General features: G+C 40.3%; 2 protein-coding genes across 2 annotated transcripts; one reads left to right on the forward strand and one right to left on the reverse strand.

Annotated features, from left to right (window-relative positions):
- Positions 1–26,905: 26,905 nt before the first annotated feature.
- PTER (phosphotriesterase related) lies at positions 26,906–102,657 on the forward strand. Its single transcript, XM_019973106.2, is given in 5 exon segments — positions 26,906–27,037; positions 66,040–66,510; positions 69,199–69,464; positions 94,021–94,161; positions 101,823–102,657. Coding segments are annotated over 4 exon segments (1,050 nt in total). The 5' UTR covers positions 26,906–27,037; positions 66,040–66,078; the 3' UTR covers positions 102,034–102,657.
- A 114-nt stretch (positions 102,658–102,771) lies between these two features.
- On the reverse strand, positions 102,772–111,822 carry C1QL3 (complement C1q like 3). Its single transcript, XM_019973107.2, has 2 exons — positions 111,235–111,822; positions 102,772–105,438 (listed from the first exon to the last, which is right to left on the reverse strand). Exons 1-2 carry the CDS (start codon positions 111,820–111,822, stop codon positions 105,259–105,261), a joined length of 768 nt encoding a protein of 255 aa, XP_019828666.2. The 3' UTR covers positions 102,772–105,258.
- Positions 111,823–133,631: the final 21,809 nt, after the last annotated feature.

The raw sequence follows: 133,631 nt of genomic DNA on the forward strand, positions 1-133,631 counted from the left end.
CAACTCTTTGCAACTCCATGGACTGCAGCATCAGGCTTCCCTGTCCTTTACCATCTCCTGGAGCTTGCTCAGACTCATGTCCATTGAGTCAGTGATAACATCCAACAATTTCATCCTCTGTTGTCCCCTTCTCCTGCTTCAACCTTTCACAGCCTCAGGGTCTTTTCTAATGACTTGGTTCTTTGCATCAGGTGGCCAAAGTATTGGAGCTTCAGCTTCAGCATCAGTCCTTCCAATTTATATTCAGGACTGATCTCCTTTAGGATTAACTGCTTGGATCTCCTTGCAGTCCAAGGGACTCTCAAGAGTCTTCTCCAACTCCAGAGTTCAAAAGCATCAATTCTTCAGTGCTCAGCTTTCTTTATAGCCCAACTCTCACATCCATACATGACTACTGGAAAAACCAGAGCTTTGACTAGACAGATCTTTTCAAAGGCCCTGAAAGAAATCTTTCCTCTTTAAAAATTACAAATGGGGAAACATATTTTCCATCTGAATAGAACAGAAATCCTATGACTTTTCCTATCATATGCTACCTCTGTTTCAAATGTTTAGAACAAAGATGAATTTCACTTTTACTGCACTGTCTCTTCAGCTGTTAAAAACAGTTTAGGGTACATATCCCGACTGGGAAGCTTTCCATAACAACAAGATATAAGAAAGGGCGTAGCTTTCTTTTGCATTTTCTAGGCTAAATGCATATGAGCTACTTGGATTCTGGCCTTTTAAATGCACCCCTGCAACATTCACAGATGAGACAACACCCCAATTTATTGTGTCTGCCTCTAAATCAACTGAGTCAATAATTTTTATTTTCAAACGATATTTTAATTATGACCAGTGTTAGACTGCAAGGAGATCTAACCAGTCAATCCTAAAGGAAATCAACCCTGAATATTCACTGGAAGGACTGATGCTGAAGCTGAAGCTCCAATACTTAGAGAAATGCAATGTGATTAAGGAAGGTAATCTCTCTCTGTCTCAGTTTCTGTCTCTCTCTCTCATACGTACACCTATATGACCACCAGGATTTGAACCATTCTGTAATTTGGTGAGTAAAGGAAGCAGTGAGGTAGAGTGTGTGTATGTCAGGGAAAATAGAGGCCACTGTTGATGAGCCAAGTTGATTTCCCATGCTGGGATAAAGGTCACAAGTTCTAAAATCTCAGACCTCACTCCTGTTGGGTTATTTTCCCTCCCTCATTAGACATTTTATATCCTATGAGCTGAGAAGCCTCACCAACTATAGGAAGGGGATAATGACTAATTAAACATTTTCTAAAGCCTGAAAGGGCTTCTCTGGTGGCTCAGTGGTAAAGAATCCACCTGTGAATGCAGGAGACGTGGGTTCGATCCATGGGTTGAAAAGATCCCCTGGAGAAGAAAATGGCAACCCGCTCCAGTACTTTGGCCTGGGAAATCCCATGGACAGAGGAGCCTGGAGGGCTGTAGTCCATAGGGTAGCAAAAGAGTCAGACACAATTTAGCTACTAAACAACAACAACAAAAGCCTGAAAAGTCACCTATCAACTAGCTGTAGACTCCTGGGTTCAACAGTGTGGCCAAGAAATCCAGATTCAATGCTCATACAACCTAGTGTTCTTTGGAAGAGTAATTCTCGAAAGGCAGGGCCTGGAAAACAATATTCTAAAAATGAGTAATTGTACTTATTATCAAGGAGATGGGAAAGAATAAGCCCTAATTTTCAGTATTTGTGAATCAAAGGAATGTGTGTTACTCCAAGGTAAGACGCTAATAATATCTCTAGAGAGTGATGCTTAAGAAATCTGGCACCAAATTTCTGTGTTTGCAGAAATGCATAACTTCCACAATCCACATTTATACAGTTCTGGTTTGGCCAAGGTGCCTATTACATATTTGTTGATGCTTTCTTACCTTGTGTTGTTGATGCTGTTTTGTTTTTTATGAAGGACTCCCAAAGTACAAGGTTCTGTTTCATGTTTCTCATGAAATATCTGTTTACTTAAACATGAAAGTCTGTTAAGAAATAGAGAAAGAACATGGAAACACCATACAATAGGGGAGAAAATTTTACTCTACACAGATATGCATGTTCTCAACTTAGTTTTAGCTGTTTTTATTAAACACTGAATGGATACAAAAATTTAATTACAATATGTGCATAAGGTAGAGTGATTTACAATAAAACTGATCACCATGTGCCCACCACTCAAAATAAGGAATATGGAGTGTTTGGGGCACTTTTAAGGGCCTCTATGTATCACTCCATGATGTCATACTGCTCTTAGAAGGAACCACCACCCTGAATTTTGAATTATCCTTACCGTGCTTTGACACACATGTTGATATTCTCACACAGTGGGTGATTTAGTTTCGAATGTTCTGAGTTGATATAAATGGAATCACTGTCTGAATTCTTCTGCAACTTGATTTTTTCACTTAATAATATCTTCTGAGATGCATCCAAATTGGTGTGTGCAGTGATATTTTATTCTTTTCACTGATGTATAGTACTGTTACATTACTAATATTTAAAAAACATACAAGATGGAAAATTGGCTGTTAAAAAAATACATCTTCAGTATCCAATATTTGAGAGAACTTCTAGCTTTATTTCCATCTGGCCATTAACTCAACTTTATACTTCCCCTGGAGAAAAAGGAAGAATACATTATTTATTAGTGCTCACAGAGAATTAGAAATTATTTTGCTCAATTATCTTACTTTTTGTATGAGGTACCTGAACTCTAAGTAGATGAAGGGACTCATGCAAGATTACAGAACACTTGGGGGTTTGGGTATCTAACCTCGACCTCCATTTCATATCTCCTCAAAAGAAAAAAGGACTTACCCTCTGCCATTTTCTTTTACCTTCTCTTTTCTTCAGGAATAATTCATCAAGATACTAAAAGCGAGACTGCATCTAAGTGACCACAAATCCTGATTTTCAGAAAAAAATACAATGATTTTTCTACACTTTGCTAATCCTTACCATATGGAAATTGGTAGAACACAAAGCCCACTTGATACTATAGGAGCCCAAATATCAAATATTCACTTTCACCACTTCCCTTGCAGCCAAGCCTTGGTACACAGGCATCTTTAATCTGTCGATACCTAAACTCTTAACTTTGAATTGGGAGAAAATGTCTTACATCTTTGATTGTTGGTGGCAACAACATCTAATTTTCAGAAGTGGTAAGGGCTGATTTTTGTTGTTGTTGAGAATTTGCTGTTTTGTCTGACTCTTTGCAACCCTATGGACTGTAGCCCGCCAGGCTCCACTGTCCATGGGATTTCCCAGGCAAGAATACTGGAGTCGGTTGCCATTTCCTTCTCCGGGGATCTTCCCCACCCAGGAATCGAACCCACATCTCCTACGCTGGCAGGCAGGTTCTTTACTACTGAGCCACCTGGGAAGCCCAATGGCAGATTAGCCCTACATACACACAAATAAAAGAGAAACATGAGTTAACATGGCAAAAATTTCCATGTTAGCTGTCAGCTGTCATGTACAACTATCTCAAGTTCCACATGAATTCATGAGTATCTTTAGGGCCACAAATGAGAACATTTGAAGTGCAGCAAGGAAAAGGACATTCAGCATTACTAAGAAATGTTATTTCCTGATGTAATGCTATATTTCCCCGATAGTATGTGAGAACTCTTGGACATGTTAATTTCGCTATTCTTACACCTAAGTTCTTTGGCTTCCCCAATTGTCCCTGGGCTCTGAAGCAATGTCTCTCGTGTTGGTAGGGATGCAACACACAAACTTCCACAGCCTTGGGAACAGGCAACTTTCGTTTCAAAGTAGAGAGCAAGAGATGTGAACAAGTACTTTCCCAGAGCCTAAAGAGTGTCAGATTCAGGAATGCATGTTTATGACTCCTACACTGCCAGCCCTGAGCACCAGATCCCATATATCAGGGATGCCTGGGCATTCTTTAACGTGTGTGTGTGTGTGGTAGGGGGTGGGGGGGAAGAAGTGGAGCCCTCTAAAGGGCAGGACCCGGGGCAGGGGTTGCTCTGTTGCTCTGGCTTGGATGTGAAGGCAGCCCTATTCACAACACTGTTGAGAGTATGGCAGCAGTTATATGAAAGGCCACTTGCCCGGGGCTTCCCTGGTGGCCCAGTGGTAAAGAACCCTCCTGCCAACGCAGGGGACAAGGGTTCAATTCCTGGTGCAAGAAGATCCCACATGCCATAGAGTCACTAAGCCTGTGCACCACAACTATTAAGCCTGTACTCTAGAGCCCGTGCTTCTCAACAAGAGAAGCCACTGCAGTGAGAAGCCCGTACACTAGAGAATAGCCATCATGCCCTGCAACTATGGCCTAAGAAGCAGCCGTGACTGTGATGCCCTTCCCAGACTGGCTCTGTGGTTCTGCTCACTGCTTAGTCCCCCTTTACCCTTTATTTATGGTCTTACACCCACCTTCCTTGTGGTTGGATATCCATTTCATAAACATGGAAACTTTTCTATGGGGTTGGCCAAAAGTTCATTCAGGTTTTTCGACACAGCTTATAGAAAACCCACACGAACTTTCTGGCCAACCCAATACTGAAATCCACCAGGGTTTTGCACAGGTTTGATAAAATCCCAATATTTTTCAGATGCTAGATGTACTTTTGAATTTCTAGATCACAAGGTCCAAGCAACAGGATTACTTGCTTGCAGGTTAGATTAGCTAGAAAGTTTCTGTTTCCTCCTGGTAAATAGGTGTGGAGAAAGAAGATTTCCCTGGAATTTTTCTTTGTTTCCACAGTCTTTCAAGGCTCTTCAGGGGATTTTGAAACATGGCCATTTGTCTAGTTAATTTCCCTGATCTGAAAGAGTACTAACTTCTCTTACCATCCCAGGTGGAACAAATAGTTACAACTCTAGTAGGTCCCCAGGCTAAGCCCAAGGTGTCTTGAAGACAGGTCCCTAGATTTTTGCATTTCAAAGAGAAATGGCCCTCAGAAGGCATTTGGAAAGATGCTCAACATTGCCAATTATTAGAAGAATCGAAAACAAAACTATAATGAGATACCACCTCATACCAGTTAGAATGGTCATCATTAAAAAGTCTACAAATAACAAATGCTGGAGAGGGTGTGGAGAAAAGGGAACTCTCCTATCCTATTGGTGGGAATGTAAGCTGGTGCAGCCACTATGGAGAACAGTATGAAGGTTCCTCAGAAAACTAAAAATAGAGCTACCATATAATTCAGCAATACCGCTCCTAGATACATATATATATATATACAGTTTCATATATCTGAATGAAACTGTAACTCAAAAAATATGCAGGCACCTCTACATTCGGGGCAGCACTATTCACAACAGCCAAGACATGGAAGCAACCTAAATGTCCGTCAACAGAAAATGAAAGTGAAAGTCACTCAGTCTTGTCCAGCTCTTTGTGAACCCATGCGGTAGCCTGCCAGGCTCCTCTGTCCATGGAATCCTCCAGGCAAGAATACTGGAGTGAGTAGTTGTTCCCTTCTTGAGCCGATCTTCTCAACCCAGGGATCAAACCCAGCTCTCCTGCACTGCAGGCAGTTCTTTACCATCTGAACAGATGAATGGATATATAGATGTGGTACATATATATCACAAAAAGAACTGCCATAAAAAGGAATAAAATTATGCCATTTTCAGCAATATGGATGCAACCGGAGATTACCATACTAAGTGAAATAAGTCAGAAAGAGAATGACAATGATATCACTTATATGTGGAATTTCAAATTTGACACAAATGAACCTATCTATGAAACAGAAACAGAATCATAGACAAAGAGAACAGACTTGTGGTCACCAAGGGAGAGGGGGCTGGGTGAGGGCTGGAGTGGGAGGCTGGGCTTAGCAGATGAAAGCTTTTATAATATAAAACAGATAAACAAGGTCCTACTGTACAACAGAGAACTATGTTCAATATTTTGTGATAGGCCATAATGAAAAAGAATACACAAAAAAGAATGTATATATACTGAGTTACTTTGTTGTATAGCAGTAATTAACACATCACTGTAAATCAACTATACTTCAGTTAAAGAAAAAAGAGGAAGGGCCTCCAGAACATAGAGAATTCTTAAGGTCACAAAAGCCAGGACACCTAGTCTCTCAGGTTTCTGGAGGAATTTAATAACATACAAAAGGATGGAGTAGGTGGAGGGGGGATGGAGGTGGAGTGGGACCAGGGATCTCTCATCACTCATCACATCCCCTCACAGATGAGACTGCAACAAGAAGGATGGATGAAGTTACTATTTACTATGAGGTGTTTAATATGAAATTTCTCTCTGATTCAGAACACCTAATATGTTTATGCAGAATAAATTAGATAAGGATGAATATTAACAACCGAACTACGAGATCCAGGCAGGGTCTGTCACATGCCTTTTCAGACCCCCTACATCAAAATCACAAGGAGTAGGGGTGGTGGTGAAGGATAAGAGGAGTAGGAGTCATGATATTTAATTAGGAGCATTTTGAACCTTATCTCAAATCAATCAGAATTTCTTGGTAGGGGACCCTGAAATATGCATTTCAACTAATACTCACCTGCTTTCCCAGCAATTCTTTTGACCCCCCTTCCCCTGCAAAATGCTAAAAGGACAAGACTTTTAAGAAAAAAGTTTCTATGAAGACAGTGGTTCTCAACCTGTGATCTAGGACACTTGGTGTTCTCTGGGTCTCTTTCTGCAAGTTCATGAAGTCAAAACTCTTCTGATAAACATATTTCAATGCTATCTGCCTTTTCCTCTCTTATTCTCTTACAAGATTACAGTGGAGTTTTCACATCACACAGCCACCTGCTGTGTGATGGCTTCACTGCTCTGACAGCTCACAGAAAATGTGTTAGGCATTCCTATGTCCTAAAAAATCCCCAGTTTTAATTTCTTAAGTATGAGACAAATAGCAACATTAATAAAGGCACGTTGGAGCCCTCAGTAAGGTTTAAGAATGTAAACGAATCCAAGACAAATAAACGTTTAAGAACCACACTTCTAAGCTGTGTTGGACCTAGAGGTTCATCCTAGCCCGAAGGCGTTTGCACTCAGATTAGCTGAACACAGTGAGTTTTTAATTCGTTAACATACTGGGAAACACTTTGCAAATTAGAACTGTTTAATGCCAGTGGGGAACAGGCAGACCTCATTTTATTTCACTGCATACATATTACATTTTTTATAAATTCATGGGTTGTGAGAACCTTGCAAGTCTATCCCTGTCATTTTCCCAACAGTATTACATTTTAATTAAGGTAAGTACATTTTTTTTGGACATAATGCTATTGTATACTTAATAGACCACAGTACAGTGTAAACATCATAACTCTTTTATATACTAGGAAACCAAGAAATTCCTGTGACTTACTTGATTGCAATATTGACTTTATTATGACATTTTGGAACCAAACCCAAAATATTTTCAAGATCTGCCTATACTCTGTCACCTCTTCACTTTCTATTGTCAAACAAAAGGATTAAAAACTTCTACACTCCTTTTCTGAAAGGTCACTATTTGCCTGGATCTGAGTGAATGTTCACTAAAAGTCACTGTGGTCAGTTTCAACGTGGTTGGTAATTTTTAACAATAAACCACTAATAACTTCGGTGTGTGTAACTCCAGGTTAAGCAGGAAACCTTTATATTTCAATCCTTATTATTGGCCATCTTTCCAAAATGTAGCAGCTTCTTTTCTTAGAAGGTAAACAAAATATCCTTTAGTTCTTTTTAATCCAAGTTCTGCCTGTGTTTCAGGACAAGTGTTTAGAACTCAGATCCCTCTTTTTTGGGGGGTTATAGCATGTGGCTTGTGGGATCTTAGTTCCCTGATCAGGGGTTGAAGCTATGCCCTGACAGTGAAAGCAAGGAGTCCTAACCATTGCACCACAGGGAAGTCCCAGAACTCCAATTCTTAAGCTGGAACATGACTGTAGAATACAAAGATGGGTTGGTGGTATACTGGCATGGAGCTGTAGTTTTATTCTGCTAAGTTTTTCTAAATAGAATAGCTTTCTCTCTTATAATTTCCCCCTAAAAACAATTTGAATTAGACTAATAGTAGTGGTCATGTATGGATGTGAGAGTTGGACTGTGAAGAAAGCTGAGCACCAGAGAATTGATGCTTTTGAACTGTGGTGTTGGAGAAGACTCTTGAGAGTCCCTTGGACTGCAAGGAGATTCAACCAGTCCATTCTAAAGGAGATAAGTCCTGGGTGTTCTTTGGAAGGACAGATGCTAAAGCTGAAACTCCAATACTTTGGCCACCTCATGCGAAGAGCTGACTCATTGGAAAAGACAGAGGATGAGATGGCTGGATAGCATCACTGACTTGATGGACGTGAGTCTGAGTGAACCCTGGGAGTTGGTGATGGACAGGGAGGCCTGGCGTGCTGCGATTCATGGGGTCGCAAAGAGTCGGACACGAATGAGTGACTGAACTGAACTTGACCCACCTTGTATATTTCCTATTTAAAATAATTTCACATTCCCTTCCCTAGTGGCTCAGATGGTAAAGCGTCTGCCTACAATGCAGGAGACCCGGGTTCAGTCCCTGAGTCAGGAAGATCTCCTGGAGAAGGAAATGGCAATCCACTCCAGTATTCTTGCTTGGAAAATCCCAGGGCCGGAGGAGCCTGGTAGGCTACAGTCCATGGGGTCGCAAAGAGTCGGACACGACTGAGACTTCACTTTCACTTTCTTTCTTTCTTCATATTCTTATAACCCATAAAACTTACTATATGCCTAGAATATATTCCCATCTGCATGCATGCTCAGTTGTGTCCGATTCCTTACAACCCCATGGACTGTAGCCCACAAGGCTCCTCTATCCATGGGATCTCCAGGCAAGAATACTGGAGTGGGTTGCCATTTCCTCCTTCAGAGGACCTTCCTGACCCAGGGATTGAGCCCTCGTCTCCTGCATTGGCAGATTTTTTGCCACTGAGTCACTTGGGAGGGTAAAGTGAGATTCAGTGGAGTTCATTAAAACTTTTAACTGGGTTCTATACATATTAAAATTTAATTTTAATTTATAAAAACTATGTTTTGAAAGTTAAGCTATTTCTCCAATCTATTTTTATTAGTAATATTTGAAATTTCTGAACAATATTTTTTTTTTAAATCATGCTAAATGCTGCTGCTGCTGCTAAGTCGCTTCAGTCGTGTCCGACTCCGTGTGACTCCATAGATGGCAGCCCACTAGGCTCCCCCATCCCTGGGATTCTCCAGGCAAGAACACTGGAGTGGGTTGCCATTTCCTTCTCCAATGCATGAAAGTGAAAAGTGAAAGTCAAGTTGCTCAGTCGTGTCTGACTCTTCACGATCCCATGGCCTGCAGCCTACCAGACTCCTCCGTCCATGGGATTTTCCAGTCGAGAGTACTGGAGTGGGGTGCCATTGCTAAAGGCTAAGGAAATACAAATAAATATACTTTTTCCATTGATTTAGGACAGCTACTAAGATTCTAACGTGTATCTCTTTCTCTAATTCTTGTTTGTTTTTCACTTGTTTTTGTTCTGGTTTGCTTTTGGAGGACAATATCTTTCCCCCCAGATTCTCAAGCAATGTTCAAAACAAGTACTGTTGGATGGTGAATGCCTTTCTTCAGTAAATTATTATAGGGTTATTCCATTTATAAGACAATGTATACTCACTTTTCAGTAGAAATGATACAGCCTATAGTAACTTAAAGCATTTGTGCTTCTGTTAATGTTTCTCTGTCAAACTTCTTTCCAACTTAACTTACGGAAGAATAAAATGACTGACACGACCTCAAGCAAGGTTCAGATTCACCAGATGACACCAATCCCTTAGGTAAAGAGTTCTAGTGCATTCCAGACAGAGGGGGAATAATAAAGGGGTCCTAGGTGACAAGTGGCTCTGTCCCTAATCTTCCAAAAAGCATGGAAGAGAGATGTGATTTCCTGCGCACAGCCTCCATCCTAACCCTAGATAATTGAAGAAACTGCTCCAACCAAAAGTAAGCCATTTCATACCCACACAGACTTGGACAGTTTAACTTTGAAATGCAACTCGATTCCTTGAGAAGCTATCACCCCACCACTTACACAGATTCTCCAACAGACCCAATGCATTGCAAGGAAAATATATTACATACCTCAGTTTTCCATTTACAGCAATGATTGCTGGTTCTACAGAGTTTGATTGGGTGGGAGTTTTATGCTCAAAGCAAGGATTCTTGCTATCACAGATTCCTTTAACCAAACGAACAGAAACGGTCAGTGTTCAGCAGGGCGAGACTAGATGAAGCCTGTCTTTCTGGCTACACACTTGATCCATTCCATGTCTTGGATGAGCTGCTGCAGAGGGTTTTGAAGATCTGTGATGATATAAGGACATGTGAATGATTCATTTGAATAGACTTAAACCAGAATTGGCCAGTTATTAAACTCAACTGGATAAGAAAACCAACTACTACCTATGGGTGGAGAAGACAGAAATTCACAGTGTGACTTTAGAAATATTGAAAGACTCTAATTCCAAAACATTCATACAAGGTGCTGCCGTGGTATCTGAAATTTACACCATCAAATGAATCACTACTTTGGTTTAAGGAAGTGTATCTCTAAGTGGGCTTCCCTGGTGGCTCAGACGGCAAAGAATCTACCTGCAATGCAGGAGACCCAGGTTTGATCCCTGAGTCTAAGTGTGTTTTCCATGGAGCATTAAGAGGTGTTATAGTGAGGGAAAAAATGCACATAGACTTATATGTTCATTAATGTTCATAAGTGTAGGAAAAAAACCTCAGGTTTAAATACATAGCTCTTTACTATAGAACTTACCCATGCTGGGAGAAACTACAAACTTCTGATCTCCAATGCTGCTAAGTCGCTTCAGTCGTGTCCAACTCTGTGCGACCCCATAGACAGCCTCCTACCAGGCTCCTCTGTCCCTGGGATTCTCCAGGCAGGAACACTGGAGTGGGTTGCCATTTCCTTCTCCAATGCATGAAAGTGAAAAGTGAAAAGGAAGTCACTCAGTCGTGTCCAACTTTTAGTGACCTCATGGACTGCAGCCTACCAGGCTCCTCCATCCATGGGATTTTCCAGGCAAGAATACTGGAGTGGGGTGCCATTGCCTTCTCCTGAATCTCCAATAATGGCACATAAATAATTAGTATTTTCCAACTCTACTGACCATGGGACACTTTTTTTTTTTTACAATATATCTTTATTAGATTGCTTTTTTCCCCCCTTAGACTAGAAAATGCATCTTCCCTAGCTGCCTGCTAATAGCATGCAAATGCCCTAACTAGATGGACAACGTATGAACCCACACTATTCATGAATATCTGAGCCTGGATTTTTTTCCCATTAAATTAATTAGCTGATCTGCTAATCCAGGCTCAAATATTCATGAATGTTATGAGTTCATAAGTTGTCCATCTAGTTAGGACATTTGTTAATAGATATATGTAAAATCTAAAAAAATGGGACAGATGAATCTATTTGCAGGGCAGGAATAGAGATGCAGACATAGAGAATGGACTTGACACAGAGAGGCAGGGAAGAAGAGGGTGGGATGAATTCAGATATTGGGACTGACGTATATATACTACCATGTATAAAACAGCTACTGGGAACCTGTTGTATAGCACAGGGAGATCAGCTCGGGTCTCTGTGATGACCTAGAGAGGTGGGGGGAAGGCTCAAGAGGAAGGGGATGTATGTATACATATAGCTGATTCACACTGTTGTACAGCAGAAACTAACACAACATTGTAAAGCAACTATATCCCAATAAAATTAAAAAAAAATAAGAAGTGAGGATAATGTAAAACTATTAATAATTGGATACAGAGAACAGTAACTTGCAGTAACAAGGAATTTACATTTTGAAGTGATTGAAAAAGCACAGGTAGCACCTAGAGGTGCTGGCGGCAGGGGAGGGGTCTTGCCGGGCAGGTAATCTCAGGTACAATAAGAATTATTCCAAATCCCAGAGTGAGCAACGAAAGCATAATGAGTCCAGAGAGCATAAGCAAGAATCACCAAACGGACTACAACAGAAGTGAACAGGGGAAACAGTGGGTGACATTAAAAGTGATTTTTGTTCAGGGAAATCTTTTGCCTAACTACCCTTGTTAGGAAACAAACATGTCACTATTTCTGATTTCTAGAGGCAGCCAGCTATGTGAGGTCCCCCTGCCTATAAGCCCTTTGAATGTAATTCTTCCTGCCGTCATCGATCAATAATTATAATTACAGTGAGCAGAGGAGTGGAGACCTTCAGGAATACAAAGTTAATGCCTATCAGTCAACATGCCGAGACTCTCCAAGGCTCTGGAGTTTAACATCACCTGCATCTGAACGCCCCACTTCTACGGAAAATGGGTTAACTTACTATTTTAAAATCATTCCTCAAAACCATATAATTTTAAATTCTGTATTTAGAATTTTCTCCTATCATGAGAGTTGAAGATTCACCTCATACCAGAAACATCTATCGTGGCTCCCAGTGAGATGTTAATTTCTACTGTAAAGTTCTGTTCAAGACTCTGAATTAACACATGAACACCATTCTAATTTTAAAATTAAATTTCTCAAATATTTGAAATGATGAAGACTTTGCTTGTGCCTAAAAACTCTTCTATGTCGCCCCTCCTTACAACTGAAAATAGTTCAAAAGTCAGTCGTGATGGAGGTTTTATTTGGGGAAATGAGTATATCATGTTAGCCCCACATTCAATGAAGACATGATATCTGTTGGGACTGTTACTTTGAACTGCAGACTTTTCCTACTGAAGGAAAACTGTGTCTTGCCATAGCAAGTATTTTTCTTCCACCCACCTAATGTCATGTTTTCCATCTTAATACATTCAATGAAATATTTTTATGTGAGGTTTCTACTGCCTGTCAAAAGGTACAATCTGCCTGTTACATGATGGGCTAAGATATTTGTGTCTTATCAACTGTTAATTAGTGTGACAGCCTGCAACTTTTTTTTTTAATTCATTGCAGTTCTGGGGTGTCTAGGCTTAGGTTAAAAGAGCAGGCTGACATAACTGCTCTCCCTTTACACTTACTCTGTGTTCTCTGGAAACCGACAGAAATATTTTTTATACTGATAAGTCAGGCTGTCCTGTTATCTGAAAGAGGAAAGAAGGCAAGCAAAAAAGTTAGGGAAATGAACACTTCCATGATTTCACTCAGGCCAGAAGGAAAGTAATAATCTCATCTCTGAGAGGTCTAAGTGAAATCTCATTCCCATATGATTTATTTTATTTTATTTACTTTAAAATATTAAATTTGCCTGATGTTCTTTAAACAGTATTTTGTTTTCTTTTTTAATTTATTTTTAATTGGAGGATAATTGCTTTACATTGTTGTGTTGGTTTCTGCCACACAACAACATGAGTCAGTCATAAGTGTACATATATCACCTTCCTCATGAGCCTCCCTCCCTCCCCACCCCCCACCCCACCCCTCTAGGGCATCACAGAGCACCAAGCTGAGCTCCCTGTGTTTTCTATTACTACAATAAATGATGTGATGAAGAGCAGCTCGCCTGGGTTTCCCTGATGGTCTAGTGGTTAAGCATCTGCCTGCCAATGCAGGAGATACGGGTTCGATCCCTAACCCAGGAAGATCCTACATGCCGCAGGGTAACTAAGCCCGAGCGCCACAACTACTGAGCCTATGCTCTAGAGTCCAGGAGCCACACTACTGAAGCCCACGCACCCTAGAGCCCTTGCTCCACAACAAAAGAAGCCACCCCAGTGAGAAACCAGCACACTGCAAAGCAGAGTAGCCCCTGCTAACACAACTAGAGACAGCCCAGGCAGCAACAAAGACCTAACACAGCCAAAAAAAAAAGAGAGAAAGAGAGAAGCTTGTCCTTTAAAGTAAGTCTCCGATTCCACCTTTTCCACTTTTTCCCTCTTTGCCTGTCTCTCTATCCCTCACTGATTAGAATAATCAAATAAGGCTGGTTTAGGATCATAAACCTCAGCAGAACCACAGGGCCGGTGCATCTGCTAGGTCACGTGTGATCAGTGAAGAGCCAGACTAGGTTCTCAAGCAATCTGCAGGCAAGAAACAACTGCAGAACACAGCAAAGGAGTTCTATGCAACCTGCTGACCAGGCAGAGGAACAGCACATTCTCAGTAGTGCTAGGCTACTTTTATGCAAAGCACGACTTCAACAACTATCTTAGGGCCAGTGCCTAGAAACCCCTGCATCTCCATTCTGAAAACTTTGCCAGTGTCATCACTGGAATATGATTTCCAGAGCACACGACTGAAATCACATAGAAATGTACAAATGTGTGCTACAAAATAAGATACAACCAACATTACCTTTTTAGGCTTCCCTGGTGGCTCAATAGTAAAGAACCCGCTTGCCAATGCAGGAGACACAGGTTTGATCCCTAGGTTGGGAAGATCCCCTGGAGAATGAAATGGCAGCCCACTCTAGTATTCTTGCCTGGCAAATCCTATGGACAGAGGAGCTTGGTGGGCTACAGTCCATGGGGTTGCAAAGAGTCAGACACAGTGCCTAAACAACAACAACATTACCTGTTAGAGCACTGATACCAAAATACTGCTCCAATCAAAATAATATGTGTGTATGTGTGTATGTGTGGTGACTTTATTTTAGAAAGTTCCTAGATACTGCCTTGTTTCCTTGTTTCCCAATCCTTTTTGTCCCTCTCATCACCTTTTTTTTGAACAAAATTCAACGCCAGGAGCACTGTCTTACATGTCTTCTCACCTCTATTCCCACTCCATTCCTGACAAAGTCACAGCCTTCTCATCTCATATCATCATTGAGCCCAAATCTCTGGTTACAAACTCCTTTCTGTTGGATGACATAGTTTAGGACATTTAATCCGGACAGTCCAGGCAGCATGGAGATGGAGCACCTGCCATCTGTGTTATTCCTCGGGTACCACAGAATTAACTGGAGTCCAGCGTGACCTGTGGTGGATCTGAAGTCCTTCCTGGTTGCCCCTCCAGCCTCTCCAGAGCTGTCCCTGTCCTAATATCGGCAGAACTGCTCTTATCAACTTCTCATCCTCTCTGTCCAACTTCCCTGCCCCACACTGCACCTACAAAAAGGGAGTCTGTGAGAACAACCATGTACACATTCGCCAGGAAAAGCTTGGGACCTCTGATTTAAAGAGCAGAAAAGTAAGCCAGTATGTCTTCACCCTCACCCAAAATCTGCCAAATACAAAACAGTCCTTCTTGCAAATACCTATTTTGTGACTCTGGTAAGCCTCTGTACACACTTGCTCTGAACATTAGAGAATTTTGAGTGTTAAGGAGAAGAGGGAAACAGAGGATGAGACAGCTGGATGGCATCTCTGACTCAATGGACGTGAGTTCAGGCTTCCCTGGTGGCTCAGACAGTAAAGAATCTGCCTGCAATGCAGGAGACCAAGGTTCGATCTCTGGGTCGGGAGATCCCCTGGTGAAGGAAATGGCAACCCACTCCAGTATTCTTGCCTGGGAAATCCCAAGGATAGAGGAGCCTGGCAGGCTACGGTCCATGGGGTTGCAAAGAGTCAGACATGACTTATTGACTGAACGACAACAACTGTGTTAAAACAGTCTTCTCAATATGTAACTATCTTGGACATTATTTCTTGGGGAATTCTAATCCCCCTAAGACTGAGACCAAGTCAAGCTCATTAATGGGTAACAGAATTTGACTTGCAGACGGTGTGTTTAATTCTGCTGTTGGAGAGGATTTTTAAAGTCATTTCTGCCTGATTTTTTATGTCTGTGAGAAGCTAGTACCATTATTAACTAATTTTAGAAACAAGCTAAATTTGGGCAAAACTGTTAAGAAATGTGGCATTTGTTGTCACTTCACAACTCTGATTTTTAACAGTAATACTTTTCCTACTCTTTGGAATCCTATATCCAGGAAATGGTGATGGTGGAGGTGCCAGAAATGCTGGGCATCTCTGAGAACAGCAAGGGAGTAATTAACCTTAAATTCTGGAAAGTGGTTGTCCCTGGTTGGGGGTGGTGGGTAATAATATCAAAGAAGAGATTGCAAGGGACATCTATGGTATCAGTAATGCTGGATGGTAGGTCACAGATGTATATTTTATTATTATACTTTTTACTTTCTGTAATTTTTATTAAATATGTGAAGGGAAAGTTGCTTAGTCTCTTTGTGAACCCTTACAGTCCATGGGATTCTCCAGCCAGAATACTGGAGCAGGTAGCCCTTTCTTCTTCAGGGGTCTTCCCATAGCAGGGATCAAACCCAGGTCTCTTGCATTGCAGGCAGATACTTTACCAGCTGAGCTACCAGGCAAGTCCTTATTATATTCTGTGTCAATTAAAAATGCTGTGTGCCTAATACTCAAATAAGACTAGTACGTTAAAGGTTCCACGCAACAATGTTGTTGTTCAGTCGCCCAGTTATGTCCACCTTTTTGGGATCCCATGGACTGCAGCATGCCAAGCCTCCGTGTCCCTCACCATCTCCCGGAGTTTGCCCAAGTTCATGGTCATCACATTGGTGATGCCATCCAGCCATCTCATCCTCTGACGTCCTCTTCTCCTTCTGCCCTCAATCTTTCCCAGTATCAGGGACTTTTCCAATGAGTCATCTGTTTGCATCAGATGACCAAAATATTGGAGCTTCAGCTTCAGCATCAGTCCTTCCAGTGAATATTCAGGGTTGATCTCCTGAATACTCTATGCAACTTTTGTTTAAAAATAGTTTTTTAATTTAAAATGACCACACCATCCTCATACCCTATTACCACCTACACATCAGAATAATGAAATGCTTGCCTGATGATTCAGCAGGTAAAGAACTCACCTGCAATACAGGAGACAAGACGAGATGTGGGTTCAATCCTTGGGTTAGGAGGATGCCCTGCTGCTGCTGCTGCTAAGTCGCTTCAGTCATGTCCGACTCTGTGCGACCCCATGGACGGCGGCCCACCAGGCTCCCCCGTCCCTGGGATTCTCCAGGCAAGTACACTGGAGTGGGTTGCCATTTCCTTCTCCAATGCATGAAAGGGAAAAGTGAAAGTGAAGTCACTCAGTCGTGTCCGACTCTTCACGACCCCATGGTCTGCAGCCTACCAGGCTCCTCCGTCCATGGGATTTTCCAGGCAAGAATACTGGAGTAGGGTGCCATTGCCTTCTCCAGGATGCCCTAGAGAAGGAAATGGCACCCCACTCCAGTATCCTTGCCTGAAAAATCCCTTGGAGAGAGGAGACTGGAGGACTCTAGTCCAAAGGGTCACAAAGAGTTGGACACGACTGAGCAATTAAGCCCAGCACAGCAAGAATAAGGATGCTAGCACCAAAAATAGAAGTTTTCTGATGACATCTGTTACTATTAACCCATATTCTAACATTAATCTCACACATATGCTGTGATTACAGAGTGCTTTCTGAATTGCTCTGCTTCTCTCAAGTTAAAACCTTCCTCTGGGACTTCAGATTCTTGGAGTTAAAGGCTCTTTTGAGTTTGCTGAGTTTTCTCAGCAGTGGGTGATTTAAAAAAAATCCCACTGAATGTCCCTTGCCTCCTTCCAAAAGAGAGGGGTAGATACTAGGCTTTAAAAATTTTTTTTAATTTATTTTTTGTTGAAGGATAATTGCTTTAGAGAATTTTGCTGTTTTCTGTCAAACCTCAACATGGATCAGCCATATGTATACATATATCCCCTCCCTTTTTTCTCTGGCTCTAAACATCTCTGATTCTGGGACAATCAAGGGAAGCATTAGCTTTTCATTTCCAGCTTCTCTGTTCTCGAAGAATCAGGTTCCTTTTCACATATGACTGAAGAAAAACAAGAGTGCTTGGAATTGGGAAGTACTTTGCTCCCTGACTTCTCACTTCGTTACCTTCTATGTGACTTATCTACGGAATACCCTATAGGTTGTCCCACCTCCCCAGTGCTCTCTCCTACACACACGTGTGCACACACACACACACACAGACACACACACACACACACACACATATGCAAACACACTGTATACAGGGCACCTAGGCTCACAGTCTCTCCAGCTCACATCTAATCCTGCTTCTACTGATCTGTGCCAAGTCTATACTCATTTCCTTGTCTGAATGATCACAACTAACATTTATTGATCCCTTTGCTAAGCCCTGTGCTAAGGATCTGACTTGGATGACCAGGTAGTTAATTCTTAGCCTTTGGATTTTGGAGCCAGCGAGTCCTAGATTTGAATCTCAGCATTGCCCTTCAATATTTATGAGACCTTGAGCAAAAAGACATCACATTTGTGAGCCTCAGTTTCCACATTTGTAAAATGGGGATTATGCAAATATAAAATCTTACAAATGGTTACCAAGGGCTACCAGAATAGAGACTGGCACACCAACTGTCAATAAAAGATGGCTATTTTTGTAACTATTATTAGCTTTATTCAGGGCCACTGTTTCTGTGTTCTTGCTCCTCAGCTTCTCACCCAAGGATCTGATGCTTGATTTTCCTGCCTTTAGCCTGAGTTCCAAATTTCCTCTCCTGACTCTGGTTCCTGAGCCTCTGTCTGATGCTCCTCACATGGTTGTTTCATAGAGGACTGTACCCTGAGGCCCCACCTACCCTCTTACCTGAAAACATACTATTAACTTCACTCTATTTACTGCTTTCCCCCCCACTGCTTTTTCCACTTTTATTGAGGTATAACTGAAATATAGCACGGAATACGTCTAAGATGTACAGCATAATGATTTGACTTACATATATCATGATGATCACAAGAAGTTTAGTGAACATCTATCATCTCATACAGATACAAAATTAAAGAAACAGGAAAACATATTTTTCCTTGTGAAGAGAACTCAAGATTTACTCTTTTAACAACATTCACATATAACGTGGAGAAGGAAATGGCAAGCCACTCCAGTATTCTTGCCTGGAGAATTCCATGGACAGAGGAGCCTGGCAGGCCACAGTCTATGGGGTCACAAAGAGGTGGACACAATTGAGCGACTATCATTCACTCATTCATATATAACATACAGCAATGTCCATTATGTTAATCATGTCATATATTCTACCCCTAGTACTTATCTATTTTATAACTGAAAGTTTGTACCTTTGACTGCCTTCATCTGATTCCTCCTCTCCCCAACCCCTGTCCTCTGGTAACTACAATTCTGACCTCTTTTTCTATGACTTTGTTTGTTCTTGAAGTATCATTGACCTACAACACTACTTCTCTATTCTTAAACCATAATTACCTCTCCTGTCTAGCAAACTTCCCAGTCTTGCTGTGAAGCCTCCAGAAAAGACAACTTCATATAGCGCAGCACTTAATTCACACAGCAACCTATGAAGACACAAGGTCTCTGCCATCCTCAACACAGAAATTCTATCTCTAGTCTCAAGACAGCTTCTTCAATTTCCATTTTTTCCCAGTGGGAGGGGTCACAAATCAAATCTGCTAAGTCACATGGCCAAGCTTAGTTGCAAAAGAGGCAGTTAACATCTTTAAAGATTTTAACTTTCATAAGTTACTTAAAAAGGTGTCCATGAACCCTGCTAAAATATTAGTGTGAAAGCAAAGGAGAAAGGATCTAAGGACAACCACCAGGCTGCCAGTAGGAGGTGATCATGTTTCCATTTCATATGAGGACAGCGTGGCTCAGGGATATGAAGAGGTCCCAGGAACTGAAGTCAGGTTTATCAGACTCCAGAGCTGCTTCTGAAGATACTAGTTGGTTCTACCTGGTTTTCTGTGTTCACAGAGAATAGAGCTGCCTCCAGCACACTCTGTCTAGAGATTCGTTTTAAAAGAAGGCCTGACATCCCCCCGCCCCTCTGATTTTATCTAGAAATGAAAGCAAACTCCTCTCTTCAGTTATTTTAGCTACAATATGACTTTTACATACCCGAGTATACCATTACTTCTCTTAACAATATTTACTAAGTCAGACACAATTTTGCCAACTACTCACAGGAAAGAGTTCTTTAGCGTAAGGTTGCACAGGCTGTGTTCCTTACATAGCACAAAATATTTAAAACCAGTACTTAAACAAGGTTTCAGAAAAGCAATTTAAACTAAATCCATAGTAAAACACACACACACACACACACATTTTCAAGCTCTTGAAATGAAAACAAAGAAATTATCCATATTACTTAAAAGGAAAAAATAGTCAAGTTATTTGAATTATACATTCAAGTCATCCTTTTAATGTTTGCTTCAAACCCACATTGTTTTGTTTTTCAACACTGAGAAAACTACCATTTGGCATTCTTAACAGACACACATGCTTGTACTTACAGTTAACAAATAACTTCCTTGCAGAGTTTTTTTTTTTTTTTTTTTTGGGGGGGGGCGGTTCTTTAACATCATTCTGTTTCTCATTCTGTGTCTTTCAACACTGTATTTAATATTAGAGACCAATAATTATGTTATCATGTACTAACAGATGCCTCTAACACTTAAATAATTTTCTCAAGAATTCAGAAGCCATCACAAAAGGCATTTAGTATTAGTTATTAACAACTGGCTAAAGAGGGTCATCTTCAATTTGCAAATGGAACCACCTCATTCTTCGACCAGGACAAATACTGTATTAATCAGGGTAGGCTCTCTGTGGTAACATATAATCCCATCTCAGTGGTTTAAGCTATTAAAAGTACATTTTCCACTCATTTTCTGGTAGTTAAGGTTGGTAGGAGGGCTTTCCTTCACATGGCCATTCAGACACAGCCTACTTCTCTCCTATGGCTCCATGACCCACGTTTGAGGAACTGTCTCCCTCCTGTCAAAGAGTGGAGAAGAAGTGGCGGATGCGTGGGGGGTGGGGAGGCTTTTTGATAGGTCAGTTCACAAAGGCACTTCTTCCACATCCTATTGGCTGGCACTCAGGGGCAGGACCATATCTAACTGCAAAGGAGCTTGGGAAATGCAGTGTCTTTATGTGCCCAGGAGGAGGAAGAGACGAACATAGGTTTAGTGAGCACCTAAGCTTCCCATGTGGCTAAGTGGTAAAGAATTCACTTGCCAATGCAAGAGACAAGAGACACGGGTTTGATGCTTAGGTCAGGTTGGGAAGATTCCATAGAGAAGGAAATGGCAACCCACTTAGTATTCTTGCCTGGGAAATCCATGGACAGAGGAGCCTGGCAGACTACAGTCCATGGAATCATGAAAGTGTTGGACATGACTTAGTAATTAAATAAAAACAACAACAAACCACAAATACCATTGAGTCTCTGTTGCAAATACCAAAAGAAATCGCTAGGCCAGAAAAAAACAGAAACAAACAAACAAAACCCAACCACTCAAACAAAAAAAAACCAGACAATTCACTTTAAAAGTTGTTTCAAGTTAATGATGATGTAATTAAAAATTATGACCTTTTACTTATACTAGCAAATCTAGTGTAAATAATAGGTGTTCGAAATTCAAGTTAACTTTCATAAGTTATTTACAGTTACCTAAAGTCAAATAGGAGAAGGCAATGGCACCCCACTCCAGTACTTTTGCCTAGAGAATCCCATGGACGGAGGAGCCTGGTAGGCTGAAGACCATGGGGTCGATAGAGTCGGACACGACTGAGCGACTTCACTTTCACTTTTCCCTTTCATGCGTTGGAGAAGGAAATGACACCCCACTCCAGTGTTCTTGCCTGGAGAATCCCAGGGATGGGAAGCCTGGTGGGCTGCCGTCTATGGGGTCGCACAGAGTTGGACACGACTAAAGCGACGCAGCAGCAGCAGCAAAGTCAAATAATTTTTATTGTGTTGAAATATTCAAAACATACAATTTATCATTTTAACTATTTTTAAGTGTCTAGTTCAGTGCATAAAGTATGCTCACTATCCACCTTTATAATTTTTTCATCTTCTCTAAGTTGAAAGCCAGCACTCATTAAACACTAACTCTCCATCCTCCTAACCCCAGTCTCTATTTTACTTCCTGTCTTTATGAATTAGACTATTCCCAGGCATCTTATGTAAGTGAAATTATACAATATTTGTCATTTTGTGTGTCTGGCTTATTTCACTTAGCATAATGCCTTCACGGTTCATCCAAGCTGTAGCATATCAGAATTTCATTCCTTTTTAATGCTAAATAATATTCCATTGTATATACAGACCATATTTTGTTTATCCATCCATCCATCAATGAACATGTGGGTTGTTTCCACCTTTTGGCTATTGTGAATAACACTGCTATCAACACAGGCTACAAATATCTGTTTGGTTCTTTGCTTTCACTTCTTGGATTTACACCCAGTAGTGGAGTTGTTGGATCATTTGTTAACACTAGTTTTTGAGGAAATGCTCTACATCTCCAAAGTAGTTGTAAATCACAATAGTTTTTGAAAACAAATCTGTGACTGGCTTCTACAAATGGCTTAATTACTCCTTTGTAAAAGTATAGTCCCTATTAAAAAGTTTTCTGATGTAAGTTGGTGTAGCCCCTATGGAAAACAGTGTGGAGGTTCATCAGAAAACTAAAAATAGAATTACCACATGATCCAGCCATCCCAATACCACTCTTGGGCATATCTGAGATAATGTCACACCATGCTAAGTTGCTTTAGTTGTGTCTGACTCTGTGTGATCCCCATGGACTGTAGCACACCAGGCTCCTCTGTCCAAGGGATTCTTCAGGCAAGAATACTGGAGAGGGTTGTCATTTCTCTAGGGGATCTTCCTGACCCAGGGATCAAATCTGCATCTCTTAAGTCTCCTGCATTGGCAGGTGGGTTCTTTATCAGTAGCACAACTTGGGAAGCTTCACTGAGATAATACTATGATTCAAATAGATACATGTACCCCTATATTCAGAGTAGCACTATTCACAATAGCCAAGACATGGAAACAACCCAAATGTTCATCCATAGATGAATGGATAAAGAAGATGTGGTACATATACACAATGGAATACTACTCAGCCATAAAAAAGAACAAAACAATGTCATTGGCAGCAATATGGATTCAACTAGAGATTATCATACTACATGAAGTCAGAAAGACAAAGACAAATACCATACACTACCACTTATATGTGGAATCTAAAATATGGCATAAATGAACCTAACTACAAAACAGAAACAGACTCACAGACATAGAGAACAGACTTGTGGTTGCCAAGGGAGAGGGAAGGACTGGGGCTTTGGGATTAGCAGATGTAAAGTATCATATATAGGATGGATAGACCCAAGGTCCTACTGTTTAGCACAGGGAACTATATTCAGTGTCCTGTGGTAAACCATAATGGAAAAGAATATTTTTTAAAAATGTAAAAATAATTCCCTGGATGGGGATGAGGGTGGGGTTATGTTACTCTAGTTCTTTAGGAACTAGAATAGTTCTACTTTCACTTTTTCTTTGCCTCTAAATAATAAAATACATTGAATAGTTAGTTGTATTCTCTGAGAGGTAAAAAGAATAGGAGTTTGATGGAAAAATTGTGTGGAAAGCTCTGTCCTATCTCTCTTGTGACACTGGCATCTAACAGATTTCCTAGAAATGATGGGACTAGTTTATCACACCATGACCAAAAATTAAACTGAGAAAAATTTCTGTAGCAGTGTAAGTTTTAACTTCTAATTACCAGTTAAAACCTGACAGCAACACTCTTCAAGAATTGGTATCATTAACTGTGCTTTTTCCCTGCCACTCATGATAATTATCTGGATTACTTTTTGTCTTCTCCAGATTTTTTTCCTATAGTCTATTTCTGCATAAATGTTTAATATAGTTAACTAGGGTGATGAAAACCTGAGTGTCTTCTGGAAGTTGAACCCAAACAGCAAGGGGTACTGGATGTTTGGGTTGGATTCTATTCTCTTTGCCAATTTAGTGTTTCTCAGTATAGGTACTGTCAAAATTCAAAGATACTACGAAAATAAAAAGCAGGTACTGTGGAAATGAGAGTGTATTTGAACTAAACCCTTAACAGAGAGATTGATTTGGGAAGCTTTGGTTCCTTAATAATATGATTTTTAACTCAACTATTTCATCACAGAGAGATGATAGTACAGTGATATTCTAGGTTTCAAAAAATATCTCCAAGTTAAGCTTTTCCAGGAAGAAAGGCTGGAAAAAAATGACACTGGGTACAAGGCTTGATGGCAGATTACGATTTGTCACGGCAGGACATCAGAAAAGACCTCTTTCATCCATTCTTGCCTACCAGTCATCAGGGCTGGTAGATCTGGGCTCCAGTTCTAGAGCACGTTTATTTTCATTAGTTTTAAATAGGACCACATTTGGTGTTTCACTAACAATAGTGCTTACATCACATGTGACATGAAATGGAATTAGAGTCTATAAACTCAAATGCTACACACTATGAAGGGTTTTCACTGCTGTACATTGAATTTGCATGATTTCGCTCCCCGTGTTCAAACACACGTGTTCACGATAGTTTGAGAAATTTCCTGAAATAAAACTCCTACCTATTAATTTGAAGTTTCTTTGAAGCTGCTTCTTTCAAAACAAAGAGAAATAAAATCTAGAGCAATTTCTCTTTAACACTATCTTTTTAAGGTGTTAAGTCCTAGAAGGAAGAGCCTGCATGTGAAATCCATCACAAATCTTCCACCATGGGTGGAATGTGGGCAGTGGAGAATTTAGTAACTTCCATAAAGGAAAACTGGAGTCATTTTTTTAAACATGAATCTTGTGTATAATTTCATGTCTGGCAGTGTGGACTAGTGAAATACATAACATTATAAATAATGGACTTTTAGGCCTCTCCTTAACAACCACAGTCAGGTACACATTTATAGGGCGTCATGGCGATGATACAATCAGAGTGGTCGGCAGTACTGAAATCACTCCAGAGGCTTCCACTGATCCATCTATTCATCATATAATCTTCATATTATATGAGCCCCAGTCATTCCTGGTAATAGTCACCTCTCCAAGACTCATACCCCTGGAGTTCTTAACCTCAGCATTTTTATTCTTTCTTCTGCCACCCCTGGGTGCTATTTTTACCCCCTTCTTGGTTCCTAGGATGTAAAAAGCCTGCTCTCCCAGTATTTTCTCTCTGCCTGGCCCTCACCAACCAACTTCTTATACTTTTTACCCTCTTGATAAAACAAAAACACCCCTTGCCAAAACCCTTATTTTTTTTCTCCTCTTTTTCTCATTATATATATTTTCAAAAAAATTTTTGGTTATTTATTTAGGATGCACCAGGTCTTACTTGAAGAAGGCAGGATCTTCATTGATCATGCAGGCAGCATGTGTCAGATCCAGTTCCCTGACCAGGGATTGAACTTGGGCCCCCTGCATTGGGAGCATGGAGTCTTAGCCACTGAACCACCAGAGAAGTTCTTTCTCACTTAAATATATTAATGTATTTCCTAATGGCAACCCACTCCAGTATTCTTGCCTGGAGAATCCCAGGGACGGGAGAGCCGGGTGGGCTGCCGTCTATGGGGTTGCACAGAGTCGGACATGACTGTAGCGACGTAGCAGCAGCAGCAGCAGCAGCATATTGAAGTTCTCGGTCCTCTACTAAGAGGGCAGGTGCTAAGACATCACCAAACTGGGTTCTAGCCCTGACCTTGCACAAGGCACTTTTCTGTCTGCTTTCTTATCTGTAATCGGAGGAGAAATTGATCCTATCATGTAGACTGTTCTAAAAGTTAAGATAACAGACGGTCCTTAGAGTAGCAGAAGTGGCCTCAGGAAACATCTATTACTATGAATATTATTATCATTATTAATGTTTGCCTTCATTTCAAATGACACCTGGAGGTTCTTCCCATCTGAGTACTCATCCTTTTTTTTTTTCTCAGAATTCAGGATAAACATAAAGCAGTGCAAAGAGCAGTTACCACAGAGTAATACTGAAACTCTATCCAGTGGTAACTGCTCTCCGCACTGTTTCCTAGACTGACTCACAAGTATTCAGGAAGCCTGTTTGTCACATCAAGTGCCTGGCCAGAGCTCATGTGAGTCATTCCCGTTCTTTGCCACTCCATGGACAGTAGCCTGCCAGGCAATAATACTGTTCTCCAGGCGAGAATACTGGAGTGGGTTCTCATTTCCTTTTCCAGGGAATCTTCCCCACCCAGGGATCGAAACTTGGTCTCCAGAACTGCAGGAAGATTCTTTTCCATCTGGGCCACGAGGGAAGCCTATCTGGTCACATCAAGTGCCTGGGCCAGTGCTCGCAGCATCACTCTCATTTTAAAGATGAGAAGCCTCAGGCCCAAGGACATGAAACAATGAAGGAATAAACTAATGTCAAACATCATGAATTTACTAAATGCCACCTAATTGTATGCTTTAAAGTAGTAAATGTTATGTATATTTTACCACAATTTAAAAAATCATTTGGGAGGGAAAAAGAAAAAAAGAAAGAAACTCAACGTTGTCCGTATTCAGGATGCTGATTCAAATTCTCTTCTTGCCATTAAACTGCCAGTGCACTCCCCCTGGCTTGCTGTCCTTGCAGGAAACTCAAAATAGCTTCTAGGGCCTCCACGTTCCAGACTTTGCCACGGAGAACTGGGATCTGGGGTAAATGCAACTGCTTCCTTTCTCCCTGAAGGCTCTAGTTCCTAATTCTTCAGACTCAGCCAAACTAGAAAGAGGAACCTCTCCTTCCAGAATATCTGGCAGATACAACAGACTCGCGCAGAGGAAGTGGGTTCTTAGCTCAGCAGTTGAGCTGATTCTCAGACTGTAAGGCTTCTGCCTGCTCAGGGGAAGGCCCAGCGTACAGAACTTGAGCTCAAATAGCCTGGAGGCGGGAGGGGCGGGGGCGGGGCCGAAGGCGGGAACCTTCGGGAGGAGGGGGCAGGAACCTGCTGGGCGTGGCCGAGTCAGGAGCGCGGCCCAACAGGAGCCCATTGCGAGTAGTCTAAGGTAGGGGGCGGGGCCGACGGACGCCCAGTGGGCGTGGCCGAGGGCAGGTGGGCGCGGTCAGGGCCGGAGGGCGGGGAGAAGACTAGACCGGAGGGTGAAGTGGGCGGGGATTGGGGACAAGTCAAAGACCCGGAAAGTTGGCCCTGCAGAGGGTCCTCAGGGAGAAGGCGGCGCGCAGCGAGTGGAGGGAAAGCACCCAGGAACCGGAGCGGGCGCGGGAGCTGTGGGCCCGGTAGGAAGGGTGCGGTCGCTGCACAGCTGGGCGCGTGAACTCCTGCAGGGAGTTGGCGAAGGTCCCGCCTGGGGAAGGAGTTCCTAAGGCTTTGGCTTCTTTCTGCCTTTCTCCTATCGCTCTCGGGGAAGTTGCAAAGACAGGGATCTTGAGGCTGCGGGAGGCCTGGGAGACTGGTCTAGGCTTGCCGGTGGCTTGTTGCCCCGAAGTCTGGTGGTGGTGGTTTAGTCGCGAATTCGTGTCCGACTCTTTGAATCCCATGGACTGTATATAGCCTGCCAGGCTTCTCTGTCCATCGGACTCTCCAGGCAAGAATACTGGAGTTTCCATTTCCTTCTTCAGTCCCGAAGTTTAAAGTCCTGCAGAGTCAAGCTTGAAACCCGAGATTCAGAGTCCTGCGCAGAACGAGGCCGAGGGCCCCTTGTGGCTCCAGCTCAGGGTTGGTGGGCAGAAGTGCTCTGGGGTCGTAGTTGGGCAGCTGTGCTGGCATCAGGGTTATCTATTCCACGCTTGTTCTCCTTATAAGCTTTGACATCATACCTCTAAGCCTTGGGCCTCAGCTTGCTGATTTATTTTACTGTCGTGGTCCTTCCATTGTAAAGATACTCCAGATACAATATGATCATGGTATTTACAGCCTCGATGTGATATTTTGAAGACTCCTCAGGTGCAGGCACACCTGGGGTGGGGAGACGTATAGAGAACTTCCTCCATGTGTAGACACACGAGTCTATTCATCTTTAAATCACTTCTCCAGTGGAGAAAACTGACAAGCATTGACTCCTATCCTAAAGGATCTGTCACATTCACTGTCATATAGAATGAATATCAGTAAGAAAAAAGCCCTAAGAAGTAGAACTCCTCCTTGGCCAGTTACATTTTATTTTATATTGGCAGAAGGGGTGTACAGCTCTTATCCTGAAGGCCTGATGTAATTCCAGAAATAACCAAGCCCCTTTGAAAAGAAATCTCAGTGCAAGAGGCAAAGAAAAAGAGATCAGACAGCTGACTGACTGTTGATAGCAAGATAGCAACTTAATTTTTAAAAGGATAAGAGTTCTACTTTATGAAATGCTGTGTTCATTTGTGGAGGCTAGATGCTGCTTTATTATTATAAAAGTGACTAAACTATATGTAATGTAGATTTTTTAAAGTAAATATTCTGTTCTTGTTCAGTCGCTAAGTCGTGTCCAACTCTGCGACCCCATGGATTGTAGCATGCCAGGCTTCCCTGTCCTCCATTATCTCCTGGAGTTTGCTCAGATTCATGTCCATTGAGCTGGTGATGCTATCCAACCATCTCATCATCTGCTACCCTCTTCTTTTGCCTTCAGTCTTTCCCACCCCACCATCAGGGTCTTTTCCAGTGAGTTGGCTCTTTGCCTCAGATGGCCAAAGTATTAGAGCGTCGGCTTCAGTATCAGTCCTTCCAAGAATATTCAGGGTTGATTTCCTTTAGGATTGACTGGTTTGATCTCCTTATACACTTTGCAGTGCGCATAGTTAAATTTTGACCCAGACAGGAGCAAAGAACAACAGATCATTTACAGTCTTGAAAAGTCTATCCCTGTGTATTTAATGCCTTCTTAGTCTTGTGCTTGGCCCTAAGATCCCTGGTATTGTAGTAGGTAGTGGACCCCTATGTAAGGCTTGTGGAAGTTGTTCTCAGAAATAAGCCTGAAGACAAAATAATGAACTACAGAGAATGGGAGGAGCTTTCTGACCTTAGAAAATATCCATTCTTGTTACCATATGCTTTAAAGTGTTACTATATGAGGAATCTTTCTTCTACATATCTTAAATACCTGAGTGAACCAAACAGTAACACTGCTGAGAAGTCCTTAAGCTGTGTACTGCCTATGAACATCACTGTTAATAGGAAAACCTGAGATGGTTGTTGAATACGTTTTTCATATACTGAACACGGCATCGTTCTGTTTCTCAGTGGTTCGTGTTTTTCTAAAAATGTTTCATTTAAAAAAAGCCTTCTCATTCATAGACTTTCCTCCCTCACTTAAAAAAAAGGAAGACAAAAAATAAAATATCTGCTCCCACTTAGTCATCTGGCATAAACTGGCTCTGTGGTTCTGACGACCTGTTTCATGAAACCATTATCTCTCTGAGTACAACTGTCTCTGCCTGCTCAGCAGGGGAGTCCTAAGTGTTATCCATTTCTGTGTCCCCTTCCAATGAGGCATGGCCATGGAGTTGCTTTGGTTAATTAAATACAAGTGGAGTGACGTGTGTCACTCCCAGGTGGAAGCTTTAAAAGCCAGTGAGAGGCATACCCCACTCTCTTTCCCACTGCCAGAGTGACCACCGGTTTTCTAGACAATGGCTGTTCTATCAGCCTGGAACATAGAATGAAGACAACCAGCAGAATCCCCATCTCTCTGTGTTAGACACAGTGTGAGCCAGAAATGAGCTTCTGGTGGGTTTAGGCCCCAGGGTTTGGGGATTTGTTTGTTAAATCAACATAACCTAGCCTATCCTGACTAATACACTCAGGTAAGGTCTGAGCCACATGCCTCCAGGGATTACTGGTTTCCAGCTTATCAGATATCTTGGGAGCCTAAAAGAGGGAAGGTTCTGTAAGAAGTGTGCTACTGTGACCAGTGTTTCTTTAACTATCAGATGAGATAGCAGGTAGACTTATTTCCAGAACACTCAAGTCAACTTTGTGATTTTAATCAAAGGTGACGAAGATGGCATTTAGATGTTTAATCACATTCTCTAAGGGCAGCAGGTGTTAAAGTGTAAAGTACATAAAGGTTCAATGTCTGTGAGGGATAGGAATTAAGGCTGTCATTTTCATTTTGAAAAATGCGATTTATATATAAATATATAGGAAGCAACAGTTAGAACTGGACATGGAACAACAGACTGGTTCCAAATAGGAAAAGGAGTTCGTCAAGGCTGTATATTGTCACCCTGTTTATTTAACTTATATGCAGAGTACATCATGAGAAACACTGGGCTGGAAGAAACACAAACTGGAATCAAGATTGCCGGGAGAAATATCAATAACCTCAGATATGCAGATGACACCACCCTTAAGGCAGAAAGTGAAGAGGAACTCAAAAGCCTCTTGATGAAAGTGAAAGTGGAGAGTGAAAAAGTTGGCTTAAAGCTCAACATTCAGAAAACGAAGATCATGGCATCTGGTCCCATCACTTCATGGGAAATAGATGGGGAAACAGTGGAAACAGTGTCAGACTTTATTTTTCTGGGCTCCAAAATCACTGCAGATGGTGACTGCAGCCATAAAATTAAAAGACGCTTACTCCTTGGAAGGAAAGTTATGACCAACCTAGATAGCATGTTAAAAAGCAGAGACATTACTTTGCCAACAAAGGTTCGTCTAGTCAAGGCTATGGTTTTTCCTGTGGTCATGTATGGATGTGAGAGTTGGACTGTGAAGAAGGCTGAGCGCTGAAGAATTGATGCTTTTGAAGTGTGGTGTTGGAGAAGACTCTTGAGAGTCCCTTGGACTGCAAGGAGATCCAACCAGTCCATTCTGAAGGACATCAGCCCTGGGATTTCTTTGGAAGGAATGATGCTAAAGCTGAAACTCCAGTACTTTGGCCACCTCACGCAAAGAGTTGACTCATTGGAAAAGACTCTGATGCTGGGAGGGATTGGGGGCAGGAGAAGGGGACGACAGAGGATGAGATGGCTGGATGGCATCACTGACTCTATGGACCTGAATCTGAGTGAACTCCAGGAGTTGGTGATGGACAGGGAGGCCTGGCGTGCTGCAATTCATGGGGTCGCAAAGAGTCGGACACGACTGAGCGATTGATCTGATCTGATCTGATATCTATAGATACAGATATATTTATAAATACATAAAATATAAATATATTTTATATATTTAAAATATGTAATATAAAACGTATATTTATAATATATAAATATATCTTACATACTTATAAAATATAAATGTATTTTTCTATATAAATACATTATTTAAAATTTCAGCATTCTTCCCAAGTTTTCCGATATAGAGGAAGGTTCACAGATTCATTGTTAAGAGACAGTTCTTTCCAAATGTATTTGTATCAATAGATGCATTGCAGAAACTATTTTGTCACCAAGGGACACTTGAAATGAATCATCCCTACTTACCATTGACTACTTTCTAATTTTTTTTAAAGCAGCCTCGAACAAATACTTTAACTATCATTTCCTTGCTTCCTTATTTCAGATCCAAGAGGATCAGACCTAGACTTTGCTCTCCCCATGCAGGAAGCAATGTGTTCCCTCTTCTCCTCTGACTTAAACAGAAGCGAAGCAGGGAGCATTTTGCTTAGGGCAGAGCCATGCTGCCTTCTTAGGGATGTTGGCTATAAATCCAGTCTCCCTAGAGGTTAACAATCAAAGTTCTCCCCCTCTCTTACTCAGACAAATGATATGATGATGATAAATTGCTTGGACATGACTGCCCTGAGCACTGGTATGATGAATTATGTTGTTCAGGGCATGACCAAAGATCCTCCACTGTCAGTCAGTCACACTGAATATTGGCAGTTTTCATAAGTAGCTTTCTGCCAATTTTGGTCTCTGTTTTGCATATTAAATTCTCTGTTCTCACTGGTCATGGTTTTAAGTTCTTAATCGTCTCTGTCTTCCTCTGAATTCACTTAGCTAATCAACCTTTTGCTTTTTCTGTTCCCTGTTCACTAAAAGGCTGGTCTGTGTCTCACAGTTGTGTTCAGTAAACACTGAGTCTTTCTTCACAGAAACTGTTAAAATAAAAATTATTAGTCCTTTCCACTAAATCCAGAGTAATGACAGCTTATCTCGCAATGGCTTAATTGGGTAATTATTTAGTGTTTGAAAAACACTTTGAAGACTCTATTGGTAAATATTATTATGAATTTAATGTTCTGTGTGCAATTGAAAGTCCATTGCAACCACAAAATCCTTCGTATTTTTGTGTACCAAAAAAGGTGTCTTTCTTAATATTGCTTACTATTTTCAAACTTGTATATTATTGATTTTTGAAATATTTAAAATATTTTATTTCATACAATCTCAAAGTTATCACGTTTATCCTGTCACATTTCTAGGTCTCATCTACTACATTCCTTATGTCTCTGAAAAGTTAGATGTCATATTGTTGGTCTGTGAAAGTTTGTAGGAAATATGAAGTGGATTCCCTGGTTCAGGGGTATTTCACATTATACAGCTGCCACATCTGTTGTGTGTGGTATCTGCTTAACTTTTCAGCAAGCTTTTCTATTAAGCCCTGACAAATAACTGCAATAATGATTTATTTCCTCTCAGTCTATACACTGAGCTGTCACCTCATTGGCATCAACATTTGTCAAAAAGGATTAGATTATATTGCATATGCCTGGCCAGACTCTTGACAAATTTTCTACTCACTTGATAGACCCAGAGCCCCCTGGTGTAATTAAAGGCCACTTCCATGGCTTGGACTGCACGACCTCTATTACTGACTGTATTGGTTTGCTAGGGCTGCATAACAAAATATCACAGGCTGGGTGACTTAAACAAAAGAAATTGATTTTTTCATTTTTCTGGAGGCTAGAAGTCTGAAATCAAGGTTGTAGGTAGATTTGGTTTCTTTTGAAGCTTCTCTTTTTGGCTTGTTCATTACCCTGTCCTCCCTTTATCGTCACATGGTCTTCACTCTGTGTCTTAATCTTTTCTTCCAACTACACGAAATAGTCTGTTAGATTAGGACCTACTGTAACAAACTCTTTTTAATATAGTTACCTTTTTTAAAGACCCTGTGTCCAAATACTGTCACATCCTGAGATAGTGGGGGTTAGGACTTGAACCTAAGAATGTTTAGAGGGGGTACAATTCAGCCCATCAGACTAGCCTACAGTAATAATGGTCTGTGTGTGTGCATGTGTGATTAGTCGCTCAGTTGTGTCCAACTCTTTGTGACCCCATGGACTGTAGCCTGTGAGGCTCCTCTGTCCATGGAATTTTCCAGGTAAGAATACTGGAGTGGGTAGCCATTCCCTTCTCCAGGGGGTCTTCTTGACCCAGGGATCAAACTTGGGTCTCCTGCATTGCAGGTGGATTCTTTACTGTCTGAGCCTCCAGGGAAACCCAGTGGTCTCCAGAAACTACCATTTTTGGAGGGCTTAAAAAAAATTATCAAATTTGAACAATCAAGTGATAACTACAAATTTTTGGAGAGTCTACTCAGTTTAGGAACCTCTTAACATTACTTTGAGGAGAGCTTTATGTTTGTGACTTAAAAGATTGAACTGATGAAAATCAAAGCAACATGATTAGATAAATTCTACATAGTGTATTAAGCTATTAACCATAAAATGCATGTAAGCAAGTATATCTTGCTGTCTGAACTATCACCATCCAGATATTTGTGATGAAAACTAGCACATATTTTTAACCTAAAATATCCTCTCTGAATCAAAAACATGCCTTGACTAGTCTGGCATCAAAAAGGGTAACAGGATATAAAATACACTTTGGTCCTATCGCACATCTTTTCCCTAGAGGGTGACATCTTGTGCTCCTGCTGTAAGATGTGTTCTGAATCTCTGCCTCCTTATTATCAGCTGAAAATGTCCATGAAAGCAGAAGAGTCTCTGAAGAAAGATGATAAACCAAGAGGAAGTTAGATAAGCTCTTATATTTGAAGAAATATTGGGAACGTGAAAACCTCAAAGACGTCGACGTGCCCTGTCTGCATCAACCATGCATACTAGAGTTGATACTGGAGAACTTCACCATGTTCAGCTTCAGAACAGAATTATAGTTTTTTTTTGTTTTTTTTTTAAAGCTCTTTTTAAAAATGCCTTTTGCAGTAAACGGATAGCCAGAAATCCTTAGAGGATTGTTATGTGGGTTTATAAGAGTATGTTAGTAATATTTGGGATAATTGGTTGAATGGTTTTGCATGAGCTGTGAAACATTAGTTTTCCCTTCAAAAACTGTAGTTGGAATTACTGTTGAAGCTGCTACTGATGATACATAGGGGTTCATTACACTGCTCTTTCTACATTTGTAAACTTTTAAAATGTCCATATTAATAAGTTCAAATAAGAGAATTATATAATTATAATTACATATAATTATGTAATCACATAATATAATCATACGAATATATAATTCATTTCTTCTTTATATATAATTATATATACATAGATATATATCTCTCTCTCCTGTAATGCAAAATTTGATACCATCACATTTAGAGGGACAGATTAAATTTGAATGGTAAGGTATGCACGTTTACATAAGAGAATACACACATGGGTAGAATGTGGTTTTCACTACCCGTTGCTCCATAGAAAAGTATTGTGAAACCTTTACCCAGGAAAGGCTACAAGGACGTCTTCGCTAGTTTTAGCCTAGATTATTTGACACATGTTCTTATTTATCACTCCCTGGTCTATGGCACGTCTATCATTTCATGAGTCAGTGCTTTTCTACAAGTTATCGAGTTTCCCAGGCTGCAGTTTCTCCAAGTTCAGTTTTTAACTTCCGCGCCTTCATTTGCTACTGCACAAATTCACATAACACAGGAATTTCAGAAGGGGCCGCTGGCCTCCAGTGCAGATCTAAGGCCTAAAACTGATTCCGTTTGGCTTCTGTGTTCTTTTGAACTTGCCCCAGTATCAACCAGGAAAGAAGAGTTTCCAAGTATTCTTCTTTCTCCTGTGGAACTAAATATCTGGGAGCAGCGGAGTGCATAAGTAGTGAAGATTCTGCTGTTTTAAGTACAGACAGGACAGAGACTCTGACCTTACAGCTGCATCTGCCCTGCTACGTGTCCAGGGAGATAGAAGATCCCAGCAGATCCAGTTGCGGTGTTTCTTTCTGATCTTCTTCATTCCTCCCAGGTATTGCCTTTTTAACTTTTTGTCTATCAGAGTATTTCAGTGGAAAAATTAAAATATGTCAAGCAAAGAGATTCAAGTTTAAACAGTCTCCATGCAGATTCTACATAGTTCTATATATTCTTGCCTACTGAATGTCATTGAATTGTTAGATTTAAAATATATACAAGAACATATACAGTTTCTAGCATTAGGGATATTTCATGGGCCTTTGCTAGTACGTATTCTTGCCACAGTGAGGTCAAAATGATTAGTTTCTAAATTATTTTGCTTTTAAAATCAGAATTGCAATTTTTTTTTAATGTGGAGTTTTCATAAAGCATTATGTAAGGATACTGTGTTATCTGATGAAGCTGTTTGCACTTACTTATTTTTATATTTTTTTTAGTAATACTTTGGCTAAAATAAGTTTTCGTTAAGAAAAGTGAAAGTGTTAGTCGCTCAGTCATGTCTGACTCTTTGCTACCCCATGGACTGTAGCTTGTCAGGCTCCTCTGTTCATGGGATTCTCCAGGCAAGAACAGTGGAGTGGATATCCATGCCCTTCTCCAAGGGATATTCCCAACCCAGGGATCGAACCCAGGTCTCCCACATTGCAGGCAGATTCTTTACTGTCTGAGCCACCAGGGAAGCCCAAGTTTTCATGAATTATTCCCACATAATGTGATGATTTTACAACACTGTCACTAAAGGAGAGTTTATTTATATCTTGTCTCTCTAAAAAGAGTGATGTATTAAAACTTTAGAGTTTTACTCTGTAAAAATTGGAAAACTTACTAAGTAGTTGTACTATGTCTGACCACAATGTCTCGATCTATAGTTTTTTACACCATATAATATCACATTTATATTTTTATATCCACAGCATTTAAAATAATGTCAATTATAGGATCAATGAAAAGGTCTGAGAATTAAAACTGGATAATAACTTTCTCTGACTAATTAGAAGTCAAGATTATATTTCTGATGTGTTGTGGGGAACTAACAGGAGTTAGTTCCTTAGTAGGCCAGAAAAATTAAATGTGTTACAAGACATTGCAGAGATGTTAAATGTCATTTTAAAAATTTATTCATTTTCAGTTGGAGGATAATTGCTTTACAGTATTGTGCTGGTCTCTACCATACATCAACAGGAATCAGCCATAGGTATACATATGTCCCCTCCCTTTAGAACCTCTCTTCCACCCCATCGCACATGTCTAGGTTATCACAGAGTACCTGATTTGAACTCTCTGTGTATAATGTTCATCAGAGTGAATGAGTAAATTCATCATTCACTGGTATTCATCAAATTTGATTCACTCTCATATCATCTTTAAGAGTATTTGCCCAACAAGGACCTAATGTACAGCACAGGGAACTCTGCTTAATGTTATGTGGCAGCCTGGATGGGAGGAGGTTTGGGGGAGATGGATCCATGTATCTGTATGGCTGAGACCCTTCACTGTTCACCTGAAACTATCACAACATTGTATAAAATAAAAGGTTTAATTTTAAAAAGTTAAAAAAATAAGAATGTTTGCTATGCCTATATACTAGCTTCACTACTAATGACAATATTTTTCTTTAAACCAACCCATTGTTTTTCTTTGGCCTCATCCTAAGCAAAAATGTCTGAAATCACAGGCTTGCAGTGTTTATTACTTTCTCCCCTAACATATGTTAAATAAGTAAATACTTTGTTTAAACATTTTAAAATGTCCATATATCACCTAAAATCAATTTGAACACCAGTGATGTATATATCACTTTCTGAAAACAGTGACAAAAAACAAGCAAATTGACTGTTTATACTTATCTCACTGCCCACTAAAAAGTAAAATAATTCTTAGTTGAGAAGTTGGCACACAGTCATTTTCAGAATAGTTTCTGCACCTGTACTGTGATGATTAGAAACTCCGAAAACAATAGAAAATGTAATTACCTATGTATGCATATGTATCTGTGTACACATATACTTAGATAATGGATCATTTTAACCGGTACTTGGGAAAAAGCCAAGTTTTCAGTTGCTTAGACAAGTAGTCCCCAACCTTTTTGGCACCAGGGACTGGTTTCATGGAAGACAATTTATCCATAGACCCAGGGTGGAGGTGGGGTGGGGTGAGTGGGGGATGGTTTCAGGATGATTCACATACAGTAGGGCGCATGCTCCTATGAGAGTCTAACACTGTCCCTGATCTAACAGGAGGCAGAGCTCAGGAGGTAATGTGAGTGATGGGAAATGGCTATAAATACAGATGAAGCTTTGCTTGCTCACCTGCCTCTCACCTCCTGCTCTGCAGCCCAGTTCTTACCTGGGGGTCCCAGTTTAGATAGTCAGCATCATTTATCTGAGGGCTAATCACCACCATTATTTTATACTAGTGCCTCTATTTACTCTTAGTCATAAGCAGTATAAAGGGTGACCGTAGAAAAGGAATCATCCAGGTAGCAAAATATTTTTCTTTCATTTGCTAGTAGTAATCTGAAGTTAACAGTAAATACTGTAGTATAATTTGTTATAGGATGGTTTGCCTTGGTGGGAAATCAGAAAAAGAACTAGAAAGATCAATGTTTTTCTGTTCCTTGCATAGCAATGTTTTGCCTGATTTTCTACTACATGTATGTCCCCATTTGTTTAACACCTAAACACAGTGAACTCTTGGAGGGGTGCCTACAAAACCAGTTTACAGGTCTTTGAATGTTACTTCACATAGAATCAGAGAAGTTGTATCTGAAAGGAATGTTAGAAATCACCTTGCTTATTCCTTTGTCTTATTAATGAGAAAACAGGCCCACAGACTAAGTGATTTACCCAAAGACACACTCTGAGCAGGTCAACTTTTTTTTTTTTTTGGTAATATGGATGTAGTTGGTAAATTTCTAGCTTGTCTTTCTCTTTGGGAAATTGTGATATTTTCATAAAGTAGTATGCTGTCCCATCTGTGTGTATTTTTCCACTTTTGGAATACAGCACGTTAGCATTAACTTTTGATGGCACTTAATATATTATATAGCTTCTAACTTTTAAAAAAATCAATGTATAGTTGATTTACAATGTTGTGTTACTTTCTGCTGTACAGCCAAGTGAATCAGTCATACATGTATATAAATTCTTTCTCATATTCTCTCCTATTATGGTTTATCCTAGGACATTGAATATAGTTTTCTGTGCTATACAGTAGGATCTTATTATCTGCCCTTCTATATATAATAGTTTGCATCTGTTAATCCAAAAGTCCTAGTCCATCCGCCTGCCACACCCCCTCCGCCTTGGCTACCACAAGTCTGTGTGGTATGTTTCTATGACTCTATGTCTGTGAGTCTGTTTCTGCTTCACAGATATGTTCATATTTTAGATTCCACATATAAGTGATATCATGGAGCTTCTAACTTTTGTTTGTATCAAAAGATTAACCTATTGCATATTATCATGAATGATGTCTGTTGCCTTCAATACATTTGAACAAGAGAGGGAAACTGGTATTTTTTAAGCAGCATCAAGATTTCAATATATTTCCCATGATAAATAAAATTTCTGTTCTTATGGTTAGTGCTCTTGGATTCAAATCTCCCTGAGTTCCTGATTTTTTAATCTCAGTATGTCTGATAATGAAATAATAGAAAACTGATAACCAAAGGTAATCAAAGTAATTTTTGATATGAATTCATAAGGAAAAGCATATGACATGAGTTACTCTGAGCAACAGCCTGAGAAATGAGTTGAATGTCATGTGATGCCCATGCAAGAACTCAAGGAAGACTAGGTATCAAGGGCCATAGATTTACCTATGAAATTAAAAATCACTTCTAAAGGAAGGATAACTAATTTCGTTTATGTAATAATATTGCTCCACAGCCTGTCAGTAAAAGCAGCTTTGAGCACTTAGAAAGCACATCTGTATCTCATTGCGCTCCAATTTTAAAAGTGTCTTTAGTTTTTTTGGGAAACTGAGCCTTGGCGTAGTTCTGAGATTTCCCAGGCACATATAACTCAAGAAGGGCAAAATTTGCAACCATGAAACCTCTGAATGCTGATATTTGCCATCACTAAGAAAACAGGCAATCTTTAATAAAGTAGGAGACATGGCCAGTTGGTAATTCCTCTGCCATTAATGTGACCGGAGAGTCTGTATTCCACATCTGCCCCGTGCGTTTTCAGACCCACAGCAGCTCTGAAGCCTGCGTGTTCTCTCCAGCCATGATAATGAACTCCTCCATCCATCAGCATCTCTAGAACGCCTGCCACAGGCCTCTCACCATGCTCAATGCTGGCTGTGACCTGACTCTCACTGAACATTGAGCAGAAAGAAGGATTCCTTGAGAGGGAGGATAATCCGTTTGCAATTCCCCCACAGTGTCTCCAGAGAAGATCAGAGGCTCCTCCAGCGAACACAGTGCCCTGCCAGGCTCTGCATCACATGTCATTTGTCACTGACACACACAGGCAGTTCACTCTGTGGCTTCAAACCAAGGAGAGTGTCAGGGCCTGGGCGGTGCTTTTCTGAGCCTTGATGTGGTGCTTAGGGAGACCATCTCTGCTCATCCCTCTATTAGTGAGAAAGATCAAGGTCCAGCTTCCATGCTCTGCTCAGACCCCAGCAGAGGAGCGGTTTCGTGCCCACAGCCTCTTTTTGCTTCATCCTTGGGTGGGGCTGTGGCTGTGAAACCCACTAGTGTCTCTGGTGGCCTTCCTTTTTCCCTTGGTTAACGGCTACAGAGATGCCAGCTGGACTGTAAGGAAGGCTGATAACCTGGACTCCATTCCTGCCATACAGTTTTTGTCTGACCCTTTATTAATTGGCAAACCTTTTCTTTCCAGGAGCACCTTGTGTGACTGTTCTTATAGGTATGTAACACCAGTTACTTCAGAATTTCACGTACGGGGACTTCCCTGATGGTCCAGAAGTTAAGACTTCACCTTCCAATGTAGGGGTGTGTGTTAAGATCCCACACGCCTCATGGCCAAAAAAACCCCAAACATAAAACAGAAGCAATATTGTAACATTGGGTTTCCCTGGTGGCTCAGCTGGTAAAGAATATTGTAACAAATTCAATAAAGACTTTAAAATGGGCCACATTAAAAAAAAATTCTTTTAAAAATTAGCATAAGAGTATTAATGCTGCATGTAATTGGTCATAAACCTGACTAAATTACAAAGTCCTTAAAGACAGGGACAACGTCTGCTTTTCCTTTCTGTACCACAGAGGGAACTGACCTCCTTTCTTACAGTTGTATGAATCCTGAACAAACACAGAGAAACAATGAAAACAAAAACCTCACCTCCTGTGAAAGGAAATTTTTTCAATTAAAGGTCTCAAGGCCAACCTTACTGTAAAATGCACTGACCTTTTGAGAAGTGAAATGCTTTACTGCTAAGCATCACTTTTTAAAAAATATTTTTAAGCTTTCATATCACAACGACAGGGCTCCATCACAATTAATCTTATATGGCAATGTAGTGACAATGAGATGATTTCTCTGGAGAATCTATGCTAATACTATTAAAATGCTCTTACAATGTCAAAATGATTGCAGTGGAAGCGTGTGGGGACTGTGCTTATGTGATTATGATATTCTAGTGATGGGTGATTACCATAGGAAACTAGTAATTCAACTCTGCAGGGACTTGCATTATGAAGCCATTATAACATGAGATTATAATGACACAATAACTTGGATGCACATTCGTGTTGTGAAAACGAAAAGCTAATTTGAATGCAAGTAGTGTTTCCATTAAGTTGTAATTAAACACTGAAAGCAATGCTTGTTTAAATTTAAGACGGAGACATACAAGCCAGAAATGAAAATGGTGGGAGGGAATGCATGCCAAGTAGAGGTTTAGGAATGGCTAGAACCATTTACAGTTCTGCCCTTTAGTCCTTCAGGGTGAAAGCTCACCTTGACTTGGCCTCCTGAGACTTTCTCCCCCTCTGCTGGCACCCTAAAATAACCAAGAACCACATCAGACCCAAGAACCCTGGAGGCAACTCCCATTTCTATCACTGCCATCATTTAACACGTGAAGCCTTCTGGTTTTATTTTGAAGTGGGCATGAGAGTACCTTACCTCCCTCAACACAAGAAACTAAAGCAATGTTTTTTGCCATTAAAAATAATCTTTTTAAAAATATGATACACTTAATCCACGTTCAAAATCCAACAAAACAGATAAGCACAAAGGAGAAAAATAAAACAACAAAAAATTCTACCCTTATAGTCGCTATATGCCAATACAAATTAAAAAAAAAAAAAAACCTACTGTATAGCTTAGGGACCTCTACTCAATATTCTGTAATGACCTGTATGTGGATAGAATCTAAAAATGAGTGGATATATGTATGTGTGTAACTGACTCACCTGGCTGTACACCTGGAACTAATACAACATTGTAAATCAACTAAACTCCAATAGAGATTTAACTAAAAAAATTCCACCTGTAGAGATAACCTCTATTAGCACCTCTGGGTATTTTCTTTCTTTCAGACTATTTCCTATGCATAGTATATGCAGTTTATCCCTCAAAATATATTTGTTTCTTTTTTTTTCCCACAATACTGTAAAAAGCTACTTATTCATTCTTCCCATCCCTCGAAGTTGCAAGATTTATTTCTTATCCAAGAGAATCTAGTTGATAAGTTTTTATTTTCTAAAGGTCAGCTCAAACTGGACGATTTTACATGTCACCCAGGAAATTATATTTTGCTATTAGAGAATAGTATTTGGCAGGGTTTATGCTCTGCATGTATCAGTTACAGGATAGTTCTCTAGTAAATTTTTCAGATTCTTGGCAACATTACAAATGCTTCATTAACATTTATCTCTGTTTAGTAATGAGTAGTGCATTTGATAAGTCACAGAGTTCTAATTTGTTCTTAATTGATAATTTCTATATGGTTTAGGTCAACATAAAGACAGATTATGAAAAACTAAGAAAATTCAGGAGCTGCTGAACTTGTTAGATAAAGCCCTGCCTTAGCTTATTCAGATGGCATAAGGACTTGCAATAGCTAATATATACTCCCTCCTAGTGATGACTCAAAGAGGTTATTACTCCTGGGTTTAAATATAGTTGAGATTTTTGTTATTAAGTATTTCGTTTGCACTTAGAGATGCTGGATGCTTTATCATCATTTTTTATTACCACTACTTGCAACAACCAATTTAGGTAGATACATGCAAATTACTCCAGTCCTTATTTTTATAACTTGCACTTAATGGCTTGCTTCATGCCATCTAGGCCACAGCTGAGTCGGGATTAGATTTTCTTCTTCCTGAGGCCAGTGAGTGATGTTCCCTCTGAATGGTATTTCCACATTAATGGACACCAGGATAACTTAATGTGGTGTTTACAGTAAATATCTACGTGGTTGAATAAAGGCTGCTGCTGCTGCTGCTAAGTCACTTCAGTCGTGGCCGACTCTGTGCAACCCCATAGACGGCAGCCCACCAGGCTCCGCCATCCCTGGGGTTCTGAATAAAGGCAGCACCAGACTAATGAGTTAGGAGACTGGATTCTAGTCAAAGTTACCAGGAAAAAAAAAGATTCAGTTTTTACATCTGAAAATGAAGCCTTTGCTGGGACTTCCCTGGTGATCCAGGGGCTAAGACTCAGTGCTCCCAGTGCAGAGGGGCCTGGGTTCAATCCCTGCTCAGAGAACTAGATCCCACATGCCTCAACTAAGAGTTTACATATCACAACTAAAGAGCCTACATGCCACAATTTAGGCCCAGCACAGCCAAATAAATTAATAAATATTTAAAATACAATAAAAATAAAAATGAAGTCTTTGAATTAAGTAATCTCCATAGTCCCTTAGAGCTCAAAAATTTTAAGATCAAATAGTATGTAACATTAATTGAAGCTTTCACATTTTAATTATAAATATTATACATTTTAATATTTAATCTTAATGTTTATTTTACCTGCTTCAAAGCCATTCATCTAAATGCAAAGCCCTACCTTGTTTAGATACAGCTAATAATTTGTCATGTTTTAGCAGACTTGTAATTTGAGTTCAAAAGTCTTTTCTATTTAGGAAATTGATGGAAATGATGAAAGTTGCAGATGCAAATCTAATGCAAAGAAGAGATTAAAATTATAGTGCTTTGGCATATACATACTTGTTAAAGTACAGTTAGAACTCAATGAAAGGAAATAGTGTGTTGAATAATACTTAAAATATATTATTTTCTGTGAATTCTTAGAAAGCAAGTAACAGCAATGATTTGAGGTATGAAATTAAATTATAATACTAGAGAAACTTTCTAAATCTTTTAGGGTATCTTACTTTTAGGAGGAAAATAAATAATACATTTCCTTTATATTTAAATGCATATACATGACTAGGGATCAGTTAAGTTTGTTTTGGTTGTAGGTAGTTTTCCTAATTTTGTGAGACATTATCTAGAGAATTTGGAATTCCATTAGAGCACTTTTTCTGCCATCTCAAAGACTGAGAAAGAGTGATTGTTGCTCTAAGACACAGGTAGTTATTACAGACTTGCCCTGGCTCCCATTGTAGTAAATCAGTTTTCAGGAGTAGAAATAAGCTGTCTGTTACTTTATTTTTAGTACATCAAATACGGGTCTTTCCCCAAAAGAGGTTTCTGTGTCAGATGCCACCCTCTCTTAGGACCAAGCAAAATTCATTATCTTGCCTTCTTTCCTAGACCCATCAGTGAAGATTATCTCTAACACTATTTTTCTCAAACTTGAGGATCTGCAGATTCTCAACAAAATTTTTTATGTTCTTCTTTCCATTTTTATGATAATCTAAATAACTGTAAGCATAGTCTGGATCATTATGGCATCTTACGACTGATCATTGCTGTAAGATTTCATTATTTGTATCTCCATTTGTTTTTTAGACTTCAGTGATAAATTATTACCTAAAACCACAGGCAGCATCTTTTTTTCTGATTCCCTCTCCCACCCACAAACTGTTTTTGTTTCCTTGGGAGCCATGACTGTGGTTTGTAGGATGTTCAGTTCAGTTCAGTTTAGTCTCTCAGTCATGTCCGACTCTTTGCGACCCCATGGACTGCAGCATGCCAGGCATCCCTGTCCATCACCAACTCCTGGAGTTCACCCAAACCCATGTCCATTGAGTTGGTGATGCCATCCAACCATCTCACCCTCTGTCGTCCCCTTCTCCTCCTGCCCTCAATCTTTCCCAGCATCAGGGTCTTTTCAAATCAATCAGTTCTTCACATCAGGTGACCAAAATATTGGAGTTTCAGCTTCAATATCAGTCCTTCCAATGAACACCCAGGACTGATCTCCTTTAGGATGGACTGGTTGGATCTCCTTGCAGTCCAAGGGACTTTCAAAAAGTCTTCTCCAACACCACAGTTCAAAAGCATCAATTCTTCGGTGCTCAGCTTTCTTTATAATCCAACTCTCACATCCATACATGACTACTGGAAAAACCAGTAGTTTGTTAGGAGGTGGTAAGATCGAAACAGTGTTGATATAGTCTGGTGAAGTGGTTTTGGCCCTTTAATTTCCTTCATAAGAAGTGGATTTAGTTTATAAACTAGATAATATATGATAACTGCATGTCTATTTTTTAGAGTCTGACTTTAGAATCCATACCACTATCCTAAGAGTAGAACCAAGAGTCAAGACTTACTCAGTTTTCTAGTCTTCATTTTTCCTAGTTTTTGCTATTTGTAACTGTGTCTTTAACATAACCAACCTCCTTAAGACTGGTACCCAATCTCTGTGTTGCTAAGGGAAGGATGAGGATATGGGGAAGGCAGCCAAGCTTCTGACAAGCCCGCCAATCAAAGCTAAGAGATTGGATATCATGATACATTTGGATTCTTGTCCTGAGTTCTTTTGCAAGAAAAGGACGGTGTCTATTTTTTTGGTGCCCATTTTAAGTGTTCGTTAATAAGTGCAGGTTAATTATGTGGGAATCAAATCTAAGAGTAGCTGTATGTATATTGATAACTGACTCTGCTGTACAGCAGAAACTAATACAACATTGTAAATAAACTATACTACAGTTTAAAAATAAATAAATAAAAAAAGAAAAAAAAGTAGCAGTTGAATTGCGAAGAAGAAACCTGAGAGATTTCTCTTATACTATTTTTAAAGGCCTCCTAGGGGATGCTTCCAGGGACTAGAGCAGTACATTCTGCCTTCAGTGAAAATGGAAGATAGCCCATCATTCTTATCTGAATAAACCCCATTTCCTCCTTGGTGAAATGGGAATAATAATAATAAAAGTGGATTTCAGCTACAAGTATGTCCAGTGGTCCAGTCTTCTTGTCTTCTCGGTGGCTCACCTTCTGGTGATCCCTTGTTAATGTCACAAGGACATTTGGAGATTTAATTAAAGTGCAGAGAGAGTCCTGGGCTTTTCAGAGAAATGCATGACATTATCATTGTAGATCATACTTTTGATATTTCATAATCTCTTGAAGGTAATGAAACCAGCAATATGGAAAGTTGGGACTGACGACAGTCACAGTTTTAGGGAAACACATTCATACCACGTGATATTCGTAGTGGTCATTGTCGTTTCAGAGTTCAGAGTTCAGTTACTGGGAATGTTCTAATTGCTCAAAGTATTTTGATTTCATTTTTTCCATCAGTAAGTTTGAGAGGTCAGTGAGTATTCAAGTCATGCTGTGTTCAGTCAGTGTTTAAGACTTTCCAGTCTGTTTTCAAACTATGATTGGGAAAGGTATTTTACGCAGCTAGCATTGTAACACTTTTGCAAGTTAGTGGAGAAAAAAGGCCCATGTTCATCCAGAATTCCTTTCCTCTGAAATGTACTCCTGCTCTTAAAGTCTCTGAGGAAGGATGAAAATTCACTTTTGTTTCCTAACTCATCCTAGCCTTCAGTCTCCAGCATTCAGCCTATCCTTGCGCTGCCCATTTAATTACCATCCTAATACAAGTCTCATCCTCTGGGGCTAGCCCATGCTGTAGTGTCTTCTGCTACAGACCTGCTGTTCAATCCTTGTTTGAGCCTCTAAAGATTGCTTACAAACCCCTAAACATGCCTTTCATTGCTCATGCTACCCGAATGCCTTTTTGCTAAAATCTTAATGTTCTGCAGGCTTGCCTAAATGCCACCTCCTCCAGGAAGCCCTCCCAGTCCCTCTAGCACTGGTGAACTTTGTCCAGACAGTACTCTCCAGGGCACTTGCTCTGTACCTCTCTTCTAACATTTACTGCACTCTGCTTTATACCATAGCTGTGCCACTAATACACAGAAAATAGCAATCTTGCACTGGAAGCTCGCCCTGTATCACACACTTATGTTGGAATGCTTCAGCTTCCTAAGGCACAAGTGTTCCTTTTCATCTTTCTGTGTCATAGTATCCTCCTCCTTTGGACATGGTAGATCCTCAGCAAACACCTTCAGCAGACGTCGAATTGAAATGTACGCAGGTGAAACTTGTGGATGCCCGGAAAGCAGGCTCTTTTATGCCACATTTCAATGCTCTGAGAACTGAAGGCTCAAATTATCCCCTCAAACCTACACATCAAAGTTGCTTCTCTTACTATTTCAAGACAAATAACAATAGCTGATCACAAGCTGATAAAGAGGCCACAGTGCTGATGAGAGCATCAGATTAATTTTGGCTGAAATTATGGTCCATCAGTGTGGAACTGAAGGGTGGGTAGAGCTCAAACTGTTCACTGGTTGAACAGACACTTTATATATATATATATATATTTGGCCACACTATGGGGCATATGGAATCTTAGTTTCCTGATCAGGGATCGAACCCATGCCCTCTGCATTGGAAGCATGGATTCCTAACCACTGGGCTGCCAGAGAAGTCCCTGTATAGACACTTTTTGGGCATCTGCTTCTTGCCTATAACTAATACTGCTCAGAGGTGGTACCTACTTCTCCATGTGTGGGAATGGAATTAAAGTGGTTATCAAAGCCAAGGTAGTTATGTGTACAACACATCTCAGTATTCTTGCCTGGAAAATTCCATGGACAGAGGAACCTGGCGGGCTACAGTCCATGGGGTTGCAAAGAGTCAGTCATGACTGAGCACATCAGCACCTCTTCCTCAAACATGGGTGACATGTCTCATACAGGTATCCAGGTAGACAACAGATAGTGTTTTGGAAGTTTCTAGAATAAGACAAGGGCTAGATTCAGGTGAAGAGTCCTCTGGCTCTCCTTGACCTTTTTCTGCAAGACTACTTTTTTTATACCGAACAGGCTAAGCCTGATGATCTAAAAGCACATACCTCGTACTGAGTCTTTAAGTCTGAACTAGCTAAGCAGGATAGTGAAACTCAAGACTCTTCTGTGTCTAAGACACAGAAACTAAGACAGTCTACTGTGTGGTCTTCAAAGTACATGGCCTGAGATGATTTTGTGGGCCATACCTTTTAGATAGACAGGTATTTGTGCAACAGAAAGACTTTCTGGGATTCCAGGAAAATTATTTTGAAGTTTAGCTATCCTAAAGAGAAATTAGTGTGGATGGCCTATGTATTAAAAAAAAAATTAGTTGTAAGAGATGTTATCCAGTTTTACTCATTATAAAGGAGTGGTTACTACTATGAATCACTTGTAGCAATTTTACTAAGTATTTTTAGTTTACTGATTTATATTTGGTGTCTACAAATTCAGGCAGGAACATCCTTGAAGAAAAGCCACTTCATTTTTTTTTTTTTTTTTGTATGTTCAAGAGTCTTGCTTTTATTTCATAAGGGAAAGTTTTTTTTAAAGTATATGTATTCCTATGTAGTATTGCATGGGGTGCAGAAGGATTAAGCTACAATGGCATATTTGCTATGTTCTGAGAACTTGGAAGGCACATATATAGGAAAGTTAGAAAAACAAACAAGACATCAAAATTCATAGCTCCCAAACTTTGGGGAAAACATTTGCCATACTTTTAAATAAATTTCAGTGGTTCTAATTTAGGAAAATAATGTGATATGTCATAAAAGGGGCATGCTATGATCTCAGAATTACCTATATCACATATATATTTATAAATATTCCAGGAAGAAAATTTTTAGCCATTTTCTAACAACCACAAACCTGTTGTTCTCTTCTGGTCCTAATTCTACTTCTGCTTATTATTTCCTTGCCTTGGCTTTAGTATTTGTTTTATGTTATATGTCTTTTGTGTAAGTTACCTCAAATCCTTAATGGAAAAAGGCTGGATTAAAACCAGCAAGCATATAGTTATTAATTAAGTACCTCTGTGTGCCAGATACTGCCAGGGGCTGAAAACTGAGAGATAAGACATGGACTGTGTCCTCAAGAAGCTCAAAGTCTGATGGAGAGACATTGAGACAAGAAGTGAGTTTCAAGGGTAACCTCAGACATGAGAGCACCTGAAGTGGGCATCTTACCCAGATTGCTTGAGCAACAAGGAGGAACATCAGGAAAAGCTTCCAGTTAGAAATGATGCGAAAACTGCCTCCTGAAGGCCTTGTACAAGTTGGTCAGGAGAGGACACGGATTGAGGAAGTGGAGGTGGAGTAGGCTGGGTTTGTTATCTCAGAAAAAAAGAGGCGGACACACAATCAAAGGCTTTGAGATAGGTGCAAGCATGTTGAGTATTTCTCATAGGTTCTACCTGCCAAGCACCAGGTCTTACAGTTAAGGGATACACAATAAATATTAAAGGAATCTGATAACTGGCTTTTTTAAAGAATGGAGAAACTGGGTGTGAAAGGGTTAATTTCTGGAGGTTTCTGGAGAGAGGTGGACAATGGGAGAAGGTACCTGAAGTGCACTGTGGCAAGGAAGGGGTGAGGGGAATACACTTAGGGCCATTCTCAGGTGCCCTCAGGACCGCACAAACTTGAAAATAGAGAAGGCATCTAAGAAAATGACACTGGGTTGAGAATTATGTCACAAAATCAGGGAGGGAGAAAATGACACAAATCTTAGAGTCTGTAGGAAGATCTTGAGTTGAAGAGTTTGGCCTTTTTGAGTAACTGAAAGGCCACGGAGGAGAATCGTTACAGTGAATGGGTGGAGTAGAGTGAAATGGTTGGAGAGGTAGACAGGAACTTGACCATACCATGTTTTACAGGTCATGCCAGGTATTTTGGATTTTATCCTAAGGGCAATGGGAAACTTTTAGGGGGGTTTTAAAGGAGGAAGAGACATGATCAAATCTGTTTTCCATTTGCAACGCCATGGATGGACCTAGAGATTGTCATACTGAGTGAAATAATTAGGAGAAGGACAAATACCATATGATATTGCTTATATGTGAAATCTAAAAAAAAGAAGGGCGTAAGATGAACTTAACAAAACACATAAGCTTTTTATTTTCATAGCTTGAAAAAAACATTAACTTGCAACAAAGAAAAAATTTATCTTCACTATCTACTGCCCAAAGATACACAATACATTTTAGTATTTCTAGTTAAACTCTACATATATGTGGCTATATACACTTGCCATAAATTTACAGTTTTGCATTTTTTTCACATGTTAAAAGAGCATTTTATTCTATCATTAAATATTGCTAGATTATAGGGAAACATTCCTGTATTACTAGATATTTTGGCCACTCTTTAAAATAATGCCATAAAGAAACCTTTGGGCATAAGTATTTTTTACAGGTATCTAAATATTTCCTGAAGACAGATCTCTAGGAACACTGTAACATTTAAAAACGCTAGCTGCATATTGCTCAACTGCTTTTCAGAAAGCTTGGGCAAATTTGCACTCTGACAGGGTTACAGAAAGGAGGGCCAGGTGTCACCATGTTGACTATATTACTCATTTTTCACAAACCATTTGGTTTGTTTCAACCATCTTTTTTTAAGCATCTTTGTTCTAACCATCTCCCAACTGCTGCTTTCTGCTGGGTCCCCCAAAATGTGGCCACTTCTGCTAACTTTTAGGACTCAGTTGTCATTTATAGTAGAAAGGTTTTTCTTTTTTAATGTGATGCTAGATTTCTACGAAAATTTTCAAATGGTTATCTGTGTCTCCTGTGTTGCAGATGGAAGTTATGTTCCTTAAATGTGGTATATATTTTAAATACTTTTTAAAAACTATTTTTATTTAGTTATTTGTTGCATCGGGTCTTAGTTGTATCATGTGAGATCTTTCACTGCAGTGTGAGGACTCTCTAGTTGGGGCATGCGGGCTTGGTTGACCCGTGGCATGTGAGATCTTAGGTCACTGACTAGGGATCAAACCTGCGACCCATGCATTGCAAGGTGGGACTAACCACTGACCCACTGAACCACCAGAAAAGTCCCTAACTACTTTTATTATTAAGCACTGTTTGCAAAAAATTGAAATCAAGCTCCCCTCTCTGCCACCACATTTTGGGGATTATCTGGCAGCAGTAATTTCAAATAAATATCCTAGCTATTTGATAGTTGGACAGCTATTTGAAATTTGGACAGTTTTCTATTATGCTATATTTGCTGGAAACTATTTTTTTAAAATATATCATGCTTGAGGTTTAGTTTGCAGGCTTGAGAATTTTATGTATGTAGCCACTGCTCTCTTCATTTCTCACTAAGAAGGCGTAATTGAAACTAGACTGTCACATTTGTTTGTATATAAAAGAAAAGTAATTACTTGTGGGATAATCCATCGGGATTTGGGGTATAGTTCTACATATTATGTGCCCTTTCCTCTTGCAAACTAAAATGAAAAAAGTGGAGGAGGGGGGAATCTTATTGGAATCATAGAGTTCGACTAAATTTTCCTTTATTCATGAAACTTTTTCCTCTTTCACTCATTCTTTAATGCACAAACAAATGACTTTCTCTCTATTCAGTTCGGTCCACTTTCACAGGTGCAAATTACATCCTAGATACTATATAAGCCTAGGGGATAAAAGAGAGATTCCCTGTGCTATACAGCAGCTGCCCACTAACCATCTATTTTACACACGCTAGTGTGTGTGTATGTCAACTGTACACTCTCAGTTCATCCCACCCTCTCCTTCCCCCTGTGTCCACAAGTCTGATCTCTATGTCTGTGTCTCTATTCCTGCCCTGCAAATAGGTTCGTGTGTACCATTTATCTAGATTCCATATGTGTGTGTGTGTGTGTGTGTGTTAATATGCGGTATTTGTTTTTCTGACTCATTTGTGTAGCACAGGGAGCTCAGCTCCATGCTCTGTGATAACCTAGAGGGGTGGGAGAGAGACTAACAGGGAGGGGATATATGTATACATACATCTGATTCAGTTTGTTGTACAACAGAAACTAACACCACACTAGCACAAATAGTCAAAAATATCAATTATACTTAAATAGTCAAAAATAGCAATTATACTCCAAAAAAAGGAAAACAGAAACAGATTTTTAGGGAAGTTTACACTATGATGAAGCACAGGCTGGAATCAAGATTGCTGGGAGAAATATCAATAATCTCAGATATGCAGATGACACCACCCTTATGGCAGAAAGTGAAGCAGAACTAAAGAGCCTCTTGATGAAAGTGAAAAAGGAGAGTGAAAAAGTTGGCTTAAAGCTCAACATTCAGAAAACTAAGATCATGGCACCCGGTCCCTTCACTTCATGGTAAATAGATGGGGAAACAGTGGAAACAGTGTCAGACTTTATTTTGGGGGGCTCCAAAATCACTGCAGATGGTAACTGCAGCCATGAAATTAAAAGACGCTTACTCCTTGGAAGGAAAGTTATGACCAACCTAGATAGCATATTAAAAAGCAGAGACATTACTTTGCCAACAAAGGTCCATCTAGTCAAGGCTATGGTTTTTCCAGTAGTCATGTATGGATGTGAGATTTGGACTGTGAAGAAAGCTGAGCACTGAAGAATTGATGCTTTTGAACTGTGGTGTTAGAGAAGACTCTTGAGAGTCCCTTGGACTGCAAGGAGATCCAACGAGTCCATCCTAAAGGAGATCAGTCCTGGGTGTTCATTGGAAGGACTGATGTTAAATCTGAAATTCCAATACTTTGGGCACCTGATGTGAAGAGCTGACTCACTGGAAAAGACCCTGAAGGTGGGAGGAGAAGGGGATGACAGAGGATGAGACAGTTGGATGGCATCACCTACTCAATGGACATGAATTTGAGTGAACTCCGGGAGTTGGTGATGGACAGGAAGGCCTGGCGTGCTGCAGTCCATGGGGTTACAAAGAGTCAGACACCACTGAGCAACTGAACTGAACTGACACTATTAAGGAAAAGAGATTTCCTCCTTTCCCCTACTACTACTGCAGCTACTACTACTATTACTACACACACACACACACACACACACACACACACACAGAGCACATAGTCAAATAGAGACACATATCTTCATAGGTCAATCCAGTGCAATGTGACATTTGCTGGGATCTACTTTTGAATTTCATTCTGTGATATATTCACTATGAGTACCCCTCCCCCTCCAACATTATCAGGTTTAGATAAACCAAATCTATACACTAATGAACTGACCATTCAAAACCTAGTTCCCATTTAAGCATGCCTACTTCCATCATCCCAATTTCTGTTCCTGCCTTGAATCTGATTATCTTTTTCTTCATCTCTGTGGATTGGCACAAATAGTCAAAAATATCAAGGAATAAGATGCAAATAGATTGCAAACTGAAATTGAAAGTTAAAAAAAGAGAGATGCTGTTGTATCATGAAGTTGAGGAAAGTGATACTGGAGAAATCCTACGATATATACCCACACAAATCCTATGATATATACCAACCCACACAAATGAGGATGTGACAGAATTAGACCTTTAACAGTATCAGGATCACTGCTTCAAAAGAGAATATGAAGCATAAAACTGGTTAATGGAGGATTGTGGTAAAAAAAAGAAAATGAAAACATCTTCAGAAATAGTTTTTCAAAAATAACCTTTTTCATCACTGGGGTGCAAAAGTAAAGAATATCATCATATCCCCTTACGATTATACAGTGGAAGTGACAAATAGATTCAAGGGATTAGATCTGATAGAGTGCCTAAAGGACTATGGACAGAGGTTCATGACATTGTACAGGAGGCAATGATCAGGACCATCCCCAAGAAAAAGAAATGCAAAAAGGCAAAATGCTTGTCTGAGGAGGCCTTACAAATAGCTGTGAAAAGAAGAGAAGCAAAAGGCAAAGGAGAATAGGAAAGATATACCCATTTGAATGCAAAATTCCAAACAATAGCAAGGAAAGAAAAGAAAGCCTCCCGAAACAACAGAATGGGAAAGTCTAGAGATCTCTTCAAGAAAATTAGAGATATACCAAGGGAACATTTAATGCAAAGATGGGCAAAATAAAGGACAGAAATGGTATGGAGAATGGCATAACAGAATGGTATAACAGAAGTAGAAGATATTAAGAAGAGGTGGCAAGAATAAACAGAAGAACTATATGAAAATGATCTTCGTGACTCAGGAAACCACGATGGTGTGATCACTCACCTAGAGCCAGACATCTGGAATGCAAAGTCAAGTGGGCCTTAGGAAGCATCACTATGAACAAAACTAGTGGAAGTGATGGAATGCCAGTTGAGCTATTTCACATCCTAAAAGATGATACTGTGAAAGTGCTGCACTCAATATGCCAGCAAATTTGGAAAACTCAGCAGTGGCCACAGGACTGGAAAAGGTCAGCTTTAATTCCAATCCCAAAGAAACACGATGCCAAAGAATGTTCAAACTACTGCACAATTGCACTCATCTCACAAGCTAGGAAAGTAATGCTCAAAATTCTCCAAGCCAGGCTTCAGCTGTACATGAACCATGAACTTCCAGATGTTCAAGCTGGATTTAGAAGGCAGAGGAACCAGAGATCAAATTGCCAACACCCTTTGGATCACTGAAAAAGCAAGAGAGTTCCAGAAAAATATCTACTTCTGCTTTATTGACTATGTCAAAGCCTTTGACTGTGTGGACCACAACAAACTGTGGAAAATTCTTAAAGAGATGAGAATACCAGACTACCTGTCTTGCCTCTTGAGAAATCTGTATGAAGGTCAAGAAGCAACAGTCAGAACTGGACATGGAACAACAGACTGGTTCCAAATCGGGAAAGTAGTACGTCAAGCCTGTATATCGTCACCCTGCTTATTTAACTTACATGCAGAGTACATCATGAGAAATGCTGGGCTGGATGAAACACTGGCTGGAATCAAGATTGCCAGGAGAAACCTCAGTAACCTCAGATATGCAGATGATACCACACTTATGGCAGAAAGCAGATAAGAACTAAAGAGTCTCTTGATGAAAGTGAAAAAGGAGAGTGAAAAAGTTGAGTTAAAGCTCAACATTCAGAAAACTAAGATCACAGCACCTGGTCCCATCACTTCATGGCAAATGGGTGGGGAAACAAGGGAAACCTTCACAGACTTTATTTTTGGGGGCCCCCAAATCACTGCAGATGGTGACTGTACTCATGAAATTAAAAGACGCTTGCTCCTTGGAAGAAAAGGTATGACCAACCTAGACAGCATATTAAAAAGCAGAGACATTACTTTGCCAACAAAGGTCCGTCTAGTCAAGGCTATGGTTTTTCCTGTGGTCATGTATGGATGTGAAATTTGGACTATAAAGAAAGCTGAGCACCAAAGAATTGATGATTTTGAACTGTGGTGTTGGAGAAGACTTGAGAGTCCCTTGGACTGCAAGGAGGTCCAACCAGTCCATCCTAAAGGAAATCAGTCCTGAATATTCATTGGAAATACTGATGCTGAAGCTGAAACTGCAATACTTTGGCCACCTGATGCGAAGAACTGATTGATTTGAAAAGACCCTGATGCTGGGAAAGATTGAATGCAAGAGGAGAAGGGGACTACAGAGGATGAGATGGTTGGATGGCATCACTGACTCAAGGAACATGAGTTTGAGTTTCTCCAGGGGTTGTTGATGGACAGGAAGCCTGGCGTGCTGCAGTCCATGGGGTTGCAGAGAGTCGGACACGACTGAGCGACTGAACTGAACTGAATTTCATCAAAAATATTACATGCCTTCTTTCCCCAAATCCAACATTCGATAATTTTTTCATCCTAAGAATTAGGACCTATCTATATTGGCTTCTTTTTATAATATTTTGTGTTTCTAACTTGAAATTTTAATCAAGTCCTTTAAATATGACCTATTATTCAATGTTGGTCTCTGTGTATTTTGATTACCCACTGCTGTGTAACAAACCATCCCCCCAAAACACAGGTTTTAAATAGCCTTTTGATTATCTCCCATAATCATAACTGTGTGGGTTAGCCAGACTGTGCTGGGTTGGCTGTAGCTGGGCCAGCAGTCAGGTGGGATCTTAGCTGGGTTAGAAGTTCAAGACGACTCATTCATGTGGTACCTTCTAGAGACAGCCACAAGGCTGAGCTCAGTGGGATGATGGGGTGGGGATAAGCTTCTTTCACTATACGTGTAGTCTTAGGGTCTCTCCTTCTCCACATGAGAGGGTAGCCAGACTTCTTACATTGTAGCTCAAGATTTCCCAAATCACAAAAACTAGCTATTTCTGAAAATGTGAGTCCCTAACTGACACAGCATCATTACCACCGCATTCTGTTGGTTAAAGCCAGCTCAGGTTGAGCCTAGAAACAGGCTGCGCAAGTGTATGAATATGGGAAAACACAGTTCACTGAAAGCCAGCTATGGAGACCAGCTAACACACAGTGTGAAGTGCCTTCATTTAAAGAGGCATTCTAGGACCAGTTATCCGTGGATAATGAGGACCTCCTGTAGCTGTAATCACTTCAGTCAGTCATTTCCAAAAGCCCAGTGAGTTGTGATGTCAATTCCAACAGTCAATCTGCTTTTAACAATCATGGGCCTCAAGTGAAGGAATTCCTTTCTAAGCAAATTAGTCTCAGTTTGATTCATCAACTCCAATCTCTTATTGTTAGGGGGTTTTTTTTTAGAGAGCAAGTTTAGCTTCATTTGCCTAAGGATACTCAGCAACTATTTGGAAAAGATACAGTTGGGCAAATAATAATAATAATTCAGGACATTTGTCTGGTGCTTTATAATTTACATAATGCTTTTGGGTACCATCTTATTTGCTTTTTGTTTCAAATATTAAGCAGTAGATCAGGCAAATCCACCATAGTTTTCAAGTGAGGAGACCAACATATTAGCTCATTGTAAGCTTTAAAATTTTTCACAATTACACTGGTATGAAACACTGGAGCCAGAACTTCAAGTTTGGGGTCCTTTTAAATCATCTATCCCTCCTAGCCTCCTGGAGAGTCCTCTTTTAAGCTGAACAGTAGCTGAAACTGAAATTAATTAATTAATTCTCTGTCTCTGACTCTCTCATGTATGTAAGTATTCACATGTATATAAAATGTACATTTTTTGGTTTTGGCAACAAGGTTTGTGGGATCTTACTTCCCCAACCAGGGACTGAACCCAGGCCCATGTCAGTGACAAGTCCTAACCTCTGGACTTCCAAGGAACTCCCTAAAATGTACATTTTAAAAATCATTCTTAAAGTACAGCCTTTATTCATAGTGAATGAATAACACTGATATTTAATGAAGTTCATTCTTTCACTTTCTTATTATATGTATGCATGTATGCATATCTGTCCATTCCAGTATTCTTCTCTGGAGAGTCCCATGGACAGGGGAGCCTGGCGGGCTACCGTCCATGGGGTAGTAAAGAGCTGGACATGGCTGAGTGGCTTAGCACATGCATATATACATATATAAAACATACATTTTTTAAAATGTTACAAAATGTTTTAAAAAGTACTATCTTCATGGATAATGATCTCTAGAAAGTTAGTGATATCCATTTCAAGTTCAAAGATATCACCAAAACATGGATGTCATCTAGAAGTCATCTGGTCAACCCCTTCATTTTACAGACGGGGAAACAGACTCAAGAGTGTGAGGTTATCTAACCAAAGTCACACAGCTGTTTAGTGGCAGAGCCAAGAGCTTTGACACTAACCAAACTGTTCCTCCAATTAAACCAAGCCACCTCAAAAACAGCCTCCCAGATGAAACTGTGTGAGGAATAGAGATGTTTTGTGGTTAAGATATTAATTTAATTTGCCAGGAATTAAAAGTAACACAAATTTTAAGACTCTTAATGACTAAATACAGTTAAGGGCCAGCTGTGCAATTTGCTCAAAATATTGCTGTTTCCAAGAGACAACCTAGTGCTGGGAATCCACAGAAGAAAAAAAAAAAATCCTCTATAATAAGCTGAGCACTAACTTCACCTAAGAGAGTTCATTACAAAGAAAAAGAAGTTCTAACTATTGCATCCAGTAGCTGGTCCTGTGTTTCATTTCCAAGAGTATATGTTAGCAAAATCAAAAAGTTCACATCAAACATTCTCAGCACTGAATGTGGAAACTTCTTCTGAGAATGAGAAGGGCTAAGATGAGTTAAGATCTTAGTTTTTCAAATGAAGAAAAACACAAAGATCTGTTCAGTTCTGCAGACAGCATTTTGCCAACACTGCACAACTACTACTCATATTACAACAATAAGCAGTAAGCAATATTGTATTTTGGCCTCAGTCGAAAAAATTTTTTCCTCTCTTCCACCCTCTTCCATACACCCCTCCTCTCACCCTTTCTTTTATTATTATTGTTGTTCAGTTGCTAAGTCGTGTCCGACTCTTTGCGACCCCATGGACTGCAGGACACCAGGCTTCCTTGTCCTTCACTATCTCCTGGAGTTTGCTCAAACTCATGTGCCTTGAGTTGGTGATAGCATCCAACTGTCTCATCCTCTGTTTCCCCCTTCTCCTGCTGCCTTCAATCCTTCCCAGAATCAGGGTCTTTTCCAGTTGAGGGGAATATATTTTCTGTTTGTTGCCTAAACAGGTAATAGATTCAAGAAGCCAATGGTATGATTTATCATAGCTATAGTGTGTGTGACTTGAAGAGTTGACCAGTTAGCACATGTCTGACTAAATTAGAATCAATGAAGCTACAAGCTCTATCTATCCCTTTACTCGAGAGCCCTGTGTAATTTCTGAGTTTAATAATCACATGAATGATTTATCAGTTCAGAGGAACTGTTCGCATTAAGGAGCACAGGATCGGGAAGGGCAGAGCTGACCTAGAGGAGGGTCCCTTTGCCAAGCACACCTGTCTGTGACCAAATTTTTCTAGGAAATGTCACACCTTGGGTACATCTCTGCTGCCATCTTAATATTTGGTGTTTGAGATTTAGAAATGTCCCCAGTTTGTCTCTTTTACTTTCTTGCTGCTACTGCTGCTAAGTCACTTCAGTCGTGTCCGATTCCGTGTGACCCCACAGACGGCAGCCCACCAGGCTCCCCGGTCCCTGGGATTCTCCAGGCAAGACTTTCTTAATCAAATAGAAAAAAGAAATTGGGGGATCAGTTCAGTTCAGTCGCTCAGTCGTGTCCAACTCTTTGCGACCCCATGAATCGCAGCACGCCAGGCCTCCCTGTCCATCACCAACTCCCAGAGTTCACTCAGACTCACGTCCATCGAGTCAGTGATACCATCCAGCCATCTCATCCTCTGTCGTCCCCTTCTCCTCCTGCCCCCAATCCCTCCCAGCATCAGAGTCTTTTCCAATGAGTCAACTCTTTGCATGAGGTGGCCAAAGTGCTGGAGTTTCAGCTTTAGCATCATTCCTTCCAAAGAAATCCCAGGGCTGATCTCCTTCAGAATGGACTGGTTGGATCTCCTTGCAGTCCAAGGGACCCTCAAGAGTCTTCTCCAACACCACAGTTCAAAAGCATCAATTCTTCAGCGCTCAGCCTTCTTCACAGTCCAACTCTCACATCCATACATGACCACAGGAAAAACCATAGTCAATTTCAGATATAAGTTGCTCATTTGTATCCCTGAGTGTTTTTTTTTTTTTTTTCTATTTTTTGGCCTCACTGCATAGCATGTGGCATTGAACCTGTGCCCCCTGCAGTGAAAGCCCAGAGTCCCAACCTCTGGACTACCAAAGGAAGCCCATGGCTTTGTTTTATGTATGTCACAGTTTGAAGAGCTTGCTAGGTCCCATTACAGCTCTGCGTACTGAGGTTGTCGGATTTCTTTTTCTTTATTCAGGCATGGCTATTGATCTTTGGACAGCGCTTAATAGGAAAACTTATAAATCTGCACACAGTAGAGCCACGTAACCATAAATATTTGGGTAAGTGCACATGCGGTGACGTGTGTGAAGAGAGATTCCTTGTGTCACTACTGTTCAGTCACCCGACCGACGCTGTCTGAGAGGAGGCGTGTCAAAGGCTTGAACCTGCGCATGATGGAAGTATTCCAACAAGCTTGAAAAAGTATTAGGTGGTGTTTAAAATATTTTAGTCACAAATCAAATGTCAGCTGTAAGTGCAGGTTTTATGGAGCACTGCTGCTCTGTATGATGTCACCCATAAAAAAAAGAAGTGCCCACACATTTCCATCAGACACCACTTTTCTCTAAGGAGACCATTTATTTGGGGGATTCTTTTATAGCATCAGCAAGGCCAGTGAGAAACTTCCATCTGCTGTACTTCTCTCTGCTTCTGCTGGCTCACCATCTCCACTGGCGTCCAGCTCAGACAAAGCCACCACCTCATTTTGTCCAGATTCTACCCACACCCCGCTGGTCTCCGCAGGCACACTGGCCGCCCTTCTGTCCATTCTGCACACAGTTGCCAGGTTATTCAGATCATATCTTCTCCTTCAAAAACTCTGAAATGCTTTCCCATTTTTTTTTTAATGTGTTAGGGTTTGATTAGGGAAAGGAAACAACTCTAAGTGAGATGGACCAAGAGATTTATTCAGTCAGTTCAGTTCAGTTGCCCAGTCATGTCTGACTCTTTGCGACCCCATAGACTGCAGCATGACAGGCTTCCCTGTCCATCACCAATTCCTGGAGCTTGCTCAAACTCATGTCCATTGAGTCAGTGATGCCATCCAACCATTTCAACCTTTGTCGTCCCCTTTCCTCCTGCCTTCAATCTTCCCCAGCATCAGAGTCTTTTCTAATGAGTCAGTTCTTCGCATCAGGTGGCCAAATATTGGAGTTTCAGCTTCAGCATCAGTCCTTCCAATGAATATTCAGGACTGATTTCTTTAGGATGGACTGATTGGACCTCCTTGCAGTCCAAGGGACTCTCAAGAATCTTCTCTAACACCACAGTTCAAAAGTATCAATTCTTCGGCGCTCAGCTTTCTTTATAGTCCAACTCTCACATCCATACATGACTACTGGAAAAACCATAGCTTTGACTAGACAGACCTTTGTTGGCAAAGTAATGTCTTTGCTTTTTAATATGCACAGTCTAAGTTGGTCATAGCTTTTCTTTCAAGGAGCATGCATCTTTTAATTTCATGGCTGAAGACACCATCTGCAGTGATTTTGGAGCCCAAAAATATAAAGTCTACCACTGTTTCCATTGTTTCCCCATCTGTTTGCCATGAAGTGATGGGACCAGATGCCATGATCTTTGGTTTCTGAATGTTGAGTTTTAAGCCAACTCTTTCACTCTCCTCTTTCACTTTTATCAAGAGGCTCTTTAGTTCTTCTTCACTTTCTGCCATAAGGGTGGTGTCATCTGCATATCTGAGGTTATTGATATTTCTCCCAGCAATCTTGATTCCAGCCTCATCCAGCCCAGAATTTCACATGATGTACTCTGCATATAAGTTAAATAAGCAGGGTGACAATATACAGCCTTGACATACTCCTTTCCTGATTTGGAACAAGTCTATTGTTCCATGTCCAGTTCTAACTGTTGCTTCTTGACCTGCATACAGATTTCTCAGGAGGCAGGTCAGGTAGTCTGGTATTCTCATCTCTTTAAGAATTTTCCACAGTTTGTTGTGGTCCACACAGTCAAAGGCTTAGACATAGTCAATAAAGCACAAGTAGATATTTTTCTGGAACTCTCTTGCTTTTTCAGTGATCCAAAGGGTGTTGGCAATTTGATCTCTGGTTCCTCTGTCTTTTCTAAATCCAGCTTGAACATCTGGAAGTTCATGGTTCATGTACAGTTGAAGCCTGGCTTGGGGAATTTTGAGTATTACTTTGCTAGCGTGTGAGATGAGTGCAATTGTGCGGTAGTTTGAACATTCTTTGGCATCATGTTTCTTTGGGATTGGAATGAAAACTGACCTTTTCCAGTCCTGTGGCCACTGCTGAGTTTTCCAAATTTGCTGGCATTATTGAGTGCAGCACTTTCACAGTATCATCTTTTGGGATTTGAATTAGCTCAACTGGCATTCCATCACTCCTTTCTTCTAGCTTTGTTCATAGTGATGCTTCCTAAGGCCCACTTGACTTCGCATTCCAGGATGTCTGGCTCGAGGTGAGTGATCACACCATAGTGATTTTCTGGGTCGTGAAGATCTTTTTCCATAGTTCTGTGTATTCTTGCCACCTCTTAATATCTTCTGCTTCTGTTAGGTCCATACCATTTCTGTCTTTATTGTGCCCATCTTTGCATGAAATGTCCCCTTGGTATCTCTAATTTTCTTGAAGAGATCTCTAGTCTTCCCATTCTGTTGTTTTCCTTTATTTCTCTGCATTGATCACTGAGGAAGGCAGAGCTTAGAACTTAAAAAGTTGTTGAAGAAGTGAACTGAAAATCAATTCACCAAACATCAACTTGCCAATTTCACCATTGCTTCTAGAATTATAATTGTGTATCTCCAATCTAGTCTAGTACCTGGCACAGAAGACATAAGGGCAGAAAGAGGGCTTATGTCTGTGGAATAGGACAGTGCATTGCCATTAAAGAAATTCCATTCAGGCATATGTAAAATATTCAGAGTTCCAGAAGTCCTACTCTGAAATATGAAACATAACTGAAATGAATCTCACTCTAGGTAGACAGAAAAATCTTAAGCATAATGATGAGGGGGAAAGCATGTGGCACAATTTCAATGAAACAAAACTAAATTGCTCCCAAACGACCCACTTACCTCCCGACTCTAATAATTAGGCCGATTTACTCTATATTTTATGAAAGTTCATTGACACATATATTTTCAAAAAATACTGAGCCTGCATATTGTCTCTAGTTTCCAGCTCAATGGTATAGTGCCGTTCTCTGAGTCTGTTCTTTTTTTTTTTTCCTTTAATGTTCTATGTTCTTTTTATCTCTCTCTCTCGACTCCATACCCATCAGAATTGGTAGTGCTGTTTTCTCTGACTGGGCTCTAATAGTAATTGCAGACTTTCCTCCCTCAGTCTCTCTGACTGTTCAGATTTCATATGTGAAGTACAAAAATCTTGTGGCAATTGTGTTTATAGCTCTGGCTAACCCTTTCCCCTCCCGGAGAAGGAAATGGCAACCCACTTCAGTATTCTTGCCTGGAGAATTCCATGGACAGAGGAGCTTGGCAGGCTACAGTCCATGGGGTCGCAAGAGTCGGACACGACTTATCGACTAAACCACCACCACCACCACCACCAACACTTTCCCCAGTACCTTCTGGGCAGGTGTATGCAGCGCTGAAGTTTGCAAGTCTTCTGTAAAATGCCAGAAGCCTCCTTTTTGTGTTGGGGCTGGGGTTGGGGCCGGAGGGGTGTGGGGGGGTTGGGGCGGGGAGGTCACTCCTATTTGCACAGTTGTGCACTGCAGGTTTTATTGTGCACTTATCGTCCTCTGTGTTCTGTGCTCTCTCTCTATGGCAGAAGGCCATTAATAGCCCCATGCCTGCCAATTAAGAAGAGAACAAGTTCCAGGCTGAAAATAGACCCCAAAGGGCTGCCTCATAGAAACCCCGTAGTTTCTGCAGAGAAACTATGAAATCTACCTGCATACTTTAATCTCACTAAAACGGGGGTCCTCAAGCCCGCATTACCAGTTGAGCTCCACCTCCTGTCAGATCAGCCTGTCAGCATTAGACTCTGGTAGGAGATCAAACCCTGCTGTGAACTGTGCATGCGAAGCATCTAGGCTGAGGGCTCCTTATGAGAATCTAAGGCCTGATGATCTGATTCTGTGTTATGGTGAGTTGTATAATTATTTCATTATGTATCACAATGTAATAGTAACAGAAATAAAGCACCCAATAAATGTAATGTGATTGAATCATCCCCAGACCATCCCTTCCATCACACCACCCCACCCCTTCATCCATGGAAAAACTGTCTTCCAAAAAACCAGTTCCTGGTGCCAACAAGGATGGAGATCACTGCGCTGAAAGACACATTCTAGCTTAGAGTGGTGTTGGGTCTAATTTGTTCTTTAATCTTTTCTTATCTTTTAAGTATGGGCTACATTGTATGTGATCATAGGAAGCATCAACTAGTTCTGCCTGAGAACGTTAGAGGAATTTCCTGGAGGAGACGACATTTCTTAAGTGATATTTTTTCATGAAGACTCACAGCTTGTGAGCTTGAAACTTACCAACATTGCTCTTTCAAATCTATATCAATTAAATATGTGGTTTGGCACTTTTCTAGTAAAAGCAATAGTGTTTTGTCAATTTATCAAAGTTTCTGGCCCCTGGAGATACTCCAGGAACACATCTGTAAGATCACCAGCAGGAAGGAGGGAAAGAGCCAATGAACCCATATGGAACGTTGAGTCTCTTATTAAATGATACTTTGATTCCATAAACTGAAGGAACTAGCTACAGTCACAAGGAATAAAGCATTGAACAGTGGGTTCTTGGACATCATCAATGGAAAATATTGCCCTCTGTAGTGACTGGCAGCTACGGAGTGATTCTATAAATAGACAAACATCTTCTGTTATGACCACCATGTGAAATATTTAGCTGTTGGAAGCCTGACTTGCAGAAGAGCACTCTCAAGCAAAAATTAATGGCCATGCTAGCCGCAAGTCCTAAAGTTCTCTGTCAAACAGTCTAATCAATCCTTTATGCATTGCACACCAATATATGTCAAACACTTGGATTCCAGATGATTGCAGTGGCTTGATATAAAGTGGCCCCATAACTCAGTATTCCTCTTTCTCTCTTTATTTTCACCTTGTCTTACATATGCGCTGTACCCGTTACAAATTTGTCCTATACCCACTGTGCCCCTAAATGATGACTTTTTTAATCAATCACTTCCTCTAAAAAGGAATAATGCAGGACATATATAAGAGTTTCCAAAGTCAGCATAACAAAGGTGTGTGCTGGGTGCCAGACACGGACAGGTCGTTTTACCTGGGCTATATAATTTAATTTCATTCTTATGACAGCCTATGAATGTGCACTGTTGCTCTGATTTACAGATGGGAAAACTGATGCTCAGAAAGTCACAAAGGACCATCCTCAAAGGGATGTGGTTCTCTGGCAAAGGGGGGAAATGGTTTCAGAATTTCATTTAAAGGAACAAAGTGAAAGAACAAATATTTAATGAAATATTTAAAAGAGTTAAACTCACTGGGACACAAAGTCAGTTAGTAGTTATCAGAGTCTTGAGAAAGAGAAAATGGGGAATTATTGCTTAATGTTTACAGAGGTTTTGTCTGGAGTGATGAAAAAGTTTTGGAAACATGCTAATGGTGGTTGTAAAACATGGTGAATGTAATTAATGCCACTGAACTGTACATTTAAAAATTATGGTCTAGTGGTTAAGAATCCACCCTCCAATGCTGGAGACGTGGGTTCAATCCCTGTTTGGGGAGCTAAGATTGCAACTGAAGAGCTGCAACTAGAGAAGCTTGAGTGCACTGCAACAAGAGAAAAAGCCTACATGCCGTAACGAAGACTCCACACAGACAAATTTTTAAAAACCCACAAAACTGATAAAATGGCAAATTGTATGCTATATATATTATGTGCTTCCCAGGTGACTCAAATGGTAAAGAATCTGCCTGCAGTGCAGGAGACCTGGGTTCGATCCCTGGGTTGGGAAGATCCCCTGAAGGAGGGCTTGGCAACCCACTCCAGTATTCTTGCCTGGAGAATCCCTGTGGACAGAGGAACCAGGCGAGCTACAGTCCATGGGGTCGCAAAGAGTCTGACATGACTGAACGACTAAGCACAGTAAAGGTGGCTCAGTGGTGAAGAATCTTCTGCCAATGTAGGAGACTGGAATTCAATCCCTGGGTTGGGAATATCCCCTGGAGAAGGAAATGGCAACCCACTCCAATAGTCTTGCCTAGGAAATCCTAGGGACGGAGGAGCCTGGTGGGCTGTAGTCCATGTGATCGCAAAAGAGTCAGACATGACTTAGCAACTAAACAACAACATATATATTTTACTATAATAAAAAAAGATGGGAGAGGAGGAAAAAAAAAAGCAACAATGTGAGAGCTTCAAAGGACACTCCGCTTTCCTCAGTTCCCAGTAGATTTTTTCTGCCATCCCTTGGATGTGTCCGGTTGGTGCTCCAGCGGGACACTGTCTCTGGCCGTGGTTTTGTCCTTGACCGTGTACCTTCATCACTTTCAGGATATCCTTTCTTTTTTCCAAGTGAAACCCCTTCATTTGTGAAATGAAAAGCTGTGGAATTGGGATCTTTGCTGATAGAAACTTGGTGCAGACTTATTTGTGTTACAAAAGAAAGTAAACAGAGGATAAACAGTGGCATTTGTTCTTTTCAGAGACAATAGATTTCCGTGTTAGAATGCACAGTCGCTTCCATTAAGCCTAAGAATTTTGCTTTTAAAAATTTTGAAGTGTATTTCTGACTGTGTGCTCTAGACAAAATAAAACACCTAGAATGGAGAGGTTTGTTTGTTTTTGTTTTTTCATTATTAGGCCTAGACATGCTCCTCCTAGCTGTTTTGGGGGGAATAATCTGTGAAATTGTCATAGTCAATTTTATTGTATACCTTTTTATATCTCCAGTTTTGACACAGTGGACCTGGCTAGTAAATGAGTCATGGAATGATCAGTCATCACAGTATATTTAATTTAGCTGAAAAATGGCAAATGAAACAGTTCTGATACATGGCTACTTCGGATACAAGTTATTGATTATGATGTTTTTTTAATGGAAATTATTGTTGAATTATCCAAGGAAGCATAGCTCTGACTAATGAGATAAAATTAAGCAAAAGAAAAATGTGAACTGAATATCAAGAAATACTTCCAGTAGATGAGCTTGGGATTAAATCGGACGGAGAAGTCCCAGTGGAAGTGGCTGGGGGACATTTAACACCATACATGTTACTTTGAGCTGCAGTGAACTTAAACAATTTACAAGCGACAGACTCTGACTTTGGCAGGATGATGAGTGAGATCATATCTCTAGTTTCATTGATTCTCTTACCCTGGTATACATTCACAGCCTCACATCCCCTATGGACAGAATTTATGTGTGTGTTAAATTTTCTGATTATCGTTTTTTTTTTTCCAGGAAACACTCTTTTTAGAGCATCGCCTGGTCCCATCAGAAATGTCTTCCTTAAGTGGGAAAGTTCAGACAGTCCTGGGCCTTGTGGAGCCTGGCACACTGGGCCGCACCCTGACCCACGAACATTTGACAATGACCTTCGACTGCTGTTACTACCCACCTCCTCCAAGCCACGAAGCTATCTCCAAGGAGCCTATTATAATGAAAAATTTATTTTGGATCCAGAAAAACCCTTATTCCCATAAAGAGAATCTGCAGCTGAATCAGGAGACTGAAGCCATCAAGGAAGAACTGTTGGATTTTAAAGCCAAAGGTGGAGGAGCTTTGGTGGAAAACACCACCACTGGGCTGAGCCGAGACGTGCGGACCTTGAAGTGGCTTGCGGAAGAGACTGGCGTCCACATCATAGCGGGAGCTGGCTTTTATGTGGATGCGACTCACTCTTCAGAGACCAGAGCCAAGTCAGTGGAGCAGGTATCAATAAAAGCCTTCATTTCTTGGACAATTGTTGTTGTTGTTCTTTAGTCTCTAAGTCATGTCCAACTCTTGCAACCCCATGGACTGTAGCCCACCAGGCTCCTCTGTCCATGGGATTTCCCAGGCAAGGATACTGGAGTGGGTTGCCGTTTCCTCCTCCAGGGCATCTTCCCGATCCAGGGATTGAACCCTTGTCTCCTGGTTGGCAGGTGGATTTTTTACCACTGAGCCACCAGGGAAGCCCTTCTTGGACATTTGTGTGTAAATTCAGAACAGTCAGCCCTTCAGACCTTGGATTATCCCTACACGTCATCTACATTTGGAAATGTCATTGGCTCAGAGGCATGCTATGGAAATTTGCCAGCTAGCAAAGACATCTGTCACTGGGACCTAAATTAGGAACATTTCATTTTACAAAGAAACAGTGTCCTGGAAGAAGATCTTAATGCATGGGTCACCAAAAAACCTGATATGTTCATACTTTGATTCACGTATATGATATCGGCTCAGTAGTGGTGGCACAGATTTGTGTAAATCTCAACTTTCCATTGTAAGCTTCAGTTATGCAACCTCAGTTTTCTTTCTGGATTTTATAATGTAACCAGCAATAAAAATTCACTCTAGGGTGAAACTTGGCAGGCAGAGACTTGGCACTTTTGCAAATATGTTTCCTTCTCCTTTTACAAAACAAGACGGGTAGAAGAAAATCCACTTTCCTGTTTTTGTTTAAATAGGATCTTAAGCAAGAATGGGCAGAAGGAAAAGTAAATCTTTCAGGGATTAAAGAGAAAGAATAAGCCAAAAAGCTTTTTTTGCATGTGTATGTGTGCTCCTTCTATATATACACATAATACAAATGTATATGTATTTACATGTATATGTATATATTCATGTGTATCTTCCATTATCTGTTTCATAGGCATAGAATGTCAGCTGCAGCCTTTGTAAAGAATCAGTCTTTAAAATACTTTATATTTCAGATTTTTATCTGCATTTTTTCCAATAAGGCCGTTCTCTTTTTAATTGGTGTCTTATTTATTGATTGATTTTTGGCCACACCATGCAGCATGCAGGATCCTAGTTCCTTGACCAGGGATTGAATCCAGACCCCCTGCATTAGGACACATGGACTCCCAGTCTGTGGGTGTGCTCAGTCATGTCCAACTCTTTGCCAACCCATGAACTATAGCCTGCCAGGCTCCTCCGTCCATGGGATTCTCCAGGCAAGGATACTGGAGTGGGTTGCCATTTTCTATTCCAGGGGATTTTCCCAGGAATCAAACCCGAGTCTCTGTGTCTCTTGCATTGGCAGATGGATTCTTTACCACTGAACCACCAGGGAAGCCCAGGGATATATTCAAATATATATATATATATATATATATTTAATTGGTCTCTTTATATACATTGATATTATTTGAAGACTATCCTGATATCAGGGATTACACATTCTTCTAACCACACATAGCAGTAAATATAAATAGGAACTCCCCCAAAATGTCATCTTAGAATTGTATGCTGTGAATTTGCTTTGCTGCATAGTGTAGCTTCCCTGATGGCTCAGATGGTAAAGAATCTGCCTGACCCAGGTTCGGTCACTGGGTTGGGAAGATTTCCTGAAGAAGGGAATGGCAATCCACTTCAGTATTCTTGCCTGGAGAACTCCATGAACAGAGGAACCTGGAGGACTATAGTCCATGGGGTTGCAAAGAGTTGGACATGACTGAGTGACTATACTTTCTTTTTCATAGTGTAAAGGGAACTTCCCAGGAGGCTGAGTGGTAAAGAATCCACTTGCCAATGCAGGAGACATGAGTTCAATCCCTGGGTCAGGAAGATCTCCTGGAGAAGGAAAAGGCAATCCACTCCAGTATTTTCACCTGGGAAATCCCATGGATAGAGAAGCCTGACAGGCTACAGTCCACGGAATCACAATGAGTCAGATACAACTTAGCAACTAAACAACAAAAACAGTAGGGTAAAGGACAGAATAAATAATAGAGAATTAAAGAATTACTTGTTACGGTTGACACAGACTCAAAGACAGTCTTTTTACATTCTACATGCCCCTGAGATTAAATTATGGATTTTTATCTCAATGAATGAATGAATGTACAAGGTATGTACTCTTCTTAAGTCACTTTTCCCCATGTAGCTTCCTAAATCCATGAATTTCTTGTAAAATAATCACAGTAAGATACTATTAAATCTTTGATTTAGAGTAACTTGTATTTTTTATGTTTTTTTTTAATTAAAATTTTTTTAAAATTTTCTTTGGAGTATATTTGATTACCAATGTTGTGTTAGTTTCAGATGTCCAGCAAAGTGATTCAGTTATACATATACATGTATAACTTTTCAAATTCTTTTTTTTTTTTTTGGCCACATTTGCAGCATGTATCATCTTAATTCCCCAATGAAGGATTGAACCCGGGCCCCCTGCATTGGAAGCATAGAGTCTTAACCACTGGACTACTCCAAAATTCTTTTAGAATAACTTGTTGAATTTGAGATTTTGCCAGTAAAATGCCTTTCTCATTTGCCAATATTAACTGAACGAATGTTGAATATATTTATACATTTTTAAAAGAATGAGTGACTCAATGAATAAATTCATTCACATACTGTATTGACTCTCTGTTGATAAAATCCAGTTTATAAATTTTCATTCTCACTCTTCCTTAGCTTACTGATGTCCTTGTTAATGAAATTCTCTGTGGAGCCGATGGAACCAGTATCAAGTGTGGTGTTATTGGGGAAATTGGTTGCTCCTGGCCTCTGACTGACAGTGAAAGAAAGGTTCTGCAGGCAACAGCTCACGCCCAGACTCAGCTTGGCTGTCCTGTTATTATTCATCCCGGAAGGAATCAAAGTGCACCGTTTCAGATTATCTGAGTGTTGCAAGAAGCTGGAGGAGACATCTACAAAACCGTTATGTCACACATCGATAGGTAAGCAGAACATCTACCAATTAATGTCAACCATCTCATGATTCATGGATGATCAAATAAATAGAATCATCAGACCAATGAAACACTAGAGAAAACTACTAACTACACGTTAGATAGTATTTAGAAAGTTTTACCATAAACATTAATAAAAGTCACTGATGCCATTTTTGTGTCCCTACTCTGTGTTAGTACCCTAGGTATTTTGCATAAGTCATTTCTTTTAATTTAGTTAATCCTTCATAACCCTTCATGGTATTCATGCTGCTGCTGCTGCTAAGTTACTTCAGTCGTGTCCGACTCTGTGCGACCCCATAGACGGCAGCCTACCAGGCTCCCCGTCCCTGGGATTCTCCAGGCAAGAACACTGGAGTGGGTTGCAATTTCCTTCTCCAATGCATGAAAGTGAAAAATGAAAGTGAAGTCGCTCAGTCGTGTCCGACTCTTTGCGACCCCATGGACTACACCCTACCAGGCTCCTCCGCCCATGGGATTTTCCAGGCAAGAGTACTGGAGTGGGGTGCCATTGCCTTCTCCGATGGTATTCATAATCCTTCATAATACCTTCAAAGGTATCACTGCTTTGCCTCAAGGTATGATGTCACAGTTGGTGTCAATTCCAACTGCTTAGTATTTACCAGTAGATAGAGTGATAAATTTATCTGCAAATATAAAGGGAAGGCAAATTGGTTTCATTCTGAGAATAAAAACACGCATATAAATGTTGAGGTTTGCTGTTGTGACTGATGGTTTGAATCATCTGAATTTTGGAAAATGCAATGCTAAAAAAGTAATAGTAATACATATATTATTTGTTTGGTGGTATTATATCTTAGTTTCCTATCATTCTGTAACAAATTATAAGAAACTGGGAGGCTTCAAGCAGTAGAAATGTATTCTCTGACAGCTCTGGAGGCCAGCAGTCTGAAATTAAGGTGTTGGCAAGGCTGTGCTTCCTCCAAGGACCTACAAGGAGGAGCCTTCTTTGCTGTTTTCACCGTCTGGTGGTTCCAGGCTTTCTTTGGAAATTCAATAAATTCAATTTCTGCTCTGTCTTCAGATGGCCTCCTCAAGCCCGTCTGTGTCTCCTCCTTCGTTTCTTATGAGGACTCCCATCATTAGATTTAGTGCCCACCCAGATCATCCAGAATGACCTCATCTCAAAATCATCCACTTAATTACATCTGAAAAGACCCTCTTTCCAAATAGGGTCACTTTCAAAGATTCAGAGAGTTGAAACATGGACATGTCTTTTTGAGGTCCGCCACTCAGCCTCCTCATATTATATTAGATGTGTAGGGTCAGTAAAATAACTGACTATATAAACAGACAGTAGCTACAGTCATCAGAATGAAAACGTCCAACAATGTTGCAAAGGCTAGACACTGGTCCTTGCACTGAATTGATGAAGGAATTAACATAGTACCAATGAGAATAATAATACATTACAATTGCTTCTATCTTGCAAAGTGGAATAAAGTCATGTTAGCAGACTGATAAATCCTGATCATGAGACCTGACAGTCTGCTATTTAATAAATTAATGTTCCTATGGAATGTATTGGCAAAATGCTTCATCTTGATAAAAACACTGTAAAATCTTGTGCAGAAAAAATATTAAACATGTTACAGTTGTGGCAGAACAGAGAAGCGAGTGTTAATGGGAAAACTGAGGGACATGGAGGTAAAGGCAGTTGTTCTGGCAGCTGGTATCCAGATCAATACTTGGCAATCTTCAGGAATCTTCTGGTTGTACTGATAAAATACAAGGATGCTTCTCGATAATGGTCACTGAGGTAGTACATCACAGTGTGAAGAATAGAATCTTTGGACCCAGAGACAACTTCTTTTAAATTTTGCCTCTACCATTTGCTCTGAGGTCTTGGGTAGCTTCATTTGAATTTAAAATAATGTATTTTTTATCATATTTTGTATGATATGGAATATATGTAGCACCTTTAGTCAATAAGATGATTTTTAATTCTTTTTAAACAGTGTGAAATATGTCAGACATGCAAAAGTGTATAAATAATATATATTTTTAAAATTTAAAAATATTTATTAGGTTTTTGAAAACATTGTGTTTTGCTGTTACCATATAAACGCTCTCTATATATCCATTAGACTACAGTTGTTAATGGTGGTGTTCAAATATTCTATATTTCTACTGACTTTTTGATTTCTCAATCTATTGGTTACCATGAGAAGTATGTTAAAATCCATCATGGTGGATTTTTAGTTTCTGATTGTACGTATTTCAATTTTTGCATCATATATTGTGCAGCTATGTTATCACATGCATACAAATTATTATTTTTCCTGGTGAAATGAAATATATCAACATATATTGAGCTGCTGTACATTGTAATGTGAATACTGGGGAGGGGGTGGTTTTAAAAGCTGTTTTACCTGATGTTGATGTGCCTATACCAATCTTTACATGTTTGTCTTTATAGTTTATGTGTGTCTTATATAAAAAGCATATGGCTGGGTTTGGAGTTTTACCCAGCCATATTCTTTTTATATGGTAAACCCAATTTTTTACATTCACTATGTCCACTGATTTTTTTGTCATAGTTACTGTTAAAATTTCTTGATTTATTTTTATTGTTTCATTTTCATCTCCATATTCTATTTTTCCCCTTCTTTGGAAGGTATGTATACTATTTATATTCTATTAGTGGTTACAGTAGAAAACTCAACCTGTATATTTAATGCATATAATTTTAAAAGTTTCGAATACAGTAAATATTTTTACCTTCCTTCCTTCCTAGTAATACAAGGACTTTAAAATCCTTCAGCCTCAGTTATAATCTAAGTTATATGCTAAATTTTTCAGGACGTGGGGTCTACTTGATTTTTTAAAACCCAGTGATTAGATATTATTTTGTTATTAAAAACATGGTCAGTGTATATTTAGATTAATGTTTTTGCTTTTTTCCTTTGCTTACCATTTTTTCCTCACATGTCAGATCTTTATCCTTAAAATATTACTTATTTCCTGAGGTACATCATTTGATCTTCCTTTACTCTGAGGGTCTGTTATGGTAATAAATACTTAGGTTTCATGTGTGAAAATGACTTTATTCCTTCGTTCATAAGGAATAATTTAATATAATAGATAATTTATAATAATGGATTAGAATGGATAATTCTATTTAAAAGTTATTCTCCCTAAGTCCTTTAAAGGTATTCCATTTTCAACTGACATGTATTATTGCTGTTATATCAGCTTTAAGTAATTGTGTTTCCTTTTAAGTTATCTGTCCTTTTTTCAGATTACTTGTACCATCTTTGTCACCTGTTCTGTATTTTACCCTATGAGCTATCTCGGTGTGAATTTCTTTTTTATTTTGTTGCTTGGAATTCCTGGGTAGGAAGGTATTTTCCATTGTTTCTGAAAAACTTCAGCCATTGTCTCTTCAAATATTGCTTCCTATTTCCTTATTATATATAAGTTGATACATGTAGGATCTTAATACCTGTACTTCATTATCCATTTGTGTCTTTGAGCTGTAATTTCTTCAGTCTCATCTTCCTATTTACTACTTCTCTCTCCAGTGGAATCAATCTGCAGCTTAGTCCATCAGTTTGGTTTATAATATTAAGAACTATAGATTTTTTCTTCGATAAGTTTCATTTGGTTACTTTTAAGTTCTCCTTGGTTAATTTTGATCATTTATTTTTCCTTCATCATATTTGCAGCTTCATCTTTTAAAAATTATCAAAAATACAATCTTAACTTTGTAGTTAATAAACCTAATTTCCACTGTCTTTTTACTCTGACTTTATAGTTCGTTGGTTCTTCTGGCCCTCATTCATTATTTCCTTGTAAAATATTACTGTGATCTTAGATTGTTTGGAAATTATTATGAGTTCTAGGTTGGAGGGTATTTTCCTATTTTTTTTTTGTTTTGTCTTGTTTGTTTCTTATAGGGAGTTAGGGGGCATTACTAACTTGAGACTACTTTAAACTAAATTTTTAAAAATTATAAACCAGTTTTTACTGTGGTAAAATACATACTGCTGAAGAATTGATGCTTTTGAAGTGTGGTGTTGGAGAAGACTCTTGAGAGTTCCTTGGACTGCAAAGGAGATCCAACCAGTCCGTCCTAAAGGAGACCAGTCCTGAATATTCATTGGAAGGACTGATGCTGAAGCTGAAACTCCAGTACTTTGGCCACCTGATGTGAAAAACTGACTCATTAGAAAAGACCCTGATGCTGGGAAAGATTGAAGGCAGGAGGAGAAGGGGACGACAGAGGATGAGATGGTTGGATGGCATCACCAACTCAATGGACATGAGTCTGAGTAAACGCTGGAAGTTGGCAATGGACAGGGAGGCCTGGCATGCTGCAGTCCATGGGGTTGCAAACAGTCAGACAGGACTGAGTAACTGAACTGAACTGAAAATACATATAACATAAAATTTACCACCTCAACCATTTTGAAGTGTCAAGTTTGGTTGTTTTTGGTACATTCATATTGTTTGGCAACTAATATCTAGAACTCTCTTCATCTTGCACAACCGAAACTCTATGCCCATGAAACAACAATATCCCCTCTCCCCTCGATGCTCCCTACCCCCAGTCCATGGGAACCACCATTCTACTGTCTCTATGAATGTGACTACTGCAGGTATCTCATATATGTAGAATTGAACTGTATTTGTCTTTTTGTGACAGCTTAGATGTTTGAGGGTTTTAGAACCACACAGATGCTATGAATTTTGGCCCCTAAATTCAGTAAGTACAGGTTTGTGGTTATTGATTCTCATGGAAGACTCTTTTCCTGACTACCTCCATTCCACCAGAAGACAAGACTGAGGAAGAAATAAAATCTCTAAAAACTCCTTCTGTGGACCAGGTTTTTACTGAGTCCACCCACATGGGTGTTTTTTGGGGTACTCCCTTTATGTACTGGTGGAAGCTATATCTCTGATTGATCTCTGTTCATCCCCAGCACTTTCTCACTTCACCCTTTAAAACCCTCCAGGTAACAGAAAACAGCAATCTGATTAAAAAATGGGCAGAAGATCTGAATATATATTTCTCCAAAGAAGACGTAGAGATGATGAACAGGTACATGAAAAGATGCTCAATATCATTAGTCATCAGGCAAATTAAACCACAGTGAGATATCATCTCACACCTGTCAGAATGGCCATCATAAAAAAGAACACAAATTACAAATGTTGGCAAGGATGTGGAGATAAGGAAACCTTTGTATAGTGTTGGTGGGAGTGTAAGTTGGTGCAGTCCCACGGAAAACAGTATGGTGGTTTCTCAGAAAACTAAAGATAGGAGTATGTGACCCAGAACCTTCACTCCTGGATATAAAGCCCCAAAGCCAAAAACAATGATTCGAAAAGATATGTGCCCCCCCAATGCTCACAGTAGCATCATCTGCAATTGCCAAGATATGGAAGTAACCTCAGTGCCTGTCAACTGATGACTGGATAAAGAAGTGATATACAGTACTCCATTATATATAATGGAATACTGCTGCTGCTAAATCGCTTCAGTCATGTCCAACTCTGTGCAACCCCAGAGATGGAAGCCCACCAGGCTCCCCCGTCCCTGGGATTCTCCAGGCAAGAACACTGGAGTGGGTTGTCATTTCCTTCTCCAATGCGTGAAAGTGAAAAGTGAAAGGAAAGTCACTCAGTCATGTCCGACTCTTAGCAACCCCATGGACTGCAGCCTACCAGGCTCCGCCATCCATGGGATTTTCCAGGCAAGAGTACTGAAGTGGGGTGCCATCGCCTTCTCCGAATGGAATACTACTCAGCCATAAAAAGGAATGAAATTTTGCCATTTGCAACTACATGGATAGATAGTGTACTACTAGAGAAAGACAAACACTATATGATATCACTTATGTGTGGAATCTAAAAAAATACAACAAACCAATGAATATAACAAAAAAGAAATAAGCTCACAGATAAAGAAAACAAACTAGTGGTTACCAGTGGGGAGAGGACAGGGAGAGGGACAAGGTAGCAGAAGGGGATTAAAAGGTATAAACTACTATGTATAAAATAAATAAGCCACAATGATATTCTATACAACACAGGGAATATAGTCAATATTTTATAACTAATAAATGGAATACAAGCTTTAAAAGTTGTGAATCACTATGTTGTACACTAGAAAGTTACATAATATTAAACATCAGTTACACTGCAATAAAAAAAAGCACGTGGGAAAACGGCAGCTCTGGGTCACCCCTACACCTCATTTCTCTGCTCTCTCTTTTGTTTCTGCACCACCACCACCCACCCCCGCCACCCCGAGCAAGTCCTTTGCTTTCCTACCAGCTTAGACAGGCATTTTAAAATATGATCTTTTGTCCCTTTTCATTTTATTCATTATTTTATATGTACTCTGCTTGGAAGTTTTCCTGTGAATGTTCAGCCTGCCCTACTGCTTAAACTGGCTCCAGCTTTCTTAAAGAATCTATCTGTTTATAGCTAGACATGTAAGCAAGTTAGAAAATGATGCCTGCTCGGTTGCTCAGTCATGCCCGACTCTTTGCAATGCCATGGAGGCTATAGCCCACCAGGTTCTTCTGTCCATGGGACTGCCCAGGTAAGAAGAGTGGGTTGCCCTTTCCTTCTCCAAGCCAGAAATTCAACTCACATCTCCTGCATTGGCATACGGATTCTTTACCACTGAGCCATCAGGGAAGCCCTAGAAAAGGATGCTTGGCCTTAATAGAACGTAACCTTTCACTGGAAATTGTGAGATAAACCTTAACTTCTAAAACAGTAGGACTTCTCTGTTCAGATAGTCAAACTGTACCCCTGATCAGGGAACTAAGACCCTACATGCCATGCAGCCAAAAGGTTTAAAAAATAATAAAATAAAATAAAATGGAGTCTTTAAAAATATTTTAATAAAAAATATATAAATATATATATGCATACATATATATGTCTGTATATATATCTGTTTATTTTTTGCTCATAAAATCAACATGTATAGGTACACATATACGTGTACACACACTTGTATATGTATTTTCTTTTGAGCGATAAAGCTACACTGTCTCAGTTTCATTGACTGCCATTTCATTGCCTCTTTTAAAAATAGCCTGAGATGGAAGGTAGAGCTTGACCTGACATCAGCCAAACTCAGAGCACCCTAGAAAATCCTGAGACCAATCCTAGAACAGCCACCCATTCTGTACCCATACAGGGATGATTCAGGGTTCCAGTGTCTAAAAAAACAGTACTGTGCCTATAAGTATGAATATTTCAGAGCACAGGCAAATTAGGGGAAATGGCCTCACAAAAAGGAGTGCACTGGGAAAAACAAACCAAATAAAGTAACAGAAGAAAAAAGTCAGGGGGGCAGAGGCGGGCAACGTTAGCTTTTTGATGTGAGCGTTCACAGCAAGACAGTTGCCAGGCTAACGTTGGACTAGGTCATCTTTTCACAGACTCTCTGAGGTCCACTGCTGCACACACAGTCTGATCTGTATTGAAAGGGCAAGGACTTCAGCTTCTATAATGGGGACACATCACAAAAGAACATGTATCTCGTGTAACAAAACGCACAGACAACACACACAAAAAGAAGAGAATCCTGAAAACAAGCCTTCCAGGAAAACAACAACAGAAATTTGGGGGCATAAAGGAGAAGGTTCTGAACCCACGGGCTGTTGTGATTGCCGGTAGCAAGTTAAGATGCTGGCTCTGTCCTGTGACCCTTTTTTAGGACACTGGGCTTTCTAGCTTTTAACAGGCTTTCAATCCCTGTAAAACTTCATTCTTCTCTTTAAAGGTAGGATTTCTATCATTTGAGAATACAAAATGCAATTACTTCAGAGTCAGAGTACTTAATGATAGGGAAATATAAGTAAATACATGATATATGATAAAAAATAAAATACTTCAGGGTGTCCATAATCCTGGACACCTTTAATTTATTAAAGCAATAAATATTTTCGAAGATATGTAACGCTTCACTCACATTCAGACATAAGGCATTTTATCTTAAAATACGTGCATGTACACATAAAACAACAACAAAACTGTGATAGGCCTAGCCCAGAGAAGCAGTTGGGACCCTGAGAGGGAAGGGTTAATGAATGGCCATCGCCTTAGGACACTCTAAACCACACTGTTGTCACGTGACCATTTGTGACCTGCTTCAGGTCATTTGCCTGGAGACAACAGCCTGACAAGATAAATCTGCTTCTGTGTCTAGTCCCCTCCCCTAACCATCTGTTCTCTTTAGGAAATGCAGGCCGGTGGAAGTGCCCAGGAATGCAGCGGGTGTAACCCTAGGGAATATCACAGGGGGGTGCCCTTGACAGTTACAGCCACCCAAAGTCAACATTTGTCAGAAAATAACACCAGCACTTCCGTGATGCTGTCTGGGTTTTTAATCCACAAAGGCTTTGTGCCTTTTAATCACTTACTAAAACTTGACTATCTGTTAAAACTCCAGCCACATTTTCAGGTGGCATGTCATCATAGCCCTGCCTCTGGGTCTGGTCTGATACAGGATATATGTGATGGAAGAAGACAACCCAGGGAGAGTCTTGTTGCCACCTGCCTCCAAGGAAGTTTTCTCTGCCGTGGACTATAGAGTAGCTGTAGGTATTTTTATGACAACAAAATTCTTTCATTACCAACGAAGGTGGGGTAGAGAGACATGGTTGGAAGGTATTTGGGCATTAGCTATTTACTGATCAAACTCCAAGCCCTTGGGAGGGCAACAGACAGGTGCTGTGCCTCAGTCTTTTTCTGCTTAATTATGTATTTAACAAAACAGAGGGCTTTGATGGAAACCCAGGGCCTAGAGTATGATTAGGGGCACAGTGATAATTAAGTGCAGGAACACAGCACATCTCTCTGAAAATTTCTCCCCATGGAAGGCAGAGGAATTTTACCTGAGGGTTTCTGAAAGAGAAGGCAGAGCACAGGGGATGGACTATCAACACATATTATTCTCTTTAGCCCTGATTATTCATGCCAAATTTGCCCACCTCTTTAAAGGATGCAATTTTGATACATTTTTTATGCTCTTAATTAGATGAAGTAATGGAGTGAAGAATAATTTCATTTATTCTTTCATTCACCAAATATTTGTTAAGTATCTAAATACCATATATCAGACACTAGGATGTAGCAAGGAGAAAGACCCACTTTCTGGCTTCAACATGAGTATTCTATTCTAATTATGGTGGCTTAACCTTAAGGGTCGGACCCGACTGAGCGACTTCACTTTCACTTTTCACTTTCATGCATTGGAGAAGGAAATGGCAACCCACTCCAGTGTTCTTGCCTGGAGAATCCCAGCGACAGGGGAGCCTAATGGGCTGCCGTCTACGGGGTCGCATAGAGTCGGCCAGGACTGAAGCGATTAGCAGCAGCAGCAGCAGCAGCAACCTTAAGGGTGTTTTTGTAAAGCCATCCCAAAATAATCATTTGGGATCCTTGGAACTGCATCCTTTTAATTCCTATGAATACTAGTGAATTAAAGTGAAATCATTCAAAAACAATTCCAGGCAGAAATTTAGCAAACTTAAACTTGACCAAAATATTTTAATATATGTAAATAGAATGGAAATACTTTAAAAAAATCGGAATGTTTTGCACGTGAAATGGTTTATAACATTTAGAATTCTCTGCATACAGTACTATATTTCTTAATAGTTTATTGTTAGGACTATGCTTATGCATGCATTATGTATGAAATGTATGTGGGGACAGAAATGAGTATGCATTGTAGAGTGTATACTTTATACACATTATATATAGTAAAGACAACTTATTTAGTCAAATTGGCTCAGATCTAACTACTGAGTGAGAAATGCAGGCGCTTTCCTGGTACTCCAGTGGTTAAGAATCCACCTTGCAATGCAGGGGACATAGGTTCAATCTGTCTTCAGGGAACTGAGATCCCACATGCTGCAGGGCAACTAAGCCCGTGCACCACAACTAGAGAATCCGTGCACCACAATGAAAGATCCCAAAGATGCAACAAAGATCCCATGTGCCAAAACTAAGACCCGATGCAGTCAAATAAATAAATATTTTTTAAAAACCAAAAACAAGCAAAAAAAGAAATTAATCAGGAACAAAGTAAGGGCCTGAGAAGCACATGAGAATTTTTAAAAGCAAATAATTACTAATGACACTGCTTCTTTCCCATTTCCTAATGTCCACTGACATTTCTTCTGTTACCACTATTGCAGACGATAGGAAAATATAAGAAAAAGTAGATGCTTTTAAACATGTCATCATAGCTACTGTATAAACTTAGTTTTTTCTGCAGTTAAATTTTACATAAGAATCTACATTGCAACCCGCAGAATGGGAGAAAATATTTGCAAATGAATCAAACAACAAGGGATTAATTTCCAAAATATACAAACAGCTAATGCAGATCAATTAAAAAAAAGAAACAATCAAAAATGGACAGAAGATCTAAATAGATACTTCTCCAAAAAGACTCATGGATGGCTAAGAGGCACATGAAAAGATGTTCAGCATCACTACTTATTAGAGAAACTCAAATCAAAACTACAATGAGGTATCACCTCACACCAATCAGAAAGGCTATCATCAAGTGGGGTAGGACAACTAAGAAAGTAGAGGGTAGGACAAATTGAGAAAGTAGCATTACATATATACACTGTGCTGTGCTTATTCGCTCAGTCATGTTGGACTCTTTTCAACCCATGGACTGCAGCCCACCAGGCTCCTCTGTCCATAGGAATTCTCCAGGCAAGAATACTGGAGTGGGTTGCCATGCCCCTCTCCAGGGCATCTTCCCAACCCAGGAATTGAACCCAGGTCTCCCGCATTGCAGGCAGATTCTTTACCAGCTGAGCTACCTGGGAAGCCCCGTATATACACTATCATGTGTAAAATAGCTAGCTAGTAGGAACCTGCTATATAACACAGGGAGCTCAGCGTGGTGCTCTGTAATAACCTAGACGGGTGGGGTGGTGGTGGAGGCAAGGCTTAAGAGGGAGTGCATGTGTGTGTGTGTGTGTATATATATATATATATGGCTGATTTGCATTGTTGTACAGCAGAAACCAACACAACATTGTAAAGCAATTATCCTCCAATTAAAAAAGAAAAGGAAAAAAAATCTCTTCAAACAACAAATGCTGGAAAGGGTGTGGAGAAAAGGGAAACCTCCTACACTGTTGATGGGAATATAAATGGATACAACCATTATGGAGAAAAACATGGAGGTTCCTTAAAAGCTAAAAATAAAGCTACCATATGATCCAGAAATTCCAATTCTGGGCATATATATGAAAAAAAAAATAATTCAAAAAGATACATGTATCCCAGTGTTCATTACAACACTATTTACAATAGCCAGGATATGAAAGCAACCTAGATACCCACTGACAGAGGAATGGATAAAGAAGATGTGGTATATATCTACAATGGAATATTACTAAGCCATAAAAACAAACAAAATAATGCCATTTGCAGCCACATGGATGGACCTAGAGACCACCTCTGTCTCAGAGAAAGACAAATATCATATGATATCACTTATATGTGGAATCTTAAAGAAATGGTAAAAATGAACTTATTACAAAAATGGAAGTGGAGTCACAGACATATAAAGCAAATTTATGGTTATCACGGGTGAAAGGAGGGAAGGGATAAATTGGGAGGTTGGGATTGACATATACACACTACTATATAACTATATATAAAATAGATAACTAAAAAGAACCTAGTGTATAGTACAGGGAACACTACTGAATACTATATAATGACCTATATGGGAAAAGAATCTAAAAAAGAGTGGATAGTTTATATGTATAACTGATTCGCTTTGCTGTACAGTAGAAACTAACACAATATTGTCAAATCAACTATACCCCAATAAAATTTTTTAAGAAATCTACATTGATTTGTAGAGAGTACTCAGTGAGACAGAAACACACACAAAACATGAGCACATTTCAGTGTGATGTTGTGTAGTGACACTGGCCACAGCTATCCCTTCACGAATGCAGCACATATTCTATGCATCTGGGACAATGGAGAAAGAGAGGGTGCTGGGAACACAGTGTCTGATCCTACCTCTGACAACAGCACCTACTTTCTGAGTGACCTTGAGCAAGTCACTGAAGCCTCCAAGTCTTTTACTCATCTGTCAAAGGGGTTAAGAAAAATTATTTTTTAACCCTTAAAGTGTTAGACAAATTTCCCCAAGTATTGCTTGTCATAGTTTTCCTTTTACTGTTTAAGAGAAGTAAAATAAAAGTAAAGTAAAAAGACCTATTTAACAAGAAATAGAAAATCCAGACAAATATTGGGCAACCTGAAATGGAGCAAAACTACATAGTATACCTAAAAGTGCTGAATAAAATGCAATTAATTAACTTATGCTGGTAATTGGCATGTGTTAATTATCCCAAATTGCACTCTTTAACGCAGACACTTGGGCAAATCAGCCCAATGTCAACAGCAAATGAAGACACTGGTCCTGTCTTCTCTCCAACACATTATAGCCACCAAAACCTCCCACAAGTAATTTTTTCTTCTAAAGCCATTTTTCATGCCTCTGACACCATTCCCAAGAAATGTGACATTTTAACAAATAGGATTGCCATGTCTATGAGATTTATCTTCACTCTCCTCAATACCATCATTCCATGAACTATGTATCGCTTTACATGAAAAACACAACCTCTTTTGTGCTCTGTGGCAGCTGCAAAGTTCATATGGTAAAAAGCTCTTCCTAGGGTGGATAAACTGTGAAATGCATTTTAAAATGAAGTTTTAATTACATTTTGCAATTCAGAGCCAACTTCTGGTTTTAGTGTAATTTAAACAAGGGTTTTTCTCTCTTGCAGCCATCTGTTCCTTTTCCTTAAGCTTAGACTTATGTCATAATATTGAAAATGTGACGTCATTCTCTCCTATGACGTCATTAAACATCTCTGTAGGATAATGTACCCAAGCAGACAACTGAATCATGTTTGTTCAAATATATAGATAATGGGGAATATGCAAAATAAACACATGGCAATCTAAATTATTTCCCTATTGCTTTTTATTCCCAGTTACTCTCTACAGTTGAGAAGCATAAAAGTAATCCTTTGTCATAAAAAGAATCCTCTAAAGAAAGACAAAAGAATCTTTAAAATACCTACATGTATGTGAATAAACTAGTATATTAATGTGAATGTACCATGTGAATTGATGGTTTTGAGTTTGTGTGAAACCAAAGTTCCTGGTAAATATTTACTTGACATAATAAATTATACTTTCTGGCTATAGACAATGTTTAGGCATTGTTGAGGGAATAGTCTTACATTTAAAACTTACACCATTCTATTCAGTTTCTGTTTTTGACATTAAAAATAAATTAATTGAAATTCATCAATTAAGAATTTTTCAGATTTTGTAATTCAGCTGTAACTGCCACTAGTAATATAGGAATATATGTGACTAATGTTTTAGAATTATAGTAACATTGAATTTATCAGATTATAGTAATTTATATATTAATTTCTTTTAGACATTATATTATAAATATTTTAAAAATTATTTTAGTTATTAAATCAATAGTTCTAGGTAAGTTTAATAATTCTTTTAAGTAGCTGTTGAAGAACTCTCATTAAATTGTAAAGAATCCCACATGGTATGATCTACACAAATATTCACTGGTTTTAAATTAAGAAATTCAGTGATGAGGGAGACAGAATTTTGGGGGGCGTTTCTTTTGTGGTAAACAATTTTTATAATAACCAGTCATTGAAATTCAACATTGTTTTAAATAAATCAGTTGTCTATAAGCATCCCCTTATTACTGTATATTTAAATTAAAGAAAATTTTAATTACTTGGTCAAGTTCGTAAGTTTCAGCACTGAATATATTCTGTGTTTCTGGATGTGTCAGGCTCTGAATTCAAGTCTCAAAATAGACCAACACATGATGCTTACCGTCCAGGCCCAGGAAGTCACAGGTTGGATGTCTGATGAATTCCAAAAAAGTCACTGCACAATATAATGGAAAGTGCGCTAGCCTAGGAGCTAGAATTCCTGGATTCCTGATCAGTTAAGAGACCCAAGCTTTGGTTTCTTCATTTCTGCATTCGTGTTAATACCCAGCATCTGTATTTCACCAGTTCATTATGAGTTTCAGAACCTGCCCTTTCCATGCTCTTGGTAACATTTAATGATGCCAACATCTAATGAACTGCCCACAGCAGGCCCTGGTTTCTCTTTCTCCACTTCTGTCATGATGGGGACCAAGTCCCATCACTTGACTCTTCCTTCTTGCCCTGTTCTGGTCTATGACAGCATGATTCGCCCAGATGCTAACCTAAATTCCCCTGCCATTTGCACCCTCACAAAATAATAACTGTCTACCCCACTAAGATCTCCAAATACAGCCCCTCCTATCCATTCTTCTGTTGTTAACTTAACTCAGATCCTCATTTGTCCCCTAAACCACTGTAATTATCTCCAAACAGGAAATCACTCTGTTAGTTTTGCTCCCTAATCTAGCCTCCATGTTGCTACTATTTGGATCTTTCCAAACACAAATCTGCTTTACGTATCTCCATCCTGATTTACAACTCTTCAGAGGTTCCATGTCACCTGCAGCACAAAATCCAAACATCCTGGTTATTTGGTCCCTACCAATGTTTCCAACTCATCTCCCGTTCTTTCTAGATGCACAGGCAGAAGCTGGGCTAAAGCCACACTGACCACGATTTTGAGTAACCTGTGCTGAGTGTTCCTACATGCTTCTCACATGACCTCATCCCTCTGATGTGAATACAGTATTCTCTGATCTACTAGGCAGAGCCTGTCTTCAATATACATCTCATCAGAGATGTTTTTCTCTATCAAGCCTTTCTTGAATGAGCCAAGCAGTGTTTGGTATCTCCTCTGTGTCATCCCAGATCCTAGGAGTACTTTCTTAGACTCGGCAAGGTCTGAAAAGCAATGATCTGTTTCCATGTCTATTTTTCCTATTGGACAGTGATCTTCTTGAAGGACGGGATTCCATATTATTTGTCTTTGTTTTCCCAGCTTGTACATCATAGTAAATAAATGATCAACAATTTCTTATCAGATGGATGAATGGATGGATAGATGGATGCATCTCCCCTCATGCACGTTACTGCTGATAAATTCAGCCTTATCTTCCAGAAACAACAAGCTCTTTTACCTCTCAATAGGTGTTCTTCTGGATTATCCATTCTTCATCTGACACTTGAACCCCACCAACCTACATCTGAATAGTTTTCTTTAAGACTCAACTCAAATGAGTTGCCTCTTTCATTATCCTTTCACAATATTCTGTATGTATTATGGTTTTTCCTGTGGTCATGTATGGATGTGAGAGTTGGACTGTGAAGAAGGCTGAGCGCCGAAGAATTGATGCTTTTGAACTGTGGTGTTGGAGAAGACTCTTGAGAGTTCCATGGACTGCAAGGAGATCCAACCAGTCCATTCTGAAGGAGATCAGCCCTGGGAGTTCTTTGGAAGGAATGATGCTAAAGCTGAAACTCCAGCACTTTGGCCACCTCATGTGAAGAGTTGACTCATTGGAAAAGACTCTGATGCTGGGAGGGATTGGGGGCAGGAGGAGAAGGGGACGACAGAGGATGAGATGGCTGGATGGCATCACTGACTTAATGGACATGAGTCTGAGTGAACTCCGGGAGTTGATGATGGACAGGGAGGCCTGGCATGCTGCGATTCATGGGGTCGCAAAGAGTCGGACACGACTGAGCGACTGATCTGATCTGATCTGATTGTACTATAAAAAGCTTCCAATGACAACAACTGTAATTATTAATTTAAATATGTGTTTGCTTCCATGACTTTCAGTTCTTTGAGACTGCTGCTTAAATTTCTTATTCATAGGAGTATTCCCAACACAAAAGCTAGCACAGGGTAGGTAGCAGTACAAGACAGTAAATGTTTGCTGAATTAATTCATGAAGGTGTGCTTGAGTGTATGAGATGAAATCATATATTTGCAAGTTCTTTGAAACCGGAAAAGCCCAAGACAAATGTTAGGTAATGTTATCATCTGGATCACACCCACGTATCATATCCTTTCCTCTGCTTCTTAGTTCTTTCTTCCCAAAGAGCTCACAGGCCCTTGTCTAAATTATCACTTCACACAGATTTCCTTGCTCCCACTCAGAGTGCATTTTGACATTAAACTAAACCCCTCAGCTCTTGGATAAAGATCTAGAATATAAAGAGGTTTGAAAAAGAGAATCAATCGTCTTGCGTTTCAGTACTGGCCTTAAAAACGTACGTACGTGATAACCATATTCTGAAAATAAAGACAGCCAGATGGTGTCAGAGAACTGTTTTCTTAGCTAATAGCGATATATTTGTCATCAATGTATGCCTGTTCCTTATAAAGAGAATCTGTTTACTGGTTGAGGAGCAAACAGAAGAAATGAAATAAATAACAAGAATAAATACTTGATACGAATATTTCATCTTCCTCTTGGGAAATTCCAGGATATGTTACAGATAACATTTGTGATCAACATGATTGACCTTGAAGAAGGGACTTTCTCCAGTGTGAAACGCAGCAGCTCTTCTGCATCTCAAAATCACCACACTATTTAGGGCAAGAGGTGAAAGATATTTACCTCAAAGGCTGGGGAAGACTGCAATAAGAAAGAATGTATTTATTCATGGAAATAGACAATACGGCAACCCACTCCAGTATTCTTGCCTGGAGAATCCCATGGACAGAGGAGCCTGGTGGGCTACAGTCCACGGGGTCGCAAAGAGTCGGACATGACTGAGTGACTAACGCACATAGAATATGGAATGAGGAAAACTGGCTTGAGGTTGACACCTTCGCTCTTGTAAGAAGTGCTCTGAGATCACTGATGACCGGGAGGGGCAGGACCTCTGTTTAAGCCTCATCTGAAAGACGTCAAGCAGAGTATATTTTCCCCTGGTACCATTTTGACATCTGGGGTCAATCCTTTCTCCAAGCGGAAAAAAAAAGTCACATGCATAAATGCAACTTCAGTAGCATCTTGACAGTCCCTGGAAGTCATCCAGCTGATTGTCAGTTGAGTGTAGTTAAGTCACCTTGTTAGACTTTCTGTATGCTGGGTGAGATGCTGTTGTGATGGGGTGTATTTCTCCATAGGGAAGTGCTGTCATAGGGAATGTGGTGGTAGAAGTGGGTGGATGCTCTCATCACAAAAGGAGCCATGGGGTGTAAGACCGGGACATCTGAAGACGAATACAAACTGCTCTTATTCACCAACTGTTCATTTCAGAAGTTAAGGACTCCCAAACTTCTCTGAGACTTAGTTTCTTCATCTATAAAATGAGGACAATCACTGACGGTGGGGCCCTCGTGATGGGATTAATGCTCTTCTAAGAAGAGACACCAGAAAACTTGTGAGAATGTGGCTGCCTGCAAGCAAGAAAGATAGCTCTCACCAGACCTGACCATGCTGATACCCTGATCTTGGATTTCTAGCCTCCAAACTATAAAAAACAATATATGTCTATTGTGTAAGCCAAAAAAGAATAAAAATAAAATGGGATGCTCATACTTTTCTCATGTAGTTTTTGTAAGAATTAAATGATATGGGGCCATCTGAAATGCCTGAGGATTATTAAGTGTTTTATTTTCTTGCTTCACCTGCTTCTCCATCCTACCACCTCATTAATATCTAATCCCAAACTCTTTTTTTTTTTTTTTTGCAGGGCTCTCTTATGAAAAGTATGTATGACCACTGACACTATTTTTTCCCATAAATTTTATACTGTGTTCCCTTCTTTAATAGGGAGAATTTAAGTCAACTCATTTCTTAGTTGCCTTCACACTAATGTTCAGTTATCTAGGCTGTTTCACATCACCAAATGTCACTAATAATAATATTGGGTTGGCCAAAAACTTTGTTTGATTTTTTTCCATAACATTTTATGGAACTAACTTTTTGGCCAACTCAATATATGCATGTAGATGTGTGTCCAAGGCTTCTCTGGTGGCTCAGTGGCAAAAAAGACTGAGGTTAGATCTCTAGGTTGGGAAGATCCCCTGGAGGAGGAAATGGCAACCCACTCCAGTATTCTTGCCCAGGAAATCCCATAGACAGAAGAATCTGGTGGGCTACAGTCCAGGGTTTGCAAAAGAGTCGGACGCAACTTAGCGACTAGACTAAACTAGAGACATATGTGTGTGTGTGTATATATATATATCTCCTGGCTTTTTAATGACAGCAAATTTGTCTGTCTCCTTTTTTAACTTCATTTACCCAATGTCTAAAACACGAGTCTAATTGCTTCTTTTCTGAAGTCTTCTCCCCTATACATTACTGTGAAATTTTTAACAATGTTTTACAGAAGGACCATTTCCCTCAAGTCGTACTCCTTTCTAATTCCCAGGGATTACATTTGACACTTACACGTAGATGAATCTTACTGCACATGTTCATCTTCCTCTAGAAACTTACCACGCCATTTTTCAGATGACGTTTACAATCCAGGCAGGATTTATATGTAACTGATGCTGGAGGTCTGGATGCCTGCATTCCCCATCCCTCCTTGAGATAAAGCTTTTGGAAGACCACATACAGGAGGATCACACAGGGTTTCATGGGCCACTGTAAGGCCTTGGCTCTTTCTTGAGGAAAATGAGGAGCTGTTGGTGGGTTGTGAGCAGGAGAGAGACCTGATTTGACTTAGTTGTGAAGACAGACTTTGGTGGTTGTAATTGAATAGACAGTAACAGAGCAAAGGAAGAGAAACAAGGAAAGTGTTTGAGCATCTATTACAAGGATCCTGCAAAAGATGATGGACTTTTGGACCAGGAGGGCAGCAGGGAAGGTTGTGACATATCTGGATTCTGGTCATATTTTGAAAGTCAAGCCATAAATCTATTTGATGGGCTAGATGTAGAGGGTTTTACAGGAAGAAAGAGGAGAAAACCCCAAGGTTGTTGGTCTGAGCAGTTGATGGATGCAGTTGCTATGAACTTAGACAGGGGAGGGTGCTGCAGCAACTGGTTTGGGGTGGGACATGAGGGGTTTAGTTCAAGGCATGTTAAACTTTAGTTGTCTATTAGACATCCAAGTAGAGATGGCAAGCAGGCAATTAGACATTCAAGTCTGAACTTTGGAAGAAAGGACCTCAGCATAGAAGACCCTTAATATGTGACCCTTAATATTTGTGAGAGGCTTAGAGAAACCTCAGGTTCTAAGCAACAGTCACGATTAATAGAGCTTTTTCTCCTTCTCTGACCATATCACCGGAAATATCCAGAATGACATAATGGTCAAATCCTGTCTGTTACATGCAGTGATTGAAGACCTCCACAAAATAATCCTTTCTTATTTGGGGAGTAAATTTCTCATTTTTCAAGTGCAGTTTGAAGGTACAGTGGGGAGGGAATTACATTTTAAAATAAAAATTAAAAAACATGATGCACATACAAAGTCAATGCAATTCTGGGAAAATGTCCTTTGAGGATAAACTATTTAGCCATAGGAGATGTCACACAGTAGGATGATTAAGGAAGTAGATTCTAGCCTCGAAATGAATTTACATTCCAGCACATCACCTTGCATATCTAATCTCTATGCCCCAGTTTCCTCATCTAAAGACCTGAGACCAGATGGGATTATAGAGAATATTAAGTGAGATAATAAATAAAAAGCACATAGCACAATGCCAGAAGCATAGTAAGTTCTTACACTTGTTGGCTATGATGATGATAAGCAAATTTTTCAGTTGGAACTAAGACTGAAAGATTTTCTTATAGTTTTTCATTTACCATGGATATAGACTCACTATATCACTTAAATACTTATAAAACTGAGTCTCAAGGAATTTAGGCCTAAAGAAGCAAAAAGACATTGCAACTGGAAATAAGAGTCCGATCCAACCTGTTATGGGCAACTCCATTGCTTTTCTTGACTCCCCACCCTGACCCACCCTGGTATTTTGCCCATATTGGTAATTAACAATTGGAGTTAACAAACCAAATGAACTTCCTCAAAAGGAAAAAAAAATACTAAACTTATCTCTTCCCCCTTATGTTAATTGTGTATATTTCATTTTTAAGCACGATTCTTTGGGGAAAACAGAATATGTTTACTATAGAAAAACACATATTCTTTTAGCCGAGTAATTTTGGAAGCAAAAATGGTCTCCATGGTAAGAAGAAAGAAAAGGAGTAGTATTAATAGAAGGTGGCACCGAGCTAATGTGCATTTTATAGTATAAAGGAAAGAGTTTTTTTAGCCTCCCTGCCTAAAACAACATCACGAACTAGAAGTTATGCTAAATTGGTGGAGAGAATAAAAAGGAACCAGCTACAGTATGATTGCTCAGAATCAGAGTCAAGAGCCAGCTACCAGGAAGTAGCCCGGGACAGCAGAATCCTCTCACTCATGGACACAGAGGCTTAACTGGTCCTCCTAGGGTTTGGAAGAGAGGCTCTGAAAATACTTCTGACCTCTTAGAAGCAGATTTATAGACATATAATAGTGCTTTAATCCTGGCATCCTGATGTTGCCAAAATAATAGAATATCATAATGGAAAAAAGTCTAATAAGACAATGATTATCTGATGTTCCACGTCTCCAGGCCAGCTTTGGATCCTGAACAATCTCTTCTTTTCTCTTAACTCCCTTCATGCAATGTTTAACGAGGCTTATTTTCCCTTCTTATTTTTTTCCATATGGTCTCCTGGTAGGATCCTTCCTTTCTTCATCCTTCTTCCCTCCCTCCCTTCTTTCCTTCCTTCTTTTCTCTCTTCCTTTTTCTCTTTTCTTTCTTTCTGTTTTTGAATCTCTACAGTGATACTTTAGGGATTAACTTTCAGCTCAGTTCAGTCACTCACTTGTGTCCAACTCTTTGCGACCCTATGGACTGCAGCACCCCAGGCTTCCCTGTCCATCACCAATTCCCGGAGCTTACTCAAACCCATGTCCATTGAGTCAGTGATGCCATCCAACCATTTCAACCTTTGTCATCCCCTTCTCCTCCCACCTTCAATCTTTCCTAGCATCAGGGTCTTTTCCAATGAGTCAGTTCTTTGCATCAGGTGGCCAAAGTACTGCAGTTTCAGCTTCAGCATCAGTCCTTCCAATGAATATTCGGGACTGATTTCCTTTAGCATGGACTGGTTGGATCTCCTTGCTGTCCAAGGGATTCTCAAGAGTCTTTTCCAACACCACAATTCAAAAGCATCAATTCTTCAGTGCTCAGCTTTCTTTACAGTCCAACTCTCACATCCATACATGACCACAGGAAAAACCATAGCTTTCATTAGACGGACCTTTGTCAGAAAAGTAATGTCTCTGCTTTTTAATATGCTGTTGAGTCTGGTCATAGCTTTTCTTCCAAGGAGCAAGCATCTTTTAATTTCATGGGTGCAGTCATCATCTGCAGTGATTTTGGAGCCCAAAAAGATAAAGTCTGTCACTGTTTCCATCGTTTCCCCATCAATTTGCCATGAAGTGATGGGACCAGATGCCATGATCTTAGTTTTCTGAATGTTGAATTTTAAGCTAACTTTTTCACTCTCCTCTTGTACTTTCATCAAGAGGCTCTTTAGTTCTTCTTTGCTTTCTGCCATAAGCGTGGTGACATCTGCATATCTGAGGTTGATATTTCTCCTGGCAATCTTGACTCCAGCTTGTGCTTCATCCAGCCTGGCTTTTTGCATGATGTACTCTGCATAGAAGTTAAATAAGCAGGGTGATAATATGCAGCCTTGACGTACTCCTTTCCCAATTTGAAACCAGTCTGTTGTTCCATGTCCAGTTCTAACTGTTGCTTCTTGACCTTCATACAGATTTCTCAGGAGGCAGGTCAGGTGGTCTGGTATCCCCATCTCTTGAAGAATTTTCCACAGTCTGTTGTGATCCACAGAGTCAAAGGTTTTGACATAGTCAGTAAAGCAGAAGTAGATGTTTTTCTGTAACTCTATTGCTTTTTTGATGATCCAAAGGATGTTGGCAATTTGATCTCTGGTTCCTCTGCCTTTTCTAAATCCATCTTGAACATATGAAAGTTCATGGTTCACATACTGTTGAAGCCTAGCTTGGAGAATTTTGAGCATTACTTTGCTAGCATGTAAGATGAGTGCAATTGTGCAGTAGTTTGAACACTCTTTGGCATTGCCTTTCTTTGGGACTGGAATGAAAACTGACCTTTTCCAGTCCTGTGGCCACCACTGAGTTTTCCAAATTTGCTGGCATATTGAGTGCAGCACTTTCACAGCATCATCTAGGATTTGAGAGAGCTCAACTGGCATTCTGTCACCTCTACTAGCTTTGTTCGTAGTGATGCTTCCTAAGGCCCACCTGACTCTGCATTCCAGGATATCTGGCTCTAGGTGAGTGATCACACCTTCATGGTTATCCGGGTCATAAAGATCTTTTTTGTATAGTTCTTCTGTGTATTCTTGTCACCTCTTCTTAATATCTTCTGCTTCTGTTAGGTCCATACCATTTCTGTCCTTTGTTGTGCCCATCTTTGTATGAAATGTTCCCTTGGCATCTCTAATTTTCTTGAAGAGATCTCTAGTTTTTCCCACCCTATTGTCTTCCTCTATTTCTTTGCACTGATCACTGAGGAAGGCACTCTTTTCTCTCCTTGCTATTATTTGGAATTCTGCGTTCAGATGGATATATCTTTCCTTTTCTCCTTTGCCTTTAGCTTCTCTTCTTTTCTCAGCTATTTGTAAGGCCTCCTCAGACAACCACTTTACCTTTTTGCATTTCTTTTTCTTGGGGATCGTCTTGATCACTGCCTCCTATGCAGTGTCATGAAGTTTTCTGTCCATAGTTCTTCAGGCACTCTATCAGATCTAATCTCTTGAATCTGTTTGTCACTTCCACCATATAATCATAAGGGATTTGATTTAGGTCATACCTGAATGGTCTAGTGGTTTTCCCTACTTTCTTCAATTTAAGTCTGAATTTGGCAATAAGTAGTTCATGATCTGAACCAGAGTCAGCTCCTGGTCTTGTTCTTGCTGACTGTATAGAGCTTCTCCATCTTTGACTGCAAAGAATATAATCAGTCTTATTTCAGTGTTGACCATCTGGTGATGGCCACATGTAGAGTCTTCATTTGTGTTGTTGGAAGAGGGTGTTTGCTATGGCCAGTGCATTCTCTTGACAAAACTCTATTAGCCTTTGCCCTGCTTAATTTTGTACTCCAAGGCCAAATTTGCCTATTACTCCAGGTATCCCTTGACTTCCTACTGTCGCATTCCAGGGGTTAACTTTATGTATCCTTTTTATCTGTTAGAGTTTAAATTTCTTGAGATAATCTACTCTTGTTCCAGACTTGACTTTTCTGTCTGAAGCCTGCACTTATCCTATATTTTTCTCCTTTTCCATTCATTTACATAGTCTTACAAAGAGTGATATTTTTGCTATGATCTCTACTGAAGTGAGAAGATACCCATAAAATTAGCATAAAATAATAAATTCTATTTAAAAAATAAACACACCAGAACATAAATATCTATAGGAGCATTTCCCCTTTTAAAAAATTGCACTGATATTCACGTAGGCTTTGGGATTAATTTTAGAACGACTTTATGATTGTCACAAGAAAATCACCCTGTTGCCTTACCTTGGCTTCATGTTTTATCCAGATCAGTATTATTCACCTAATTCTCCAGTCCTGGGCAAATTTCCTTCTTGATAGTTTCCATAGTTCATATCGGAAGAAGGCAATGGCACCCCACTCCAGTACTCCTGCCTCGAAAATCCCATGGACGGAGGAGCCTGGTGGGCTGCAGTCCATGGGGTCACTAAGAGTTGGACACGACTGAGTGACTTCACTTTCACTTTCTACTTTCATGCACTGGAGAAGGAAATGGCAACCCACTCCAGTGTTCTTGCCTGGAGAATCCCATGGACGGAGAAGCCTGGTAGGCTGCAGTCCATGGGGTTGCACAGAGTCGGACATGACTGAAGCAACTTAGTAGTAGTAGTAGTAGTATAGTTCATATCAGTCCCACTAAGGATTTTCAAAAGAATATAGAGCCTACCCTGAAGACAATTTTGGAAAAGAATTACAACATTGTTTTTGAGATGGCAGCATAATTAAAATGTCTATAGTTTTGAAGTCCTTGAGATGAGAAAACTCCCTTTTGGATGAGAATGTTCCCTAATTTCTGGGCTTTCCTGGTGGCTCAGACAGTGGGGGAAAAAAAAACAAAACTGCCTGCAATGCAGGAGACCCATATTCAATCCCTGGGTTAGGAAGATCCCCTGGAGAAGGGAATGGCAACCCACTCCAGTATTCTTGCATGGAGAATTTCATCGACAGAGGAGCCTGGTGGTCACATTCCATCGGGTCGCAAAGGGTTGAACACAACTGAGCAACTAGCACTTTTACTTCACTTTTCCTAATTTCTAGTAACAATTGAACTTAATATTTTATAGTTACATCCTAAAAGCCAACTCCAAAGTTCTTTTATTTGATTTCGACTATATTCCAGTACATAGTGTGCTTAACACTTTTAATCTGTATGTGTGGAAAACATGGTCTTGATAGTAACAAAATGTCTGTCTTCTTGTCTCTAGGACTATCCTGGATAAGAAGGAACTACTGGAGTTTGCTCAGTTTGGCTGTTACTTGGAATATGATCTCTTTGGTACTGAACTTTTTCATTATCAGTTCAACCCAGATATTGACATGCCCAATGATAATAAAAGAATTAAAAGGTAAATATGATGAAATCTCTCACAGCATTTCCTTTTACCATTTCTTCTGGACTTTCATATCTGGGTAGGAATTAGTAAAGATTCAGGAAACAATAAGCAGGCGGAACCAGAGACTTGCAAGGGAAAATATATCAATGCTGTTTCAGGAAGGCAAATCTCTATATATTATTTCAAGGAGAAAATGAGTCAAGCTAAGTAGGTAAAAGCTTAGCAGAGCCTTAGAAGTTCAGTGCAGATGGGCAGCTGATAAGAAACACAGATAATACTCAATCTCTGCTCTGACAGTAAAAGAACAAAAGACATTTCCCTGTTTTTATTCCTAATGAAGTAAGCTGTTTCTTTCTCAGGTTGATCACACTAAAGTCCTAACCTCCTGCAATGAATTTTTGAAATGTTTATTAAAAATATTCACCATATGGCAAAACCAATACAACAATGTAAAGTAATTAGCCTCCAATTAAAATAAATAAATTTAAATTTAAAAATAAATATATAAATAAATAATAAAATTCCTACAGAGCCAGGATACTCGATTAAAAGTTGATGGAATTTGTTTGTGACAATGAGCCAAGTCTGTTCAGGTATTTATTAGAGATGAAACATGCTTTTCATTAAATGTGGGGACCTAATTGGTTATGGAAAAAACCTGCTTTCAGACTACATAAAACCTTCTACAAATCCAAAAAAAAAAAATTCACTAAAGAGGTAATTGCAACTGAAAGGCTGTAAGGTCAAACATTATACAAAGTCCAACCTCTCAAAATTGTTCAATATTTGTGAGGGAAAACAAATAATTATACAAGTCATTCTCTGCACTCAAGTGGAAATTTTTGAGTCAAGACTAGATGGTTACCTGGTTTGCCTTGGTTACCTGGTGATATGAAGAATGAATGCACCAAGTTAGGGAACCTGGGAGGTGAAATAGATTTGGGATCGGCAGGATGACTTTAGTTTGGGAATATAGTGTTGCTACTCCATGAGGCCATGGGAAAAGGGTGTGAAGCTCAGGACAGAGACTCGGACATGCAGCTAGACACTGTTGGTTTGCATGTGACAGTCAGTAGCGTGGGAATGAATGAGATCATTCCAAGAAGCAAATGAGGATAGAACCCTGGTGACCACCCACATTTAAGGGATGAACTCAGAAACAGTCCCTCAAGGACAGGTTGAGAAATATTCAAAGCATTAAGAATATCAGGGAAATATCAGGGAAGTCAGCATTGTTATGGAAGTTGGTGGAGAAGGATACTTAAAGCAGAAGGACTTGAACCCTTGTACTAAGTGGCAGATACCAAGAGAGATAAAGAGGGAAAAGTATCCATTGGATTTCACCATCAGGAAATTTCCATTTCACAGTCAGTAAGTGCAGCCTTGGCAGAAAAGGCTTGAGGAAAGACTAGAAGGTGAGCAAGAGGACAGAATATGGAGGCTACTCTTTCAAGAAACTTGGTAGTAAGGTGAAGCAGGGTTGTAGAGCTAGAGCTAGAAGACCAGACAGGGGATTCCCTAGTGGTCCAGTGTCTAAGACTGCATGCTGTCAATGCAAGGGGCCCAGTTCAATTCCTGGTCGGAGAACTAGATCCACATGTTGCAACTAAGAATTTGCATGCGACAACTAAGACCCAGCACAGTCAAATAGATAAGTAAATAAATATGGAGAAAAAAAAAAAAAAAAGACCAGATAGGGCAAAGAAAGGGTTTGTTAGGAGACCGAGAGAATGAATCCAGAGACTTGGTGCTTATTCTATAGGGTTGTTGTAGAATTTATATGAAATAAAGCATGCAGTTTTTAGCTGAGTGTCTGGCTCAGACGGTAAAGCATCTGCCTACAATGTGGGAGACCTGGGTTCGATCCCTGGGTCGGGAAGATCCTCTGGAGAAGGAAATGGCAACCCACTCCAGTACTCTTGCCTGGAAAATCCCATGGATGGAAGAGCCTGGTAGGCTACAGTCGGTAGGGTTGCAAAGAGTCGGAAACAACTGAGCGACTTCACCTTCACCTGGGGTATACTATGGAAGTGATCAGTCAGTGTTGACTTAAAAAAATCTGGACAGATAAGAGATATAGAGCAAGACTCCTGAGGAGACAAAGAGATGGAATTTGGGCAGCAAATAGAAGGTTGGGTAAATCAGCCACAGGCTGATTCATGTTGATGTATGGCAGAAACCAACACAACATTGTAAAGCAATTATCCTTCAATTAAAAATAAACCAATATTTTTAGAAAAGGAGGTATGCTATTTCCGTAGAAATGAGAGGAGGTGAGGCAGGTAATGGAGTGAGTGCAGATCAATGTCTTGGTGAAAGGGACAGAATACTGAGGACAGATGGTCCCATTTGATCTCAAAAGCGCCTGTGAAAGAGACATGGTCGTCTCCTGTGAAGGAAGGAATAGATTCAGGGCAAGACCCTGTATAGGAGGATGAAGGCTGGGAGTGGATGGGGAGTGACTGAGAGAGATACTGGCTCACGACATATTGTATGGAAGACCCAGTGGAGGCCAGAGATCATTACTGCATGACTGTCTATGAGCACCAAGCTGCATAATTTGGTGGTTATTTTCCTAAAAAAATGTTTTGTGAGTAGAAGTAATAGATGTAAACAGAGAGAAGGCTGGGATTCTGTCTGAAGCATGTGCTTGATATCTAAAGGGGACAAGGGCAGGGTTGAGATGAGGGTCATGAGGTCCAAGCTGGAGGGAAGAAAGTATAGAGAGAGAGATGGAGAGATATCTAGCAGTAACATAGCAGGGGTAAATCCCTGGATGCTTTAATGAAGTGAGTGAATACAGAACATGGAAGAGGGTGAGCAAAAAAGTAGAAAGATGCAACTCGTGCTCAGGGTGGAAAACAGAAGGTTGAGCAGAGAAGTAGTTCTCCATGATGACAAAAGCAGAAGAACGTTTTGAGTGAAGAAAACTCGTTGGAATGGGAGTAAGCCAAATTGGAGTAAAGAAGTGATGTCAGAAAATGTGAGGCTTGAGCAGCACATGAACTATTATGACCATATGTACACATACACTGGGGTATGGGGCAGGTCCAGCAGCTTTAGGGTCTTTCCCCTGGGCAGTCGATCTTTACATGTGTGTCTTCTGCTGTCCCATGAACTGACATACCTCCTTGATGAGCTCATTAATTAAAATACCTTCCAGTTTAATATCATTAGAGAAAGATAGTTGAGCAATGTCACAGTAGTTACAAAAACATGAGACACTCACTCTACATCTTTAAACTGCCTTGAATGCCCTGACTAGTATCACTAGGTCTTTTTTTTTCAACTACTCAAACCAATTCTTTGATTAACAGATTTATTGTTTGTTTTATAATTTAAATTTACTTGCCCAGAAGTACTATTCAGTATTGGCAAACCGTACTAGCTTGAACCATACTCAGGGGTGAATATTCTCTGGAATTTAAGATAAGCCTGTGTGGTAGATCTTTCTCATCTTTCATGATCTCAAAATCATGACTTCCTCATGAATGCCCTAAACACATATTTTACAATTCATCTTGGTAATAGGAAGCTTGCTCCCAGGGTTCGCTTCCTTTCTCTAAGCCCCCTTGTGGCAGTGAGGTGTATCTTTTCTATCCCTATGCTTTGCATAAGGCTCCTAGACTTTCAGTAAAAGGGGGGATCCATAGAGGGAGACCGATGGAGATATGAGCTTTCATTGTGCCAAATGTAAACATTCTAGATGTATGGAACGACATAAAAATTTTATGTATATATACACATCTGTGTTTGTGTATATCTATGTGTCTGTATATGTACATATCTTTAATCTTTTGTAAATTATAAGTCAAACAGAGTGAAGTAAGTCAGAAAAACAAACATCATGTATTAATGCATACATGTGAAATCCAGAAAAATGGTATAGATAATCTTATTTGTAAAGCAGAAATAGAGATACAGATGTAGAGAACAAATGTATGAATTCCAAGAGAGGAAGGGAGGATGGCATGAAGTGGGAGATTGGGATTGATGTACATTCACTACTATGCATAAAATAGATAAATAATGAGACCCTACTGTGTAGCACATGGAATTCTACCTGATGCTCTGTGGTGACCTAAATGGGAAGGAAGTCCAAAAAAGAGGGGATAAATGTACAGGTATGGCTGATGTGCTTTGCTGTACAGTAGAAATTAATACATTGTAAAGCAATTCTACTCCACCAGAAATTAATTTTTTAAAAAGTCATGCATTGAGTCACTGGACTCCAGTACGGCTCATGGTGATTGTTAAATGACCTTTGGGGTTGTGTATGCCCTGGTTTATTCCCTGTCCCCAGGTCTCGGGTGCTTGGTTTTCATCACTCATCAACAGTCCTTCTCCGAGCTTCAGGAATCGTAAAGCTTTGCAGTGAACAGAGACGCATGCTCCTGCCTACCTCTGGTTTTCAGCACCAGAAATTCTGTGTCTAACACCTGTTTTCAATCTTCTGCTCCATTTCTCAAATCTTATTATATCGCTGCCTTTTCACACTTTGTAGTCTCTCTCTAATATTTGTTTGCAAAACACTAACTCATTTATATTTCTATAATTACTGTGATTTTTTGTCTTCTCATCTGTAGTGGTTCCTTCCTTCTGGCAGCCTCTAACTACTGTTCGACACAATGGCACAGCATGTGAGATGATCCCTTATTTTAGGAGCAACCAGGCAGCTTTCTTGATAGTCAAGATAAAATTATGTTTCTAGAACCAGAACATTCTCTTTCTCATGAGATAACTAGTCTTCAGTTTCTTGACTTACTGAGTTCTAACGGTTCCCATTTTCAAATGAGTATCTTTCCTTGCTACTGCGAAATTTAGTAACTTTGTGTTCCAGGATATGACTCAGGCCTCTTACAGGTATCTGTTTATCTATATGATATGCCTCTGTAGTAATAAGATATCATTTTTTCACAGACAAAGAAAAGAGACAAAAATGTTGAGAAACGCTCAGAAAATACAGGGGGGAAAGTATACCTTAAAATTTCCTGTAATGGGAAATTCCTTTTTAATTGTGGATCAGGGCTTGTCACCCTAAGTTTCAGCATTATGCATGCATCTGTGAAATATTTCTCTTCCTTCATAAATGATGATATAGCTGTCTTAGATAATTCCCTTAAAGAGAGGTTGTTCCAAAAGCAACTTTAGATCAGAACTTTTGGACATTATACAAATTTTAAAGACCCCCCCCCCCTATATAGGGGGAGGTAAGGGTACACGGATTACAGAGGTGGGGGATTAAGAGGTACAAATATTAACTATAAAATAAGCTACAAGGATATATTGTACAATGTAGGGAATATAGACAATATTTTATAGTAACTATACACAGAGTATAACCTTTAAAACTTGTGAATCACTGTACTGTATGCCTGTAACTTACATAGCATTGTACATCAACTATCCTTCAATAAAAAATAAAGAAGCAAAAATACCTCCAAGTATTTTTAGGACACACTTGGGGTACATGTGGTAGGACTGAAGATTTCTAGACGAAACAGCCAGGTTGGCTCTTTTTTGGCATCCCTTTAAGTGTAATTTGTTTTAAAATGTATGTTCTCTTATAGAATAGGTAACTAATGAGAACCTACAGTATAGCTCAGGGAACCACACTGAAAGCTCTGTGATGACCTCAATGGGAAGGAAATCCAGAAAAGAGGGGATATATGTATACATGTGGCTGATTCACTTTGCTGAACAGCAGAAACTAACACAGCATTGTAAAGCTACTATACTCCAATAAAAATTCATAAGAATAAAATAAAATGCACATTCTCAGAAGGCAAAGCTTTGTGTTCAAGTGTGTTGAACACATTTTGCTTACTATTGTTGTTGTTTAGTTGTTAAGTCATGTCTGACTCTTGAGACCCAATGGACTCTAGCCTGCCAGGCTTCTGGCATGGAACCATGGGATTTTCCAAGCAAGAATACTAAAGTGGGTTGCCATCTCCTTCTCCAGGGGATCTTCTGAGACCAGGGATCAAACCCCCATCTCCTGTACTAGCAGGCAGATTCTTTACCACTGAGCCACCAGGGAAGCCCTTTGCTTACTGTAGTATTTATTACATATGACTCATGCACTAGAATGCCAAGAAGCACTATCGAAGCAAAAAGGATACCTTTCAAATAATTAGCCTTTGGAGGAAAGTGCTGCCCATCTATCTAGATCCATTGGGGGATTTAGGGGCCAACAAGATAATATAGAAAAGGTCAGAGAACAGCCAGGGTCTCCAAGCTGCATGTCCTGCCCTCAGAGACCCATGGAAGTCACGGCAGACACTGCCCAGCATCCAGACATCCACAGATGGTGGCTGTCACGAGGGGACTGATTCACACTACGGATTACAGCACTTAACAAAGCAAACAGGATTAGATGTTTAGACAATAGGCAGAAAGCTGTTCTATAGTTCACTGACTATAAATTTAAAGGAACAGTTCATTATTTATAGCAATCTCACTGACATAGAAGGAAGACAGAGTAAATTTTTATTGGTCAATTTAATCCAATGCTCCCACACTACTACTAAGTCAAAAGACCCATCAGCTTCATAAGGACTAACGCAGAGGGACTGAAACTGACCTTTTAAAAATGACGATTGATCTAAAATATGACACGAATGAACTATAGTTACAAAACAGAAACAGACTCCAGACATAGAGAACAGACTTAAGGTTGTCAAGGGCGGGGAGTGGGGGCCGGGGAGGACCAGGAGTTTGGGATTAGCAGATATGCAAACTTCTAGAAATAGGATGGATAAACAAGGTCTGCTGTGTAACACAGGGAACAACACTCAATATCCTGTGATAAACCATCATTGAAAAGGATGCGAAAAAGAACATATATTTATAATGGAGTCATTTTGCTATACAGCAGAAATGAACACAAACTGTAACACAAATTGTAAATCAACTCTACTTCAATAAAATTAATTTAGAAAAATGACAACCAAAGGATTTCCCTGGTCCAGTGGCTAAGGCTCTGTGCTCCCAACGCAGGAGGCCCAGGTTTGATCCCTGGTCAGGAAACTAGATATCCCCCATGCCACAACTAAAGATCCTACATGCTACAATTAAGACCCAGTGCAGCCAAATAAATAATAAAATAAATAAATATTTTTAAAGACGTCTACTGCATCACATGCCCTTCATTTTAAAACCAAACAATTTTAGTTTCAGAACATTTTACTTGTACGAAGATTCCTATCGTTTTGCTATTTTGATCCCAAATAGTCATTGATTTTACTTGCTAGAAAACAAAAATAGGAGAGACAGAGAGACTGAGATCTGAAGAATGGGTTCACTAAGTGAGGTATTTTAGAATGGAGAGCTGGATACAAATTCAGGATACAGTTATTTAATGAAATGCTAAAGTGGCCATTTATTCAAACTGGCACATCTGATTAGAAGCTATCTTTAATGCAGGCTTGCCAGGCATCATCGTAAATATCACAGGCTAGGAATTTCTGTGTGCATGGAATAAAAATCCTCTTCCTAGTACGACAGGATAATATCTTTAGCATCACCGCAATATTTATTAAGGGTGTCTTCGCAATGGAAGATGGTATCTTTACGACCACACAATAGGTTTATGAGTAGGAAAAAGTTTAAAGCATTCTGAATGTCGTAAACGTGAAACCAGTGCCATATAATGAATTGCCATTTTTGCACAGGGTGCGACTTCTGGTGGATGAGGGTTACGAGGATCGAATCCTGATGGCACATGACATACACACGAAGAATCGGCTGACGAAGTATGGAGGTCACGGCTATTCCCATATCCTCACCAACATTGTTCCCAAAATGCTGCTGAGGGGCATAACTGAGGGTGCCCTTGATAAGATACTGATCGAGAACCCCAAGCAATGGCTAACTTTCAAATAGGATGGTTGCTATGAATTCACACCTTGAGTGTAAAGCTTGCCAGGGAACAGAGAGTGATTTCAAACCCACTGTGAGATATTAATCAGATCCACAGAGGACTAATGACAGGATATTTCCTTTTTATGAGAAGCAGGAGACTTTTGCCTTCTCAGAAACTGGCTATTCCATCTGTACCTTCAGGGAGTTGCCGAGCCTAATTAAGCCCTATTGTTTTTCCTTCACAAAATAAATACAAAAGTAGCCATTTCCAAATGATGATTTACAGTTTAGATCCCCTGAGTAGAGTTTTGCTTCCTTTTGTTTTGTTTTCTTAATCCATCAGCAGCACTCCTTGAGAAAATTTAAACTGTTTTTAGTTAAATTACCCCCGTCTGGAGCAATCTAATGTTTCTTGTAATATTGATGATTCTACTAATTATCCTGCTGTTCTTTAATTAATGCTTAATGAATAATATCCCACTTTAAAATAGCTTCTGCAGCAAAGGAAGCTAAATTTTGAGACATTTATCTTAAGGATACTGTAATACAATAACCAATTCACAACAGTAAAAATATTGTGGAAGGTTAATTATATCTGTTCACCTATCTTCATATACTTAAAATAAATCAGTTTTGTTGCCTGTGCCTTTCTGGTATCCAGTTTTCCTATATTTTCTTGTGATTTGAAAAATTTATATAAGGGGATATGAACACACAGCATAGTATTCTATTATAAAAATTCAATCATAAAAGTCAAAATATATTACATAATATAGTTTAATGAATCATTACATTTATAACAAAGGCCACAATTTAATTAATAATATAGAATGCAAAAAAAGAGAAATGTTTGCCTTATATATATAATTCCCTTTATTTTCTTTACCTTTCATTTGTCTTTCCTTGGGCCTGAACAGAAAATAATGCTTATTTATCTGAAGAAAAGGTCAGATCTATTAGAAATGACAGTCTGATTCTAGAGCCAAATTTTTAAAAGGTACCCAGACCTGATGTTTAGTGTAAATAAAACATTTTTTGAAACTCTTAGTTGATGTATACCGCTGTTTATAAACTAATCTTTTGGTTGAATCCTTCATTATACTATTTGCTACCTAAAAAAGAAAAGTCTCCAAACCCTTACTGCTAATTCCTCTTCGATAAATACATATTGTTAAATGGAAATAAAATCCACTGCAACTCCTTTCTAATTTATCTTACATATTAGAAAGGCCAAATAGAATTAGTCATTAGTGTTGATAAAGGGGCTAAGTGTTGCTAATCATGTAAATCATGAGAGTTACTCAGACCAAGGCATTTAAACCAAGCAAACAGCACCTTCAGATAGGAACACCAGGTGTAACTCATTCAGAAAGTTGAGGTTCGTGAAATAAAAGATATTTCTGTGGATCAAGGATGATCAAGCTTTCTGTGTATTAGAACAGAAAGCACCCAAGAGGAAGGAGCCAGGAGAACAAACTAATTCCTTTAAATGAAAAAATGCAAATGCCCTTCACCAGTAAAAGAGACAGATTTTTCAGTCTCTGTTTTTGAAATCTAGTTGTCAAAGAGTCTTCAAAGGCAACTGAGAGTGGAACAGATTTTTCACTGTAATAGTGGAAGTAGTCTGATAGTTAGGGTATATCAACATGCATTTCATATCTTTTTCTCAGAATAAAGAGATGGCTTTTGGCAGTGTATTTTAAACAGAGAGGAAGGATTTGCACTACTCTCAAAATCTACCTTACTGTCAGCTTCAGGCCACCTGAGAAAAAAGAAAAAAATTGATCATTCAAATGCGTATGATTCATAAACATTGCAAAGGACAGCTACTTTATCTCTGCAGTCCTCACAGTAACAGTCACAGAATGTAGTCAAAGTATTGATTGGCATATGGTAATAAAGAAGCCATAGGCTTAATTTACAGACATGTGATTTCTGGGGCATTTTAACCTGATAAAATTTAATTTTCTGGATCACTCTTAGAAGTCATCTGAATGATTTTGCTACTTCATATATTTTTGTCTTCCAAAATATATTTCAATCCAAAATAAGTAATTTATGCACGTTTGTGTTTGTGCCTACATGTACATATTTTTAAATTAAATTTTTGGGTCTATACAGCCACTGTACCTATGGTCTGAAGCCATATATATATATATTATATTTCATCTAACATATATATATATACATACACATATATATATGTAGCAGGTACTTGTATAAAATATATACACTTTGTTGTCATATTGGTTATATGTGAAATGGTTTGTTTTGAAATAACCTCAGGCCATGACCTGTTGTAACTACCTGAAGGCCTTATTTAGTGTCTCCTCGGTGACGCATGCAGCAGTGCAAATTAAACCTATGTGCATTGGGTTATGAATAATCTTTTGTTTCAGAGAAGGCAAAAGCCTCTGTCTGATTTAACACCAAAGAATAAATTACTCTGACTTGTCCAAGTAAACCTAAACACATTCTATTGACAAACCGGACACGGGATTTTTCTAAATACCATACATAATTACACGTTTACACACTCAGAGGGTAATCCTATGATACAAGTTCAATCTCTATTTTTAAGGACTATCACCCAAAAAGAAAAGAAGTTTCCTAAGTCAAAGGAAATGTGGAAAATGACCCTAGGCTTGGGAATTCCCTCAAATCCAGAAAATTCCAGGTTAAGGCTTGAAGTTGAATCATTCCCAGGTCTAAGCTAAAGTTAACAAGAATACAAGGCAAACGATTTCTTTGGGGACAAAGCAGCATTGTGTCAATGAGACCCTCTCCTGCAGGGTAAAAGTCATTCTTCCCCACACTGTAAATGGACCCCGAGTTTCATAATTAGCAGATAAACTCACAGGAACCAAAGCTGACATATGGATAAAAGCAGCGAGATCACAGTACACCAAAGTATCATATATATCGAAGAAATAATTCAGTGTCTTAGATTTTTCTATAAAAATTTGTGATCTATATATAGGACTTCATTCACATGGACACTAACAATAAGGAGTATTTGCTTTGGCAGTAGTGGATCACACATCTGCTTATCTTGATTTTAATATATTTTTTTTTACATCATGTTCTGAGTACACAGATGTGAGTCAGGTAGCATTTGAATCCCCCACATCATATACACAGCTGAGGTGCCCCGCATCCGGCATCCCCCGGGGTCCTCGGTTCACTGACGTTAGCCACATGAATCCAAGGTCTGAACTCAGAGCAAGAAGCTTAGTTTTTGCACAATCAGTCAGCATAGATAATAAATCCAGAAAATGTGCTGTATTTGTTGTTGTTGCCTCCGTGGGCTTTCCCGCCATCTAACTTGATGTAGACTTCATCTCCGGGCTCCAGATGAAGAACCACACTGTTACTGGCATAGTCGTAATTCTGATCCGCATCTTGGGCAATTGCGCTGGCGCGCACCTGTGTGAAACAGACAAGAATTAGAATCTGCAAAAGAGATTTTCTTTTCTTTTTTTTTTTTGCCATTCACACAGCACCATAAATAGACTGGCCGTCAGGGCCCTGAATTTAGCACAGCCAAGTCCACCTTGGCCTTGGGGCTTTATGAGGATATCTTTGCAACGGTTTCAACTATGCTGTTGGAAAACAGAAAATAGCGCTTTTCTGACGGTCATTGTAGCAGTCTTTTTTTTTTTTCAACTATATGTGGTAAACAATGCATGCCAATCTCTTCTCTTTCTAAATCAGGACTTTTCTAATTCCTTGTATCTCTATGCCCAGTCACTTCCTGAAATGGCCATTGTTTTCTGCATTTTAATTTAAACCAAGCAGCAGTATTCTAACCTTGTCTATGAGTACAGAAGTTCAAACCAAACTTCAGTTGGTCCCTCTGATGATTAGAAAATTGAGATCCATGGTATGTACAGACTGAGAGAAATCTGACTCTTCTAACTCTACTATACAGAAAGAAAAAAAGAAGAAATCTTTTTGATTTGGGGCTTTCAAAATCTAATTCAAGGAAAAGCCCCTGTACCTGAATCAAACATTATTGGTTTAAAAGTTTTCATAGCTCTTACTTCTATTTGTGCCTTTTTATCACTTACTTGTGTACACTTAAACTATTTAATTTCAGTACATCTAAAACTTATAGAAGGAACAACACTCCCATGATTCGATGTCTCTAAAATTTCTAGAATTTCTGAATGATCTCATGGAATACCCTTTTATATTTAGGTGATTCTAAATGTGTGGTTTGCTCTGAGGATGGAGCTTTGCTTATAATCCACTCATATTGAGCCTGTGATCTCATTAGAGAGCTGACAGACACTTGCAAACAGTCCAATTCCCCATCATATCAAGTAATATGGACATTCTGTCACATTCTCAACTCCAATTAGGCTTCACATTCATTTAGTTGTATTCTGAGTCTACCTTGGAAAAAAATTTTTCAATAGGCAGACTTGTACTTGATTTATTTCAGTAAAACATCTACTTTGTGGCTTGTTTCTATTCCACTGTAATGATATTTCCCCAAATAACACAGCGAGTGATTTAGTGGTTTTGTAAACCTGTACTATGTAATAATGCATGACTTGGGGTGCAATATGTGGGATTTTATCACTTGGCAAAATGAGAGAAATGAGACATAAGTCAAGCATTTCCATTCCTTTCTTTCAAAATTTAAATGATAGGTTTTCAAATTAAATTTTCATGTGGTATGTTCTCACAGTAATGCTGAAATGTTAAAAAAGGAGAAGGCTCTTTGACACTGCTGAACTTGTAATTCAAGTAGTATTTTCAGCATTTCTTTCTGGATATCATATGGCAAAAGGAGAAAAGGGCTTAAAGATTTAGAATCATTTAACACTGTGCTAATTGACACTACTATAGTGAAAGCAATATATCATTATGCTGAGAAGCACTGATTCAAATGTATACACCACTTTAGTGATCTGTTTTGACCATTAATAAAAATACAACTTAATGTCATAATATTTCTTAGGAATTAATCCATTAGATTATAGGAGTTGGATGCTTTGATTCACTAATTTCATCTAGTCATTACATTCCCAGGAGAAAATAATCTACAAGGAGGACAGCATTCTTAGGACTTGATTTTTTTTTTTTAATGTGTAGATTTTTAATGAGTGAGAAAAATTAAAATACAAAATAATAGCTAGCCATATTAGTAATATATGAATTATCAATCTATAATAGGTTTCTCACCTAATAATCAGCCACACATTTTTATTTAGCGCTTTAGGTATTTAGTATGAAATTCTATAGGTATTATGCTTTAACACTGTTTTCTTCAGGAAGGCATTTGAGAACTGGGATTATCAAAATCAGTTGATTTAGAGATAACAGTCTTAAACACATACATAATGCAATTTTTATTCTATTGCATTATGGGGTCTAACCACAAACCCATGTAAATGTTACCATTTTTATTCAGTAGGTGTTACCATGAAAATCTGCAAATGCATTAGGGTGATCCCACAGACTGGAAGGTTACCCTTAGAGTTTTCACTTCCTTTGTTGGATAAAGCCAGTGTGATTGCTTTTTAATGAAAGTGATTCTCTAAGATTTTAACCTGTACTGTACCATAATACTCTCCCAATTAAATACGTGCCATATTCTAGTGTACTTTGCCTGATTTTTGTGTGCCTGCTCACCTGATCATACTATAAAGGTATAATGGAACGTGAAATTTCAAGCTCTAGTATCCAGCCCAGTAACTTCCAACAATTCTTCCTTTAAGCCATCAAACTATTGAGGAAAGCAATGTATCCACCCTGGAGACTATTTTCAGGTTCCAAAATGTATACTGATTTCAGCATTTTCTCTGAGAGGTTGATGCATTCTTTTCTTTGCCCCATATACCCATTTCTACCTAAATGTACTCTAATATCTTTTCATCTTATAAGTTAACTATTTAGATTCTGCTGATCTTTAGTGCATGTTTCACAGCCCCTAAAAAGATAATTAATTTGACATTTCATGAATCTTGCTAATAACTTAGTACCAGCCCACAAACTGTCCATCATTTCCAATATATCTCATATTTACTGGTGCCATGACTAATAAATTCTTAGAGTAAAAATGGATCTTTAATTATTTTATAGTTCTAATGTTAAGCCAGTTCTATTTTTTATTACAGTAGCTTATTATTTTTTTTCTTTACAGAAAATTAGAGGAGCTTATTATAGTGGTATTATAGTGACTGGATTCAAATAGCTATATTTTTTAATCAGGTTTCCTGCTAAAAGTATACAAACTTAAAAAAAAAAAATTCCTGTCTCTGTTAAAGCTATTTGAGTCCAACTTTTGCCTTTAATATGCACTGTCATGGGCTTTTAACACATGGTAAGATTAAATTTAGGTTGATGGTTTCATGGGGAATATGAGAATGATAGTCCTTTTAGTTCTGTGTTTGTGAGGATATAATAGGTTATGTTGCTTTAGCATTATCTTATTAGTGAGGGTTTATCATTAGAGACAATATTTATGGTAACATTTGCTAATTTAATTAATCGCTACTGATGCTCTCATAATTTCATTTTCATTGTACTTCTGTGGAATCATAAACAAAAGGTTAAGTGGTGTATCAGGTTAATTTACTGGCCTTTGACGTTTCCATCTGTGATTCTGCATTCAAACACAAAGCATAAATAAAATGGTTCTCATATGGTTACGGTCCAGAGGCATTCCTCTATCCTAGAGTGAACTGCTTTTTTAGTTTAATTTTTTGTGCTTCTCAAATCTACTTAATCCATAGAACATTACACTGACATGGATCTCTTGAGTTTCTGTTTTATGAAAACAAATTAGGTCAGCTCAGAAGAGGGAACTGCTGTCTAAGAAGTGATCAGACAAGAGTAAATTTGAAAATCAAGGATCAACTCTTTCTTTAATATTACTTAAAAAAAAGATTTTGTAAGATTTGTCATTTGTAATGCCTGCAGACCAGACTTTACAAAATAGTTCTATTCTGGAGATAGAATTTCTTAACACTAATATTGTAATAACCATTTTGCAAAACAGTCCTTGCTGAACTCGAAAATATATTGTTTGCTACGGTATTTGTTTTTCTGAATAACTTGTTGCTCACCTTTTATAGAAGCAGCAGCTTAACAATGCCAATGAAAAGCATTATACATTATCAGGTCAGCTGTTTTGCCTTTTTTTTTTCCCCTGATCCTCACATAATGCATATCCTAGGATGATACAAAGAAGCCTTCTACACTCCAAACAATGAAATTATTAAAAAATACAAACTGCACACGGAACACATATATGGCATGGTTTTCCTGGAATCTAAATCTGGCCTCAGCGTCAGCATTTAAACTAATTTAAATGTACTGCTCCCCAGCTTTTCATGCAATTGCAATTCCCAGAGACTTAAAGATGTGTGTTTTTATACTCTGGCTGAAACAACTTGAATCATTTTTTTTAATTTGAATTAATACCTCTAAAAACAATCTCTTCAGCCTGACAGTATTTGCTAGACTTAATCTTTGAGTCAGAAGGCAGCCAAATTGTAAATAAATGGGTGCCTCATCACTGCCTCCTGAGGGGCTGTTCACAAATCATTTTGTTAGGGTGACATAATAGCTCTATTTTGGTACAATGAGTCATGCCCTTTTTAGCCATTTACCTATAATGAAGCCACTGCTCTGTGAATAATTTTTATTTATCTTAATATTATTTTCATGCATAATAAATATAATAAACAACCCTGTCAGTGCCTCCTGGTGGCCATTTTTCCTCTTTTTGTTCTATCCGACCTTAGGGTCCCTTAAGCCATTTACTTCTGAATTCTTTTAGAAGTGAGGGGTAATAGGAAAGAGAACGGACAGGATATTTCGCCCTTTCTCTTATTTATTTAGAGCATTTGTGTTTCACTTTGGAAGAATTCTGACACTGTGAATTGTGTGTTTGGAATAAATTCTGCTTTAATGTGGCTTAATACAAACCAGGGTTATAGCTAGAAAGGTCTCAATTCAAGGGACAAGCGACCTGAAGCCTGAGAATCCTTGTTATATCACAGTTGGCCCTCGCAGAGTCATGGGGAGCAGGGTAGCGGGGGTACTCTGTGCCACTTGAGAAGCAAAGTTAAACCCAAGAACTCAGCCCAGACTGCAGGCTGCAAGGCCTCCCTCAGCGGCTGATTTACCGTGTGCAGAGGGTCTGATTATACTTTGAGGTAGATACAAATATGATTTTCCTCCCCTGACGAAGAGATCAGACACACTACGGTTTTGCAATGACCGCGAATTTCTCAAGGCAACGAGAAAGTGGCCCCAGCCTAACACCGCAGACCGGTGGCCCTTGGAGCAACGCGCAACGGCTTGGCTCAGGGGAGCAAGTCGTCTGGCCGAGGGCTAACCTGAGGCTATTTCACAGTCCAAGCCAAGGCCACCGCTGCTTGTGAGGGAAAGGTTGGGTTGGAGAGACCCTCACGAAGGCGCCCTGGGGCTCGCTGGCAGGGAGGCTCATCGCCCCGGGTTTGGGTTGGCCCACCAGCTTCCTGACCACCCGCCTGTGCGTCCTCCGGCTCCAGCCAGTGGAGTTTGGGCTCTGTGTTTGGGAGCGTGTTTTATGGCACAAACCCAGGATTCTCAACTTTTCCTTTTGTTAGCAGCACTCATTGCCTCTCCCCCTTCTTCAGCTGAAATCTAAACCAGAGTTTTGCATCTCGAATTTGACTACTTGTGAGTTTATCCGGGCCTGGCGATGTGGTCCTGCCTTGGCCCCGGGTGCGCCCTCCGCTCGGACTCACTCCTCCGCACCCCTTCTATTTTTTCCTTTGGGCCCAGGTCTTTCTCCCTCGGGTTTGTCACGCTGGCACGCCCACTTCTGGCTCCCCCAGCCCTCCCAATTCCTGGCAAAACCTGACAGTGACCCCCACCCTGGTGAGCATCCCACAGCCGAGGGGTCGCTTTCTCCTCCGGGACTGCCCGAGGTGCACGGATTGTCCCGGGACCGAATCCTGCTTCCCGCTTATTAGGGTCGCGCGCAAGGAACGCAGGTGCCCGGGCTTCGGGAGCCACCTTCGCCAGGCCTCCGGGCGCTCTTTGGCGTACGACCCCCCGCCTCCCCAGGGTGGGGACAGCATTCCCCCTCGCTCGCAGCTCCCTGGAGCGGGAGCTGCCGCGCCCATCCTCCAAGGGCTCCCACCCCCCATTTCCGGGGTCTCCTCCCTCTCGCCTGCACCTTCCCGCGCGCCCTCCCCGCCCTCCGCCTGCTCTCACCTGGTTGTTTTTGCAGAGATCAGCCCACATGCTGGTGCCATCCCCTCCTCGCATCAGAACGTGGTAGGTGAAGAAGTAGATACCCGGGATGGAGCAGGTGAACTTGCCCGTGGTGGGATCGTAGTGGTTCCCGAGATTGGTGACCACGTCGTCGAACTTGAGCACCTCGTAGCCTTCGTGCTGCCGCTTGAGGCCGGCGTAGAAGGCAATCTTGGGCACCGTGCTGTAGGTGGCGGCGCTGATGGCCCCGGCCGCGTTCAGGCCCGGCGCCCCCGGCGGGCCCGGCAGGCCTTGGCGGCCGGGCTCGCCCTTCTCGCCCGGGGGGCCCACGGGGCCCGGCGGCCCGGGCTCACCCGGGGGCCCCCGCGGGCCCGCCTTCCCCGGCCTGCCGGCCTCGCCTTTGGGGCCCTGGATGAAGGTGGGCAGGGACTGCATGAGGCCGCGGTCGGGCGTGGCGGCCGTGCTGGGCGCCTTGGTGCCCCCATAGGGGTCGCAGACCATGCGGCAGGTGCCCAGCATCTCGTAGTGCGCCGACGTGCCGGCCGAGCTCACCAGCACCGGGATGAGGATCACCAGCAGCAGCACCATCACCACCCCCAGCGCCCCGGCTGCAATCAGGCGCCTCCTGCTGCCCACCAGCCGGCTCAGCGCGGGGCGATCCTCTTGTCTGCTTTTGGACAAAATTTTGAAGGTTGGGCGGGGACCTCCTCAGAGCCGAAAACAACCCCCTGCGAACCCCAAGTCCCCTGGGCAGGCGCGCGCCGGCCGCTCCTCGCGGGCTCTGGCTCTCCCCCCAGCTGAGGCTGCGGCTGGGGAGGGAGCTCGGACGCCAAGTGACTTGAGCTGAAGTCCCGAGCTGGGGGGTGCGGGTGGGGGTGGGGGCAGGGGGAGGGGTGCGCAGGGCGCCCTCTCTCCTCCCGCGAGCCCCTCGCACCTGTGGCTACCGGGGCGCCGGCGCGGCCGCCCTGAGTGCAGAGCAGCCGCCGCCTCTCGCGCTCTCCCGGGCCGCTCACACTTTTATGCCTCCGCCTGCGATCGACTTTTCCGTTTTTGCCGACTGCGCCAGTTCGCACCAACTTTCCGTCTGAAGTTGCCTTTTTCTGCCTCCTCCTCTTCTTTCGCTCGCTGGGATCGCCCTTCTCCTGCCTTTTCTCTTTTTCCCCCTCCTCGGCAACCACCAGAACTCTAATAGATGCGCATCCCCAAAACCCCGCGCACCGGCTAGGGCCCGGCAACCCCCGGGTGAGTGGAGCGGCGGCGCTGGGCACCAGTGGCGGCTCGGAGAGGCTCCGGGCTGGATCGGAGGAGCTGGCGAGCAGTGACGAGCGCCTCACGGCCGGGAGCGGAGCGAGAGAGAGACTGAACGCAGAATTCTGCCTGGGTACCACCTGCCAGGAGAAGAGGAGGCTGACAAACGCGCGCCGGAGCAATTTATAGGCACCCAAGGCGCAGAGGAAGGGGAGCCGCTTTGGCATCTCATTGCGGCATCTGCTCTGCTCATCCCACTCAAAGAGAGTTTGGCATTACTCTGACAATGTGGGATTTTTTCCCCCCTCGGCCTCTCTCTCTCTCTCTCTCTTTTTTTTTTTTTTTTCCTTCTCTGCACATGGATGAACAGTGAGATCCTGAATACTCCCTTGCTGAACTCAGGCGATGGCAGCGCTCTCCCTGGACATATGGGGGGGTGGGGGGTGGGGGAGGTGAGACAGATGTACAGGAGGAGCCTTCAGAACTCAAGGGTCACACCTAAGTCCTCTATTTCGCCGCTGCCTGCAGCCCCAGTTGGAGGGTGCAGTTGAAGGTTGAATGGAGGGTGGCTGGGTTGACAGTATTTCTCTAATGGCTCACCCACAATCGGCGCTTCAGGTGTTTTGTTTTTTTTTTTTCTGTCTCAAAATGCCACTTTTAACATAAGGAGGGCCCTTTAGAATTTTCCAGATGGTAGATGTGATTTTTTTTTAACCTTATGATTTTCCTCACCAGCCTTCCAAAGTGAAATAAGATGTTACCCAAAAAACCGTAAGGTGTGTTGAAAAGCCAAAGGACCTTTCTCAAGGATTTTAAATGAACATGCCCACCACATAAAAGGAGGGAGGGGGGGACTCTTTTGACAAATGCTGCAAATGGTGAGAACACAGATAGGTACTCTGATTATAGGCTTACAATTCTAGCAACCTTTCAGGAGATTCAGCCATGGACCTAAGTTGCATTTACTTAAAGAGTAAATGCATGAGAAATAATCACTCGTCAGTATGCCTTAAGAAGTCTTGAAAGAAAGCAGGCAGCGTTCACAAAAGTACTGGACAAGATCTTTTCTTAAGACACAGAAAGAGCCCTGCAAGTCAAGCACTTTTCCTGCATGTGTCTTGGGGGAGGGGGAAAATGGGCAAAATATGAGAAAGAAGAGCTCCCATTTGTGATGGCGAGGAGGAGAAGGAACAACCTGAATTTATAATATTAATGGAAAGCCCCTCCGCAGTAGATATTAGGCAAGTTATCCCACCGACAAATACATAAGACACACAAGAACGACTTTAAATAAACAAGTAGAATTGATTCGTAAATCATACTTCTGCATTCAGGAGCAGCGGATGTCAATCAAACCCGGGTGACATTTGGTTGTCAATACGGGGATGATGGCTGGGAAGACGGTGACTTATTACATCGGGGCGAGAATTGAAATTAGAAGCAGAAACAAGTAAGATTGCACAACCAACAAACAATAGCATCCCGGGTGCCCATCAGAGGCCTGTGATCTGGTCTGTGGGTACCACAGCATGGATGGACATCCTCTCCTCTCTGCTTTCTGCCTACCCCCATCCCACCCCACCAGTTCAGTTCTTTCTCTCCTCCTCCTCTATTTCAGAACAAAATAAGGTCAAATGGGAGGAGGCAGAAGGAAACAAAGATTCATTGATTCTTCTAAGAGAAATGTCAGCGGCTTGTCCTGGGAGAATCAACATTAAGGCATTGGGCAGTGGGGGGCATCCTAGCCCAGGTCTCCCTACTCCCCAGGATCACGCCTTCTGGCTGCTGACATGGCCCCTCCTCCTGCTAGTGGGACTCAGTCCTTCTCACTTCTCAAACCTTTCACTTTTATTTGAAGGGGTTGGTTTTATAAACATCTGTCTTTACATTGGACATAGTTAATATACATTTCACACTGTTTTTGTTCACATGAGCTGCCTTATTTTTTCATATGTTTAAGCAACAAACACAAAGTTCTCTCCAGGCAACAGTATCTATTTTCCTAACATCTCTTCTGGGTTGCTTCTCAGAATTACCTTTCTTTGTGGGGGTTGGGGGGAGCAAGGGACAAAATGTGTCAGCAGTAGCAGGTAATGTATTAATGAAATACGTTCTCCCCTGATACACCAAATTATCAGATGTCATCCGAGTTCTTCATTGTGAAGAAGAGTAGGGGAATAAAAGCAAAGTTTTTTTTTTTTTTTAAAGGGAGAATTGTATAAATAAATTCTCATCAAAAACCTGAAGATTTGGGGTTTGGTCAAAAAGTTTGTGTGGGTTTTTCTGTAACACCTTATGGACCGGAATGAACTTTTTGGCCAACCCAATACATGGATGAGTATTCATCCCATAGAGGAACTTATTAAGGATGAAACAGAAGAGTTGAAAGGGACCCTGGAAAGCTATTTCTACTTGCTCACTTGGCAGATGGTGAGACTGACCCACAGACATCCACCCTGTGTTTGCTGGTACACTTTCCTCTGCATGGTAGTATGGATACATTCTGGCCCAGCCCAAGACCTGCGGTACTGTTCCTAGTAATTCAGGCTTTCCTCCTACTTTCTCTAATGCCAAGGCAGAGCTTGATTTTTGCAAATGAGGGCTTTAATATCTCAAAATTCTGCTGAGATGTGGACTGGTGCTCAATTGTCATGTCATCCTTCATAAGAAGTACACCTTTTCTGAGTTCACACGGCTGACCCTAGTCTTTCCCTTGAATGCATATACCTGGGCAGTGCATGGACATTTGCTTTTTAATGAAGGAAGTTTAAATGCTCCTTCTCTTTCCTTTCCTTTATAAATCATATATCAATACTTCAATTCAGTTCAGTTCAGTTGCTCAGTTGTGTCCGACTCTTTGCGACCCCATGAATCACAGCATGCCAGGCCTCCCTGTCCATCACTAACTCCCGGAGTTCACCCAGACTCACATCCATCGAGTCAGTGATGCCTCAAGATTTTCAGGGACACCTGTGTGGTAGATGAACTCAGGGCTGATTTCTGCCACTTACCACTGCTTGAATTTTTCAGAAGGTTCTCTGGAAAGTTATTCACGCTTCAGCCCTTATTCTGACAGTTTGAATAAACCATCTGATATGGCATATTACTCATCATCTTTATATGTTTATAATAATAGAAAATGTGTCAAGTGAAAAAAAATATTTGCTTCTTTTCAGTCCTCATCAGAGAATCAAGTTGTATCTCATAATCGATACTAGTTTTGGAAGCAGGCCCTAGAATCTCATTTTCACAGGACTTCCCAGTCATTTCTCAAGAACACACTAGGCTCCATCTTCCCATTCCTTCTGCACCTGGGCCTTTGGAGCCATTAAATAATAAAGTCAAATGCCTATGATCTGGACTGGTGATAATCCTGTGATTTTCACCTTTCCCACATCATTTCTGTCTTTTTCGCAGAACTGAGCAGATCCTCAACCCACGACTCCCACACGGATGTGTGTGGCCATCCATTAATCTTTATTGAGCACTCATTGCCAGCATAGCCCTGCACCAGGCTCATCTGAGGCAGATAAATATTTAGTCATGAGAATAATTTTCAAATCCAGCAGCACTTCAGCAGAAATAGCATTTCTGTAACAGTGGAAAAAAAATAATGAATTCACAAACCCAAGGGCTAGCTAAAGAAATAGATATTAAAAATGTAAAAATAATAATTGGGGCTGGATCAGCTATTGATCTCTAATTTCTGGGTCTTCATATTGTATTTCAGGACATACACTCCTCTGATTGAAGAATTGGAGGTTTCCAGCCAGATAGAGTCTGCTTCAAGTTATACAGGGAAGCTCTGGAAACAGAAGGGTTTTAACTTGACTCTTATGCTGTGCTCCGTCACTTCAGTCATGTCCCACTCTTTGCAACCCTGTGGACTGTAGCCCATCAGGCTCTTTTGTCCATGGAATTTTCCAGGTAAGAATACTGGAGCAGGCTGCCATTTCTTACTCCAGGGGATCTTCCCGACCCAGGGATCGAACCCATGTCTTCTGCACTGGCAGGCAGATTCTTTACCACTGAGCCACCTGGGAAGCCCAATTTGAATCTTAGCTTCCTCATTTAGTAGCTAGGGAAGTTACTTGTAATCTTCCTGAGGCTTAATTTCCTTTTCTATGAAATACCTAAATCAGGATTGTGGTGAAGATAGAGTTAATGTATCTAATTACAGTGATACTCAATGCCCAGTGAGAAGCCAGTAAATGTCAATTTTTATCTTAGTACTGGATTGGCCAGAAAGTTCATCTGGGTTTTTCTGTTTCATCTTAGGGAAAAACCCAATGAACATTTTGGCCAACCCAATATATTGTAGGTCTACTGAGGAGTGTGTGTATGTCTATGAATTGGATGTAGAATACAAGGCTCTCAAGGGAGTTAAAGCTAAAGAACCAGACTTCAGAAAAACTGTATCCAACGAGCAATGAGTAATACAGACTTAGATAAAATGATAAGGAATACAGAAGTTGTCCATGAGAGCAGCCTTCTATAATATAAAACAAAGCAAGACAAAACTCAAAACAGGCATCACTTTACTCTTCAAAGGAAGAAAAAAACCTCATAGCAGTTTGAATTCACTGCAGTTTTCCAGGCCAAGTTTTTACATTTGAAACCTAGGACTTGCCAAGGTGGCTCTAGTGGTAAAGAACCTGCCTGCCAGTGCAGGAGACCTAAGGGATGCAGGTTCGATCTCTGGGTCAGGAAGATTCCCTGGAGGAGGGCATGGCAATACATTCCAGTATTCTTGCCTGGAGAATTCCATGGACAGAGGAGCATGGCGGGTTATGGTCTACAGAGTTGCAAAAGAGTCAGGCATGACTGAAGGGACTTAGCCCAGCACAACACAGCAAGGAAGCATCAGAATATGCTTTTTGTCCCCTGGAAAGTTCTCCAAATCTGAAGTAGCAAGTGTATTTAAAAATCACTGAGGTAGTTATTTAGGACCTGATCCTCTGGATGGTGACTCTCAACAACGCAGACAAACTAGAGAGGGCGGCTTTGAACAGACAGCCAAAAGAGCCATCCCTCTGCTGCAGACCTAAATCAGAACCACATGCAGGAGAGGATTTCCAACACTCACCCTCCATAGAAGAGAGTGAGCTGAACAGCTAGCTTGGCAGATCTACTGTCAGAAAATGATCGAATAGCCAGATGGAGATCGTAACTAACACATTATGTAAGACTCTGTTACAATACATGGTTTCAGGTTGGTCTTGAATTCTTGCTCTGTCCGTCCAGAGAAGGATGAAATCTCTATTATGGATATGATATTTTCTACTTGCTTGCCATGGGTCAAATTTTTGGTCCCTATGACTCTACTTAATGTAGAAATGAAGGGAAATATTACAAAGACGGAGATCTAAGAAATTGGCAAGTCCTCCTAAGCTGTGCTCACGATAACTCAGTCAACAAGGTAGATGGATGAATTCAAGAAACTAAAGGCACTTATTTACAAAACAGAAACAGACTTACAGATATTGAAAACAAACTTATGGTTACCAAAAGGGAAACAGGACAGGGGGCATAAATCAGGACCTTGGGATGAACATACACACACCACTATATATATAAGATAGATAACTAACCAGGACCTACTGTGTAGCACAGAGAACTCTACTCAATATTCTGGGATAACTTACATGAGGAAAGAATCTAGGAAAGAATGAATAGATATATATGTATAACTGAATCACTCTTCTATACACCTGAAACTAACAAAACACTCTAAATCAACTATATGCTAAAATATTTGAAATAAAGAAAGAAACTAAAAGTGGGAAACTTCTAGCAGAAGATGTATCCTAGGGACACAGTTGAGAAGCTGTGCAACAGACAGACGAACTGACAGACAGCAATAAGAACTGGGGTGGTCTTGATGTTTTGTTATAAAAAATCTAAAGCATTAGGCATTCTGAGAAGAGAGGTTACAGAGAGCTCCCAAGGGAACCAGACCCAGGCAAGAGCAGCCAATATTCTAGAAACTAGCTCAGAGTAATTAGGCTGCAGGAGGCATGAGCATCAAGTGAGGTGAACGTGGTCCCACTCCCCACTCCCACTCCTCCCAGAGTAACTGACCTTCAAAAGGGAACAATATGTATGTGCTAGGAAGAACCACTGTGTCCCTTGGGTATTTGTACATCAACAGACACATCAGCTTTTCCCTGATGCAGGCAATCTCCTGGGAATAGTCTTAAACAGTGTAAAAATAGATTTAATTTGAAACCATAATCCCCAAAATAAATTGTGAAGGTAGTTTAGATTTGTAATAAGCTCAAAGGAAGAAAACCCAAAATAAACCTATCAGGGGTAGTAGTATATTCAATACAAGTGGCAGTGTATGCCAATACTTCCCATTGAAAGAACTTGTCACAATTCATAATTCAGTGAATGACTTTATCTTTGTCTCTGGAAAGTGGAGGTCAGTCAAAGTTGATCCTATATAGACCAGGGTTTTGTGATTTTCTTTTTCCTAGATAGTTCAAGACAGAAGTCATCATCCTTCCACTTGTCAGTATCCACAAAGGTTCTCGGGTTTCACTCGGGGCCCTTCTGACACACACCAGCAGGCAGGAAGATTCTGAGTGTGATGTTAATCATTCTGGGTGTTTTAGCCTTTTATTGCTGCTGCCTGGCTGGGACCATTCCAGCAAGCCGGCAACTTCACAGAGGCGGGAACAGAGACAAGACTGTTCATTTTATTACCAATGGCTGCTGTTGTGAATTTGCAGTAAATTTTCATGACAGAAAAATTTTAAATTATTGGCTAACTTAGAAGAATTAACTGAACATGTCTATTATCCAGTACATGTCATCATGTATTTGTACTTGTATATATACATATAATCCCAATTATATATATTAAATATGGCACATATAGTATGTCATCATAACACATATATGTACATTATATATGATCGCTATATTGATATGTGTATATCATATATATGATCACTTTTACATCAGTTCAGTTCAGTCGTTCAGTCATGTCCAATTCTTCGCGACCCCATGGACTGCAGCACACCAGGCCTCACTATCTATCACTAACTCCTGGAGTTTACTCAAACTCATGTCCATTGAGTCGGTGATGCCATCCAACCATTTCATCCTCTGTCATCCCCTTCTCCTCCTGCCTTTAATCTTTCCCACCATCAGGGTCTTTTCAAATTAGTGAGTTCTTCACATCAAGTAGCCAAAGTATTGCAGTTTCAGCTTCACCATCAGTCCTTCCAATGAATAATCAGGACTGACTTCCTTTAGGATGGACTGGTTGGACCTCCTTGCAGTCCAAGGGACTCTCAAGAGTCTTCTCCAACACTACAGTTTAAAAGCATCAATTCTTTGGTACTCAGTTTTCTTTATAGTCCAACTCTCATATCCATACATGACCACTGGAAAAACCATAGCCTTGACTAGATGGACCTTTGTTGGCAAAATAACGTCTCTGCTTTTTAATATGCTATCTAGGTTGGTCATAACTTTTCTTCTAAGGAGCAAGCATCTTTTAATTTCATGGGTGCAGTCACCATCTGCAGTGATTTTGGAGCCCCCAAAATAAAGTCACTGTTTCCACTGTTTCCCCATCTATTTGCCATGAAGTGATGGGACCAGATGCCATGATCTTAGTTTTCTGAATGTTGAGTTTTAAGCCAACTTTTTCAGTCTCCACTTTCACTTTCATCAAGAAGCTCTTTAGTTCTTCTTCGCTTTCTGCCATAAGGGTGGTGTCATCTGCATATCTGAGGTTATTGATATTTCTCCTGACAATCTTGATTCCAGCTTGTGCTTCATCCAGCCCAGTTTCTCATGATGTACTCTGCATATAAGTTTAATAAGCAGGGTGACAATATACAGGCTTGATGTACTCCTTTCCCGATTTGGAACCAGTCTGTTGTTCCATGTCCAGTTCTAACTGTTGCTTCCTGACCTGCATACAGATTTTTCAAGAGCAGGTCAGGTGGTCTGGTATTCCCATCTCTTTAAGAATTTTCCACAATTTATTGTTCTTTTACATATATATATACACATAGATTATATATATATATATATGATTATTTATATATAATTTCTTTTACATAAACTTGTAAGGATTGTTTTTGTGAGTGGGCAGAAAGTCTTAATGGTCAGATAATGAAAGCCAGTGATGGACCACCCATGGTGCTTTCTCTTTCTCAAGAGCCCCAGACCATGACCTTGACACCCCAGGACATGTGAGCATTTGTCCTTGCATTACACAGACCACTGCTTGGTGCTCTTTGCCCATTTCCCTCAGGCTTGAGGGAGGCCTCCACATGGTCCCTTTTCTATAAAGGCCTTGGACAGAAAAGAGAAGAAAAAAAAAAAATAGGAGCTAATCAGAAGAAATTTTAAGAGAAGTGTGGTTTTCAGAGGAAAAAGCATGCATTAGGCCTAAACTACATAATTAACTTTTTCCTCAGAAATTCAGAACAAGCTCAGAAGGCCCTAATCTAATGTTTTATCTGGTGTTTGACGGCACTAGTTACAATGAATTCTCTGGATAAGTCGCTTCTATTATCTTCTCATTAATGTGTTCAATTTAATTCAATTTAATTTAATTGAAAACAGGCAAGAAGAGAGCTGGACTTGGCTGTCTTTTCCTCTGCCTCCAGTCTCTCCCATCTGCAAACTGTCTCTCTCACACAGCATTTGCAGGCACCTTCTTTCGCCTGTGGAAGCCACCTCTGTCATCCTGTTTCTCAACAGCTCCCCTCCCCTACCTCCTACCTTACTGCCTTTTTCTTCTCTGGGCCTCCCAAGCTCTGGTGAGCTCCCTTTGTCTCACAGCACTGGCAACCCTGGTGGCTTAGATGGTAAAGAATTTGCCAGCAATGCAGAAGCCTCGGGTTTGATCCCTGGGTCGGGAAGATCCCCTGGAGAAGAGAATGAGTACCCACATCTAGTATTCTTGCCTGGAGAATTCCATGGACAGAGGAGCTTGGCAGATTACAGTCCATGGGGTCGCAAAGAGTCAGACACGGCTGAGCGAATAACACTTTCACTTTATAGCACTAACATTCTGCTTTCCTAAAGGCTCATGTCCTTTCTCCTGTGACAGAGAAAAATCCCGTCTTTCATCTGTAGCCCCCCACCTACTCCTTCCCCCACCCACATGCGCTAGAGACACATTTACTAGGGACTAAATATGTGTTTGTGGATGTGAATCGCTGAACTGGGAATCAACAGCAGCATTTTCGAAAGAATCTTAAAAAAGGACTCAAGAAATCCAGATGTACTGAACAAAGCTGGACTGGAAATGAGACATTTCCAAGGATTGAGCATTCACTCAGTCATGTCCGACTCTTTGTGACCCCATGGACTGCAGCCCGCTAGACTTCTCTGTCCATGGAATTTTCCAGGCAAGAATACTGGAGTGGGTTGCCATTTCCTACTCCAGCGGATCTTCCCAACCCAGGGATCAAACCCAAATCTTCTGTGTCTCCTACATTGGCAGGTGGATTCTTTACCACTCAGCCACCTGGGAAGCCCATTTCCAAGGACTGAAAACTCTTTAAACTGCCCAAGGACTTCCCTGGTGGTCCAGTGGTTAAGAATCTGCCTGCCAATACCAGGGACATGGGTTAAATTCCTGGTCCGGGAAGATCCCACATGTCGTGGAGCAACTAAGCCCGTGTGCCACAATTACTGAGCCTGTGCTCTAGAGCCCAAGAACCACAAATCCTGAGCCCTCATGCCCTAAAGCCCATGCTCCACAACAAGAGAAGCCACTGCAATGAGAAGACGGTGCAGCACAACTACAGAGTAGCCTCCACTCACCGCAACTAGAGAAAGCCCACACACAGCAACTAAGATCCAGCACAGCCCAAAATAAATAATCAAATTATCTTAAAAAATCTTAAAAAATATCTTTAAAATAAAAATATGAGAACTCGAGCTATGTGATTGAAAGAAAGGCTGGACAAGGGAGAAAAAAATTGCATCAGAAGTATTATAGCAAACATGGTAGCTGCTCTATGGAAAATCAAATACCCCTGAGCTCCCCAGGAGCCGAGGCAAAAAGGGAAACATCATGAGTGAACTTTAGCTCACGACTCATTGAAAGAAATATATCCGTCTTTCAGGAGAAAGAGAATTTTTCCTCACACAGAATTGTAAGAAGAGTTTATCAAGTGAGGGGGTATGAATCAATATTATGGATAACAGTCAAAGATGGTTTGCAGGAAATACAAATATATTCCCCACAGAGGAATTGAAGTAGCCCAAGTCTAATTCAGCTTACTAACCCTAGAATGTCTTGAAATTCATTCAAAGAAAGCTGACATATTGAATAACAGGCAAATACAGCCCTCAGAAAATACATAATTAGCAAGAACAGAATGATGGGGGTAAAAATAAGAGTGGAGTTGAAAGCAAAAGAGGTGATGACTTATTTTCAAATAAAAATCAAAAGTGCAGTAAATGATATCCCTGGAGTGACAAAACTCAGTGAAAACAAATGCAAATAAATTCTGCGTTTCTGTTTCCTTTTTGTGTGTAATTTGAAAAGATCAGTCAAATGTGATTAGCTACAGGAAAAAAAAAAGTTAAACCATTTGACAGATTTGTTCCCAAGTCATGACTAACATATTTTGACCTGTGAATTACGACTGAGATAAAAATGTTACTTGTATTATAAAAACAACTTTGAGCTGATAGGAAGTTTACTGAATCCCACCTAAATCTCCAGGTTTGTAAACAGGAAACAAGGCATATACTATTTGACAAGGATATTCATAAACACCAGGAACTACTCATATAAAAAATTAATAACTGTATGCGCCCCTGTGAATTACAAGCCCTGATCTACTTACTGCAAATTAAAAAAACAATCACTTTTCTCCCTTCACATTCAACTGGTCATTTTTAAGTAAGTATATTGATTTCAACCCCAACAACTCTTTACTTTAGCCTATAGTAACTCACTGGATATTTACTCGCAATCCCTAAAATATGGACAAGTGTATGCAAACTAAAAGCATCCCAGTACTCCTGAGACAGCCAATAAATTTTCTGAAGATTTTTGAGCATGCAGCATTGTGTGAATTTTAATGATTTTTCAGCTCCTCTTAGATCCACACACAAATATAGAAATATGTATTGGCTAATGCAAATGAAATTGAAATGGGTTCAGTGGATGGTAAAGCCATCTCTGTGCTGAGTGCTTTAATACCCGGGGTTCAGAAACCACTCAGAAGGTAACACTCTCTGCATCAGCAAAAGATAAAAGGCAAACTGCTCTTACAAACCGATAAACAGCATATAACACAAAGGGGGGGGAATAAATACTCTTTCACAACACAAAAGGGAATGGAGCCAGGGAGATAAAAATGCAAGAATAAATACAGGTGGTTTAAACTAGTAAGGAGAATCTGAATGAGGGAGAAAAATGACTTGCTGGTTTTCCTTCTTGGAGGGCTTTACAAACCGAGCTTTCTTAGAATAACTCAAGTTTCAAATGTGGCTGCACATTAAGTTCTGCGTTTACCTCTTGTCATGGTCATGGAGAGCTTTGAAGCAGTGTGAGCATTTCTAAAGAAAGGAGCCCCTTGGAAATGCAATTACAGTATTTACCAGTGAAATTGGAAATAAGGAATAGGAAAGAATCAGAGGGAAAGTGAAGATTTGTCACACAAGTGCTGCCATTTCCCTTGACCAAGCCCAAATCTGTTGAAGTGCTTAGCCCTCTGGTCTCATGATAAACTGTGATCCCTCATATTCATCAGGGACTTGATAGCTGGGAGTGGGCAACTCCAAATTAAAATCTCCCCTGTTTTGTTGGCCCGGAGATTCATTTCTGCTGTCACCCACTCCACATACTCCTCCCTTTGTTTGCTGATTATTAATTTTGGACTCATTAGTGATTTAATTTTTCAACTCCAAATGCAATCATTTCTAATGATTCATTCATGGAACGTTTTTCAATTTAAAGTCAGAGAGAGTTCAATCTCTACTGAGTTCTCTGAAATGAAGTGGCCTCTTGATGGTAGACAGCATATTTTGAAGGGGTTTGAAGTCTTTGTGTGGAATTTAGCTGCCGTGATAAAGCTCAGAGTTGCAGGATGATTGGGGGCTATATATATGCCGACTTAAATAAAATGTACAGGATTCGAGTCAGAAAACTCTTTTTGAGTGAACTATTCATGAAAATGGAAAATTACAGGATTTTTCTCACTCACATGAAATGTTGGGCTCTGGCAAGATGTCACTACAGCTGATCTTGGCAATAAGAGCTAGTGAAAGTAAACGAGGTGGCTGCTTTGGAAAGGAGGGCCTCTGGTTTGAAGGCTGTTTGTTTTGTGTAATGTTTCATACTGATGAAGCCACAAAAGCAGAAAAGTACTTCTTCAGGTTGTTAAAGTAAGGGTCCAAAGAAGCCAGAGAAACCAGCCTCTTTTCAGTTCTTAGATGATTCAGTTCTGTACAGAATGAGTTGCATGAAGGAACTAGATGTATTTTTAACACAATATATCCTATTCCCTTTTATATCTCCCAGAGCATCCATACCAGCACCTGGGCACCAAGTGAGTCTTCAATAATTGTTTGTCAAAATGGGTAAAGAGAACCATCTTTAAAAAAAAAAAAAATCAGAGGATAATTGCTTTACAATGTTGTGTGGGTTTCTGCCAACAACAACATATGACAACGTGGATCAGCTATGTGTATACATATATTCCCTCTCCCTTCAACCTCCATCCCATCCACCCCGTATCCTACCCCTCTGTGTCACCAGAGAGTACTGAGCAGAGCTCCCTGTGCTGTACAGCAGGTTTCTACTACTATTTTACATACAGTACTATATATATATTTCAATGCTACTGTCTCAATTCATCCCACCCTCTCTTGCCCCAGCTGTGTCCAAAGTCCATAAAGAGAACCATTCTATTTGCTGCTTGTGACTTACAAAAAGAGCAAAACATATACAATGCTAACTATGCAATGGATGGTTCTAGATCAACCTCTAAAGAGATACCTTTATCCAGAGCACTGAACCCTAATTGAGGTGGTGGCTTCACTTACACTGACTCCTGGCTCCCTGAGATAAAGAGGAAGAAACGTGGATGAACATCACACAACCATTTTGTCCTTAAGGGGCCATCTCTTGACCACCCATGTTTGGCTGAGTAGACCTTCATCTCAGAATGGGCCATTCAGACTCTTCTGTTTCCTGATTTTTGAGATGTGGAATAGAAAGACATGGACACTGACAGTTCCATGGAAGAAAGGCTCACAAATGCCAATTGCAAAACTTGTTAGGGACTTCCCTGGTGATCCAGTGGCCAAGACTCCCCGCTCCTGATGCATGGGGCTTAAGTTCGATTTCTGGTCAGGGAACTAGATCCCACATGCCACAACTAAGAGCCCACATGCCATAACAAAGACCAGTGGCAGCCAAATAAATAAATACATAAATATTGAGAACAAGGACAAGTTGTTTGAGCTGTCCTTGGCTTTTTTATCTGTTCTTCTAATCCTGTGGGGTATTTTATATCTTCCAAAGAAGCTGACCATCCTTTTTGGGTGGCTTAAACAATAGACATTTATTGTCTCCCAGTTCTGGAGCCTGGAAGTCGAAGACTGAGGTGTCAGCAGGGTTGGTTTCTTCTGAGGCCTCTCTCCTTGACTTGTAGACGGCTGTCTTCTCCCTGTGTCTCCGTGTGGTCTTCCCTCTGTGTGTGTCTGTGCCCTGATCTCCTCTACAGGACACCAATCCCATGGGACCAGGGCCTAACCACAGCCTTATTTTATCTTTGTGACCCCTTTAAAGGCTTTATCTCCAAATACAGTCATATTCTGAGATATTGGAGGTTAGGACTTGGACATGTGGATTCTGCAGAGGGGACACAATTCAGTCCATAACTAATGTCCAGTGTGGATATGCCCGAGAGACAAAGCAACATTGAAAATTCCAATCATTAGCATGGCTGGGAAACTGGTATCCCTTGAGATTGGAGACCTATTCAGCATTTCCAATCCAAGTGTGCCTGCATTTTCTGCATTTTAATCGTGGCAACAGATGAATTACAGCCATGGGCATCGCTTGACGCTAGGTTACCATTTCCTGGGAGTTTAATGAGTGTGACTTCTTTCATATAACTATGAGGTTTGAATGTCAATTGTGACTCAGTCAAGTCTTCTTTTGAAATCATCTCTTAATTTTGAATTTTTCTTCCTCCAACTGCTATCAAAAGCAGATCTTTAGGACCAACCCCAGGACCCTCCTAATAGCTTCCTGTACCACCCCTGGCCTCCAGTTTGCTCGGTTCTTGTTTACTGTACACACCAAGCTTAGATTTTTCTTCCCAAGAGACATTTTTCATTGTTCTTTCCATTTCTTGTAACCTTCAAAGGCGGCTCTCTCCAATTAATCCTACATTCCTAAAGTCATGCTAAGTGCATGCTTAGGACTTTAATTTCTATTACTACCAAAAATACCCCAAAAGCCTCTCTTCTGAATCCCTCTAGATCAAGTTCCTCAACTTTCTTCTCACACATTTCATACACATTTCCAAGCCCAAGTCCTTGCTTATATCACTCCATCTGGAATATCTCAAAAGGTCTAAGCTCTTAGGAGACTTACCATTCTTTAAAAGAAAACTTGTCAGAGAAAGACAAATATCCTAAGATATTGTTTATATGCAAAATCTAAAAAATGGTACAAGTGAACTTTTTTTACAAAACAGAAACAGAGTCACAGATGTAGAAAATAAACTTATGGTTACCAGTGGGGAATGGGGGAAGGGATAAATTAGGAGATTGGGATTAACATATACACATCACTATATATAAAATATATATATAGTATGAAGGAGAAATCAAAAGCTTTTCAGACAAGCAAAAGCTGAGAGAATTCTGCACCACCAAACCAGCTCTCCAACAAATACTAAAGGATATTCTCTAGACAGGAAACACAAAAATGGTGTATAAACTCGAACCCAAAACAATAAAGTAAATGGCAACGGGATCATACTTATTAGTAATTACCTTAAACGTAAATGGGTTGAATGCCCCAACCAAAAGACAAAGATTGGCTAAATGGATACAAAAACAAGACCCCTACATATGTTGTCTACAAGAGACCCACCTCAAAACAGGGGACACATACAGACTGAAAGTGAAGGGCTGGAAAAAGATTTTCCATGCAAATTGGGACCAAAAGAAAGCAGGAGTCACAATACTCGTATCAGATAAATTAGACTTTAAAACAAAGGCTGTGAAAAGAGACAAAGAAGGTCACTACATAATGATCAAAGGATCAATCCAAGAAGAAGATATAACAATTATAAATATATATCCACCCAACATGGGAGCACCGCAGTATGTAAGACAAATCCTAACAAGTATGAAAGGAGAAATTAACAATAACACAATAATAGTGGGAGACTTTAATACCCCACTCACACTTATGGATAGATCAACTAAACAGAAAATTAACAAGAAAAAAAAAAAAAAAAACATGTATGTATCTATAAAGTTCACTAAAGCAAAGCACAGTAAAATCAGGTATGGCAATAAAAGGCGTTAAATTTATCAAATAAAAATAAATAAATAAAGTGCTGAAAAATTAAAGCTGTCAAAAAAAAATAAAAAATAAAAATACAATAAAATTTAAAAAAATATATACACATCACTATATATAAAATAGATAACTAATATGAACCTACTGTGAAGAAGGCTGAGTGCTGAAGAATTGATGCTTTTGAACTGTGGTGTTGGAGAAGACTCTTGAGAGTCCCTTGGACTGCAAGGAGATCCAACCAGTCCATTCTGAAGGAGATCGGCCCTGGGATTTCTTTGGAAGGAATGATGCTAAAGCTGAAACTCCAGTACTTCAGCCACCTCATGCAAAGAGTTGACTCATTGGAAAAGACTCTGATGCTGGGAGGGATTGGGGGCAGGAGGAGAAGGGGACGACAGAGGATGAGATGGCTGGATGGCATCACTGACTCGATGGACGTGAATCTGAGTGGACTCCGGGAGTTGGTGATGGACAGGGAGGCCTGGCGTGCTGTGATTCATGGGGTCGCAAAGAGTCGGACATGACTGAGCGACTGAACTGAATTGATGAACCTACTGTAGCACAGGCAACTCTATTCAATACTCTGTAATGAGCTATACGGGATAAGAATCTGAAAAACAGAGGATATATGTATATATAACTGGAGAAAGGCATGACAACCCACTCCAGTATTCTTGCCTGGAGAATTCCATGGACAGAGGAGACTGGTGGGCTACAGTCCATGGGGTCACAAAGAGTTGGACATGACTAAAGCGACTCAGCATGCACACACACATGCATGTGTACATATAACTGATTCACTTTGTTGTATACCTGAAACACAACATTGGAAATCAAGTATACTCCAATAAAAATTAAAAAAAAAAAAGAACACTTGTATTCAAATTATACTTCCTCATGTTTCCCCTGACCATTTTGTCTACAATGATGCCCCACCCACTGACATCCTATCACCTTGTTTTATTTTTCTTTATGATGCTATTATTGGCTGAATTATGTTTCCCTCAAAAATTCCTGCATTGAAGTCTTAACCTCCAGTACCTCTGGATGTAGCTGTGTTTGGGGATATGGACATTAGAGGAGTGATAAAGTCAAAATGAGGTCACTAGGGTGGGCCCTAGTCCAACGTGACTGATGTCCTTGTAAGAGGAAATCAGGACACAGACACAGAGGGAAGAGCCAATGAAGATACACGTAGAAGATGGCCATTTATAAGCCAAGGGGAGAAGCCGGGAACAAATTCTCCCTTCGTGGCTCTCAGAAGAAATCACCCCTGCAGACACCTTCATCTCAGACTTCCAGCCTCCACAACTGCGAGAAAATGTCTTTCTGTTGTTGCAGTCATCCAGTCTGCAATACTTTAAAATGGTGGCACAGTACTATCTATCGTTCTTAATCTGTTTCCCTCTCTTAGGGGCTTTCCAGGTGGTGCTAGTGATAAACATAAAGAACCCAGCTGCCAGTGCAGGAAACGTTAAGAGATGCAGGTTTGATCTCTGGGTCAGGAAGATCCCTTTAAGGAGGGCAAGGCAACCCACTCCAGTATTCTTGCCTGGAGAATCCCATGGACAGAGGAGCCTGGCAGGGTATGGTTCACTGGTTTGCAAAGAGTTGGACACAACTGAAGTGACTTAGCATACCCTCTACTAGAAAGTCAAGTTCAAAAGTGCAGAAACTTAGTTTTGTTCACTGCTGTATCTTCATTTTCTAGACCTTAGTGCCTGGCGGATTGTAGGTGTTCAAAGAAATGAAGTTTGGAGCCCTTTCCATATGTCCAGCTCCAGCCATCTCTGCCTAATTCTGGGGAAGTCCATTGGCCAGCAGATACCAACTACCCCTCCTCAAAACATAGCTTTTGTTGGTAATAAAGGTAGTACTTTGGTCTCTGTTTGCTTTATACTATTTCTTAATTGGTCTTAAAGCTGGGCAGGGAGGACAGGGTGCTAGGTTTCAGTACCCTTGCTCCCTAACATTCTGTAGCATCTTATAAACACAGGTACTTCGTGAACTTTTATCCCTATGTCCCCTTTACATGGTTCCGGACAACTTCCATGTGTATATTTTTATTTCTGGCTAAATTACCAGCTTCTAGAAGGCAGGGATTGTTCTCAGCATCTGCATGTGCCCTCTTATTACAGGAGCAGCTCAGTAAACCACTAATGACCGAATGACTAATGCACACACGGTGTGGAACCCTGGGAGAGTTATTAGTCCAGTCCCAACGACTCTCCTTCTCAGAAGGTTTTCTCACTTCTCACCTCTCATCTCTCCTCCACAATCAATGTACACGGCGTAGAGATGGACAGAGGTGAGTGTGTACCATGAGTCTCTGTCGTGGCCACAGACACTGGACCAGAGATGGATGCTGTCCCACCAGGGTAACTTCTTGGATTGAGACAGAGAGACTCATGCTGGCCTCTCACAGCTGCCAGACTTATTTTTGCCCATTTAGGTGACAGAAAGAGGGCAACTGAGGCCCACCTTGTGACACAGAAGGAAAGGTAGTCCACAGAGAAACTGAAGGTGCAGGCAGCCAGGCAGAGAGGCAGGGAGACTGGGAGCCACCTGGAGCCAACTTCCACTTCTGTCCATCATTTCCAGGACACACCCTTGTGTCTTTGTTACCAAGTTCTCCCTCTCTTGTCCCATCTTTACTTAAACTGGTTTGTTTCTGTTGTATGCAGAACAAAGCAAAACACACAAAGATAAAACAAAACCAACCAAAACCATTAACACATTCACTCCATGATAGTTTTTTGGGGTATAGGTATAATTCCCTTCAGAGAATGAGGAATAAAAATCTCTGAGCCCCTCCTGAACCTCTCAAATCATCCATTAAAGCCCATTGACTTCCAGGTAATTGAGAAGCCGCTGCCATGCATCAGTTATTGTACAGTGTTGGACAGTATTTCTTTGCAATTCTTTCCAAATAGAAGAAAGTACACCTGTGCTCCGAAGTCTACCAGGAACACTCAATGTTTTTAAATCTATCTTTTGCTAAATTGCCTCATAAATTCTGGCTAGTCTCAGGATCACCTTTCTCAACTCTGCCAGCTGAGCTCAACTCAGGTGGCTACCTGAAGAGTTCCAAGATGTTAAATTTGAAATGCTAAACAAAGATCTTTTATGGGAAGAAGGGTGTTCATTTTTCTCTTCGTGTTTACAGCTATGCTGTTCAAGTGAGGAAGGTGGTGGGGGGAATCCTTGTATGAAATTAAATCCAGATTGGACTGAAAGGACAAAATTGTTGGAATCACCTCCAAGGACTCCCACCCATCTTCATTTGCATCTTACTGATAACCAGTTAGGAGGTTGCTATAATAGAGCAGGTCAGAGGGAGGCGTGGACCAGGAGGTCTCACTTATCCCAGGAGACGGTGATAAGCGGTCAGTGAGGGCTCAGTGAGAACAAGAACCCGGGGGCAGAAAAGGAAGAGAGAGTTCACAGACACAAGAACATAATGAACCAAGCAAGGATAAATTTTGTAAAGAAAATAAAAGCAGGGTGATGGGACAGTGCCCTGTGGGCTACCTTAGTAGTAGTCACCTAGGACGCCTCTGAGGAATTAATAGGTAAACTGAGCCCTGGAATATATGGGAAGGAAAAAAATAACCCAGGTTAAGCAGCCCACTAGCAAAACGCCCTCTTGTGAACAAGACTGACCGACTTGAACCACAAGAAAGGTCAGTGTGGCTACAACAGAGTAAAACGAGGGGAAGAAGAGGTGGGGGAAGAGGACAGCACCTCAAGATCTCTGGTAATTTAAAAAGTCTTTTTTTGTGTGGGGTCTATATAGGATTTCTCTTTTTTAAAAAATTGGCATTTTAAAGAGAAGTTTTAGTTGGGCAGAAAAACAGAGCAGAAAGTACAGGGTTCCTATATTCCACATCTGCCCTCCTTGCATGGTTTTCCCTCTTATTAATATCTTTGCATTTGTGTGGTGCATTTGTTATAATTGGTGAACCAATACTGATACACTATTATTAACAGAAGTCTGAGGTTTATATTAGGATTCACTGTTTCATTAAAGGGGTCTTAGTCTAGGCATGGGGATGGGATCGGCATGGTCTGACTTACAATTTTGAAAGCATCTGGTTCACAAAATTGTTGATACTGGTTGTACTGTTTCTCCCCAAAATTCATATGTTGAAGCCGTAAGCCCCAGTCCATCGGAATGTGACTATACTTGGAAATTGGCTCTTCAGAGATAATAAAGGTAAAATGAGGTCACTGGAGTGGGTTTCAGTGCAATGTAACTTAGTGTTCTCGGGCTCTCCGGTGGCTCAGTGGTAAAGAACATGCTTGCCAGTGCAGGAGATGCACATTCGGTCCCTGTGTTGGGAAGATCCCTGGTGAAGGAAATGGCAACCTACTCCCATATTCTTGCCAGGAGAACCCCACGGACAGAGAAGCCTGTGGGGCTACAGTCGTGAAACTCTAAGTTGGACATGACTTAGTGACTAACCAACAACAATTAGGGTCCTTATAAGAAGACGAGATGATGACACTGATAAAAGGGAAAACCACGTGAAGATGGGGGAGAAGTCGGCCATCTCCGAGCCAAGGAGAAAGACTGAAGAAGAAACAATCCTACTTAAACCTTGATCTTGGACTTCCAGCTTCCTGACCTGAGAGACCATAAATTTCTGACATTTAAGCTTCCCAGTCTGTGCAACTTTCCCTAAAAACCAATGCGGCTCTGAGGATCTGCCATAAGAAAACCGACTTGATTTCATTCAACCAAGTATTTTCCAACATTTAAAATCAGAGGACCCCCTTTCCATGAGAGACTATTGACACTCCACAGACTAGCAGTTTGTAGAGGATGCCCTGGGATGCCCTGAGCTAGAATATATGCTCCATGAGGGAGGGGACTTGGTTCTGGTCACTGCTGTGTCCCCAACCCCTGAAATAATGTTTGGAATTCATTAAATATTTGTTGAATAAGTGAACTACACACATGGCTTTATGCCGCTCCATGACACCAACTTCTTGTCCATCCTGTCCGTCTATTCCCAGTCCCTTTACAAATCTCAGTACCACTTTTCCTCAGGTAAAGGGAAGCATTACCTCATAGCCTTCCTTTATTTTCTAGGAACAATTCACAGGGAATGGGGGTCAACACCATCCAGAAGCAGTCCTATCTACACACCCATATCTTCCACAGTTTGGAAAAATGCCACACACTCCCAGATGTTTCCTTCTCATTGAAATTTTATAATTTTCCTATTTGTATTTTCTCTGATGTTATTTTGAAAACACCTAAACAAAAGGAACAGCCATAAGAAAACATATTCACTTTTTCCCCCTCATCATTCTAACCAGGGAAGTCTCTAGGAACAGCTGGTTCACTAGGTGGTATGTACCAGGAACCTACATTCTCTGGAGAACTGTTTAATTGTCTACAGAGGGCTGGTATGCAGTGAGGTTCTCCAGTCACTGAGTCTACATGGGACTTCCTTCCCTGGTGGTCTACTGGTTAAGACTCTGTGCTCCCAACGCAGGGGGCCCCGGTTTGATCCCTGGTCAGAGAACTAGATCCCACATGTTGGAACTAAGAGTTCTCAGGAAGCAGTTAAAGACCTGGTACAGCCAAATAAATAAATAAAAA

The sequence above is a fragment of the Bos indicus genome, chromosome 13 (assembly GCF_029378745.1).
Source record: "Bos indicus isolate NIAB-ARS_2022 breed Sahiwal x Tharparkar chromosome 13, NIAB-ARS_B.indTharparkar_mat_pri_1.0, whole genome shotgun sequence".
NCBI classification, from domain to species: domain Eukaryota; kingdom Metazoa; phylum Chordata; class Mammalia; order Artiodactyla; family Bovidae; genus Bos; species Bos indicus.

What these genes read in the sequence shown, in the direction of transcription:
- C1QL3 (XM_019973107.2), bottom strand. Translation starts at nt 111,822, where the DNA reads ATGGTGCTGCTGCTGGTGATCCTCATCCCGGTGCTGGTGAGCTCGGCC. An exon ending in ATCTCTGCAAAAACAACCAG is followed by an intron (nt 105,439 to 111,234) that starts GTGAGAGCAGGC and finishes TGTTTCACACAG; the next exon opens with GTGCGCGCCAGCGCAATTGC.